Source organism: Ovis canadensis, chromosome X, assembly GCF_042477335.2.
Source record: "Ovis canadensis isolate MfBH-ARS-UI-01 breed Bighorn chromosome X, ARS-UI_OviCan_v2, whole genome shotgun sequence".
Lineage (NCBI taxonomy): Eukaryota > Metazoa > Chordata > Mammalia > Artiodactyla > Bovidae > Ovis > Ovis canadensis.
The window spans coordinates 129,738,218-129,862,807 of NC_091727.1; the positions used below are offsets into that span (position 1 = coordinate 129,738,218).

General features: G+C 48.1%; 1 protein-coding gene across 5 annotated transcripts; it reads left to right on the forward strand.

Moving 5' to 3' along the window:
- Positions 1 to 4,020: 4,020 nt before the first annotated feature.
- Positions 4,021 to 72,028, forward strand: TSC22D3 (TSC22 domain family member 3). Of its 5 annotated transcripts, none has more exons than XM_070292151.1 (4): positions 4,021 to 4,215; positions 4,878 to 5,303; positions 69,202 to 69,253; positions 70,407 to 72,028. In XM_070292151.1, the coding sequence occupies exons 1-4, from the start codon at positions 4,121 to 4,123 to the stop codon at positions 70,635 to 70,637; spliced, it is 804 nt and encodes a 267-aa protein (XP_070148252.1). In that variant the 5' UTR covers positions 4,021 to 4,120; the 3' UTR covers positions 70,638 to 72,028. The 5 variants fall into 5 exon arrangements, with proteins under 5 accessions (XP_070148252.1, XP_070148250.1, XP_070148249.1 ...); XM_070292149.1 differs by lacking the exon at positions 4,021 to 4,215 and adding an exon at positions 4,266 to 4,487; XM_070292148.1 differs by lacking the exon at positions 4,021 to 4,215 and adding an exon at positions 4,409 to 4,593.
- Positions 72,029 to 124,590: the final 52,562 nt, after the last annotated feature.

The window sequence follows — 124,590 nt, forward strand, 5'->3', positions numbered from 1 at the left end:
ACCAGGGCCTTGTCCCAAGGTTATGCACAAAGATAAAAGAATTCAGGCAAGTGTAGAAGCAAAAGGCCCCTGCAGTTCTCAAAACACAAATTAAATAAACATTTATGAAGCTAATATATTTTGTTATAATGTTTAACATAAAATAATTATAAACAAGAGGGAAAATCTTAAACACTGTAATTAAAAAACAATTCAGTAGGCTATAAGTCTACATAATGCATATGAAATTTCATATTCTACTACCTCCTCTGGCTTTTAACCAAGAACATTAAAAAAAAAGACAATGAAGAAGAAAAAGGGGAATTAATGCATCTAAACAACTGGCTTTTTTGAGATAAACAGTCTTCAACAGTCTGTGAGAACACAGGGACCATACCGTCAGCTTTGCTGGTCCAGTCAGTGACCTTGCAACCCCTCTTTCCTGTCTTATCTTGGGATCCTGTCAGGAGGCAGGGATACAGATTGGTTGTGGTTTTCTGTGTCTTACAGCAGAGAGAGTACTGTCCTCCTTCCATTTCTGAAAATTGCCGGGCCCCTTGTAAGACCTACAGAGCCTTGGAAACAGTTTGTTAGCTGTCCTTTGCTCATCATGGGGGTGATACTTGTGGCACGCAGAAGTGAAGTGAAGTCGCTCAGTCGTGTCCGACTCTTTGTGACCCCATGGGCTGTAGCCTATCAGGCTCCTCTGTCCATGCGATTTTCCAGGCAATAGTCCTGGAGTGGATTGCCATTTCCTTCTCCAGGGCACACAGAGGGAATGTTAAATCTATGAAAGCCCGATCTCCAGAGACTCAGATAAGTTGGACTAGAAAGACAGTGGCTGTGCCCTGACTGGTATCCAGATGTACAGCCTGGCCAAGGAGCCCTCTTAGCTTAGAGGATCTGCCTCTTTTTACCTCGAGCTCTCAGGACGAGTGCAGTGTGAGTCCCACTAGGGGGCACCTCTAGCGTCTCCGCCAAGATCTGACTCAGGCAAGAAATGTTCCGCTTTGTGAACACAAGATGGCAGTATGTACTGGTCTATCGCAAGGGCCATGGCCTTGTGAAAGTGAGCTGAAAGAAGGGTGGGGGAGTGCTGACTGGAATCCATTTGAGTTTTAAGCGAAAACTGAACATCAGGAATATTTTGAATTTTTCTCAGAAACCAATAATTACTGAATTCTATGTATACAAACTTCCAAGTCTCCAAGTCCTGAGACACTTCAGAACCCTACCACTTACACACCCACGGCTGGGGTTAGACCTGCCTGCTTTCCACAAATCTGCCCTTTCACCTCAGCTCGGCTCCAGGGGTACTTTCTCCTCAGAGCCAAGAACCCTTCAGGCCAAGGTTTTAGGACACTCTGCAGTGTCCACGAACAACGAATCACCACACCCCTCCAAAAGGTAAGGATAGAGATCACCTGAGATGGTAGGTAGGACTTCCCTGGTGGCTCAGATGGTTAAGCGTCTGTCTACAATGTGGGAGACCGGGGTTCGATCCCTGGGTCAGGAAGATCCCCAGGAAAAGGAAATGGCAATCCACTCCAGGCCTATTGCCTGGAAATTCCCATGGAGAGAGGAGGCTGGTAGGCTACAGTCCATGAGGTCGTGAAGAGTTAGACACGACTGAGTGACTTCACTTCACAAGGTGGTTCAGTTCAGTTCAGTCTCTCAGTCGTGTCCGACTCTTTGCAACCCCATGAATCGTAGCACGCCAGGCCTCCCTGTCCATCACGAACTCCTGGAGTTCACTCAGACTCACGTCCATTGAGTCAGTGGTGCCATCCAGCCATTTCATCCTCTGTCACCCCCTTCTCCTCCTGCCCCCAATCCCTCCCAGCATCAGAGTCTTTTCCAATGAGTCAACTTTTCGCATGAGGTGGCCAAAGTACTGGAGTTTCAGCTTCAGCATCATTCCCTCCAAAGAAATCCCAGGGCACAAGGTGGTTCAGTTCAGTTCAGTTCAGTCAGTCACTCGTGTCTGACTCTTTGCGACCCCATGAATTGCAGCACGCCAGTCCTCCCTGTCCATCACCAACTCCTGGAGTTCACTCAGATTCATGTCCATCAAGTCAGTGATGCCATCCAGCCATTTCATCCTCTGTCATCCCCTTCTCCTCCTGCCCCCAATCCCTCCCAGCATCAGAGTCTTTTCCAGTGAGTCAACTCTTCGCATGAGGTGGCCAAAGTACTGGAGTTTCAGCTTTAGCATCATTCCTTCCAAAAAAATCCCAGGGCTGATCTCTTTCAGAATGGACTGGTTGGATCTCCTTGCAGTCCAAGGGACTCTCGAGTCTTCTCCAACACCACAGTTCAAAAGCATCAATTCTTCAGTGCTCAGCCTTCTTCACAGTCCAACTCTCACATCCATACATGACCACAGGAAAAACCATAGCCTTGACTAGACGGACCTTAGTCAGCAAAGTAATGTCTCTGCTTTTGAATATGCTATCTAGGTTGGTCATAACTTTTCTTCCAAGGAGTAAGTGTCTTTTAATTTCATGGCTGCAGTCACCATCTGCAGTGATTTTGGAGCCCCCCAAAATAAAGTCTGACATTGTTTCCACTGTTTCCCCATCTATTTCCCATGAAGTGATGGGACTGGATGCCATGATCTTCATTTTCTGAATGTTGAGCTTTAAGCCAACTTTTTCACTCTCCTCTTTCACTTTCATCAAGAGGCTTTTTAGTTCCTCTTCATTTTCTGCCATAAGGGTGGTGTCATCTGCATATCTGAGGTTATTGATATTTCTCCCGGCAATCTTGATTCCAGCTTGTGTTTCTTCCAGTCCAGCGTTTCTCATGATGTACTCTGCATATAAGTTAAATAAGCAGGGTGACAATATACAGCCTTGACATACTCCTTTTCCTATTTGGAACCAGTCTGTTGTTCCATGTCCAGTTCTAACTGTTGCTTCCTGACCTGCATACAGATTTCTCAAGAGGCAGGTCAGGTGGTCTGGTATTCCCATCTCTTTCAGAATTTTCCACAGTTTATTGTGATCCACACAGTCAAAGGCTTTGGCATAGTTAATAAAGCATATTTTTCTCTGGAACTCTCTTGCTTTTTCCATGATCCAGCGGATGCTGGCAATTTGATCTCTGGTTCCTCTGTCTTTTCTAAAACCAGCTTGAACATCAGGAAGTTCACGGTTAACGTATTGTTGAAGCCTGGCTTGTAGAATTTTGAGCATTACTTTACTAGCATGTGAGATGAGTGCAATTGTGGGGTAGTCTGAGCATTCTTTGGCATTGCCTTTCTTTGGTATTGGAATGAAACTGACCTTTTCCAGTCCTGTGGCCACTGCTGAGTTTTCCAAATTTGCTGGCATATTGAGTGCAGCACTTTAGGGGGATCAAAAAACTCCAAGTTTGGAAATTTTGGGGAAGCTAAGTGAAATGGGGAGGATGAGACGAAACTAAGGAGAATGAGGGGGTGTGGAAGTGAGAGGAGCAGGGGGGAATAAAATGAGGGAAAGAAAAGGAGAAAGAAAGAAACCGAGAGGAGTAAAAGAGGAATGGCAGAGAAAAATCCTAAATAAGGAAATCCAGGAAAGGGAAAAAAAGGAATAAGAAAGGGGGCAAGAAAGAAAGGAAAGGGCCGAAAGGAGTAAAGAAAGAGGAAAAAAGAACATAAAAATAAATGAGAGAAAAAGGGGCAAAGGAACAGAAAAATAAATATGAAAGAAAGAATGGAAGAAGAAAGGCAAAGAGAAGCAAGGCGTGGGGGGCGGGCGTGCAGACAGAGGGAGAACTACTAACGCACTGGCATTCCGGGAAGCTGGAGCAAAGACCATCTCAGATGGGGTTCAGGGAAGACATGGGAGAGAGCAATTGAGGGGAAAGGGGGAAAGGAATGAAGGGAGAAGAAACGGACAGAAACCGAGGAGCGGTTGAGCGTGCTTCTGTGAGTTTTGTTGCAGGAGCGTGTCGGTTACCCCCGAGGCGCGCACAGCACCCTCGGACACCCAGCACTGGCCACGCGCTCTCTGCACCTCACCCCACCCCCACCCCGCTTCTCGAAGGCGGCGTCTCTCCTGTAGGGGGACCCGTCCGCGGTGGGACCAGGCACATTGGTCCGCCCGTTAAGCTCGAGACCGGGGGTGGCGCGGCGGCTCTCGGGGATTCCTGGCCCAAGATGCGCCAGAAGCACAGAGACAGCCCGAGCCGAAGCGCGGCGAGACTCACAGAAGGAAGCCGAGCGGGGCCGGGCTCCCGGGAGCGCGGCAGAAGGTGCGGGCGGCCCTGCGGGTGCTGGGGCGAGATGGGGGCGGAAGCCCGGTGGGAGCGGGGCGGGGGAGGGGGACAGTACCGTGCCGCCGGCTCCCGGGCGCGCGCGGGCGAAGCTGCGGCGGCCCCGCGTGGTCGGCCGGCCCCCCGGCGGGTCATTTGCATGCTGTCACGGCTCCGCGCTGACACCCGGGCGCGCGGCTCGCTCGCTCGCTCACTCGCGCTCGGCTTCTGCCGCCGCTCCGCCGGCGCAGCCCCGGAGAGCCTGAGAGCCGGCGAGTCCCCGAGCTGGCGAGGGAGGGAGGGAACCCGAGAGGGAGGGAGCGAGGGCGCGCCCCGGCTCTCTGTCGGCCCCGCCGCCCGCCCTTCCTGCTACCCCAGGTCCGCCCCCGGCCCCCGCTCTCACACTTGGGAAACTTGGGACGGCGCGGGGGCCGCGTGTGGCACCTCGGGGTGGGGGTGGGGGGCGGCCCTGGCCTGGAGAGGCGGAGGAGGAGGAGGGGGGCGGAGAGGAGGAGGAAGAGGAGGAAGTGAGCCCGAAGGATCCGCTCAGAGCTGTTTGTCCAGCTGTTTCTATTCGCACCCCGAGCGGCGCAGCCAGAAGGGGGCCGAGCCGACGGTGGCCGGCTTTTGACGCTCATTTCCAACTCTTCTTCTCCTCGCAGCTTGTCTGTCCCAGACACCCTGGAGTCTCCTCCGGCCGGCCCGGCGGGCGCGCACCTGCCGGCTGCCCCTGACCTCGCGGGCCAGGCGGGCCCCGAGCTGGAGAACATGGCCCAGCCCAAGTCCGACTGCCGCTCACCTGTCGGCCTCGACTGCTGCAACTGCTGCCTGGACCTGGCCCACCGGAGCGGGCTCCAGCGCGACAACGGCGGGGACAACAACAACTCGGGCAGCCCCACCGTGAGCAACTTTCGGCAGCTGCAGGAGAAGCTGGTCTTCGAGAACCTCAACACCGACAAGCTCAATAGCATAATGCGGCAGGATTCGCTAGAGCCCGTGCTGCGGGACCCCTGCTATCTGATCAACGAGGGCATCTGCAACCGCAACATTGACCAGACCATGCTTTCCATTCTGCTCTTCTTCCACAGGTAGGTGGCGGGGCCCGCGCGGGTGGGCACCTGGTCCCGGCTGCCTCGCACCTGCCTGGGCTGAATGCGCCCCTCCGGAAGGCCGAGAGGGGCACTGGAGGTTTGGGCGCCCAGGACCGCCACAACCCGACCCAGGAGGCTACCTGGATTCCTGTGTGGCTGAGGGGAGGCCTGGCAGGTGGGAGCCCTGTTTGGAAAGGTGCCTGCGGAGGCTTTCCTGGGGAAATGCTGGAGCCCAGAAGATGGACAGAGCGACAGAGCGGTAGATGCTTTGGGGATAGTCGGCGGCACTTTCTACCCAAATGCTTGCATTTCTATGGCCACTTTGGAGAGTCTGCCATGGGATGCTCTTGGGACCTGAGTTCCACGCTTATCAAAAGTCCATTTCCAAACAGGCAAACTTGGGCGGAAATTGCAAGGGCTTTTAAATTACTGAGTGGCCCTGACTGAGAATAGGGGCAAGCAAATTGTCCCAGCAGATTCAGCTGCTACTGGTGTGGGGGAGGGTGGGGAATAAGAAAAATTAGAGACCTGTGAGAATTTCTTGAAACTCTGGATAGGGGGACCCCTCCCCATCCATGATCCACCATGGATCACAGCCTTCCATTTCCAGTGATAGCTAAAAGCAGCCCCAAAGAGCATCCCAGGACAGGAGGGTGGATGAGTCCATGTCATGGCAAACCTGTTGTTGGAGTGCAGGTCAGACTTTCTAGAAATCCTGCTGAAGGGCAAGGAAGGGAGAGTGGAGGAGAAAAACACAATGGGAAGACCAAAGGTGGCTGCAGTCTTCCAGTCTGAGGCACTCTGGTAAGGGCCGGTCTTGGGCAGACAACTGCAGCAATTTTGAAGCAGGAGAGGCAACTTTAGGAAACTCAGCTGTGGGTTTGGTGTTCTTAGAGCCGTAGGAATGAGGCACTGGTGTGTGTGTGTGTGCATGCGCGTGAGGGTGGGTGGGTGGGTTTTCTTCTTCCTCAAGGTCACAGGTTATGTAAGAGAAAGAGAAATCCTCTGTGGGAGGCCTCGGTTGTAGTACAAGTTATGTGTCTAGTTCCCTGTGTGACCCTGAGCAAGTTGCTTGACCTCTCCGGTCTCTAAGCTTCCTTCTAGTTCTGAGGTTCCAAGTCATGGGCAGGTAATGTGCTCAGACAAAGTAATAAGTAATTTTGGGCTTCCACAGAGTAATTGAATAATTTGATGGTTTGTCGGTGAGACACAAATAGGAAATTTTAAAAGCCATCGAGCTAGGCAAGAGCTACCTCACTTAGTGCTCAGCCCAGGTTAGCGTCTACAGTCCCAGAAGTTCCAGGAGGGGACAAGCAAGGCTGCCAACTTCGTTAGCATTATTATAACAGGTTGTATTTGCAGGCATTTTCCATGCCATCAAAGCCCTTTCTCAGCTATTATTTCACTTTAGGCATCAATTTATCTCATTGTCTCTAAGAAACCAGGGCGAGTTTCCAGGGAATCTTCGTTTCTGGTGAAAGATTACTACAAGTGTATTCAGACCACAGCCACTGCAACCCTGCCGAGCGAAAGCCCTAACAGGTTCCTAATAGTCTGCTGAGCTTAGGGCTGTAGGTGGTGGGGGATGGGTGGCAGCAACACCTGGAAAGAGGGCTCATGGCACTTGCACTCTTTCAACTGGGAGAGAATCTGCTCCAAAATGGCCTGACGAATCATAAGAGGGGACAGTTCCTCAGCTCTGGGTCCTAGGTTGGAGGCCTGGGAGGGTCAGACCTAAGTGAGTGAGATGTGAGGCTGAAAGTCTGAAATCAAAGTGTTCACTTGCGCCACACCTTGGGAGGCTTTCTGGTGGTCTGGGTTTCTTGAAAACGGCAAGATCTCCTTTGTCACGTACTCTGTTGACACCTCTTGGTTCTTGGCAAAGCCTGGAAATGCCACCAGGTTGGGTTGGGGGCTGAGAGCTTTGGTGGAGGGAACAGGGCATATCATTGGGAAGTTGTCTCTGAGCACCCTGCCTCCCCTCCTGGGAACAGAGCAACTCAAGCCCCCACGCTGAGGAGTGACAGGTAACCACTGTGGTAACCACTTTAACAGTTCCAGAAACACAGCATTCTGTCATTTCTCTTCACAACTGGGACCTTAGAGACTGGAGATTCTGAATTTGGTTGAAAGTTTGCCTACAATGACACGCTCATTGGCAAAGTAGGAGGCCATTATTGCTGGTCATGGGATTTCTCCAAAATCTAGGCTGGACAGTCTTCTGAGGGAAAATTTCCTCTTCCTATTTCATTTATTCCCTGGTTTTCTAGCTTCATACCACAGTCATCATTGTTACTTCTATTCCATTTAATTATTTGATACTTCAGATTCCTGCCTGAGTGTCTTTTTCCTCTAACTTGTCTCCTTCATGGCTTCTGGAGAAGCGACTCTTTCTGCCTTTCCTCCTACAGCCCACTCCCCAGCCACAAGGGCTCCTATATTCTTGGGAGGAAGCGTGGGGCAGACTCTTGATTGCCATCTGGTTTCTGCTTTGACCTGTCCCTGACTCTCAGCTTAGCTCTTGGATTCCTTGGAACGCAAGAGTGTAAGCAATTTGAGGGTAGGGTGTGCTTTCCACTTACTTGGCTTTCCCTTGACTTCTAATTATACTGCCAGTACTCAGTAAAGGTTTTTCTGGGCTAGATGACTGCTTAATTGTTGGTGTGGTCCTATGTAAAGATTTTACAACTTTAATTGACTCTTGGAAAATTCTTATAAGTTTAAATCTGATTTTCTTTTCTGGTATGAACCACATGCAGTAACTCTGATAGCTTGGTAGAAGCCCTGATGAACAGTGTTGTGTATATATGTATGAATCAGTGGTAATGGGCATGTAGCTCATTGGTGTGTAAATAGTCCACCAGCCCTTCAATCTTGTGTTAGGTAACTAATAACTATAATAGATGAATAGCTAAACATCTACTGAGTGTTTACAGTGTGTGCTAAGCATTATATCTGCATAGGCTCATTTAATTTTACACCAACCCAATGAAATGGGTACTGTTATCTTCATTCTTCATTTTTTAATGAAGGAAATTAAGGCTGGAGAAAATTAAATAACTTTCTCAGTGCCTTACAATGAAGAGCAGAGCCAAGACTCCAGCTAAGATCAGGAGGACACTAAAGAATTGTCGATGAAGGAAGAATTGTTAAGCAGAGGCAAATATTAGCCCGTAAACTAATCAAATGGTTAAAATGTCCTAATTAGGTCAGCTGACCAACCATCCCAGGACTTTCCACCAACACAGGACTTTCAGTGCTCAAACAGGGACAGTCCCAAGGAAACTGGGATGATTGGTCAATCTATTATTAGGGGGCTATTGGCACCCCACTCCAGTACTCTTGCCTGGAAAATCCCTTGGATGGAGGAGCCTGGTGGGCTGCAGTCCATGGGGTCGGTAAGAGTCAGACACGACTGAGCAACTTCACTTTAGTTTTCACTTTCATGCATTGGAGAAGGAAATGGCAACCCACTCCAGTATTCTTGCCTGGAGAATCCCAGGGATGGGGAAGCCTGGTGGGCTGCCGTCTATGGGGTTGCACAGAGTCGGACACGACTGAAGTGACTTAGCATACTGTATTATTTGTTGAAAATGCTTCTAAAACTGGAAAACCTAAGAGGCAGATAGATTATGCTGGGCAAAGAGCTAATTTTTTTCAATTGAAATGCAGCCTATTAAAAACTTTGCGAAGTTTAAATTTGAGGGGCTTTAATTCTCTGATCTGGGCTTCTATGGTGGCTCATTGGTAAAGAATTCACCTGCCAATGCAGGAGACACGGGTTCATTTCCTGGGTCAGGAAGATCCCCTGGAGAAGGAAGTGGTAACCCACTCCAGTATTCTTGCCTGGAGAATCCCATGGACAGAGGAGCCTGGCAGGCTACAGTCCATGAGGTCACAAAAGAGTTGGACATAACTTAATGACTAAACAACAACAAAGTCTCTGATCAGTAAAGTATAGCAAGCTGAAAGGGGAGCTTTTGCCATATTCTGTTGTTGTCATTGTTGTAATTTCAAATTTATTTCTAAGATTTTACCCAAAACTACTTAATCAGCTCTATTCTTCAGCTCCCCAGCACCCCAGCCAGTGTGATTTGAGCTACTTTGAATCTGAGTTCTCTTGCAGCTCTGAGAGCCCTTGGACTCTACCTTTAAGCTTCTGCGCCGGCAACAATTGGTCCCCACTTAGATGCTCAGAAAATAATAATAGCAAGATTTCTAGTTGTTTTACGGGTGTTAATTCTTTTAACCTTCCCTATTGATGTGATATATAGTAGTAAAGGGAAGATGTGGATTCAGAGATCAGGCTTCCAAGAAAAACTTGCATAAAAATTATTTGTGCTTCTCTGAGTCTTCAAAGTAATGATTTCATAAATGTATATTCCTGAACCTGATTTCTGAGGACATAGAGGATTTAGGGGGCAAAACTCTCCCACCTACCTGCTGTAGAGCTTAATTTTATACTCTAAGATCAGTTTTCTGTCCTTGCCATCTAAAGTTCCTATTCCATAGTGCAGCAGTATTTGGGTCACACCACAAGAAATTCTGATTTAGAGGTTGCAACCGTTTGTCAACTAATTTTGCCATTTGATTTTGAGGACGGTGTACTTTGCTGCGAAAAGGTTTTACGTTTCTGTGTGCTTACGTCTGTTATTTTTTGCTTTTGTGAGTTTTGCTTTTGGTATCAAGCTCTGAAAGTCCTTTCCTAGGCCAGGGTAATTTAAAATAACTTTTCCCTGAGTGCCTAGTGGTCTGACAAAGAATAGGCACCTTGAATTAAGAGACATCTCTGTTAAAAACACAAATGCATTTGCAGACGTGACATTCATGGTTTGTATACCTCATGAGAGCCCTGATGTGTTAGAAATTGTCTTTTTGCTGAGACACAGATGTGAATTCCATGTGCTCAGAGGCTTTGGGTGGTGAGTGACCCTACTCTACCAGCAACTACTATATATACTACATATGTGAGTGTATGTTATATATGTATATAAAGAATATGTATACATTAGGTATATGTGTATATACAATAACATATTTATAAGATAAAATTTGTCATTCTAATCATTTTTAAGTGTGCAAGTCAGTGGTATTAAGTATATTCACAATGGTGCAGTCAGCAATATTACCCATTCCAGAACTTTGGCACCATCTCAAATAGAAACTCTGTATCTATTTAGTACCTTCCCTGGTGGCTCAGGTGGTAAAGAATCTGCCTGTAATGCAGGAGACCCGAGTTTGATCCCTGGGTCCAGAAGATCCCCTGGAGAAGGAAATGGCTACCCACTCCAGTATTCTTGCCTGGAGAATTCCATGGACAGAGGAGCCTGGTGGGCTACAGTCCATGAGGTCACAAAGAGTCAGACATGACTAAATGACCAACTCTTCATTTAATTAAGCAGTAATTCCCTGTTCTCCTCTCCCTCCAGTCCTTGGTAACCTCTGTTCTTCTATCTCAGGAATTTGCCTGTTTGAGTTATTTTGTATGAGTCAAATTATACAAAATGTGGCCTTTTGTATAGCTTCATTCACGTGAGGTAATGTTGTCAAGGTCTATCCATTTATCAGCACTTGCTTCCTGTTTATGAGTGAATGACATTCCTTTGATGGATACACCACATTTTGTGTCATCCAGTTCATCTGTTCACAAACTCGGGTTCTTTCCACCTGCTTGATCTGGTGAAGTATGCTGCTTTGGACAGTTGTGTCCAGGTATCTTTTTCAGCTCCTTCTTTCAAGTCTTTTGGGTCTCTACCTAGGAGTGGAGTTGCCCAGAACCTACTTTTCAACCCAATTTTGTAGTCCTTTTCTCATAGTCAATTCATTCAAGTATAGTAATGCCCATGAAAGGAACAAATGTCTATTTCTTTGGGGAGAAGGCCTCCCTCCCCGAGTCAGCTGCTAGTGCTAGTGATTACAATGAAAGAAAGCTAAGAAGTTTAACCAAATGATACAAGTTTTATGAGGGAAATGATGTGCTTTCAGGATGCTCATGAATTGGGGACTGGAAAACGTTTGAGTGTGTCTCTTTCATGAATGGGTAGGATCTACCCAGGTTTGCTACCCAAGATTTCCTTTTTAAAAGAGTAACACGTACATGTTTTACTCACCATTGACCACTTTGTGTGAACTTGTGTATCAGAACTTCTTTTGGGGGTGACAGCTCATTGGGCATAGGGTTCTATGGGAATGAAACCTATGAAAGCCAAGTTTGGAGAAGAGAAGTAGAGAGATGGGGCCAGAGTCCTTGGAAGGCCTGCTGCAATGTGGGGCTCTGGGCAGCACGGAGCTCGAGAGGTCTGGATGGAAGATTCGTGCTCTTCAAGAAAAGTGACAAGAACAGAACACAAATTCCACCTCCTCCTCCTCCTCAGTCTTGCCAGGAATGGGCCCATGTGAGCCCACACCTCAGAAAATAACTCTTTCCACGGTGACCTTATTTTCCCTCCTTGCCTGAAGAGAAGGTTAACTGCTTATATTTGCACTTCCAGATAAACTAACAAGCTCTCAATTCCAGGTAGAGCTTTGGCTCCTTTCCATAACAGGTCCTGAAGGCCAGGAAGTGTGGGTAAATGGAGATGGATGTGTCTGGCCGAGGCTGCCAGGGTCTCTGGGTCCCCTGGGTGGTGGAGCCCAGCAGAGCACTTGCCTGTGCCTGTGGGCTGGCTGAGAGGAATAAGGTCAGCCATGTCCTTACCTTGGTGGTAGCCATTGCACCGTGTTTGCTCATCACAATTATGCTCTTACCTGAACTTTCTCCTCTTACGTAAGGGATCCCTCAAGATATCCACAGAGCCATAATCTGCCATGACTGGCTGGGTTTACATAACAAATTGGTTGGTGTCATGCAGTAGTCTCACTAGCCCTAGAGAAGCCAGTGTGCTGAGTGGGCCTGAAGCTTGGGCCCATTTGATGGGGCACTCTGTGCTCAGTGCACTCAAGGGAGAGCATTCCGTGACCGCAGGGGTCAAAAAAGACCAAATTTCTCTTTTAGGTGAAGAAGGCAATAATGGCCCAGAACATGTTGCGCTGTCCCATTGCCTGCAATAATGGGACAAGGGTTAGAGCTTTGCTTGGGGCCACGGGTTTGGCAGAGCAGGACCCTGTGGACTAATGGGATCTCTGTGAAGGCTGAAGGCTAGATCTCGGCCTCAAAGCAGGTTTGATGAGGAGTCAGAGTGGGGAAATGGCTTATGGAAGCCACCACGTACCCATGCCAAAATCCAGCTTAGCCAAGAAGTCAGAGTGGGGATAAGATGGGAGGAGTCTAGAAAATAAGCTTTTTCAAATGCTAATCTGGGCAGGAGGGAGTCTTTTCATGGGGCAAAGCTAATTCACTTGTACCTTCTACCTGGAAATCTCTGCCCCAAAGTGGCTGTTGCCCTATGGGAAACAGTTTGTGAGGTGTGAGATCCCAGCCAGCACGAAGACTGACTGGGAGGTTTCCCATTGTGCAGCACTAGCCTGAGGGGAAACCAGAGCCCTAAGCTGCTTGGTCAGTGATGCCCCAGGCATGCAATCAGCCTTCCTCCCCTGGGAACCACTTTCCTCAAATAGGCCCAGCCTGAAATCAGGCCCCTGCCTGTGGACAAAGCCCCAAAGGGACCTTCCCCATCCTTCCTAGAAGGAAGAATTTACTCACGAAACAGCCTTGGGTATTCAGCCTACTTCCTCTTGTCTTCTCTTCAGGGGAGATGGAGAGCAGCTGCTCACAGCTCAGGGTCTGGCCGGGATTCCCACTCCGAGCTTTGTAGGCCAGCGATTGGCTATAGCTATCCCTGAGGAAGAAGGGGGTGAGAAGTGAGAGGAAAGGAAGTGGTTCCAGCAGCTCCTTCCTGGCTTACCCCCCCTCCCCACACACACAAACACACACCTCCCTTTTAGCCTCACTCCCAGGCTAGGCTGGGCCTGGGCCAGCCTGAGGTCCCTGACTCATATCTCTCGTAGTGCCTTATGTAACAGAGCCAGGTTACTGAGGCATCAAGCTTCTGCTTGCTCAGTGGCAGGCTTCCCTGGGGCCAGGCATTCAGAAGCCTGCTGGGGGTCTAAGTAGAGCTCACTACACTTCCAAAGGAAAAGCCTCCCCTGCCTAGTGTCAGGCCAAGAGTCTGCTCAGAGGCAAGTGCCAGGCGGTGAAGGTGATTCCTCCCTGAGGGCCCCCCACTCTGCAGCACATGTAGGCAGGTAGGTGAGCTGCTATGGACTTAAGCATGGTTTGGGGTGTTCTTGAGGGTTGGCATCTCCTGCTGTCACCTGATGGTGCAGTGCTGAAGTCAGCCTGGTGCATTGGGGGTGGGGGTGCGGAACAGGTGTCAGAAGTTCTTCCTTTCATGTCTGCTTGTTGCGTCAGGTACTGTTCTGGGGACTTTAGGGAGATGGGTTTAGAGGAAGCTGGGAGGCCCAATCCATTCTTCACAAAGTCTCAAAGTCTCCAGGCTGGCCTGAATTCACAGTGATACCTAGGTCACTTCCTGCTGCTGCTGCTAAGTCGCTTCAGTCATGTCCGACTCTGTGCGACCCCATAGATGGCAGCCCACCAGTCTCCCCCATCCATGGGGTTTTCTAGGCAAGAACACTGGAGTAGGCTGCCATTTCCTTCTCTAATGCATGAAAATGGAAAGTGAAAGGTGATAGTGAAGTCGCTCACTCGTGTCTGACTCTTAGTGACCCCATGGACTGCAAGGCTCCTCCGTCCATGGGATTTTCCAGGCAAGAGTACTGGAGTGGGGTGCCATTGCCTTCTCTGAGTTCACTTCCTAGCCTTTTCAGAAAATGGCATTACTGGTTTGGTGCAACTGAGCCCCCAGTGAAATGGGACTTGCTAAATTCTATGACATATTTCTCTAATAAACTCACATGAATATCTACAACACAGAATAGCCCCATCAATCTAATAGTCCACTGGCTCAAAGTTTATGTCGAAACCAATAGGTCCTCTTCTCTTTCCTTGTCTCCACCCAGCCTGTCACACTGTGTTGTCAGTGGGTAAATGGCTCACAGGCCGAGTGTCATGGGGGACTCTGCCTTCCTGTCCAAGGAAAGGAAGAAGAAACAGGGAGATAAAGTCAAAAGGTAGCATGGGAATTACTGACAGGTGTGATTTGTATGCAAATCTCAGACAAGCCCAGAACCACCATCTCATGGCTCAGGAGAGCTGGGCTCCCCAAATTCCCTGAATCCAGTGACAGTTGGGGGTGGGAACTGAGGCAGAGGTGTAGGATTCCCCTTTCTTGAGGCCCCTCCCAGGCCTCCAGCCCCTCACTTCTCTCTATCCCTCACCCTTTCAGTTCATAGTCAGTTGCACTAAAAAAAGAAAAAGAAACAAAAAGGAATAAGATAAACCTGGCCCAGTCCTAATGCACTAAACTCTGCTTCCCCAGGTGCACATGGAACTGAACCACGGCAGGGCCTCATTAGACCTTGTACTGAGCGGCCAAGCACTTCAATTAATCAATCCATCATTTATCGACCATAGGTCTGCTATTTACCCAGCACCTACTGCAGAGTTATTGAATGCCTGCCCTGTTAGGCACAGTAGAGGGGTAGAGGAGGGAGGGGGCAGGACCAAAGCGGTTGCAGCAGAGCCCCCAGCCACTGCAGGCTAGGCTGGGGCTTCTGCTTCTTGAGGAAAAGGGCTCAAGTTTACTGTTTCTTGATCTGCAAGCCCAAAACTTCAGTTCAGTTCAGTTCAGTTCAGTTCAGTTCAGTAGTTCAGTCGTGTCCGACTCTGCGACCCCATGAATCGCAGCACACCAGGCCTCCCTGTCCGTCACCAACTTCCGGACTTCACTCAGACTCACGTCTATCGACTCAGTGATGCCATCCAGCCGTCTCATCCTCTGTCATCCCCTTCTCCTCCTGCCCCCAATCCCTCCCAGCATCAGAGTCTTTTCCAGTGAGTCAACTCTTCACGTGAGGTGGCCAAAGTACTGGAGTTTCAGCTTTAGCATCATTCCCTCCAAAGAAGTCCCAGGGCTGATCTCCTTCAGAATGGATTGGTTGGATCTCCTTGCAGTCCAAGGGACTCTCAAGAGTCTTCTCCAACACCACAGTTCAAAAGCATCAATTCTTCGGCGCTTAGCCTTCTTCACAGTCCAACTCTCACATCCATACATGACTACTGGAAAAACCATAGCCTTGACTAGATGGACCTTAGTTGGCAAAGTAATGTCTCTGCTTTTGAATATGCTATCTAGGTTGGTCATAACTTTTCTTCCAAGGAGTAAGTGTCTTTTAATTTCATGGCTGCAGTCACCACCTGCAGTGATTTTGGAGCCCCCCAAAATAAAGTCTGACACTGTTTCCACTGTTTCCCCATCTATTTCCCATGAAGTGATGGGACTAGATGCCATGATCTTCATTTTCTGAATGTTGAGCTTTAAGCCAACTTTTCCACTCTCCTCTTTCACTTTCATCAAGAGGGTTTTTAGTTCCTCTTCATTTTCTGCCATAAGTGTGGTGTCATCTGCATATCTGAGGTTATTGATATTTCTCCCGGCAATCTTGATTCCAGCTTGTGTTTCTTCCAGTCCGGCGTTTCTCATGATGTACTCTGCATAGAAGTTAAATAAGCAGGGTGACAATATACAGCCTTGATGCACTCCTTTTCCTATTTGGAACCAGTCTGTTGTTCCATGTCCAGTTCTAACTGTTGCTTCCTGACCTGCATATAGGTTTCTCAGGAGGCAGGTCAGGTGGTCTGGTATTCCCATCTCTTTCAGAATTCTGCACAGTTGATTGTGATCCACACAGTCAAAGGCTTTGGCATAGTCAATAAAGCAGAAGTAGATGTTTTTCTGGAACTCTCTTGCTTTTTCCATGATCCAGCAGATGTTGGCAATTTGATCTGTGGTTCCTCTGCCTTTTCTAAAACCAGCTTGAACATCAGGAAGTTCACGGTTCATGTAATGCTGAAGCCTGGCTTGGAGAATTTTGAGCATTACTTTACTAGCATGTGAGATGAGTGCAATTGTGCGGTAGTTGGAGCACTCTTTGGTATTGCCTTTCTTTGGTATTGGAATGAAAACTGACCTTTTCCAGTCCTGTGGCCACTGCTGAGTTTTCCAAATTTGGTGGCATATTGAGTGCAGCACTTTCATAGCATCATCTTTCAGGATTTGAAACAGCTCCCCTGGAATTCATCACCTCCACTAGCTTTGTTCGTAGAGATGCTTTCTAAGGCCCACTTGACTTCACATTCCAGGATGTCTGGCTCTAGATGAGTGATCACACCACTGTGATTATCTGGGTCGTGAAGATCTTTTTTGTACAGTTCTTCTGTGTATTCTTGCCACCTCTTCTTAATATCTTCTGCTTCTGTTAGATCCATACCATTTCTGTCCTTTATTGAGCCCATCTTTGCATGAAATGTTCCCTTGGTATCTCTAATTTTCTGGAAGAGATCTCTAGTCTTTCCCATTCTGTTGTTTTCCTCTATTTCTTTGCATTGATTACTGAAGAAGGCTTTCTTATCTCTTCTTGCTATTCTTTGGAACTCTGCATTCGGATGCTTTTATCTTTCCTTTTCTCCTTTGCTTTTCACTTCTCTTCTTTTCACAGCTATTTGTAAGGCCTCCCCACACAGCCATTTTGCTGTGCCAAAGCAAACTAGGAAGGGAGAGTCTGTTTATGACAGCAGCTTCCAGCAGGGCCTTAAAGAATGGCCAGTGGGAAGAGCTGTGAGGCCATCTGGTTGGGAGGGGAGAGGGGGACCTTGCCTGTCCAGCAAGTGTCATGGGTCAGAAGGAGCTGGCTGGGGTGGGGACAGCGAGGAACACTTTCCATGTATGAGAGGCCTTCTCTGGCCCTCCTCTTGTGGCCCCTCTCTGAGTTGGAGCAAGCCTCCCCTCAGGGACCTAGCTAGTCTTGGGTAGGTGGAGGCCTTCAGGGCCCAAGAGCAGAAAGGCACCCTTCAAGGATGCTTGCAGAAAGTCCATCAGAACCAGGAAGGCTAAGCGTGGGCATGCAGTTGACAATGGGTACCAGAGGAGTCTGTGGGTATGGCTTCACATCTGTGCATCTCTGGCCTCGGTCTCCACCAGGCCCCTTCTGAGGCGGATAACAGAACCAGGATCATGTCAAGGCGCTGCCCTGAGAATACATATGTAGTGTGGTAGTGTTAGTTGCTCAGTCGTGCCTGACTCTTTGCGACTGCATGGACTTAGCCCACTAGGCTCCTCTGTCCATGGGATTCTCCAGGCAAGAACACTGCAGTGGGTTGCCATTTCCCTCTCCAGGGGATCTTCCCAACTTAGGGATTGAACCCAGGTCTCCTGCATTTCAGTCAGATTCTTTACTAGCTAAGCTATCAGGGAAGCCCACGAATACACACACACACACACACACACACACACACACACACACACACACACACCATTCACCCAAATCTCTCTGGAAAAAAAGTTCCTGGTGGCCCCACAGGGTGTCATTTTAGCCTTATTTGTATCCATACCTTGGTCAAACCCTTCCTTCCCAGATGCCATATAAATGTAGGTCCTGCGGTTGGGCTGAGGAAGGAGGGAAGTCTCAAGCTGACAGGAAAGGAAAGGGAGCTGGAGTAGCAAAAAGGAAGCAGCCTTGGGTCATCTGGGGAAGCAGATTGCTGCTTATGGTCAGCACCTTGCTTTCTGGGGCCCTTGCACCAAGCTAATGTCCTGGGCATGCATGCCCACACCCTTTCCCATCAGTGCTCTGGAAAATTCACATTTAGGTTCATGAGCAGATTCAGTCAACAACAAATATTTCTCTCATGCCTTCCATGTGACAGGCTCACTGTTCAGTTCAGTCGCTCAGTCGTGTCCGACTCCTTGTGACCCCATGAATCGCAGCACGCCAGGCCTCCCTGTCCATCACCAACTCCCGGAGTTTACTCAGACTCATGTCCATCGAGTCAGTGATGCCATCCAGCCATCTCATCCTCTGTCGTCCCCTTCTCCTCCTGCCCCCAATCCCTCCAAGCATCAGGGTCTTTTCCAACAAGTCAGCTCTTTGCATGAGATGGCCAAAGTACTGGAGTTTCAGCTTCAGCATCAGTCCTTCCAATGAACACCCAGGACTGATCTCCTTTAGGATGGACTGGTTGGATCTCCTTGCAGTCCAAGGGACTCCATAGAGTCTTCTCCAACACCACAGTTCAAAAGCATCAGTTCTTCGGCGCTCAGCTTTCTTCACAGTCCAGCTCTCACATCCATACATGACCACTGTTAAGCACTGGGGATAGAGTGGGGAACTCACAGAAAGCATGGCCCCAGCCATCATGGAATAGTAGAGTAAAGAGACGAGCATTAACCTAAATAACCACACTAATGAATCCATAATTACAAAGAAGTACCAAGAGGGAAAAGGAATAAGCTCCTCCCTGAGAGTGTAACAAAGTATCAGACAAGGCTTCCTGAGGAAGTGATATTGAGCTAAAGAAATGAATCTCTATGGCTGAAATTCTAATCATCAGACCCAAGCCGAAGGAGATATGTTTAGACAGAGGCTTTCTCAGAAACCCCTGAAGTCATGCCATAGCTACTCACACTCTTGGAAATATTTCTAGGCTATGAGTGGCCAGCAGGTCCAAAAGGGGAGGTCTGACAACATTCTGACAGGAGGAAGAGATGGGGGTTGAAGCCCACAGGGCAGCCAGTACTTAATGTCATCTTTCACTAAAAATAGTCCATGACGGTATGGAAATGCGTAAAGGCTGGCCCTGGGGACCAGTGATAAAGCCTATGGTGGAGGAAAATTTGTTTTTGTAAATTATTTACTGTAAAGAAGAAAAGAACCACAGAGGGTCATCAGGGTTTTTATTTTCCCTTTGCTTCTAAGCTGTGAATGCTTCTCATTGTACAGTGGCCATGGGGCACAAAGCTTCAGGCTGCATTTGTTTCTGGGGCCCCAGGGTTAAATTTTCTGGGGTGCAAATGTCAGATAATTTGTCCAGGCTGGAAAACAGTCTGAATGCAGAAGGGAAGAGAAGCTTGCTTAGCCAACGAGCTAATGCCTGGGACTTGAGGGAGCTGTGGGGCCAAACTAAAGAGCCAAGATGATTGATTGAAGAGGAGCATAAGAATGGGCCAGATGGTGGTCAAAGAGAGGTTGATCTTCAAATATAAGAAAGTCACAACTCAGAGATGGTGACTAGCTATTTCCAAACCACACTAGAGACAGAACGAGAGGAAATAGGCCTCTACTGTAGCATGAAGAACTGTGATTAGATAACAGAAAGAACTTCCTGACTACCAGCAAGCAGAGAAGCTAGACAGAGTTACCAAGGGATGTTACATAAAATATAAACACGGGGAAGGTGGTGACTAGCAATAAAGAACTGAATAAAAGTATGAGAGGGCTGGTAATAAGGATCATGGACAGAAGGGGTCAGACAGGTGGGGAAAGCAAAGGCATCAGATGCAGGTGCTTATAAGGAAAAGAAAAGTGCATGTGTGAGAGATGAATGTTCTTAGGAAAATACTTTCGTAATAGAAACACGTATGATATTTCCATTGGAAATGGAAGTGAAGTGAAGTGAAAGTCGCTCAGTCATGTCTGACTCTTTGTGACCCCACGGACTATACAGTCCATAGAATTCTCCAGGCCAGAATACTGGAGTGGGTAGTCTTTCCCTTCTCCAGGGGCTCTTCCCAACCTAGGAATCAAACCCAGGTCTCCCACAGTTGCAGGCGGCTTCCTTACCAGCTGAGCCACAAGGGAAGCCCAAGAATACTGGAGTGGGTAGCCTATCCCTTCTCCAGGGGATCTTCCCAACCCAGGAATTTAACTGGGGTCTCCTGCATTGCAGGCAGATTCTTTACTAGCTCTTCTAGGACTGGAATCATGTGGGGGAACGGACTAAGGAGCTATTAATTCCCCTGTGAATCTTTCAGCTTTCTTATCTCCTAGGCAGATTAGCTTCAGTGGGACATCCATCCTAATGGTCTAACAATTTTGGGGGGCATTCAGTGTGGGAAGTCATTGGAATAAGACTGCACACCCCAGGTGCTTGGGGACGAGGAGGATTTCTCCTTCCACACACATGTGAAAATCAGACACGGGGAGAAAGTGGCAGCCAACAAGCCAGGAAGGATCCCCGTGGCAGGAAATTTACAATCTAGTAGTGGAGACAGACATCAAATAATAATTACACAAATAGCCATATCATTACAATTGATCATAATGAAGAAAAGGTGCAGGAAGCTGTGAGAACACAGGCTGAGGGGTGTTCTAATCCTTCCCACAGGATTAGAAAATTCACAAAAACAAAAGTTACCTTGTTAAAACCTTGGGCATTGTATCATTTATGTCCCTCTGTGAGGGATTCTTGCCCCAAATCAGTAGCAAGAAAAGTTAAAATGAACCCAGTCACTGCTAATACCCTAAGGTGTGGATTTTGAAGTTACTCTGGCTCACTGGGGGCCTCAGATAGAAGCAAACCCCCAAAGAAATTTTCTCATTGCCAAGATCAAGCAACCATGATTTAGGCAGAGTGATTCTCTAAGGGCCCTAATGGCCTATCAGCTGAAAATCAAGATCAGAAAGACTTTGAAGAGCTCTTCACCTGCCAGATGAACAGGGTGAATGTCAGTGAAGAGAATAAAGAACTAATGCACTGAAAATTATACTCGAAACTAGCCCCCCGAAATGACTATGTCTCCAAAATGTCTTCAGCTACCTATTCAGATGTGGGTGGCTTTGCTGGTATATTCTAGTATTAACTGCAAGGTATGTCCAGAGCTTTTGAATGCTGGGGAGCCAGGATCCTAGAGAGTCAGGGCCCCACTCTGTTTTTCCCAGGTTCTCTCCCAGTAGGGTGGGAGGTGCTTGCCTTTGTGGGGAGCTGGGGTGGCCTTCTTCACCTCAAAAGACCCTGGAGCAGCCACTGAGGAGTAGAGAAGGGCCTGACAGATGATGTGACGTTAGCAAGTGACTTCTCGACCTCTGTCGCCTCATTTAGAAAATGGCGGAAGTAAAAAAAGAAAAAGAAAATGGTGGAAGTGTCGTTGAGGGGTGGGGGTTAAGTGAGAGGACGTTCCAGAACAAAACCTTTTGGGACATGCCTTATCTCCCTCTCTCACCAGTCCCCTCACAGACCCCTCCCCTTGCTCCGTCAATCACACAACCTGTCCTGCCCAAAGCCAGCTAACACCCGCAGCCCAGTCTGGCAAGCTTTATCTCTGTCCAGGCTTGCTCTCTGAACCTTCTTCATTCACACTCAGGTGTAAATGACTGACAAGGCTTCTCGTTTTCCTTCTGTTTGCGGGGGACAAACTGCTGGGAGCTTTGACATTTTTACCAGAGATTGAAACCTGAAGAGGCATGAGGGCACCCTACTGGCACTGCTGGCAAGTGGAGAAGGATTTCAGAGGGCAGTGGAACTGGGGACTGCATCTTCAAGACCTTGAACTTCCATCTACCCAGTGTTTGGGGCTGGCACCTTCTGCCTTCACTTGCATCTTAGCCAGAGACACAGAGGCTCAGATCTGGTAGGGTTTCTACCAGAGGGCAGTCATTCAGTCTGACCCTCACCCTTTACAAATGAGGAAACTGAGGCCCAGAGATGGGTGGGTGCCTGTCACAAGCCAAACGGCCATTAGTAACCAGCTGAAAAGAGAAATCATGTCTCCTGATTCAATGGTCTTATGACTTCTCATCTCTAGATGGCTGTGCATATCCCATCCCAGTAGGTACACAGCATCTCCATGCCAAGAGACCAGCTTTGGGTCTCCCTGATGCCCAAAATGGTGGTTTTTTATTTGATTTTATTTAATGGAATTGACCAGTGGTTTGGGTGTTATGGAGTCCCAGCCCTGGAATTCTGCTTCTGTTCAGACTGGGGCTGCACGCCACAGCCACAGTCATGCAAGGGGGACAGAAAGGCTTGCTGTTCGGGTTGCAAAAGAAATAAGTTGCTGAAACATTGGTCTTTTTGAAAGTTCCAACCACAGGGGCTGGCTGGCAGAGCCACTGTCTGGGCTCCCCTGGAGGATCCGGCCCTCCCCTTCAGTCTGGGAGTTAGTTTAGGAAGCTGGCCCGGCCTCAGCAGAAGATCTGGAGGGCAGCACTTGCCCCAGGAGCTCCAGCCTTCCCTCGGAGCCTGGGAGCCCCCGAAGGCACTCAGGGCCAGGAACTTCCTCCCGCCTCCACAACTGAGCCAGCCCAGGCTGGCCCCGAGGCTCCCTGAGCACTTTTTCTTCTGAGCCTGGGCAAGAGTTTCCAGTTGATCCCGCCCTAGCCCGGCAGCTATAGAGGGAGAGCTAGAGTATGAGAGGGAGGTACAGAGAGAGAGGAACCAACCCCAGCCAGGCAATCAAGATTTCCCTGGGCAACAGTGACAATGAAGGGGGAAAGCCTGGAGGAGCCTCAGCTCATGGAAGAGCCCCAGTTGGTAGAGGACCCCGAATTCATGGAGGAGGCACAGTTCCTGGAGGAGCTACAGCTTGAGATTGTAGAAAGTGGGTCAGATTTGGATCCAGAAGATCTGGGTTCGAGTCCCGACTTTGCCACCAATCTGATGCTTGAGCTTGAGTAAGTAACTCCCTGCCCTTCTGTGGGCTGCTTTCCCTACTTACAAAATGAGAGAGGGGAGAGAGAGAATGGGTTGATTGACCCTCTTCCAATTCAGATATTCTGAAAGATCACACCTCTAGCATCTTGTGTATAGATGGGATGTGTGGACACATGAATATGTCATTGAACCCCTGAAGGTTAGAAGGACGGGAGGAAGAGGGGATTCACAGAAGCAAGAAAGGGAAAGGAGAAGGTGGTAAATGTGTAAAAAGTCATGACCCCAAGAGAGGATCTAGGCTGAACAGAACATTAGGGTCCACTTTGAAAACTCAAGGATGATGGAATGATTTAGTAACGAGAACCAAGGTGTTTGGGGGTGTGGTCAAGGTATAGTTGCTAATGAGCTCTCCACCAAATGTCTCCCAGTGACTCCTTTAGCCCCAAAGCTCAGCTCCTCAACCCAGAATAAGTTTCTTGAGTTCTTCGTGTGTGTCTTTGGAGAAATTATCATTTGAACTAGCGGGATTTTCCGGTCTTGGATGTTTGCATCCCATCTAAAAAACTGCCTAAGAAGAAGGACTAGACTGGTCCTTTGTCTTAGAAATCTGGTTTCTTGGTAAACCCCCACTTTCACTAGAACCACCGCTGCATGACTCAATGCAAGGCCCTTTGAGAATTTGACTGCTGCTATATATAGCTGCTCTCCCCCTCACTTATGCACAGATGAGCTACCAGAAACCAGTCTGCTTGGTGAAAGTCAGTGTTTGGTACATTTCACTGCATTCTGATTCCTTCATAGTGGACCATCTCTCCCTGGATTATATGATGAGGGTCCATAGCCACAGTAGGTGACACTTCACTAACCAGAGAGAGCTCCTTGGCAGGCAAGGCTTGAGAGCTCAGGGCTCGCTACATGGCAGATCTTCTCCAATGTCCTCTGCCAACTGTGTACCCACCAGCCTCTCTGCTGCAGTGGGGAGGGTGAGTAGAGAGAAGCCGGCCCCACCTGTCAGGCACCTGCCTGCTGCCCTAATGTCCTCACCCTCAGAGTCACACACTCTGCTTTCTTGCTGCTAGCCCTCTTTCTTCTTGGCTCAGTTTGTTCACCAATCACTTCTTGTCCCTCAGTTAATCAGTCATAGAGTCCAGTGGTTGCAAGGAATCTTAGAATTCCCATAGGGAATAGCGCTGCAATATATAGACCCCTAAGGTCCTCCTTGGTGCCTTGGGGTCTGCCGAAGGAAAAGAACAGAGAAAGGGGGGAAAGAGTTGGGGGCAGAGGAAGAGAGGCCGGAGTGAAAGTGAATTTGAAGGGAAGGAGAAGAAGAAAGAGTTTAGAGGAGGACCCAAAGAAAGACAGGAGGCATTGTGCCACAGCCCTCATCTCCAAATAGAGGTTACACCTCCAAACAAGCAAGGTCACAAATGAAAATCTGTGTGTGTCTTCTAAACTTGAAGGGGTTTGGGTCTTCACCTGGTTTAATTTTCTTCACCACAGTATTTTCAAGCTGGACTGCCCTGAACTGGAAAGCATCTCCCAGTGGGTAGTGGAAGTTAGGGAGCTCTGGGAGCCTGGGGAGTGGAACGGGCAGAGCTCCCTGCCTCAGCCCTGCCTCCCTCAGAGCAGTTTTGTTTCTGGGGACTTTGCATTTAGAGACCCTGAGAGAGTCCAAGTTAGATGGGGTGGGGGATGGTGGAATGGGGAGTGATTATCTGTTTAATAACAGCAAAAAGGGCTCTAAGCCCCTAAAGGGCCTTAACTCTCCAGCAGACACAGGAATCTTGTAAAGCATCCCCAAGGGGTGAACACACTGCTTCAGCCTGTAGGCATCTACCCACAAGCGGGTTCCCTTGTTGGCCAGCCCTGATTGTTAGATAGTCCTTGTGTTTACCCCACATTGGCACAATCTTTCTGGCCTGCAGAACACTTTGGCCCCGCTCCTCATGTTCTTGCTGCGGGCCTCCTTTGTCTCCTGACCACCCGGGGAGCCAGCTCAGTGAAAGGGGGGTTGCTGGCCTCCCAGGGAAGACGGTGCTCCCAGCTCAGGGCACCACGCACTCCACGCTTCTCAGCCGGAGGTGGCTGGGCCCCGTGTAAGCACTGGGCTGGACAGGCAGGCTACTGATGTGGGCTTGGGGGCACTCCAGCCAAAGCAGCCCCTGGGGCCGAGGCTGAGGAAGTCCGCTCCACAGAGAGCACTGTCCAAGTTAAGTGAGGTCTAGTGAGGAATTCTCAGCAGGGGAAATAGCTTGAGGGAAGGAGCACTTGACCAAGAATAAGGGCCCTGTGTTCTGCTGCAAACTGCAGCCTTGGCCAGGGTTGGCACCTGAAAGGAGGAAAATAGGAAGGGCTGGGCCCCTAGCCCTAGAGGAAGGCGTGATTGAAGCAGGCTCAGGATGGCATCCCGGCCACTCAGCCCTCTAAAGCCCTGCCGGCTTTACATTGCAGGAGGAAAGAAAGCCATGCTTGTTGGCAGTGGGGACCTTCTGCGTGCCTTATACAGAAAGCACTGTTCCCCCCAAGTGCAGTAAACAGGCGCTGGTGGTATGCAAGATCATTTTAGGTGGTACATGGACTAACGTTTTCTATTTTTATAGCTATTTATTTATTCAACATGTATGGAGGGGGAGGAGTGTTCTAACACATACACTGAATGATTTCTAAAATCTTTCTGAGCTGGAGGCAGTTTTAAAAAGCGGATCTCCTATAAGCTGTTTTAGAGAAAATGTTAAATAGATAAGGTTTCCCATGTGGCTTGGTGCTAAAGAATCCACCTGCCCATGCAGGACACTTGGGTTCCATCCCTGGGTCGAGAAGATCCCCTGGAGAAGTAAGTGGCAACCCACACCAGCATTCTTGCCTGGGAAGTCCCACGGACAGAGGAACCTGGAGGGTTGCAGTCCATGGGGTTGCAAAAGAGTCGGTACACAGCTGAGCGACCGACTAAACAACAAATAAAGAACAGTACTGGTGGCCCTCAGACATGGCCTAAATCTTGAAAGTGGTAGGCAAGTCACTGGATTCGGGGCCATCCGACCACACTGTGTTAGCAGAGGCAGGCAAGGGGAGCCATACTGTATGATTTGAGATCCTCTTATCCGTGTACGGGCTTCCCTGGTAGCTCAGCTGGTAAAGAATCCACCTGCAATGCTGGAGACCTGGGTTTGATCCCTGGGTTGGGAAGGCCCCCAGGAGAAGGAAACAACTATGCAGTATTCTGGCCTGGAAAATCTCTTGGACTATCCATGGGGTTGCAAAGAGTTGGACACGACTGAGCGACTTTCACTTTTTAACTTATCCATGTACACCTAGCTTGAAGGCCCCCTCTGACAGCCCACTTCCAAGTGTAAGAACACTCTGCTATTTTTATATCTCTGGTGTCCTGCTCTGCCCCGTGACACTCAACACTCCAAATCAGCAGCAGGCCTTTCCCCTGCCTCAAGGGCACCGCCTCTACCACACTCTGGGACACAGTCGCTGAGAAGTTGGTGGGGCTGTCCTCACCACCTTCCTCTGATTTCTTCTCAGCATTGTTCACAGGCATATTCAGCTCCAACTTAAGGAGTATTTCCGGGAAGTAAGTCAAAGAGGTTCCAGTCTTTCTCCGAACGCACAAAGCCCCAGTAGAAGGACAGGAAATATGTCACTGTGGCAATTTCACACGGACTGGTGCCGATTTCTGGACAGATTCAGGCAAGATTTGGTGGGGAACTTGTATAAAATCAAACTGTACAAGAGGGTTCCCATTTCTATGAAGAATTTGTGATGGGCCCCTTCCTCCTCCCATTGCTCTGAGATAGGGAACATGATTATTAGTCCTGCTTCTTCCCGGGGCTCACCTTGCGGATTGCGAGGTGAGCCCTAGAAGGAAGTGGAAAGCTGATCAAGGTTTTGGGTCTGTTCTCCTACCTTCCGCCTAGATTGTACCTCAGGAGCCTTGCATGTCTTTGCTATGTTGTCCTTGGAACTGTCTTTAGCCAAAGGCTCAAGCCGAGACAGCTAAATTTCCAACACCTCTAAGAAAGGAAATACTACAACATCCTTTGGTGGCCTAGTCCAGGGTTTAACAACCTTTGCTCTCTGAGACTGTTCCTCCCAAATTTTGTCCTCCTGCTTTCTGATCCACCTCTTTTATGCTTAATGGTAGTTCCGATGCCCTTTGTCAGCTTTCTTTTCCAAATTAACAAAATCTATTATAAAAAATTTGAACCAGCTTGTATTTCTCTGTCCCTTAGACAATCTCCAAATTCTCTAACACAAACTTCATTATGCCCTCTGTAACAGCTTTAGCCGGTCACCCCCATCTCTCTTCTTACCAGTGACACACATTTTGCAAGATGGCAGGTTTGGAAAAGAGCAAAATTAACTGAACCTCAGAGGACCTAATCACCTGTCCTAACTCTCTGAGCTAGCTGTCCCACGGGAGACTGGAGCAGTATAGGGTTTCATTAGTGGCCAATGGCCATGGAATAGAGAAGGAAGATGACCTCAGAGTTCCTACAGGCTTCTTCTCTATTTAGAGCATCCAGGATCATGCTTGTTCCTTAATAATACTAGATTGTGTACTTCTAATTCATTGCAGCCTCTGTCTTTAGCCACATAGATCCAGTCTTGTATCTGTCACATTTTGGTTGTTCTTATATTCATTATCCACATTATCCATAGGCGTCACTGACTCCTAGGTTGCTAGTGAGCTGCTCTCTGGGTACTCAGGCACGCAGAGTCACTTTGACACCAGTCCAAGTCAAACATAAATAAAAAAGATTCTTGCAAAAAGAAATCATCCACTCACACACAGATTCCAAATACAATTACAGTTGAATTTCATGTAGCTGGGGTAACACTGGACCTGTGGCATGGATAATTCAAAATAAAAGTTTTACCCCCAAAAATCATGTATAGCTAGCTTTTAAAATAAAATAAAAAAAATTGCAGTATGGGCCTAGTTTGTTTGTTTGGTTGGTTGGTTTTTTCAGTATTTCTGCTTTCCTAATTATTTGGGCCAATATGAAAGTGAGCCAGCATTCCTGGAGTATACAGAAACTAGGAGAAGAACCTGGGTGTAGGGAGAAGCTAAGCTGAGACCAAGTGTTGCCACAGACATTTCTCAAAGTGGAAAAGCCTCCCAGAAATACTTGGGAGCTGGCTTTCAGAAATCTTGTCTGTGTGTCTTAGGAATGTGTCATATGGTTGTTTATGCAACGGACTTGTCCAGGAAGGTCTAAGGGGCCTGTCTGCGGGTATCTAGCTTGCTTTGGGCAGACACAGAGCCAGGGAGCTGACCAGAAATCACAGTTCTCTTCTCCTTCCTCACCATAGCCTGATGGCTGTTGCACTGTGCCTGGTCTGGTCACCTGACCTGAGCAAGTCTGAAGGAGGTGGTGCAATTCATCTGAAGAAAATCACGTCTGAGACAGGAAGGGGCACGGCAGCCTCTTCAGCCAAGGATTTATGTATCTGTCACAGGAGGGAAGTGTGAGCTGAGAAATGACTCCCAGAAGTGCTAGAATTGGAAGAGGCAGCACAGCTACCTTTCACAGTCACTAGTGTATTCATGCAGAATCTGGGCTACCTCAGGAGGCCAGCGTCCTGGCCCTTCCTCCCTTCCTGGAGTCCCTCCTCCCTCCGCCCTCCCCTCCTCCCTCCCTTGCTCCTTGCTCTGACTCCGCATGCACTTAAGAAAACAGAGCAGAGCTGGCCAGGTGCGTCCCACCAGGGGCCAAGCTGCAGGTGAAGGAAAGGGGATTGCTTTTTGCCTAGCAGGTGTCATGTCACCATGCCGGGCACTGTAGCAGCCTAGGGGAATGGGGTTCCTCTGGTCCCTGCAGCCCACAGAGGCCAGGGGGTTCATTCAATCTGGCTCTATCTACACTTAATTCTTTGCGGATTTTGTGAATCGATTTTTGCATTTTTGCCTGCTGGGCGCGTTTTGGCTATGGGCCTCAGTAACATCATTAGGCTTTCGTGGTATCTCTGGGGAATATAAGATGGGCTGCAGGACTCCATCTATTGAGCTCTGTTGTCTGGATAACTTCTAGCCTCTCCAGTGCCAAGGGACCCCAGCTGCAACATCCAACCCACTGATCAGGTCTGTTCCTGGCCCCAGTGGAAACAGAGTCCTGGCATCCAAGTGCAGCTCTTTGCGTGTTCCTTTCCTATTCTTTGTCTCCAGGGCAGGGGCTTGGCCAAGGGGGCAGATTCCCGCCATGACAAAGACCAGGTCACACTCTTCTTCTCAGGAAGCAAGGAGTGGGCCACGCCAGGCCTTGAAGGGTGAGTGACACCCTGGCTCGTGATCTCGGCCCTCCTCACCAGCACAGGCTCCCTCTGTTAAGTGGGAGGCGATGAGTCTGAATTCTGGGGAAATGCCTCTCTCTGGAGAGGAGATTTTATCTCCTTTGTTGTAAACCTAAATGTCAAATCTGAAACATTCTCAGCCTGGATAGAGGAAGCAGGCACATTCCTCAGAAAATGGCCAACTGGGTAGAATTTGGTTTTGACCCTCTTTCTTCTCCCCCATTCTGCTTTCTAGCACAAGCTCCCTCAAACCACACCTCCCCCCCCCCCCCCCGCCGCCAGCTGCTCAGGGTGATAGATAGCACATGTTCCAGAACTTTCCTGATCTTCCTGTCTCTTAACCATTCCCCTGCAGGAAGCTTGCTTTCTGCTACTGCTAATGTGATACTGTGAATCCAGCCAAGGTGTAAACAGCTGGTAGTAACTGAACGTGCTTCCCCTGCCCAAGTCACAATTCTCTTTAGACCTGGACCTTTGCCAAAAGTAAGCACTGTGAGAATTGCAGGCTTAGCTGGGGGCCAGCAGAGCTGACCTTTTGCGGCAACGTTCCTCTGACCTTTACCTCTCAAATCATACCAAGCAGGCAGCTACCCTCTCCATCCACATATAAAGCCATCCCTGGGGATGCTGTTGACGTTAGCAGAGGGGACTGGGAGAGTCCTGGCTGTGCCCTGACCCTACCCTCATAGAAGCCCAGACAGAGGGGGAGGTCTCTAGCTGAGCCTAAATTTGGCCTAGGCCCCTGTGCCCTTCCCGCAAGTGGCAAAGCGGTAAAAAATCTGCCTGCCAATGCAGGAGACTCAGGAGACCTCCCTGGGTCGAGAAGATCCCGTAGAGGAAAAAATGGCAATCCACGCCAGTATTCTTGCCTGGAGAATCCCATGGACAGAGGAGCCTGGTGGGCTAGTCTATAGGGTCGCAAAGTATCAGATGCAACCTAGCACGCACACCTTCCCGCCACCAGACAGACAGGATCTTTTGGAAGATGCTAGGAAGAGACTAGAAATCCTTCCTGGCTGTGTGTGTGTGTCTGTGTGTGTACCTGATTTAAATATCCTTGTAATAGCAAAACCATCCTCGTTTGAAGGGAGGAGCTCTAACCACTTACAGATCAAGGGTTACAGTCATTCTGAGGGGTCTGTTGCAAAGCTATTTTTGGCTCATTTGCTCTTCTTTCCTCATTGAGTCCTGTTCCTCCCCAGGCCCCTCAGGAACCCACCTCTCTGCCTCCTTCCGAGTGCCTGTGCTCACGCAGGCTTATGCAGGGGAAGTAACCTCTAGCCAAGTGATTCTCTCATCCAACACATTTTCCGAGATGGTCCCACTGCTCCTTTACAGAAGAGTGGGGACAAAAACTGTCTGGGCTGGTGTAACGACCTCTTCCCCTCCGCCCAAGCACACCGGAATTCCAAATACTCTCGTTTCCTTCGAGCGCAAATGGCTTTTGCTGCTGATCCTTCTGCTCTGGGTTACCCATTTCCTGCTCAACCCTGGCACAGAGAACGTGTCTCTGTAGCAGCTACCTCAGGGTAATTTGAGAAGGAGCTCTAGGCCACCACATGTGGAAAATGAATCAGAGAAGACACATGTGGAATAAGAATCTCCTAAGAAAGATGTTGGACTTTTGCAAAGGGCCTGAATAATACAGACATACCAGCACCGGATGTTTCTCTGGTGCCAGCATCATTTAGTCTAAGGTGATTTTATTGTTATTATTATTATTATATCCTCCCAGTTCCAGAGACTCAAAAGAAATCCCTGCCACTGTTCCATCTGCCTTAGGGAGTCAGCAACCACTCATGTCCTGGCTGTGTGAAAGTCTTAGGCACACATACCCCTATTGAGTCTGGAACACTCAGCTTGTACCTGCGGTATCTGATTGCTTTCTGCCTACTCAGTCAACTGTGCCGTGTCACTGAGCCTGTTTGGGTGGGGAGGGTGGGAAAATGGAGCAAGCACTCCAGGAGGAGGTCTGCTGTTTCCCCGCCCCCTCCCCAACTCTTCAGCTCTCCCTCCTTGTTCCATGTCTCAGGTGTCTGGACTCTAGTCCTGACCAGGCCCAGCACCCACTGCTCAGAATGCCAGGCCCATAGTTGTGCTCACCTGTGTGTCCGCCACTCCTCCTCTGCCCAGTCCCCGGAGCTGGTGGCAGCTTGCTGTCTGTCTGGCCACTGAGCCCACCTAAAGATGTCTGGCCAGTTCCTTCTGGCGTTTTCCTCATCCCATGCCAAGGATGCTCATGGGCTGGAAAGAGCTACTCCAGGAGACTCCTTCCCCCTCAGAGCAAAGTGAGAAAGCAGGAGGCCTGCTCACATTCATTTGGTCCCATCCTTTGTTTCACCCATTTCTGCATGTGTGCATGTTCGTTGCTTCAGTCGTTTCTGCCTCTTTGCAGCCCTCTGGACTATAGCCCACCAGGCTCCTCTGTCCATGCGGATTCTTCAGACAAGGATACTGGAGCAAGTCGAAGTGCCCTCCTCCAGGGGATCTTTCCGACCCGGAGATCAAACCCACATCTCTTTATGTCTCCTGCATTGGCAGGCGGGTTCTTTACCAACAGCACTACCTGGGAAGCCCCTTCACCCATTTCTAGACCCATGTGTTTCCATAGCACTGATTTTGGAGCATTGATTCACAAAACTGCAGCCCTGGGCTTCCCTGGTGGCTTAGTCAGTAAGGAATCTGCCTGGATCGGGAAGACCCCATGGAAAAGGGAATGGCTACCCACTCCAATATTCTTGCCTGAAGAATCCCATAGACAAAGGAGCCTAGCAGGCTACAGTCCATGAGGTCGCAAGAGTCGGACACGACTTACTAAACCAAACCAAACCCAACCATTCTAGGGTAACCTCAGAATGCAGGCCTGGGGCTCAGACAAAAGCTGCTGAGTAAACTAAAGGTGTTGCCCCCAATTCTGCCTTTCTATGGCATTCTTCCATCCCCCTTTTCTGTGCCCTGTACTCCCTCGCTCCAGTGCCCAGACTGTGGCTGTCGCCTGCATGTCTGGAGCCCCAGATGCCAGGCAAGAGTGCCTGCTCTACACTGACGATTTTTCCATGTGCTCCTTTGGAGCCCTAGGGACCCACCAGAGTGATCTTGAGGGCAGGCAGAGACTCCAGCCAGTGGGATTCCATGGGCATCATCCCAACTTCAACTCGAGTAGCTCTGCTCTCATCTGTTTTATAAACTGAGTTTTCCATGTGAGACTCTGTTTGAAGGAAAGGGTTGCCTTTTTTAAGGAAAAAAACCGCAACCCTAGGTCTTTCTCTCTCCATACCAAAGTAACCTACTCCTTCCTTGTCCTCTTTCCTCTGGCTTGAACTTTTCTAGGGGACAATGGGAGTAATGCTAATCAAAGAACCACCCCCACGGATGTGTTGGGTGACTACAGGCCAGCTGGCAACGCCAGTGCCTTCACCCAGTGAAGACGGTGATGAGAGTAGGCAAGTTGGCACTCTGCTCCCCCTCTCCTCACGTGGCTACCTCCTCACCCATCATTAATAATAATCCCTTGCATTTGCATAGCACTTGACAATTTCCAAAGAACTTTCACAGACTTTATCTTATTTGATCCTCTGAAAAGCCTGTGAAGGCCGCCAGGGCAGGGGCTGTTATTTACATTTTACAGACTCAGGAGACTCTCGAGACCATTTAATCATTGGTCTCTCTGAAGAGCTTGCTAAAGGGAACTAGTCAGTATGAGCTTAAGGGCCAGTTAAAAGGAATGAGAGTTGGAACAAGGATTATAAAAAGAATGATGGGGGAGGGAGATGAGGCTGAGGGAACAACAGAACCCACAGTGCCACCGGATCCCCCAGCTTGGTTTGTGAAACTTCTCAGAAATAGACCGGAGCTTTGGGAGGGGCCAACACCCAAAGAAACAGAGAGATTTCCCTCCTCTGTGACTCTGACTACTGCCCCCATCTTGTCTCAGCCCATTTTACAAAGTTGACCTGGTCACGCAACTCTCTTGGGGGTCAGGAAGCAGAATGTCAAGTCCTAGAACCGGAAAGGCCCACAGAGATCATCTAGTCCCACCTCTCACGTTATAGGACAGGAAACAGAAGCCCAGAGACAGAAAAAGTCTCGTCCAAGGTCACCCAGAGAAGCAGAGACAGAGCTGAGTTGATACCAAGATACTTGCAATCCAGAGTGCTTTCCGCTATAATCCGCTGCTGCTGCTGCTGCTGCTGTGTGTGTGTGTGCGTTTGTGTGTGTAGGGGAGTGTATGCAGAGGTGTGAAGGAGGGTTGTGTGCTATGCCCAAATGCCTGTCTGGTGAACCACTGTGGCCTGGACTTTCTACCTATGTTCAGTGGCTGGGGTTTCAAGCCATTTGTAGGGCCTGGCGTATGATAGGGTGTGAGAAAGACAGAGTTCAGGGTTTCTCTCCCAAGGGGATTCGCCCATATAAACTGCTCCAGGTAATTAAGATCCCAGAAGAATTGGCAGCTGCCTGCTGAACAAATTAGACTCTGCCTTTATGGGCATGTTCTGTGCTGGAGATCAGAGGGCCCTCCCTGATGTTTGGTTCATTAGTCATTGTTCCCTGTCAGAGCAGGCACTCAGAAAATTGGATGTCTGGCAACAGCCTGTATTCAGAAATTAAATAGCAGAAGCAGCAATGGCAAGAGCGAGTGTCTGGGACTGTGCTCCATGCACAGTAGGTCCTTGGAAAATGCTTGTTAGCTAACTAATGAACTAAGTAAAGAAAGCCTTTAGTCCTCTGTACTATTCAGAATGAAACAGTGTCAATAACAGATCTGATTGCTTTTCAGCTGAGCCACATTTGAACTTTTTAATGGGCAGGCTGTTGGGGCCAGGATAAAAAGTAACTGGACCATAGACTTCCTATGCAGATGGCACTGCACAGATCACAGTGCCCACCACTTGAATCTTAGATCTAATAAACTAACTGTACCCTGTCAGCTTGCCCATGACTTCCTTTCGGTTGAATCCAAAAGCATTTTCCCAATTCTAGTCTTCTTTGGCTAGTACAGAGGCAGCTTTGTGGGGAAGACAGTAGGGTTCCAGAGCATATATGGGAGGGAGTAGGAGCTCCAAGAGGACACCCAGGGCTGTGGGCTTTAAAATCAACTTCTCCTCCTTCACCATCTTGCACAGGCCAAACCTGCCAGGTGAATTTGGATAGACACTTTTAGTATTGTTCTTAAATGTCAGGGAAAGATGTTTGTTTTTGTTTTGTTTCTTATACTAAATGTTCTTAGTTCAAAATACCCAGGATTCCTTGCAAAGGTCAGCTAGCATAGCAGGACTAAGAGAGTCTTAGACGCTTTTGGCAGCTGCTAAAGGTTACTGCTGGTGTCTTGTCTATAGGCCAAGGGAGTGAACTCTGTGAGGCTTTCAAATGTCCTTGATGGACTTTTCCACCATGCTAAGAACCATTAGCAAAAGTACTTCTCCAGTTCACCTAGCTATCCAGTCACTCCTTCAAATCCCATCCACCAAGGGAAGAAAGCACTAGGATTTATTGAGCAGACCTCTTTTTGCCTTTGTTGGGAAGAAGATGTGTTTGAGTGTATGCATGTATGGTGGTGGTGGTGTTTAGTCGCTATGTCACGTCCAACTCTTTGCGACCCCATGGACTGTAGCCCGCCAGGCTCTTCTGTCCACGGGATTTCCCAGGCAAGAACACTGGAGTGGGGTGCCATTTCCTTCTCCAGGGGATCTTCTCCATGCAGGGATTAAAGCCATGTCTCCTGCATAAGCAGGCAGCTTCTTCACCCCGGTGCCAGCAGGGAAGCTTATGTATGTGGGTAGGAGGACTTGGTTGTGTGGAGGGAGTTTCAGTAGTAATGTAGATATACATAAAAATATATATAAAATAACATAAAAATATGTTATGTTATTTGAACATAAAAATATGTTCAAATCATAGGCAAAAAAGCTATGGAAATGTATGGGAAATATATTTATGTGTGGATGGGGAGGTATACTTGTGTTTGTGAAGGGACAGCTGAAAGGATGGCATCAGGGAGGGTTGGTGTTCTCGTGTGTGTGACATATGAGTATGTAACTGTCTTGAGTCTATTCCTGTATTTTTGACTTGAGAGCCAGGATGAGGAAGGTTAGCTAGCAAAGGTCAGCTAGCATAGGAGACCTATGTGAAAGAGGCATGTGTGCCTCTGTGTGTGTGTGTGTGCGCGAGTGTGTGTGCGCGAGTGTGTGTGTGTGTGTATGTGTGTGTGTGTGTGTGTGTGGTGAGGGTTTGTCTTAGGCTTGCCTGGGAAAACCATCTTGGCCCCAATTTCTTTTTCTCCGCTCACAGATATCTTTAAGTTCTCTGCCTCTACTTTATCCTCTTTAGGGAGATATTTTCTACCATGTATTCTCCCCCATTCTGTTTCATGATCTCTATCATCCCTTCCCACTGCCCCCTCTCCCAGGCCACCTGCAGTCTCTACCAACAAAGTGGGGGTGACTCCACCATTGAGAAGGGCAGTGTCAATGATTGGGAAACAATCTTTGAGCCAATGAAATGTCTGCCTAAAGATTGTTCTTGGATCAATGGGAATCCTGTGGATCACCCTTGGACAGATTACCATCATTAAGAAATGTAATATAGATATTCAATCTGAGAATTTTGGTGACTTAATTAAAGCCTTGTTTTTAGTTCTGTTGAGAAGGAAAATCATTTATTATCTTAAGTCTGACCCTGTGCCTTCAGGAGAACTCTTATTCTGTGAAAATAAGGGCTGAGGTAGGCAATTCACACATACTTGTGAAATCTAAGCAGATTATCTCACCAGTGGCTATAACTGTAATAAACTAAAGTGACCTCGGTTTAAACAAACAGATGTTTGAGGCTGACAATTGAAGTGCAAACATAACCTTAATTAATGACTTGGTTAATAGTAAGTAGCTCACTCTTTAGAGATATTAGCTAAATTCCCAGTCTCAGCTATAACATAGGTCTCCAGGCTACCTCTGTGTTATTTCTGTTAGAAAAAGAGTTTTAGCTACTCAGTCTGTGAGGTTGCTTGTGAAGCAGGAGAGAGGAAAACCTAGCGACAGTTCTGATTGGGATGAGTGTTTTAAAAGAGTGTTCCTAAGTACTCAAAGTTCCCATCCATAAATGTGTATCCACCATCAAAGCCAGTCCTCTAATATCTTCTACTAGGTAAACCCCTAAAGAAGATATACATTAAGAACCATTAATGAGCAAACATGATCTCTAACTTCAAATAATTTCCTATCAATAACTCACTCTGGGTCCAGTGGAGTCCCACAGGTAGAGTCAGGGAACTGCCACATCTGGAAACGAAGCTAGAAAGCAGCCTAACACTCTGTTGCCAAAGAGATGGATGTATCGGAGTGGAGGTTGCTGGGAAATGCAATGTCCAGCTTGTCGGCTTAATGGCCGCTTGGTGTGAGGCACCCCACCCTTGTCCCAACTGCTTATTTGTTGTTTCATCAAGATGGGATGAGAAGGGGGTGGTTAAGTCAAGTGACATGCTGGCTTTGGGTGACCCTCCCTTCAAGAATAGCTCTTTCTTTGCTGCAACGGATCCATCCAGCTGCAGATTTCCGTCATCACTGGATGCGCTCGCCGATGAATTCAGAAATTATGCTGGCCTCCCCAGTTGTTGTTACTGAGTTGAACAAGCACAATTGAGACCATCCTCGGCCACACCGCTGTCCTGAGTGCCACAGGGGGAGGGAAGAGGGGAGAAAAAGCCACCGAAGGCCTGCTTCCCACCCTTCAGGAGCTTTGGGGTCAAGTCAGGGAGATGGATTATATGCAGAGAAATCACTCCAGAACAATTATAAAGATAGTCCACACATGCAAAATAACACATGCCAAAATGTCCTGTAAAATGATCATCTCTATAAAATGATAGGTGGAAGTAAGTGGCCAGTGCAGCTGTCTGGAATCTTGATGCAGGACTTCGTGAGTGGGGTCAAGAAGGACTTTGTTCTAACTGTCGCCTGAATGCCATAGCTCTCAGCAAGAACAAGGGGAATGGAAGTGGGGACAGTAGGTTCTAAAGCATGTGTTTAAGTACTGAAAGTCTGGGCCATGACTGTCTTCCATGCTGAGCTGTTTATTTTAATGGAGCTTCTTCTAGATATCCAGGTCACCCTGTCTCAGAAAACAGCATGTGCTGTTTCCACACTGGAGGGTTGGCTGTTTCTGAGAGGGTGGGGTCAACTCAGCTTCACCCCAGCCCATGGCTTGAAGACAGACTCAGTCAATATAATTTTGTCCTGAGCATCCTGCCAGGCTCAGCCTTGTGGGCCTTGCCATCTGCCCACAATCTGGCCTCAGAGCTTGCTGAAAGTAAAGAAAGCTAATCCATGGCTTATTACCTTCTCGAAGTTCATAGGCCCTCCCACCTACCCACTTTTTCTTTCCTGTTCACAATTGGAGTGTTACATCTGGGCCATGAAGGAGCAAGGTGGGCTCTGAAACTCAAAGGGGTGGCAAAGGCTCCATACCTAGGGTTGCCCTCACACTGCCCTCTCCCATCAGTGGAAAAACTAGGTCTTAGTTTCTTCTCCCTTCCAGACCTCAGGCCTTGGTAGGAAGAATACTCTAGAAAACATGAAGGCGGGGAAGAGCAAGAGTCCCCAACCCAAGTCTGACTTGACATTGAGTCCCAGTTGTGTTGCTCACCTGGCCCCATAAGGTCAATAGACATATCCCTTGGCAGATGAAAGGGATTTCAAGAACTCATAGCCCCACACCAGCCTCATGGCCACGTTCAACTCACCAGGCTACACCACCCATGTCAACCCTGAGCTTCTTGATCCCAGAATTCTTGACTGGGCCTCAGGTTGGTATATCTACTCTCAGCCATGGCCAGGACCCAGAACTCTTTGGCTTGGTGCCCTGACTTCAAGTGCCAGCTCTTCTACTAACCACCTCACTCTGGACCCCCATACATAAGGTGAAATGGTTGGAACACAGGATTCCTGAGGTGCTTCTGGCTCTGCATCCTGGAGTCTAAGGGTCCCCCATTTTTTCATGAGAGGGCCTTTTTTTGCAAGGGGACGGACAAGGGATATTTGAGGACTTTCAGTTTGGAAGCTGGTCCAAAGTTCCCAGGTTGTGTTTGTTATCTTGTTTGCTACTTCCCAACTGGCTTCTCCCATTGGTAAGGGCCAGCAGGCACTGGGCTTGGGCTTTGAACATGGTAGGGTGGTGGGTCAGTGGTTCAAGGCTGCCCTGGGCCTCCCTCTCTGGCTGCAGAGGCTGAATTTTATGTCTCCTGCCAGAGACACCATCTCCTCCAGGCCAGGCCGGCCTCCTCCCCTCGGAGGCAGCCTTGTGAACCAACTCCAGAGGTCCCCTTGGAGACACAACCAATGGACGCCTGGCACAGGCTGGGTGTGGGAGTGGGTGCTAGCCTGGGAGGGCCCCGAGGAACAGGAACTTATGGGGACTGTGTGAAGAGCCAGTGCCGACCGCCAGGATATCAAGTTCCTCCAGGATAGTCGGGCCTGAGGGAGGCCCTGTGGGGGCTGGTCAAAGTGTGGGTCTGGGGGCTATTTGTCATTAGGCTATAAATGATCCTGGGGGCAAAGGAGGGGGCCACAGTACATGCCCTGCTTCTTCCAAGGGACTTGGGAGGCCTTCAAGCCTGGCTCCATGTTTCACACAGGACAAGATGGAGGAGCCAGGCTTCTGTGAAGCCACGTGACCAGGGGTTTGAGGGAGGGCGAGTTGTTCTATGTGATCACATGACCCTGGGACTGCCCTATTTCCCAGTGCTTTCTGGGAAAGGATTAGTGGGCTGGAAGGAGCCTAGGTGGGAAGAACAGTGATGATGTGCCACACAGAAGGCCATGTCAGCCACAACAAACAAGCACAGCCTCTCAGACACAGACTCTCCCTCCCTCCCTCCCTCCCTCCCTCCCTCCCTCTCTCTCTCTCTCTCTCTCTCTCTCTCATACACACACACACACACACACACACACACACACATGCTGAGGCTTTACTGCACAACCCATGCCTCTGTGGCACTGACTTTCTGTGATGACAGGCTCGTGGCCCAGCCCATGTCACTGGTTGGTCCAACCTCACTCTAACCCAGGTGTCAGGGAGGGATGAGGTTTCCTGAAAGGAGGGGAGCATTTTTTTAAAAAGCTCCAGAAAAAAAGAAAGAAAGAAAACAAAGCAAGGCTGAAGTCCTCCCACAGGCAGGCTCGTGCTCCGGGTGTGCTTCCACAGGCCAGAAACTACAGAACTGGGAGTACTGCCAAATGCTTTATCAAAGGAAACAGCCCGCCCAACAGCTGGAGATGGGCTCCTGCCAGCTGTGTGTGCCTCTTGGTCGCTCCTTCTGCTTTTCTCTCTTCTTCTAGCTCCATCCATCCATCTCCTGCAGCCTTGCACTTGGCTATGGGAGAGCCCACAGACAGACTTCCTTGGACCACAGAGAGTCCCCTTGATGCTGAGTAACTGAGTGGATTGCAGGCCCAGCTGGGGTTGAGGGTGGGATGGCGTGGCTGTCCTTTCAGGGGGATGTGCTGTCTGGAAGCTGGTCTCCTGGCATCAGGCAAGGGATTGCTGGGTGGCATGCGCTTCTGCTGCAGCTGGCACCTTGAGGAGACGCAGTCAAGTAGTCCCTCAGAGCTTCCTTTTCATCCACAGTGGGGGGCGGGTGCCGAGCCGGGTTGTGTGTGTTGGCGGCAACAGGGTGTTTTCCAGCAACCTCAGCAACTTTGCCATCCATATTCATTAATTAGTTAATTACTTGGACTCATTTCTCTAAGCCTTGGGCTTCCCAGGGAGGGAGGAGATGATGGCCTGGTGGGGGAGAGCTCTGAAGAACATTCTCCCCTTACTGGAGGCAGGAGGCCCACTGGCAAGTGAGAGAGGGCGAGGGTAACCTCCTGTGGCTTCCCCACCTCTCCCAGCCCTCACCCACTGCAGGCTCCTGGTGTGTCAGCTGAAGTGGCAGGCACAGCCCTGAAAGGCTGCTCCAAGCTGTGTTTTTCTCAGCAACCCCGGTGGGGAATGGTGCCAGCTGGGCTGTCCAGCTCTGTGAGTGGAGCTGAAGGCAGCAGCCCCATGTCTGGGAAGGCCCAAGGGCTTCCTTCTGTTCCTTGACTGGGCACAGCCTGCATCATTTGCCCCAGTTAACCCCAGGGACAGCTGAAGGCCCAACTAACATCTCCCTTGCTGATAACCTGGCCACATCTTAAGGGCAGGGTCCCTGTTGGGTTTGTCTCTATACCCCTGCTGTCTGCCATGTACTGGGAGCTTAAGTAATGTCTAGTGACCTGGCCTGTGAGGAAGTCACTTTAAAGCTTGGGGTCTTACCAAGGGGGAGGCAGCCATTTGGTCTGTGTGTAACCCCCAAGATTGCCGTGTTGTTTGCTCCTTATCTGTTTTACTGAGTTGAGTACTGGTGTGATGGTAGGCACCATGATGGAGACCTTGGCAATTCCTGAGACATGTAAGGCTGCAAACTTAGATCACCTGAGCTTCTGGCATCTAATGGGCATTCTGCTGCCCGTCTTAATTGTTTTACCCCATGGCCTACCATCTCCTCCACCCAGGTGGTTCTTCTCCAAAGGCCCAGCTCTTGGATCTTTCCTTTTACCCCTGTGTTCCTTCCTTCCCTGAGGCTTTTTGTATAAATGGGCACATTCATATGCTTAGTCACAAGGGCCCTGTAATTTAATAAGCACAGGCTTTGGGCCCAGACCTCTGCTGAATCCCTATTCAGACACTGCACCTGATGGGACTTTGAGTAAGTTATTTTGCCTTTCTGGACCTCAGATTCCCCCTCTGTAAACTGGGGAGGGTTAATTGAGATAAAAATACATACTGTATATGAAATGCTTTGAACTATGTTTGGTGCAAAGTAGGTGCTTGGGAAGATCCCTTGGAGAAGGGAATGGCAACCCACTCTAGTATTCTTGCCTGGGAAATCCCATGGGCAGAGGAGCCTGGTGGGCTCCAGTCCATGGGGTCACAAAGAGTCAGACATGACTGAGCTACTGAACGTGCACTCACAGGTGCTCAATGAATGTTAATTGCTGGTGTTCATTGCTGCTGCTGCTGTGTGTGTGTGTCTGTGTCTATGTGTGTGTGTATGTGTATTGAATGGGCTTCCCTTGTAGCTCAGTTGGTAAAGAATTTGCCTGCAGTGCAGGAGACCCGGGTTCGATCCCTGGGTTGGGAAGATCCCCTGGAGAAGGAAATGGCAACCCCACTCCAGTATCCTTGCCTGGAAAATCTCATGGACAGAGGAACCTGGTGGATTGCAGTCCATGGGGTCGCAAAGAGTCGGGTACGGCTGAGCGACTAACACACACATGTGTATTGAAGGTGTCCATCATGCACAGCTGGGCTGATAGGATTGACTATGTGCTAAACCACAGATAAACTGGAGACCCTGACCAGGACACTCAGAAGGCATTCTGGAAATTCCATTTGCCCAGCCTAGGCAGCCACAATCTTGGGTGGAGCAAGGTTTGGAGGTCAAGAGCCTGAGAGAGTTCAACCACTTATCCATGATTCCATCCTTCCCAAGCACAGCTTACCCTCAGGCTATAGGCCAGACTAAACTTCCAGGCAGTGTGGATAGGGCCAGATGTCTTCTGGGAAATGCCACATTTCCCACAATTTCTCTGGACTCTAGCTTCTCAGCTTCCCTCATTTGGGGTCTCTTATATTTCACCTGTCTACCCCAGCCTATGCTCTAATACACATGCTCTTGCTGCATTTTCTCCAGCATGTTGTCAACTCTGTGAAAGTGAAAGATGGTCACTCCTGCCCGACTCTTGCAACCCCATGGACTGTAGCCCACCAGGCTCCTCTTTCAATGGAATTCTCCAGGCAAGAATACTGGAGTGGGTTGCCATTTCCTTCTTCAGGGGATCTTCCCGACCCAGGGATCAAACCCACATATCCTGCATTGCAGGAGGATTCTTTGCCATCTGAGCCACCAAGGAAGCCCATTGTCAACTCTGAGTGTAACTGAAAAAACTAGGCCAGGACTCGAAATGACCATTTCTGTCATGTCGTGTTGATAACCATCTCCCTGAAGATGACGACGACGATGATGATGTGTATGTATGTGTGTGTGTATCGACAACCTGCAGCCTTGGGGTCCCAGTTCTTCTGTGTGTTTAAACGTCCATTTCTGTCATGTCGTGTTGATAACCATCTCCCTGAAGATGACGACGACGATGATGATGTGTATGTATGTGTGTATGTATCGACAACCTGCAGCCTTGGGGTCCCAGTTCTTCTGTGTGTTTAAACGTCATGACATCAAGATTTCTCCTTCTTGGTATTTTCTGACTGCTCAACCTTCCCTCAGCAGCAGCATCTGAGAGCTGGGCAGTCAGAAGGATGTTGACGTGGGCATGTACACGATTTGCAATCTAAGTCTTCACGAATGGAGGTTTGTGGGGCTTGCCCCCTCCGGTTCCCTCACTGGGGCACTTCCGATGGTTGGCACCAGCAGCATGTCAGCTGCAGGGAGCAAATGGTGTGAGGAGAGAGATTCCAGGTCTTCTTTGGCTACGGCTGATTCCTTATTTCCTCTCCTTTCCCAGTTTGGGAGCATTTGTTGCTGTCTGAAGGGCCGGGCAGTGCCAAGACCACAATAAACAGCTTGTCCAGTACACACAAGCTCTTTGGACCCTGAAATGTCAGCTGGCCAACTGGCTCACAGCTAGACCCTGCTGCGTGCCATTTGCATCCGGCCCCGACAATGCCGCTCAGCACTTGTAGAACCCTGTATCGTAGCAACAAGCCTGGGAGTGGGGGGCCACAGTGACCTGGCCCAAGCCCTGGGATGCTGAGCTTAGGCACCACACTTCAGACCCCTAGTAAAAAGAATAACTGCATTAGGGACCCAGCTTTGCAGATCTCAGACCAGCAGAGTGACCCCCCCTCCCCGCCCCCACCTGGGCCTGGCCCCTTGGTCAGCAGTCAGCCAGACTGCCTATACCCCATATGGCTGAACCGCTGACTGGTGTGAGACAGAAATATCTCACCCAGTGGAAGCTAGTTGGGTGCAGGGCACATGCCTCCAGACGGTTCAGACAGAGCACAAAGGGCAACAGAGGAGAGCCAGTGGGGTCTGGTGGCCAGAGTGCCAGGCCAGGATCCAGGAAACCTGGGCTCTGCTCCCAACCCCTGCCACCAATTCCCTTGGCATCCTTGAGCAAGATCACCCAGAGGGCAAGGTCAGGGCACCAGGCACAGGGCCAAAACCATGCCTCGGAGAAGATGAGCTGCACAATTGAGTTCATGCATTTGGAAGGTGGGTGTTTAACCAGGAATGCTTTCCCCTGAAGAGCTGCCTTTAAATGCCTTGAACACTTCTTGAGCAGCAAAGGAAACAAACTCAAGTGCCCAGGGAATATATCAGAAAAGAGAGTACTATTGTTCAGTCACTAAGTCATCTCTGACTCTTTGCAACCCTACCGTCTATAACACACCAGACTTTTCTGTCCTCCACTGTCTCCCAGAGTTTGCTCAGATTCATGTCCATTGAGTCGGTGATGCTATCTAACCATCTCAACTTCTTACAAAATGTCCTGTCCTTTGCCTTGTTTGGGAGGTCAGTAGGTAAGGACTGAGGACAGAGGGCATGGCTTGTCTCTTAGCTGTGGAAGTGCCCCTGATTATCTACACCTCTGCCACTTGTGGCTCCCCAGGACGAGTGTGAGATTTGTCCCTGGTCCTAGGAGTCTGTGTGGAAGTGGCATCTCCCAGCTTACCATCCTAAGCGTCCATACCTGAATATCCCCGATGTCCAAAGACCCACACTATGATACATACTTGCTCTCAGGACCTACCTTTGTAGTTTATCCCCAAGCTTCCTCTGCCTGGTAGCAACAAACCTGCTATTTCATCTGACCTTACATGCTCATATAGGAGCTCATGAGGTACAGCAGTCTTCAGTTGCACAAAACAGTTGATAGAAGCTACTAGTGTCTGACACAGGGTAGGTACTCAGTACATATTTGTTCAATGAATTCAGACTGGAATCAGTTCATAATACTTTCATAGAAAGGACACCATTTAATGGTAGAAATATCAGGCTCAAGCTCTGTGGTCTGGTTTCAGGACCAGTTTCAAGACAGAAGGAAGAAGCTTGTTTGTGACCATGCAGATAACAGCATGAGGGCAGCCACCCTCTGTGTGCATGGAGGGAAGGTAGGATACACCCACTGGGGCCGAGGGAAGGATGTCTGGGAAAAGGGCCAACATCCACTCCAGTCTGAGGGCCTCAGACACTTCCCATTGCAGGAAGGCCCCATGGCATTGTCTAATTGGCTTTCTAGTTACTCTCTTCCTTAGTGAAGGCCCAGTGCGGCAAAGCTGGGGCTGGTTGAGCTTCCAGAATTGCTATTGGAGCTCTGGACAGCTTCGGATTATTCTCAGGGGCCAGCTACCAGGGAGGGCCTCAGATCCAATTAGCATTGCCCAAGGAAGCCAGGAGGGCCTTGGTCAGGGTCTTCACAAATCATTCAGACCTCGACATGCTCCTGCCACTCCCCATTCAGTTCAGGGGCTCTGGGGGTGGTGGTCTGGCCTTTGCAGCTTTGCTTGCCAGATTCCTGTATTGTCTATAACATCATAGCAAGGTGGGTGAAAAAGAGCAGCCCAGAAGGAAAAAACAAACAGAGGAAAGGTCTCTGAGTCTGTTGACGTTATAAGTGCTATTGATTTTATAAGATTTTTCCATTGGGAGGCCAGTGAACTGACCTCATTTTGCAGCCGGTTCGGGCTTTGACGCCAGTGTCTAGGCCATGAACTGAGAATCCGAGAGGCTATGGCTTTATCTCAACACATACTTGATAGTCACCACTCTCAGCAAGGCCAGGCTGGGGCCTCCCATGGAGGATAGGAGGATACAGGCAGTTCCAAGCCTCTGCTCCTTCTGCCTTTCCCCGGTGACACTGTGTCACCCTGGGCCAAAGCCCTCCCAGATCTTGCAGGACCTGAACATCATGGGAGGGGGACGGGTTTCCAGACAAGAAGAATTCTTGACAAAAAGCGCAGACAGGAAGAGGGTGGTTGAAAGAACACTGAACTAGGAGTTGGTGACTTGGACTTGGGTCCCAGCTGGGCCACTAATTAACTGTCTGATTTCAAGCAAATGACTTCCCCTCTCCTGGTCTCATTTTTCTCATCTGTGCAGTGATAGGTGAAACTAATGATCCCTGAGGTCCCTTCCAGCTCTAAAATCCAGCAGGTTTGTGAAAAATGCAGAAGTTGGGAAGGAGGATGAGAATATCAAGGAAAGAAGAAGCAAGAATGAACCATCCCAAGGCAGTACTGAAGGGGGAAATGGGATAAAAAGAGAGGTGCACCACATTGGGCTGTCATGGATAAGGCCCCAAGTTGTACCACTGGAGAGCTGCATGACCTTAGGCAGCTCAGTTCCCCTTTTTGTACATCATTCAAGTGGGAGGAAGGATTAGCTCCTGCTGCCCAGACTACTTTCTCACGTAGGAAACCAGTAGGGAATAGAGTCAGTGCACAGTGGTGTGACATGAGCCACAGGTACATCTGAAGAAGGAGAGGGGATCGGCAGCTGGTGGGTTAAGGCCTTACCTAAAGGGTAAGGGAGCAGAGTAAAGGAGCAGAAGCCCCAGAATCAGGCAGACCTAGATGGGGTATTGGCTTTACCCCTGCCCAGCCATGTGACCCTGGGCACGTCATTTACTCTATTCAAATTTCAGTTTCCTCGCCCATGAAAGGAGGGGTTGGAACTCACTAGCTGATCCTCCAGGTTCCTTCCATCTCTCTGAATATGTGGGAAAACAAAACACAACGAAAAGAGGCCAGATTATGCCAAGTAGGCCAAAGGGGAGAATTGCATGTTTAAGGAGGAAGCCAGCCATTGTGGATCAGACTTGTTTGCCAGGAGAAAAGAGCAATAGTGAGCTAGGGGGAAAAGAGGACAAGGAGAAGAGGGAGGAAGAGGCAAGGAAAGGTCATCTCAGAGGAGTGATAGGAAGGGACATTGATGCATGTTTGGTGAGAGAGGTCTTGGTTGGAGGGCATGTCATTTAAGGAGCCACTGCCTGGCACCAGGTTCTTGAGTGAGTAGTGGACCAAAGATTAAGGGTGGTGAGGGTTACAGCAGACACTCCAAAGGGTAAGCTCTGAGTGGAGTGGGGGAAGTGGAAACACTTTCAAATGGGCAGGGCTTCTTCCATGGAGAGCAGAGGATTCGGGGGCACATCAGTAAGTATTTGACACTGGGATTTTTTTTTTTTCATGAAGTTATTAAAATCTTTTTAACTTTTTATTTTATATTGGTGTATAGCTGACTAAACAATGTTGTGATAGTTTCAGGTGGACAGCAGAGGAACTCAGCCATACATACACATGTATCCATTCTCCCCTAAACTCCCCTCCCATCCAGGCGACCACATAACATCAAGCAGAGTTCCCTGCTATAGAGTAGGACCTTGTTGGTTATCCATCTTAAATATAGCAGTGTGCACATGTCCGTCCCCAACTCCCTAACTGTATCTTCTAAAAAAGAATGATACAAATGAAGTTATTTTCAAAACAACTTTATGGTTTCCAGGCGGGAGTGGGGTGGTGCACACAGAGGGGAAGGATTAGTTAGGGAGTTTGACAACCTTGGATTTTATACATCACTGATCCGTTCAAAGCCCAGTACTCATGCATGACCCCTGTCCCATTCATTGGATTGTGTGCTAAGTTGCTTCAGTAGTGCCTGACTCTTTGCAATCCCATGGATTGTAGCCCGCCAGGCTCCTCTGTCTATGGGATTTTTCAAGCCAGATTACTGGAGTGGGTTGCCATGCCTTGCTCCAGGAGATCTTCCCGACCCAGGCATCGAACCTGCATCTCTTCTGTCTCTTATGTCTCCTGCATTGGCAGGTGGGTTCTTTACCACTGAGCCTCCTGGATGCTCTTAAACAAATGCCTGATTGGAATTGTTAGCTTCTTGGTGGTGTGGAGGAGAAGGGGAGTGAAGTGAAGAAAAACCAATTCCAGGTGACTGAGGCTCTCAGTACCTTGGGAGGCAAAAACCTGCTGGAGAGTGCCTGGTATGCCCTTTGGCTGCAGAGCCCACACTGGGGGCAAGGGCGGTGAGGGCTGGGTAGGGGTGAAGAAGGGTTGTTTCAGAGTCAACTAGGTCCTCAGATAAGCAGCTCCAGCTGAGTGACTTTGGGCTGGTCACAACCTCCCTGAGTTTCTATTTCCTTATTTGTCATCTAAAAAAAATAATATTTTTTTTTACACAAAGTTATTGTGAGGAGTAAGTGAAATAATGCACTTGCAGTAACTAGTAGCTGCGGTTATTATCATTACTCTTACAGTGACTGGTTTAGCAAATGTGACAGTAGTAGTCTTTCTTAGCAGTCTCCCTCTCCCACCAAGGACCCAGACTCTGCACTATCAACTTCCTTCTCCTCTGACTTGCCTCAGAATCCTGCCACCGCTTCAGCCGCTGGGCTCTGAGACTAACTTTGTCACCTCCAGTATGAGCCCAGCTTTCCTGGGTGGCCTGTCCAGAGTCCCACCTCCTCCTGACTTGCCTGCCAACATGGGGCCCCAGCAGTGGGCGGAGGGAGGGAGACAGGTGGCAGAAGCCAACAAAATGAGGCTGTGTGTTGCCACCCTGTCACCGATTCCCTGCCAAGGCCTAGCAAGGTCACCTTTTGCTTCTGATTTCCTCCTTTGGGGAGAGGAGAGTTACAATAGCCCTGAGGGATAGAGGGAAAGGGTTTGCCCCCGCAGTTTGGGAAGAACGCTCTCCAGTATTTGCCAGTCTAAGAAACATTCCAGCCAAGGGGAAAAGCCCAAGAGCCCCCACATCTGCAGAGGAAAACCCAGGTTTTCCTCAAGTGACAAGACTCCTAGGTGTGGCCTTGAGAGGGAGGTGATTGCTTATGCTGGGAAATTCAGAGGGTGCTCCAAACTGCTCTCAGCCTCTTGTCCCTGAGGGAAAGGTGGGGTCACCCGAGAAACGCAGTGGCAGTAGGCCAGGGAGGCCTGAAATCACATTCTAGCATGCAGGTCCTGGAGATGAAAGAGCCCAGCCCATTCTCTGGGTTGAGAGGTGAAGGGGAAGATGGGTGGGAAGAGCAGGCAGGCAGGGCCCCGCAGATCTAGAAGTGGAGCAACCTTCTATCTGGTGAGCTGTCAGGGGCCGAAGCTGCCTCCACCCCCAAGTCTCCCCCAGCACAGGCAACCAAACAATGATGTGTTTCTGGAACGCACGCTGGGTGTTCCGTGTTGTGCTCAGCCTCTGTATCAAATCGTCAAGTTCAGTCATTACCCCCGCCCCAGAGTCCTTCCCCTTCAAAGCTTTGATGGGGATGGGCTGAGGTCACGCCAGGAGAGCAGGGTCATTCGGCAAAGGGATGGCCCTGAGCACTGGGCTTCGAGAGAGGGGGAGAATGGAGCAAGAGGCCCTTGGATGGTGAAGGAAGGCCTGAGGGCAACTGGATGGGTGGTGAGGGGTATGGGGGCGGGGCGGGAGATGTTCTTGAAGCTGGGCGGAGGTGCACAGGAGACCAGATTTGGCGAAGACCCAAGCCCTGGAGGAGAAGCAGGGGAAAGGGGCAGGCCAAAGGCACACTGGCATTTCTGTAAAGAAGGGCTTTACCATGTAACCTGCATGAGTCCTTCAAACATAGCAGCGGGGAGACATAACCCCTGATACTTGTCCCAGGCTTTGGAGTTAGCTCCCCCACCACCCCAACACACACACACACACACACACACACACACACACACACACACACACACACACACACATCTCCTTTAATTTTCATAACACCTCTGTTGAGGGTGGCAAGGGTAGGGCAGGGGTAATTACTCCCATTTGACAGATGAAGAAACTGAGACTCAGCGAGATTAAGTGACTTGCCCAAGGTCACACAAATAGTTTTAGTGGCAGAGATGGGACCAGAACTCTGGTCTCCCAACTCCCAGGGCAGCAAAAGACAGAATTGGTCTAAGAAGCATCCAGAGGATGGCATGTCAAACCAGGAATTCTGGAAGGGACCCCTGCCCCATCAATCAATCTCTCTCTGTCTCTCCACTCACTAATACCTGAAATTTCACTCTTAAAGACTCATTCTCGTGGATTGAAACTGTGGGTCCTGTTTAAACGTGAAAGGGTGCTGGAGGAGAGTGGGGACACAGGAGTATTCCTAGGAGAGGGCCCTGGCCATGGAGTGGGGTTGGGGAGGGGAAGGCAGGGGAATGTTAGGAGGGGAAGGGAGAGGAGGAGAGGCAGCCTTGCGAATGCACCTGTTTTGCGAAAGAAGGGGAGGAGTTGCGTCAGGGTGTGAATGCAGGCGCTGTGAAAAGGACCGGCAAATCTGCCTCCAGAGGGAGGCTGGGGGTGGACTTCACGTCACCTTGGGGGAGGGGGAGAGGGCGGCCACTGGTAGGTTGGTTAAGGAAGCAGGTTGGCCTGAGAAGCTAGAATGGTGGAGGGGTGAGTAGGGGTGGGAGAGCTATTCAGGGAGCTGGCCTGGAGCCAGGGGCCCGGCCCAAGGGGGTGAGCAGAGGCTTGAGAGCTCCGGGCCCCATTCCAGCTCCTGACCTTGAGTCACCATTGCAACTCGGCACTTTTCCTACCTCAGCCCAGACACCCATCAAGTCTCTGTTATCTCGGCTTCCCGTTTTACAGAAAACTGTGTAAAAGTTACTCTCCTGATTCTTCCTGACCGACCCTGCCCTTCCTACATTCCTCACTACCGCCCCCATCCAACATCCTGAAAGCCTCCTGGGCCTCCTGGTAGCTCTTCCCAGCTGCCTTTGGTCCCAGAGGCTGCCCTTCCACAGTGCAGGCTGCCCCCGTACCCTCTGGTCCTGAGGGCAAGCGCCTGGAGGCCTCACTCAGCCCTTGGCCTGGGCCTCTCCACTCAGAGGCACAACTATAAAGAGCTGCATTTGAGGACATCAAGGCTGGACTGGCAGCAACCTTAGAAGTCACTTTTGCCATTCCTTCCTTCCTCCCTCCCTTCAATTGTTCCATTTGTTGAGCACTTACTATGTGCCAGACACTGTTATAGGCCCTTGGTATGTAGCTTCATGGAGCTCTCAAGTCTAAATGAGGGTACATGTGTGTGTGCTAAGTCACTTCAGTCGTGTCTGAGTCTGTGCGACCCCTTAGACTGTACTCTGCCAGGCTCCTCTGTCCATGGGATTCTCCAGGCAAGAATACTGGAATGGGTTGCCATTCCCTCCTCTAGGGGGTCTTCCCGAGCCAGGGGTTGAACCCTCATCTCTTATGTCCCCTGCATTGGCAGGCAGGTTCCTTACCACTAGTGCCTCTGGGGAAGCCTCCTAAATGGGGGTATCATTCATCAAATAAGCACCTAAATTACTATACATTTGTAGTCTCAATCCTCTCATTTTGCATTTAGGGGAAACTGGGGCCCAGAGTGGTTATGAAACATTTCCAATGTTGTTCTGGCAGCCAGGGGCAAAACCACGCCAGACTCTGGTCTCCTGACTGTTACCCTAGTGCCCTGTCCACAGTGCTCTGGAAAGAATACACTGAGTGTAAGGGCAAAGTGCTTATCCCTCTATGCAGACCCAGACTTAACCTATAGTCAGAGTAGCACATGGCCTACTTGTCAGGACTTGAGGATCACCGATGAGCAATCTCCCCTCTCCCACTGTTGTGACCCTGCTAGCTTGTTCCCTCCCCACCCCCAGGTCCCCATCCAGGTGTAAAATCGTACCACTAACTGAAATCTAAGGGTTAGAGCCCCATGACCTGGGGAAAACCTGTTAAGCCATTACCTGCCATTTACACAAACACATTTCCCCAATTTGTCCTTCAGGAGAGGCTGGTTGCATATCATTGCAGGGAGGGAGAACAACTGTCGCCCTTACAGGGGGCATTGGTAGGAAGGGCAGGGCACCTCCAAACATTAGTGAGGGGCCCCATGGAACCCTAGGCAGCAGGAGGGCACAGGGACAGGCAGGAGGAAGGTACCTGAAAAGGAAGTGGGAAAGTTCTGAACACAGGCTCCTCCTTCACAGTTTAGCCTGGAGGCCATCCCTACACCAACATCAACAGTGACCAGTGACATTTTGTTTCAAAAATATGTGTTTACAATTGGTCTTTCCTTCTACTTGGATTATATTGAGTCTTTTGTCCCTGCCCCAGCCTGCTATGGGAGTAGTTTGTACTTATTTGCAATTAGAAAGGGCCTTCCCTGTGTCCAGTCAAGCAGTTGTCCTTAACCCTGGGGGTCTCCAACCTCTGTGCTGTGGACTGGTCCTCCTTTCAGATCATTGGCAGCATCAGATTAGAAATGAAGGGCATGATAAATGTAATGTGCTTGGATCATCTTGAAACCATCCCCCGACCCCCAGTCCGAGGAAAAATGGTCTCCCACGAAATGAATCCCTGGTGCCAAAAAGGTTGGGGACTGCTGCCTTAACCAGTCTGCCAGGCCTGAGTTGAAATGCAGATCCATCCCATCCTGGCATGCTGGTAGGGCCACCCTCCCCATGAGAGTCTTTTAGTCAGTGGAAGGAACCAGCCCCAATCTGGGGGCTTCCCCACCCTAACCCTGATAAAGGCCTATAAAGTTCCCCTGCAAACTGTGATGAAGGGGGTTCAGTGCAAATGGGCATTCATGCCTAGAATGCAGCCCTGCTTAGAAATCTCAAAACAAGGTAAAATCCCCACCCAGAGACAGCCTGGAGTTTAGAATCACACACCAAAGGTTCATGTCTCGCCTCTCCAACTGCTAGCTGGGTAACCCTAGGCTAGTCACTTAAACCTGTCTGAGCCTTGGTTTCCTCATCCACAAAATGGGCCTAAGATAATATGATACTCTATTCCTACTATCAACTATCCTGGGGCTTCCCAGATGGCACTAGTGGTAAAGAACCCACCTGCCAATGCAGAAGATGCAGGTTTGATCCTTGGGAAGATCCCCTGGAGGAGGGCATGGCAACCCACTCCAGGATTCTTACCTGCAGGATCCCATGGACAGAGGAGCCTAGCGGGCTACAGTCCATAGGGTCTCAAAGAGTCGCACACAACTGAAGCGACTTAGCACCATAGCACAGTCACTGAAACCTGTGTGAGCCTCAGTTTCCTCATCCACAAAATGGTCCTGAGATAATCTGATACCCAATTCCTACTACTGTCAACTATCCATAGCTATTGACAAGGTTCAAAAGGCTAATGGATATAATCTTAGCACAGTGCCTGCTAAGCAATCAGTACACGGGAACTACTGATGTTATTACTTGGACCAGATGTGGCTGTGAGATCTCCCAGGGATAGGTCAAGACCTAACAGCTGTGCATCCCTGCCCTCTTGCTGAATTGAGGTTTTCATATGTCAGGTTTGCTTAAAGCAAGGCCCACCTGCAGGGCATTCCCTGAGCTGGTGATTCATGGGTGGGATGCGTTCCACCCACCTATTTTAAGCTGTTCTACATTTTCTTCCTCTTGATATGGACGTGTTTACACAGAGGAGGACAGTCCCAGTCAAAACAAGATGAAAATACACTGCTGGCTGGGAGCCCCAAGCTAACTGGTTTCAGGTCCTCTCCCAGCTGTCAGCACCTCACAACAGAGCCACAGGGGTTGGGGGGGTTGCTGCCCAGTCCTGCTCCCCTGCCTCCCTCCATCAGCCCAACTCTGCCTGGTATCAGGCAGTTGGCCATCGCCTGGTCAAGCTAGAGTGGGATTCTGGGGCTGAGGTTTTGCCAGTTTTACAAGGGCAAGAAGGAGGGGTGCTGAGGGGCAAGGGCTGCCCTGGCCAGCTCTGGTGTGAGTATTGTGTCTGCCGCCAGGGCTGCCTGCTACACAGGCAGAGAAGTCAGCTGCCAACAGAGAGTGGCAGAAAATGGCCAAAGAAAGCTCCCCCAGCAACCTGACCTCCTGCCTGGCATTCCCTGCACTGGACTCATTCCCTGGGGTTAACAGGAGGCTCTTGGTAAAAAGAAATTACCCCAGGGAAGGAGAACCCAGGTACCCCTTATCAGTCACAGAGCTGTCCTGGGGGTCAGTTTCTCACCTGTGTCAATTTATCAGTGAGTTGGTAGGACCTGAGGAGAAGATTTACAGGGAGGATTCTTTGATGAGCGTGCAAACCAGGTTCTCTGCACAAGGAGCACTAAAAATAAATATCCCCAGTAGGGCTTAGACATATATTTGATTGCTCCTCACGGCCTCTGCAGAACAGTTTGCTTATGTTTACCAAGAAGAACAGGAGAAAACAAACTCCTTTGTCATAAACTCTGCTATTTAGACGTGCCCACTCAGGTAGGTTGGTTTATTTACAGTGAGTTCAGGAACATTTGGGCCCATTTGCCTGTCCCCTGAAAGCTCAAGGCCACCAGTTAGCCAGGACCCATTGTAAGGCCTCACCTCAGGCCCAGTCTATACTTAGTCAGCCTGGGTCACTAATCCCAGAAGCCCCGCAACTCATTTTCAATACTCAACTTAGTACTCCAAATAAAGTAAGTATATTCAGACCACACTGTTCTTCCCTGAGACAAACGAGTTTCCCTTCTGAGAAAGACTTTTCATTTCAACAGGGATCCTCAAGAGTTCAAAGCCAAGGGTGACATTAGTGGTGAGAATTTCCTCTAAGTTGGCGGACATCAGGGTATTTTTAATCAGGATTGGTTTTTTATCTGCACCCCCACCCCACTGCACCATCATTCCAGTTATATGGCTGTCACTCACTCAGAATCAGGCTTGCTAGTCTGAAATCCCTCTTTGATGTTACTGCCAGCTGAGACTTGGCTGTCCTCCTCCCAGGCTTCACCATCCTCTAGTGCTCCCTGTGGGTGCCCTGTTCCCAACTGACCAAGCCCCTCCAGCTAAAGATGGAAAGTGACTGAAGTCCCAGTATTTGCACAGAGCCAGGCACACACACATGGATGAATTATCCTTTTTATTGAAGAGGTCTGGCCTTGATTCCAGGTCATTAGTGGCCACTTAGATTGTGTTTGGGTTGGGTTTCCCAAGTATGTTTGATTTTCACAGGTCTTTTGTGTTTTTAACTCTGACAATGATTGTCACCAAATTAAAATATTAACAGGAAGCAAATTCATGAATTTGCCTATAGTTCTTCCCTGTGGGGGCCATGAACCAAGTTCAAATACTTATCTCAACTTTCTGTTTACTTATTAAGCACAGGTGTATGGCATTGAGGCTGTGTGCCAGGCACTGGGCCAAACTCTGAGGGATACAATGATGAATAAGATAAGCCCCTGCCCTCAAAGAGCTTATATTCTAGTCTAGAAAGCCAGTCACTGCTCACTTGAGAACGTATGCACTGCCCACTTCTGGTGGACATGTTCTTATCTGGCTGTGACTTTAGTCCTGCTTGAAAGACTGAAAGTGATTACTGACTGCTGGTGCCATTTGGGGCTTTCTTGGTGGCTCAGCAGTTAAGAATCTGCCTGCAATGCAGGAGACACAGGAGACGCGGGTCTGATCCCTGGATCAGGAAGATCACCTGGAGAAGGAAATGGCAACCCACTCCAGTGTTCTTGCCTGGAGAGAGACTCTCAAGGCCAAAACTTTATGCAGGTTACACGTCGTCCAGGCAGGAAAGGATTGCTAAGACTTTCAAAAGACTACATTTTACTTGCTGATTCCCATTTGAACATCAGTCACTCAACTTTATGCAGGTTACACGTCGTCCAGGCAGGAAAGGATTGCTAAGACTTTCAAGAGACTACATTTTACTTGCTGATTCCCATTTGAACATCAGTCACTCAACACTATCCCCCTCTCCATAGGCAGTAGCCACAACTTGTGAGACCATGGAAGCAACAAACTGGAACTGGACAGGAAATTAGAAATGCTAGACTTTGAAAGAGCAGTGATAAGGCTGCTCATATGGTGAGCCATGTTAGCAGCAGTGTTTGGGGACAGGGCCCTTACCCCACATTCACATGGCCCTTCATATTTAGAAGCCTTCTAAGTGTCCAGGGGGTCTGGGGTTAAGGTGGAAAAAAAACTCTGGCCTTCTGATATGTTTTCTTCCTACTTGACCAAGTTCATTTAAAACAGGTGCTAAACGAAGACAGAAATATAGATCAATGGAACAAAATCGAAAACCCAGAGATAAATCCATGCACCTATGGACACCTTATCTTTGACAAAGGAGGCAAGAATATACAGTGGAGAAAAGACAATCTCTTTAACAAGTGGTGCTGGGAAAACTGGTCAACCACTTGTAAGAGAATGAAACTAGAACACTTTCTAACACCATACACAAAAATAAACTCAAAATGGATTAAAGATCTAAACATACGACCAGAAACTATAAAACTTCAGAGGAGAACATAGGCAAAACATTCTGACATAAATCACAGCAGGATCCTCTATGCCCCATCTCCCAGAATAGTGGAAATAAAAGCAAAAATAAACAAATGGGACCTAATTAAAAGTAAAAGCTTCTGCACAACACTCTGTATAATCGGCTCCAGTTTCATCCACCTCATTAGAACTGATTCAAATGTATTCTTTTTAATGACTGAGTAATACTCCATTGTGTATATGTACCACAGCTTTCTTATCCATTTGTCTGCTGATGGACATCTAGGTTGCTTCCATGTCCTGGCTGTTATAAACAGTGGGAGAGGGAGAGGGTGGGATGATTTGGGAGAATGGCATTGAAACGTGTATAATATCATATAAGAAATGAATCTAGGTTTGATGCAGGGTGCAGGATGCTTGGGGCTGGTGCACTGGGATGACCTGGAGGGATGGTGTGGGGAGGGAGGTGGGAGGGGGGTTCGGGATTGGGAACACATGTACACCCGTGGCAGATTCATGTTGATGTGTGGCAAAACCAATAAATATTGTAAAGTAAAATAATAATAATAATAAATTTAAAAAAGAAAAGCTTCTGCACAACAAAGGAAACTATAAGCAAGGTAAAAAGACAGCCTTCAGAATGGGAGAAAATAATCGCAAATGAAGCAACTGACAAAGAACTAATCTCAAAAATATACAAGCAACTCCTGCAGCTCAATTCCCAAAAAATAAACGACCCAATCAAAAAATGGGCCAAAGACCTAAACAGACATTTCTCCAAAGAAGACATACAGATGGCTAACAAACACATGAAAAGATGCTCAATATCACTCATTATCAGAGAAATGCAAATCAAAACCACAGTGAGGTACCATTTCACGCCAGTCAGAATGGCTGCTATCCAAAAGTCTACAAGCAATAAATGCTGGAGAGCGTGTGGAGAAAAGGGAACCCTCTTACACTGTTGGTGGGAATGCAAACTAGTACAGCCACTATGGAGAACAGTGTGGAGATTCCTTAAAAAACTGGAAATAGAACTGCTTTATGACCCAGCAGTCCCACTGCTGGGCATACACACCGAGGAAACCAGAATTGAAAGAGACACGTGGACCCCAGTGTTCATCGCAGCACTGTTTATACTAGCCAGGACATGGAAGCAACCTAGATGTCCATCAGCAGATGAATGGATAAGAAAGCAGTGGTACATATACACAATGGAGTATTACTCAGCCGTTAAAAAGAATACATTTGAATCAGTTCTAATGAGGTGGATGAAACTGGAGCTGATTATACAGAGTGAAGTAAGCCAGAAAGAAAAACACCAATATAGTATACTAACGCATATATATGGAATTTAGAAAGATGGTAATGATAACCCTGTATATGAGACAGCAAAAGAGACACAGATGTGTAGAACAGTCTTTTGGACTCTGTGGGAGAGGGAGAGGGTGGGATGATTTGAGAGAATGGCATTGAAACACGTATAATATCATATGTGAAACGAATTGCCAGTCCAGGTTCAATGCAGGATACAGGATGCTTGGGCCTGGTGCACTGGGATGACCCAGAGGGATGGTATGGGGAGTGAGGAGGGAGGGGGGTTCAGGATGGGGAACACGTGTACACCCGTGGTGGATTCATGTTGATGTATGGCAAAACCAATACAATATTTAAAGTAATTAGCCTCCAATTAAAATAAATAAATTTATATTAAAAAAATAAAAGGCCATTCTTATAAATGCCTCATAAAAAAATAAATAAAAATAAAACAGGTGCTAGAGCTGTGTTTCTCAGGGAGACCCTCCCCTGCCATGCACAGTGGTAGAGTTCCTCTCACTTCTTGTTATTACTCTCTGTCTGAGGACTCAACTCCGTGGACCAAGCCCCTTATTGCAGCAGCCTACTGTTGGATAGAAATCACCCAGCAAGATGACAGATGCGTCTGGATTGTCTCCCAACTGTGCTCAGGCCCCGCTGCCCCAAGAGGTCCAAGGGGTGTCTGAGAAAGTCCATCTTCTCAACTGCCGAGTTAGTAATTGTCTACACTTGGCCATTCCTCAGTTTCCATGTTTACTTTAGTTCTTCTGCGACTCTGTCAACAAACGCCACGGTCTTATTAGTTTTAGCAAATAACAGGATGTCAGAACTGTTAACCAGGATTCACTACTTTGCTGTTATACCTCTATCCCAGGACATAGGGGCCAGTGTTCCTCTTATTTTTTAAGATGTATGAGATTTGGCAGGAAGCCTTTCCCGGGCAGGCCCAATGCGCTCTGCTCCGTCTATAGGCCTTTAAGGCTGCTCACTGCCAAGGCTCCGCCCACCAAGACCTGGGCTTTTCTGACTTTGCTTGATGGCACAAAGACATCGGGCTTCCCAGGTAGCAGTAGTGGTAAAGAATCCCCCTGCCAATGCAGGAGAAGTAAGAGATGCGGATTCAACCCTTGGGGATCCCATCCCTGGGTCAGGAAGATCCCCTGGAGGGGGGCATGGCAACCCGTTCTCTTGCCTGGAGAATGCCATGGACGGGGAGCCTGGTGGGCTACAGTCCATGGGGTTGCGCAGAGTCAGACACGACTGAAGCTGCTTATCACTGAAGTGACTTAGCATGCACAAAGATATCTGTCAAAAGAAAAAAATCAATATGAATACTTTGAATTTTCCTTTTCTTGTGCTTTACCCATACACTCTTACAGTGCCCTTTAAAAGCAGTCTGTACTTGGTAAGGCAGCTTTGGGACTTAACATTCACGTGGAGAAGGGCGAGGGGATGGTATTTCAGGCTGGCACTAAGGGTTTCCAGGCTTTTGACGCAAAGTAGGTTGTTCTTCCAATCCCGCCCCCAACACTGCCTGTCTCAAGGAGTGAGAGGTTAAAAGGGTCACTCGCTTGCTGACAGAGAACCAGGAAGTCCAAGCCTTGGGGGAAACACAGCCTTTGTTTACTTAAGCCCCAAACCTAGCAGGCAGTGTAAATTAAACATAAAAATAAAATAAGATACCAAAACATAGGCCGGATGCATACCACAGAGAGCAGTGAATTCCCCTTCTGCTCTCCCTGGGGAGAGGGGGAGTCAGTGAGCCTCAAGGGCGCCCTTCTGGCCAGGCAGATGCTAGCAAGCCACGAGATGGGATGAGGTGGTAGGGGCAGGGGAGAGCAAGGCTTGGCTCAGGGTGGGGATGGGCACATTGGCAGAGATCCTGGACAGTCTTTATCGTTAGCCCAGCAAGCTCCTTGAGGGGGCACTGAGTCACAGCCCTCCAGCCAACCTCAGAATGGATCCATGTTTGACCAGGCAGTGACAACCACAGGGCTGGAGGAGAGCTGGCTTTTATAGAAGGGAGGTAGGGCTGATTAATTGACCAGACCGTGCTGTTGGAAAAAAAAGCAGCCTCTCTCCATTCTCACCCTCTCTCCAGGTTCTTCTTCTCCCTTGTCACCCTGATGCCCACCCCCATACCTCCAACCTCCCAGGCCAGGAGTACCCACCAACAGCTGGGAAGTGTCTCAGAAGCAATCTGTTCCTCATAATGGAGAGGCCAGATTTGCCAAAGGTTGACTTATAAATCAGAGCAGATTGGGGTTATCTTTCTAATAGTGGCTCTCATTCATTTTCTGATTAAGCGTTTAGGAGTGAGAGGGAACGAGGTAGCCAAACAGGAGAGGGAAGGAGATGACTGAACAGAAGTTAGGCTCAGAATGGTTGGATGGCATCCCCAACTCAAAGGACATAAGTTTGAGCCAACTCCGGGAGATAGTGAAGGACAAGGAAGCCTGGCCTGCTGCAGTTCATAGAGTCACAGAGTTGGACATGACTGAGCGACTGAACAACAGTGCTCAACCCCATCATGGTGTGTGACACAAAGTGGGTCATGGTGACTGGCATTATGGTGACTCTTCAGGTAGACCCTCTCGTGGCTCTCACCTGTAGACCAGTGACTCCCAAAAGCAGTTCCATGGACTGGAGCCACAAGCGCTGTATCCACATCTCCTGAAAGGACCCTTCCCAATCCACAGACATCCGTATTCTCCTCATCTGGACGCATTTCTTGCCCTCCGCAGCCCACCAGCAAGGTGTACCTGCTGTGTTTGCTCATCTTATGCTGATCGGCCACTGACCACTCTGTAGAAAGTAATAGAAAAATTGAGTTCATCCCGATTTAAATATTTGTAATTGATAGTGGCAGAATGTGGCACTCTCCCAGGGCTTTTGCATGGGGAAAAAAAATTCCTAATTCCTCAAAGTGTCAAGAATTCTATTAGAACTCTAAGGTGTGACTCGGAGGGTGGCATTTGTAGGCACTGCAGTAGTCTGGTCAGGCAAACAGCTTGGACTGAGGGGGAATTTTCCTCAGTGCCATTCAAATCATGCTTCTCAGACCATCAGTCACATATGATGCCTATGCCAGGACTGGGTCTCCTTAGAACTGATCTCATGAGGAGCCTGCAGGAATCATCTCTTAGGCATTCATATGATTGATGGTACACAAATGGTGCTCGTTTTTATTTCTTTGAATGTGTAATTGACCTCTTTGAAAACTGTGGGCCTGGCAGCACCAGCACTTCCTTGCAGCCAGTGGACAGTGTGTAGTGTCAAGCTGGTTCCCCCTATACCCACCTGACTTCCACTCCCAAGACCCTGTCACCCATGACCCTTGTACAGTACTCAGTCATCCTTGGATGTCAGAGTAGAGGCTGTGGCTTGTGACACTCTGGCTGGGTCTAGAGTATCCTGCCCTGCCACCTTGCCATGTCCTATTGCTTTACTACCCCTTTGGGGTCACGGGGAAGCTGGCATCAGCTGAGAGAGAGAGAGAGAGAGAGAGAGAGAGAGAGAGAGAGAGAGACTGAATGATGCCCTGGGCTTGCCTATCTCTATGAATTGTGCTTAGTTGCTCAGTCGTGTCTGATGGTTTGTGACCCCATGGACTATAGCCTGCCAGGCTCCTCTATCCATGGGGATTCTCCAGGCAAGAATACTGGAGTGTGTTGCCACGCCCTCCTGCAGGGGATCTTCCCAACCCAGGGATCGAACCCAGGTCTCCCACATTGCAATTGGATTCTTCACCGTCTGAGCCACCAGGGAGCCCAAGAATACTGGAGGGAGTAGCCTATCCCTTCTCCAGCAGATCTTCCCAACCCAGGACTCGAACCAAGGTCTCCTCCCTTGCAGGCAGATTCTTTACCAGCTGAGCTACCAGGGAAGCCCCTCTCTGTGAATTAGACTTCGTCGAAGGCCGAAAGGGTGTTTGCATAAATGTGTGTGCATGTGCTTCTGTGCTGCTCTTTCCTCCTGATAAGGTGTGTGTATTCCTTGTCAGCAGTTCTCAAACCCTGGGCAGGGGGCCTTCCTTAACCTCTCCCAGAACTCCTTTGAGCTCCCTGGCTCAGTTCCCATGTCTGGGGAGGGTGGGGGCAGGGGGCCTGTCCAGGGAGGAGCTTGCCTTGTTTCTCTCCTTTTTTTCTGTTCTGGGAGTAGTGTGTAGCCTGCCCCTTCCTGCCATTGCCGCACCTCAGCTGGGCTGCCTTCTTTCCATCCAGGAAGCCCGAGGGAGGGGGGAGGTGGCTGGAGAGCCAGAGGCCCACAGAGTCCCACAACAGAGGATCAAGGAGCCACCTCAAGTGAGCCTCCTGTGAATAGCTCCACTGTGAGTTAAGCAAGGGCCTCAGGAGTACAATGTGGGAGCCCGGGGAGGCTCATAATGCTTACCCATCCTGGCCTGGGAGCCTCCCTGCGCCTGAAGAGGCCGGCATTATTACCAGCGTTTTGTTTCCCAGGGAACCTGGACCACTTCAGAGGTCACCCATTCTATCGCGGGGGCCCGCAATAGAGCCAGGTGCTCCACCTCAGAGCCCCTGGCCTCTTCACAGGCCCCTCGTCTGCTGGCTCAGCGTCCCCAAGATCCTCCTGGTTCTCATCTTCCAAGCATTGCCAATCATCGCAAGTCCTTCACATACCACTCAGAGTAACCCCAGCAACTGCCAGAAAAAATGGCTTGCCTTGGAATTTCGGCTCTTGTGGCCGCTCCATAGAGCCGAAGGGCTGGGAAGAGGCCCTGCCAGTGTCGGTTGCCCTGGCCCAGAGAAGCTGGTGGAGGGCTGGTGCAGACGAACACACGTGGAGAGTGGCCGTGTTCTTGCTGCTTCCTCTCCCAGCCTCTGGGAGGGCTGTTGAGCACAGGGATTCCCAGAAGGTGGGCCACAATGAGGGGGGTTATTTGCCCACCTGAAGATGCTCACTAGTTGGGAGGGCCATATGAACAAGGATGAGACCACTAGGAGCTGGGCAAAGAGGGGAGACCAGGAGGTTGGCAGACAGAGGTGAACACCCCACCCATGCTAAACATAGATTCCCCCCCTACTCAGAAGGAAGACACTGGCAACTGTGAGACCCTTAAGGACCTGTGCTTTGTTCCCTTGGTTTACAAAGGAAGGGAATCAGAGTGAGGGACCCTGGCACTATCAACCACGTCACAGGAGCCTTAGGTCCCATGGAAATTCCAGGTTTTAAGACTGCTCTGTTGCATGCTAAGTGGCTTCAGTCGTGTTTGACTCGTAGCAACCGCATAGACTGTAGCCCACCAGGCTTTTCTGTCCATGGGACTTTCCAGGCAAGAATAGTAGAGTGGGTGGCCATTTCCTTCTCCAGAGGATCTTCCTGACCCAGGGATCAAACTAGAGTCACTTATGTCTCCTGCATTGGCAGGTGGGTTCTTTACCATCTGAGCCACCAGGAAAGCCCCTGACTGCTGTGTTATCCCTGTCTAGATGGACAAGGACCAAATGACAGGGTGGGGAGAAACAAGCGTGCCCAATTCTCAGGAATGGAGTGATGATGGTGGTATGGCCCTCCCAAACCCCAGACTGCCATCCTGAGCACCCTGAAGCCCTAGGCTTTTTCCTGAAGTAAATATTTCACAGAGATCTAACCAGTAGGGAGACTTCAGAGTTCGCCACAGGCCTAGGATATTGTAGAAGGCAGCACAGCTGTTGATCTGTACTACCAGTTTGTTTATTTGCTTTTTTAATTTCCATAAAATGTGCCTTCTACTTTGAATAGGTGTTAATCTAGTTTGATTTAAGTTGAGTTGAACTGAACTGAATTGAATGATAATGGCAACTAGTGTGGGGAGGAGGGACGAGAAGGGTATTCCATTTACTCAGGTGAATTTGACATCTCTTTTTTTTTTCAGGAATGTCTGTTTCATACTTGTAGATGGGTAATGGGGACAGTGGAAAATGGGAAGAGAAGTTAGAAAAATTATGGAGGTAAATTTTCCCAGCTGCAAGGCATAAGGAGAAGGGAGACAAGCATAAATATTGACACAAGGTTCATGAAATTTAAGATCCACTGAACTAAACTGCATTCCTGGATAACGTTGCCAATACTTCCAGTCTTGCTGAGATGCCAACACAAATCGTGCCCCCCCCCCGACAAAGTGAGATGCCAGAGGTGGGGCAACCAAGGTGATTTGACAAGAGCCCTTTCCGGCTTCTTTGAATGAGGGTCAAAAGGGTGGAATGCCTTGTCCAGATGGCGCTTGGCGTCTGCCTGTCATCCATAGTGTCACTGGGAGATTGTTTGTGAAGCTCACGTGGGACCCCGTCCGGAGGGAGCTGAAAGGCACAATTCATTGCTTCTGCCACCATTCGGTGCCAAGGTTTGGCCCAAATTGGTTGCTAGAGCCACTTTTCCAAGACAGCGTCCCTCTTGCCACAGTTCCCCTTGGGCTCCCTGAAGCCCACCGCTGCCTTCTGCATCTTCGCCTGCAGATTCCTCCCCAGTTGCCTGCCCCCCAGAGTCGACGTTCTGGGTCCCAGCCATGTGGGGCAGTTCACATGACCCTCTGAGGACAAGGCACTTTGTCTGTCGCTGTCTTTCCTTCTTGCTTCCCTCCTTCTGGACTTTGGGGATTTTCCATGAGGCCAGAGTAACCATGTAAGTGGCAGCGTCCTTCCTGTCTGTACTCTCCCACCCCTGGCGTGGAACCTGAGGGCAAGAGAGAAGAGTGAAGCCAGGACAAGCTAAATGATGGCCTTTCAGCCTCCTTTCTCCCCCAGCCTCTTCAGAAAAAGGGACAAGTAAGTACTTAGAGGTAGACGGAGCTTCAGGCAGAGGGGGCACGGAGGGGAGTGAGTGGGGAGGGTTGTTTGCAGCCACCCCGTCAACTGTGCTCAATAGCCTTTATGATTTCCTTGTCCGGCTCCTAACTCAGCGTTTCTTTGGTGGCCAGTCCCATACCTTCCCACATCTCCTGACACAGACCCTGTGTTTTGCTGGCAACAGGGCTGAATCTTGGGGGTGGAACATATCCTGTAGAAAATAAGGAAGACTTGCCTATAAATAGTTTCCTCTGGGCTGCGTGGCACACAGTGCTTCAAGTGTGACAGAAAGGGAAGTGAGATGTTCCCCCTCCTTGCCACCCCCAACCTACCGCACCCACCCCAATCTGGTCCCCACACCTCGGCAGCATGCTCAGATCCTGCCCACGAGTTCTGTGGCCCAGACTGGCCACTCTCCGTCTTCCTGGGCTGTGGGAACCCAAAATAGGAAGGGGCTCCAGCCCTAGAGAGTCTGGCTTTTGAAGGAGAAGAGACTGGTGATAATGTTGAGACACCTCTTCCAGTTCCAAGGGAACAAGTGTCTCAGCATCCAGCCTCAGGTGGCTTCCAGGGCCACCTGAGATGGTGGGAGTTGAGGAGCTGACTCGCCCTCCTGCTGCCCTCCATCTAGAAGGTCACCCTGGGAGGGGGAGGGTCAGCTGTGTCTGTTTAACCACAGAAACCCCCAGCTGTAGGGCTAGGATCAGAGCCGGCAAAGGAGCCGGCTCATCAGCTGGGTGCTGGGACTGTGGGGGCTTTCAGTCCAGCCTGTCATGTAACTCACAGCATGGGAGAAAGGGAGTCGGGAAATACACACATTGGCGCGGCTGTGCTGTTGAATCCTTAGGCCACTGTTTCCCGCCTGAGGCCCACGTCCACAAGGCACAAGGATGCTGACAGCCTCATGGATCAGCACTTTACTCAGAAAACTCAAATCAGATCACAGATGCCCATACAGCGTGCACTTCCACTCACTGCAAGGTCTGGTGCAGCTATTCCGGACAGAGGAATTTTCCAGTGTGCCCAGGGTTCAGCAGAAAGCCTTCTGGGTTCCTCCAATTTCTCCCTCTCCCCCTACTACCTGCCGCATCTCTCTTATGCCTGCTGTTTGAAAATCTTCCTACAGGGACAGTTTTTATTTAGGTTGGTGGCCTTAGTTTAGCAAACCCTGGGGTCCAGGGATCCAGCCACGATTTGTAAACTGAGAACCATGAGGCCTCATAGGGAGTACTTCTCACTACTGGTTGGTGAACTAGAGGTGAACAGGGGAGAGAGATCCGCTGAGTGTGGGCTGATCCTGGGACATACTTTCCAAGTTGTTTTCTTAAACTACATCCCTGATACGAGCTGGTTTTCTTGTTCTTGGTTTCATTCTTCTAAAAGCTGAGCACAGCAGGAATGAGGGGAAAGAGTTAATTAAGGGCGTCAGTTAGCGGGGCCCTGGGGACTTTAGGTTTGACTGGATTATTATTCCCAGACTCCCTACGTCATGTGGGGCACTGTGTAGTCCATCCTGGGAGCCACCTGGTGGGAGTCATGGTTTCAGTTTTCTAGACAGAGAGGGCTTTCATTGAGGACTGCGTAGCTGCCTTTTGAAATCATGCGGGTGAGCAAAGCCCTCTTATAAAGCTCATTTAGACACTTTGGATATTCTTCTGGTCCCACATGCTGCTGGTGTCCTAGACACTTCTAGGTGGGCCTGCCCCCACCTTTTCTTCCTCCCTCACTACTTTCCTGGCACCTCCAACACATCCACCAACTGCCTTGATTCACTCATTCAATAAACTTACTCCCTGCCCCACTAGTAAGTGTAGTAAGAACAAACTTGGTCTCTAGGTCAGGAAGACCTGGGCTGGAGTCCCAGCTCTATAATTTATTCACTGTGCCACCACCTTGGGCAAGGTAGCCTCTCAGACCCTCTGTTTCTTCATCTGTAAAAATGACAGTAACAGCGCCTACACTGCCAGGTTTGTAACTCAGCCAACACAGCGTCTGGCCCATAGCCGAAGCTCAGTGTATGGTAGCAGTGATTGTCAGCGGGTCTCAAACTGAGCTTATTTCTAATCGAAGTATAATTAATGTACAGTTACAGTACACGACTTAGTGACTGAGCAACAACAGCAATGTACAGTTCAAACACAGCCTCGCTAGCAAACTTCACCTCTTTGCTTTCCCCTCCCCGAACTACCTGGAATTTTATGCCTCTCTCTCCATATAAGGGAGTTCCCATTGAAGGAGCCGGTTTTTCTCCTCTCCTATGCCCTGTTTTCCTGGTGGTGTTTTCTCCCTCCTGACCTAGCTTATTTATCTCTCTTTTTTCTTTTCATCATCTCCCTTGGAATCTTGAGGTGGGTAGCAATACTGAGTTTAAGAAAGATTTACAAGCAAATGAAAGGTCAGCTCAGACCCTTTCTGGACCAGGAAAACTCTCTGTGACACAGAGGGCAAATTAAGACATCAGGGAATTCCAATATCGATTAAGCTCCAGATTTAAGAAGGTTTGTTTTTTTGTTGTTGTAGTCGTTTTTTGTGTTTTTTTTGTTTTTTTTTTTTGCTCAGATAATGTTCCTGATGATCTATAAATACAGTCTGCACTTTGTTCCATATACTACACGCAGTTTAGTGTGAACACCTTGTTCAGAGAGTTTGTGACCTGAGGATAACCTGATATCCTGAGATTGGAATTGTCTCCCAGCCAAACTGGGATGAAGAAAATCACCATCCAGGGCTAGTGCAGTAGGTTTGCTTGAGTAGATCTGTTTGTCAGTCCTTTGCAAATAGAATGGTCTTTGTCCATGTATCACTGCTGGTGGGGTCCAATGGAGGGCTTCCTAGGTGGTACTAGTGGTAAAGAACCCACCTGCCAACGTAGGAGACATAAGAGACTCAGGTTTGATCCCTGGGTCAGGAAGATCCCCTGGAGAAGGAAATGGCAACTCACTCCAGTATTCTTTCCTGGAAGATCCCATGGACAGAGGAGCATGGCAGGCTACAGTCCACGGGGTTGCAAAGAGTGGGACACGACTGAAGCAACTTAGCACGCACACATGATCCATTGGGAGCTTCACATCATACTAAAAAATGTTGGCTGTTCGGTGGCATAACTGCACTGGCAGCCTAGAGAAAATTAAGGCCTTCAGACTAGGCTTAACTGGGGCCTTGGCCAGGGTGTCCATGCCAGGCACCTGGTTAGGTGAAATATCCTGAAGCAAATAATAATAGCCTTTGCTGATAAGCCCCCAGTACTTTTCCAGTAGTGTGATTACACTAAGTTATTTCTTTGGACCATAGCCTGAATCACAAACTGATTCATGGGTACTGGCCCTAGCTTCATCGAAACTATTGTATATGTGGTGGAACCCGATGTTCTTCTTATGGTCCGGAGTTGGTGTAAATACTACTCCTAGTTGCGTCAACTGTCCCGTTTCTCTAGATTGCTCCATCTGTCTGCAGTTCTCCTTCTGTCCACTAGGTGCCTCACTTAGGAAAGAGCAGGATAAAAGGACTTAGAGCCTCTGATGGTTTGGTTTGTTTTTGTTTTTTAAGATTGAGGCTAGAAAGAATGAAAATATATTTTGATGGAAACGTGTAATTTTTAGTAGGCAACAATCACCTCATCCTCCTTGTGACTTGGAATCTGTTTATGAAGTATCCTGTAACCTTGTATATAACTGGACCCCATCACAGGGTATTCTCCTAGAATGGTTTATATATAGCCTCGACTCATCATTTTGTTGTCATTAGCTGTTTCTAGGAAAGTAACAAAATCTTGTCTTTAAAAATAAGGACATGAGGGACTTCCCCGGTGGTCCAGTGGTTAAGACTCTAGGCTTTCAACGCAGGGGGAGTACGTTTGATCCCTGATCAGGGAACTCTAAGATCCCACCTGTTGTGTGGCATGGCCAAAAAATTTAAAAAGTATTTTCTGGCATCTTGCAGTCACTGCAGTGCCCACTCCCCTACTGGCTGCTCCCCATCCCCTCTGCCACCTGCCTGCCACCAGCTGCTCCCCTGTGCATGTTCCCCAATTCATCTGAGTTCCTAAACACTTACAGTGTCCTCCATACAAGCACACTGGCAATACAGATTGGCTAGTCTGTACATGCCACAGATCTGTGCATGTGTCAGTACATGGACAGGTACATCTGAGGATGAGGTGAGTGGATAGGTACTGGGGATAGGGGCAAGCCAGTGGGCAAGCTGGCTGGGAGAGGGGACCTGCAGGTGACAAAGTCTGTGTGCAGGAGAGAGGCCAAGAAGGCAGGTGGCAGGAAGCAATGAGGAGACTGGTGGTGAGGGTGGGTATCCAGGGCGGCAGCCTGTGATCGCATGGCAAAGACAGGCGAGTGTTCTGGCTGACATCTGAGGAAGAGCTTTTAAAACCAGCGCCACCCTCTACCAAACGCTTCCTAGCTCCTACAATGGCATTTCTACTTCTCATTTCTCTAAGAAATCAGCTCCAGTTTGTTTTTTACCAATCTCCAGAGCCCTCTTTGGAGATGCCAGTTGGCACAAGAAAGTGCTGAACTGTTTACAGTCCCAGCCTAAGGTTCAGGGAGGGGATGTGGTTTAACTGGGCCACAAAGCCTGGTACAGGACTCATTTGCATGGCCCCTGACGCCATGTGACGCAGCCGGCTCCTCCTATATAAAGAAGAAGGAGCCGAAATATCTCCGAGTCTGGGTTGGACCGGCGGCCGTGGAGTTTGTGACACACTAGGTGACACCCCTCGAGTCACTTCCCTTCAACTCTGGAACGCCCGCCCGGCTTTGGGTCCTCTTGGCAGCCTTCGCCCCGCTCCTAGCTCCAGGGCTCAACGCGCAGAGCCCAGCCCCGCGCAGCGCGCCAGCCGCCGGCGGCCGCCCAGCCTGCCCAGCCCAGTCCAGCCCGCAGCCCGACCAGAGCTCCCCGGCAGCCCGAGCCATGAACACCGAAATGTATCAGACCCCCATGGAGGTGGCGGTCTATCAGCTGCACAATTTCAACATCTCCTTCTTCTCTTCCCTGCTTGGAGGGGATGTGGTTTCCGTTAAGCTGGATAACAGGTAACAGCTGGCCACAGCTCCGGAGCCCGGGCGCCGGCGGCGGGGGCTGGGCTGCGAGCGGGATCTCCGAGCGAGCCGTGTGCCGGCGGCCCCCGTTCCCCGCGGTGCAGCATCCTGGGAAGGGGCGGAGGTAGGGGACGCGAGGGGGGGGGGGTCACCGCCGCGCTGGGATCCGCCGTCGGAGCGTCCCTGCGGCCGCTGCGCCGTAAGAACGAGCTGCCACAGCCGGAGGCAGAGGCGGCAGGGCTGGGCGGGAGGCTGGCCGCGCGCCGTGCGCCGTTGGGGAGCAGGCCGGAAGCTTCTGAGCCGAGGAGGAATTCCTAGCTAGCTACAGAGCTCGGTAGGTTTGCCTTGGACCTTGTGGGCCGGCGCCGTAATGGGCCGGCAGCAGGCGACTCACTGGGCCGCGCGCCCCCATTGTTTGCACGTCGCCGAGCAGGCCACGCTGGCCCGTGCACCCCCGGACCTGCGCGCCGCTCCCCGCGGAGCTCCATACAGCAGTGGCCGGCAGCTAGCCTGGGTGGGGAGGTGCAGCTTCCTGCAGGGGCCAGAGAGGGACCTGGGGACAAAGTGCCTGAAACTCCCGGCCAGGGCTGCGGTAGAGAGGAAGAGCTGGGCCAGAGGGAGAACCTTGTGGCCACCACTACCAGGTACTTAAGACTGTGACCAAGTGGGTAACGTGGTCGCTTTCCTTTTTGTCTTGACAGTGCCTCCGGAGCCAGTGTGGTGGCTATAGACAACAAGATCGAGCAGGCCATGGTGAGCGGCATCACTGCGTCATTGTCATTCCCAGACCTGTCTTCTGCTTATGTAACTCAGGGCAGTGGTGAGGGGGTGGGTGCGAAAGCTAAGAGCCTGGGGAAGCTGACAGCCTGTCTCCTCTCCCCTTAGAGGCCTTGAGTAGAGTCCCATAGGAATGGCACCTTTTAGGGCATTTCCAGTCCACACTTGCTGGGCCCTCTCCTTTCCTCCTCCTCCTCCTCCTCCAATCGCAGGGCTTTACAGCCATGTCTGGCTCCCTCCTGGGCCCATGGCAAGGCAGGGAGCTCAGACACCTGCATTTGTCTACATCCCACACTTGGCAGGGGCCAGAGCTCATTGGATATAAGCACACTGCAGTGCCTCTGCAGAGCCTGGGCTGGGGTCAGGAATTGGGAGGAGACAGGAGGCAAAGCAATCCCCCCACAATCCCTTCTTCCTCTCCTTAGCAGGTAGAGGTCATATTCCACCAAGCAGCCACAGTGGCTACAGGGCTTTGGGGCATCGAACAGTTAGCAACCACGTCATTGTGCCCCGGAGCCTAAGGACATTGTTCTCTGCCTCCAGTGCAGTTATCCAAATTCAGAGAGGATGCGGCCATGCTGGTAGCTTCCCCCAGGGCCAGTGTCCTGTCTGGCCAGGCTGCAGAGCAGCTGCAGCTCAGTATGCTGGCTTATGAGGAGTGGGAGAGGCTCCAAAATAGCCCATTTTCCTCTCTTGGTGAAGATGTGTCAAGCAGACTGACAGTAGGGGGTGCATTGCAGGTGTTCCCTGGGATCAGGGCCAGCAGCGGGACCTTATATGGAAATGGAGATAGAGCGAACCACCACCAGCCAGCATACGTCGCACCCCAAAGGCTCCCAAGAGGCCAGCTTTGAAAGTTATTAGAAACTTATCAGGGGAGAATCCTATGTAGTTCAAAGCTGGGCTCCCAACTCAGGCATGGCCCCGATCCCACAGCTCTTCTGAGCGTGGCTTTAGGTGCTTGGGAGAAAGGGGTGGGAGGGGCAGAGCCACACAGGGCCAGCATGCTGAGGGAAGTATGGTGGTCAGTGATATGAGAGACAGCAGGCACCCCGATGGCCAGGGCGCAGTGCTGCAGAGGGGCCGCCATGGCTAACGGATGCCTCTGTCGTCATCTTCTCCGGGACAGGATCTAGTGAAGAATCACCTGATGTATGCTGTGAGAGAGGAGGTGGAGATCCTGAAGGAGCAGATCCGGGAGCTGGTGGAGAAGAACTCCCAGCTGGAGCGGGAGAATACTCTCTTGAAGACCCTGGCGAGCCCAGAGCAGCTGGAGAAGTTCCAGTCCCGTCTGAGCCCTGAGGAGCCAGCTCCTGAAACCCCAGAAACCCCTGAGGCCCCCGGTGGTTCTGCGGTGTAAGTGGCTCTGTCCTCAGGGTGGGCAGAGCCACTAAACTTGTCCTACCTAGTTCTTTCCAGTTTGTTTTTTGGCTCCCCAAGCGTCATCTCACGTGGAGAACTTTACACCTAGCCTAGCTGGTGCCAAGAGATGTCCCAAGGACATGGCCACCTGGGTCCACTCCAGTGACAGACCCCTGACAAAGAGTAGGTCTCTAGAGGCTGAGTTGCATGGGGCCTCATCACCCCAAGCCAGTGAGCCTCTAATGCCACTGCGCCCTGTGGGCTCCCAGAGCCTGAGCAATTTAGCTGCAACTGGCAAAGGAGAAAGGTAGTTTAAGACGGGCCGCTCCAGAAAGTCTAAGGGGTCTGTTTTTTTTTTCATTTCCATGGACATCTTCAACAGCTTCAACCTGACAAAAACTGTCCTATGGAGAAACCAATTGTGGTTTAAGCAGAGGCAACCTCTCTCTCCTCCATTGCCTCACCAGGACAGGGCCACAGTTGGGAGAGATTGAGCCAAGTCAGCCTTCTGTTGGTGAATATGGTGTAATGCATGGCTTTGTGCACAGCCCAGTGTGCGATTATGGCTTTGGGATGACCGCTTACAAAGTTCTGTTTGGTTAGTATTGGCATAGTTTTTTCTATATAGCCATACATGCGTATATATACCCATAGGGCTAGATCTGTATCTTAGTGTAGTGATGTATACGTATACACATACACCTGTGTGTTGAAGGGCCTAATCAGCTTTGGAAGTATCGAGTGGTCCCTTATCTCTTAAAGCTAATTCTTAGATTTGTTTATTTACTAAGTGGATCCAGTTTGTCCTTTAGGTTAAGTAAAATTAAAGAGTAAAGGCACGTGTATACCCGTGGCGGATTCATGTTGATGTATGGCAAAACCAATACAATATTGTAATTAGCCTCCAATTAAACAAATTTATATTAAAAAAAAAGAGTAAAGGCAGGGAGGGGGCCAGCCTCTAAATGCCTTGCTGCTGCAACCTTTGCCCCATATGTCCCCTGAATACATGTGAGGTCCCCTTCTGAATGCCAAACCCACCATTCACTGGTGCTGACTACATAGAATGGGGTTGAGAGAAGATCAGCTGGGACTTTGTCATCTGAAAACTTTGTTTTGTTGTTAACGGTTGTGGAAAACTTTCAAGTGCAGAGAATGATCAGCTTGCCGGTGTCCTCTCATGGACAAGGGAATAACTCTGACCCAATGATGCCTGGGTGATGTGCTCAGGGAGCTTGTCTCTAGGGAGTTCTGTGGCAGTTGAACACTTCCCACTTTCTAACACCTTATCCTGATGTTATGTCTCCAGGATTTGGATTTTGATTTTTCAAATGTAGCTTGACATTTCAATAAACTTTGCTCTTTTTTTTTTTTTTTTCTAAAAATAAACCTGGTGTCCGCCTGAGCTTAAAACAGAGTGGGTGGTAGAGGCCCTAATGGTGGTTGGGGGCACTGTTTTTCTGACTCATCTGCTCATGGGCACCACCTGAGTGGCAGGCCTGTGCTACACCAATGATCTTGCGTAACTGTCACAACACCCCCATTGTACGGGTGAGTAAGCGGAGACTCAGCCCGCTGAAGTGACTTGCCAAAAGTCACACAGCTATTATGGCAAATTGGGACCCAATCTTCCATCCATCCCTCTCTCCCACTCCTGCTTTCATATGGCAGCTTGGGAGTGAGTGGTGAGGTGACTACTAATGTACAACTTCAGCTTGAGGGGTGATTTGCAAGGAAGGGTCCCCCAAGAAAGGCCCCAAAAGAAAATGGCACGGTGTCCATGTGAGGGAGCAAGAAGAGGGGAACCAAATAAACACAAATGGGCCTCTCCCCTCTGAAACATCATCCAGATCACTTAGTACATTTACCTTAATACCACCCACAGGAGACCACTGACACTGGAAAAGGGGCTAAGAGGGCCTCAGTGAGAAAAGGACACACAGTATATACGATGGCCCAAACCCCATCCCACTCCCCCAAGGGGAGATGCTCTCAAGCTCTGCTGCTGCACTTGTTACTACTGAGATTTTGCTCACAAAACCCACCAGCCCCTTGGGCACGGCCAAGTCTAAGTATCCCAACTCCACTTCCCTCCTCTGTCTCTCCTTGGAGGCATCCTTACTTACCCATCACCCTTTCCTGGGCTCCATGTCTCTGGCATCTGGGGTCCAGCCATTTCTCTGATTCTGGGCATTCACTGTCTCCTCCACTGTGTCCTTACCTGGAGCCACTATGGGCCCTAAGCTGTGGTCTAAGCCTCCCAGTTTCCCAAGGGAGGGAATCACTCCTGTGTGAGTGACTCCGTTCCATCTCAGCTTCCTATAGCATATGCACCTACCTCTTTGTCACTTGAAATTTAAAGGAACTCCTTGACCTTCCTGAGCCATAAACCTCAAGGGCCAAGAGGTCTTGGCTCCTTTTCTTGCACCCATCACTGACTGGATATATTCCCAATGGCAGGCTTCTTTCACTGTAAAGGTCACACATGTAGGCCTATTCGTTTAGAATCACTAAACCTCTTCTTCACAACCTTACCCTGCTTGCTGGTCTCTCAAATCCCAACTTCTCTTTCTGCTCCTCACCTCTCAACTCATGATGCCAAGCTCATTGTCTGCACCTGCCCATTTGATCAATTTCCTGGCTGTGCAGACTTCACAGCTGGTAGAATGGACACAAAGGTTGCATCAAGCAGCTACTCCCCCAGTTCCCCTCATCTCTCCACCCAACCCAGTTCTCCCCAGTTCCCACTTACTCCCATCCCCTCCCCATCTCACGAACTGAGGGACTTTTCCACTCTTAGGCTCATCTGCAGACTTCCCATATGCTGATTTCCAGCCAAATAAGAACCAACAGATGAAAAAAGGAAACTCAGGAGATGGCCCAGCAAACATACAGCCCTCTCTGGTCATCCAGCCCTTCCCTATGAGAAAGGGGAAAAACATACCCACAGTCACACAGTGGGAAAGAGAGAACAAGTACGTTGCCCAGGCAACCATGACTAAACAGAGACAAACACTGCACCTTCTGAGGCCACAGCAGTTGCTAGACTAGATAAGAGGAACTTTGTGGCTGTTTGTCAGTCACATAGAGGAGCAGCTCTTGTTGTTTTTGTTCCACAGAAAACCAGCAGGGGTGGGGAAAGGCAAAAGAAAACATGACTCCTGGAAAGACCTTCACAGCTTGGGGCTTCCGGGCCCAGCTGGTCGGGCTGGACCCAGTACAAGGAAAAGAACCAGAAGTACCGAAGCGGTATGTTCCCCTGCCTGGACATGCTCCCTCTCCCAGGACCCTCCTACCACCGTCTCATCTGATCCTCATGCAGCCTGCCGCCCCCTCCCCACCGCCACAGCCATGTTTCCTGCCCTTACAGAAACAGACACTTGTGATTCACCTCCATTTCACAGATAAGAAAACTCAGAACCAGAGAGCTCAGTGCTACTCCCACTGATCTCATGGGACCTTGGTGACATCAGGAGCCCCTTTTAAATGTCAAAACTCTCCCCCAATCTATCCCAACCCAAAAGTAGTTGAACTCTTAATATAGTCATACCTCACTTTATTGTACTTTGCAGATATTTTTTTTTTTAAACAAAGGTTTCTGGCCACCCTGCATCAAACAAATCTATCAGTGCCATTTTTGCAACAGTGTTTGCTCACTTTGTGTCCTGGTGTGACATTTCAGTAATTCTTGTGATGTTTTCAACTTTTTCGCTGTTGCTATATTTTTATGGTGATCTGAGATCTTTGATGATACTATGACTTGCTGAAGGCTCAGATGATGCTTGGCATTTTTCAGTGATAAGGTATTTTTTAATTATGGTATGTACATTGCTTTTTCTGAATGTTGAGCTTTAAGCCAACTTGAAATAGATGGGGAAACAGTGGAAACAGTGTCAGACTTCATTTTGGGGGGCTCCAAAATCATGGCAGATGGTGATTGCAGCCATGAAATTAGAAGACGCTTACTCCTTGGAAGGAAAGTTATGACCAACCTAGATGACATATTCAAAAGCAGAGACATTACTTTGCCAACAAAGGTCTGTCTGGTCAAGGCTATGGTTTTTCCAGTGTTCATGTATGGATGTGAGAGCTGGACTGTGAAGAAGGCTGAGCACTGAAGAATTGATGCTTTTGAACTGCAGTGTTGGAGAAGACTCTTGAGAGTCCCTTGGACTGCAAGGAGATCCAACCAGTCCATTCTAAAGGAGATCAGTACTGGGTGTTCTTTGGAGGGAATGATGCTGAAGCTGAAACTCCAGTACTTTGGCCACCTCATGTGAAGAGTTGACTCATTAGAAAAGACCCTGATGCTGGGAGGGATTGGGGGCAGGAGGAGAAGGGGACGACAGAGGATGAGATGGCTGGATGGCATCACCGACTCGATGGACATGAGTTTGAGTGAACGCTGGAGTTGGTGATAGACAGGGAGGCCTGGCATGCTGCGATTCATGGGGTCGCAAAGAGTCGGACACGACTGAGCGACTGAACTGAACTGAACTGAACATTGTTTTTTAAGCCCTAATGCTACTGCACACTTAATAGACTACAGTATACTGTAAACATACATTTGATATGCACTGGGAAACAAAAATATTCACGTGACTTGCTTTATTATGATATTCACTTTATGGCCACAGTCTGGAACTGAACACATGGTGTCTCCAGGGTATTATTCACTGAGATAGAGAAAGAGAATACGTAATGACAAGCAGTGACTGTGAATTCAATGGGGCTTTTAAAGAAGCTTACTGTATTTGCCACATGAGCATAGAGGTGGGTTTGAAAAGTAGAACAGAAATGTGGGTGGTAGATTATTTACAGACTAAGACTGCAGAGGCGCAAGGCACAGGGCTCTCAGACTGGGAACCACTACAGAAGAAGGTACTTCTGGTGAAGCTCCAAAGGAAGAACCCACGGAGTGAGATGAGGAAGCGGGGCCACTAGGACCTGAGGTATAGGGAGAAGGAGTCTAGAAAGACCAGAGGAAATAAGCTGCACATTCTCTTTAGGGTATTTTGAAGTATCCTAACATCATCCTACTTACCCTGGAAAAATCTTGATTTCAAATCTCACCTCCTCTCCTCCTAGTTGGCTAGAAATTAATGGACGTAATTAACGCTTTGTAGGCAGCCCAGTTCCTCAGGTTGTCTCATGCAGAGCTGCTTATTGGAACCCAAATACTTAGCAATTAACCACCTCTGCCAGATCTGGCAAGGTCTGACAGAGAGCTCAACCAGTTAGCTATTCCAAACAGAAGTGGTTTCCAGGGAAGAGCTCGCTGAAAGGGACCATAATAACAATGATTAAGTAATAATAGCTACCACTTACCATGGCACTTACTTCATGTCAGGCAATATTCTAGGTCCCCTTGACACCTAGTTCTTTTCATCGTCTCTGCAAACCTATGAGGATGTACCATTAAGATCTCCATTTTACAGATGAGAAAATGAGAACACTAAGGCACAGAGAGGTGAAACAACTTGTGCGAAATGAACGGCCAAGCCGCGATAGGGGGAGGGGAGATGGATGTGCTGAGAAAAGGACTAGAGAGTCTCAACAGTTTTCGTAATTCCCCCTAAGTCACAAGAGGTGTTCTGGGCACGGTGCAGCGGGGGTGGGGTGGGGGTAGAAAGAAGACCACCCCCAACTAGCAGAGGGGCTAACATAACATTTAAAGTGACCAATGAAGCTGGCTGGCTGGCGTGACTAGGAAAGGAGGGGAGAGAAAGAATGGGAGGCCGAGTTGGCTGGCTCCCAGCTGGTTGACTTAAGCTAGGATCTCATAGATCTGGGGGAGCCATAGTAAACTTCTGAGCAGGGAAGTGATGTGATGCCAAAGATATTTGCAGAAGATGGGTCCTGGCAGCTGGGGAGGCTGGAGCAGAGAAAGGCTAGCTGAAGGCAGGCCAGCTGTTGCAGTAATCCAGGTGTGAGGTGATGAAGGCCAGCCGGGGCGGGAAGGGGTCGTGGAAAGGAGACAAAGGGACAAAGCCAAAAGGAGGTGAAGGGCAGTATTTCTCCAAGTGTGGTCTACGGTCCACTCGCGTCAGGTTTGTTGGGAAGTAGGTTTAAAATGCAGATTCCAGGGGACTTCCCTGGTGGTCCAGTGGTTAAGAATCCGCCTTGCAAAGCAGGGGACATGGGTTCAATCCCTGGTTGGGGAACTAAGATCCCACATGCCACTGGGCAACTAAGTCTGTGTGTGGCAACTATTGAGCCACACACCACAACGAGACATCCTGCCTGATGGAATGAAAATCCTGAGTGCTCCAACTAAGACCCAATGACCCAACTAAGACCCTCTAGGTGAGACCTACATAAATAAATAAATATTTTAAAAGGCAGATTCCAGGCCCTACCCCCAAGACTAAAGAGGGAAGCAGGTGGGCCTTGGGAACTGATAATTCTAACAAGCTCCCCTGGTCATGCTGCAGGATGTGAAAGTTTGAGGAACCTCCGCTAAGTGAAAAATCAGCATGACCTGGTAACACAGTGAGTTGGGATGAGAAAGCAAAGTAGCCACAGGCCAAGGATGACTTGAAAGTTCAGTGTTTTCTCTTCTTTTTAACTGTGACAAAGTATATATGACATAAAAGGGACCACTGCAACCATTTTAAAATGTGCAGCCCAGTGGCATTAAGTACATTCACACTGTTGTGCAAACGTTGTCACCATCCATCTCTAGAACTGTCTCCTCCTCCAAACTGAAACTCTGGACCCATTAGACACCAGGTCTCCATTCCTGCCTCCCTACCCCCTCAGCCTCAGGTGATCTGAAAGTTTTGTGTCTGGAAGACCGGGTGATCCTGGAAGCCCCAAAGGAGACAGATTTGCAGAGGAAAGATAAATTCAAATTTTGATCTCCAATGGAGCTAAGCCTATTTACATAGGGAAATACCCCAGAACCAGCTATGGAAAGAACTGTCAGCTTCAAGGCTAGAGCACCAGATGCGGGTGTGTCCACGTGTCACAGGAGCTAGAGTGATGCGAGGGGACATGTGCTCCAGGAAGTGGGTGCCGAGGAGGCCCAGCAGAAAGCCTAGAGCTGCACTTCGGAGGCTACCCACAGTGAGGCTGGGTGAGGCAGGATGGAGGGCCGGCTGAAAAGTGTCAGAGAAAGACAAGACAGGCCCCCCAGGGAACACTGAGGTTTGTGATCTCTTCCCCGTCTTTATCTTTTTCTCTATTCTTTTTGACATTTCCTCTTCAAAGTCTTTAGCACAAGCCCCACCAGCTTATAAAATTAAACAAGTCAATGAAGGTCATTTTGGGGTAGAAGGAGGCAGCTGAGATATTCAGAGAAGAGGAGTCAGGAGTCTGGGCTGTCGTCCTGTCTTCGGCCAATAAGCTATAGGACCTTGGGCAAGTCATTGGCAGTGTTGCCAGACCTGAGCTTCCCAATCTGCTAAAGAAAGCAGTTAACCAGAATCAATTCTCAGCCAGGTACCTAATAAGTACCCTGGCCAGGAAGAACCCTCTCGGTGTGAGAGTGAGATTTATATAGCTTCCTCCTTGCTCTAGGCCTGTTTCCCTTCCAGCTCCCAGATTCTATTCACCCTCATATTGAGCTCTTAACAAATTGCTGAAGAAACAGACACTTCTTAAAATTTATGTTTATTAAACTTTTTATTTTATATTGGAATGTAGCTGATTGATAATATTGTGATAATTTCAGATGGCAAAGGGACTCAGCCATACATATACATGTGCCCATTCTCCCCCAAACTCCCCTCCCATCCAGGCTCCCACATGACATTGAACAGAGTTCCCTGTGCTATACAGTAGGTCCTTGTTGGTTATCCATGTTAAATATAGCAGTGTGTACAGGTCTATCCCAAACTCCCGAACTATTCCTTCCCCCCACCTTCCCTTTTCCCTCTGGTAACCATGCTGCTGCTGCTGCTAAGTTGCATCAGTCATGTCCAACTCTGTGCGACCCCATAGACGGCAGCCCACTAGGTTCCTCTGTACCTGGGATTCTCCAGGCAAGAATGCTGGAGTGGGTTGCCATTTCCTTCTCCAATGCATGAAAGTGAAAAGTGAAAGTGAAGTCACTCAGTCGTGTCTGACTCTTAGCGACCCCATGGACTGCAGCCTACCAGGCTCCGCCGTCCATGGGATTCTCCAGGCAAGAGTACTGGAGTCGGGTGCCATTGCCTTCTCCGTCTGGTACCTATAAGTTCTCTAAATTTGTGAGTCTGTTTCTATTTTGTAAATGAGTTCATTTATATAATTTCTTTTTAGATTTCACATATAAAAATATCATATATTTGTCTTTGTCTGACTTACTTCACTCAGTATGCCACTCTCTAGGTCCATCCGTGTTGCAGAAACAATCACTTTTAAAGGCCAGTACATTGCTCCCTGACACTCCATGTGAATTTATAGAAGGAATTATTGACAATCCTTAGTCCCCAGGTTTTCTCGTTGCATGAATCACTTCTGGTTGCCTATATTGTGACAACACATTTATGAGTTCTTGGTCACCAAATTCATGTGGCAGGAAGGAGGGCGGGTGGCACCAATGATGTCTCTGGTCGGCAGAAGGAATAGGCTCACCTTCAAAACACTTGTGACTGATGCCAATACATAGAGAGGGCAGGAAAGGCAGAAAAGGAGATGACTTAGCAGTGGGTGGGCAGAGCCGGACACAGAAGAGGACAAATGTGGGCCCAAGGGGCATCCCCAGCCCATTAGGCCTTTCTTAGCTGGGCTCCTCTGCTGTTTCAGTGGTGAACTTCCTGCTAGAGATCAACTGTCCCAACCTCATTTCCCAGAGAAGGACACTGACCCCCAGAGACAGAAACAGGCTTGTCCCAGCCACTCAGGCAGTCAGCAGCAGGGCTGGGACGAGCCCACAAGTTACAGATGACCCCCATAATTACTCTACACCTCAGTATTTCCGTTGGGAAAATGAGGAACTGGGTCAGAGCAATGGTGTTTTGACTTTCACAAAAAACTTAAAAAAATTTTTTTTGGTTTATTTTCGGCTGCACCACATGGCATGTGGGATCTTAGTTCCGCAACCAGGGATTGAACTCACAGCCCCTGCAGCGGAAGCACGGTCTTAACCACTGGACCACCAGGGGATTCCCAAGAGCAATACTTGTTAACTTTGGCTGCACAGTGGAATCACCCGGCAAGACTTGAATGGAATACTGTTGCTTCCTTGAACTCTGTCCCCAGAAATGTTGATAAAACCAGATTATAACATGGATTGTAACATGGGCCCTGGCATTGGTCAGCTTCCCAGGGAATTCCCGGATGATCTGTGAGGTTGGTTTCAATTTTGACATCCATTCATGCCATGCACATGGGCACCTGCTGAGTGCCAGGCCCTCAGCGATAGCCGGGCAAGAGCAGAACTGGACACTGTGATCCTGGGGCTGGTTTCCTGTTTCTATGTGGACAGGGTGGTTGAGACAGGCTGCTCATATTAGCAGCCTATTCACAGACAACTCTACTTTCTCCAGGCAGCCTTATGATTAATAGAGGTGATATTCTTATCTCCTGTCTGACTCATAAGTGTGTCTCTTTTGATTGATTCTGATTTTAGGTGGAAGAAAAGAGATGTTATTTATCAGCCTCCTCGAAACTCTAAACCATTCTGCTGGAGATGACAAGCAGTATACAAATAACCTTAAGGCTCCCTTCTCAGCCTCCCTTGCAGACTTGTCTTTCTTTCAATGTTGGAGCACCTCTAGGCTTGGCTCTACCCTACTCTCTCTCTCTCTGGTTGATTCCATCTATTCCAAAGGTCCTCAGTAACAACCCCAGGCTAGTGACTCTCAAATTTCTATTACCAATCCTAAGCATTCCCCTGAGCTCCAAACTGAAATATTCTACTTTCTCCTTGACAGCCCCATATAGTATATTTTACAAGTACATCAAAATCTATGTGATCAAAATCAAAGTCTTGACTCCCACCTCCCCCAGCATATCTGACCTCAGTGTAAGGTAGCACCACCTACACAGTTGCTCAACCAGACACTTGATCCCTCCCCACCCACTCAGCTCCCACATCTAATATATCACCCAATATGGGCCACTCTGCCTCCAAAACACACCCTGAATCCCTCCACTTCTTTCCAGCCCCATCACCACTCCCTGGTCTAAGCCATCCTCCTCTCTCACATGGGGGCCGTCTCACACATTGGTCTCCCTGCTTGCATGCTGGCCTTTGTCCAATTCCCCACAGCAGCCAGAGTGACTTTCTTAATGCAAAACTAGATCCTCGTGTTCCTTTACTTTAAGCTTATCAAAGGGCTTATCATTGTGCTTAGAATAAAGTCCAAACTCCTGCTCATGGTCTGCAAGTGCCCATGTGATCTCACCTGCGCTGACCTCTCCGGCCTTTATGTGTCACTCCCCTCTCTTACGAAGCTCCAACCCCCTTTCATCCCTGGAACACACCTCAGAGCGTTTGTGCATGTGGTTCCCTCAGTCCAGATGATTCCACTAGCTCTGCCATCCAATTCTCTTCATGGCTGTTTGTCCTTTTATTTAAAAAAATTTTTTAACTTATTTAATTGTTGGCTGTGCTAGGTCTTCATCGTTGCTACACAGGCCTTCCTCTAGTTGCAGTGAGCTGGGGCGATTCTCCATTACGGTGTGTGGGCTTCTCGTTGCAGTGGCTTCTCTTGCTGCGGAGTACAGGATCTAGGGCATGTGAGCTTGGCAGTTGTGGCTCCTGGGCTCTAGAGCACAGGCTCAGTAGTTGTGGCACACAAACTTAGTTGCTCCATAGCGTGTGGAATCATCTAGGACGGGATCAATCCCATGTCCCTTGCATTGGCATGTGGATTCTTTACCTCTGAGCCACCAGGGAAGCCCACAGCTGTTTGTTCTTGTCCTTTAGCTGTCTCCTTTCCTGACAGGTTTCACCCCTGACCTTGTCCACAGGAGTTTCCCTCGTTATTATTTCTTTCCTTGCTCTTATTCCGAATGGTAATGAGTAGTTCACATGCATATATATATTTTTTGGTTGCACCACTTGGCAAGTGGGATCTTAGTTCCCCAATTAGGGACCCAACCTGTGCCCCCTGCAATGAGAACATGGAGTCTTAACCACTGGACAACTCGGGACATCTTTAGTTCACATATTTTTGTTTGTTGTTTCTGCCTCACTGCACTGAAGCTCTCTGACGGAAGGACCCACACCTGTTTTGCTCACCACTACCTCCCGTGAAGTTGAACCCATGACCTGACACATGTTGATCAATAAAAATATATATATATGGGGGACTTCCCTGGTGGTCCAGTGGTTAAGACTCCATGCTCCCAGTGCAGGGGACATGGGTTTAATCCCTGGTAGAGAAACTAGATCCCATATGCCTCAGGGCAACTAAGCCAGTGAGCTGCAACTACTGAGCCCACGAGCCCATTCTCTGCAACAAGAAAATCCACTACAATGCCCATGCATTGCAACTAGAGAAAGCTCACATGCAGCAATGAAGACCTGGTGCAGCCAAAAATGAACAAATAAATAAACATTATGAGAGTTTCAGATGTTGTAGCAGGTAATGGTAAGTTAGGGAAGAAATTTTGGATGGGGACAAGGTGGGAACTTTCCCAAAGTTTTTCAGATCACACAAGTAAATTGAGCTGTTGATTATGTCAATTATGAAAACAACAAGCTCTTTATTCTTTCAACAATTTTTACTTGGGCTTGTCCTATGCGTGAGGCACTGGCTGAGGCACTGGCTGAAGCACTGAGGATACTGTCATAAATCTGAGAGTATAATGTGGGTTCTCACGGGATTTGCTCAGAAGAGAAATTGCATACAGCCTAGTTCTATTCCTATACCTCTTTCCTAGGGAAATTCCCTCTGTTATCCCTTGCTGCTGCTGCTGCTGCTGCTGCTAAGTCGCTTCAGTCGTGTCCGACTCTGTGCGACCCCATAGACAGCAGCCCACCAGGCTCCCCCGTCCCTGGGATTCTCCAGGCTAGAATACTGGAGTGGGTTGCCATTTCCTTCTCCAATGCATGAAAATGAAAAGTGAAAGTGAAGTCACTCAGTCGTGCCCGACTCTTCGTGACCTCATGGACTGCAGCCTACCAGGCTCCTCCGTCCATGGGACTTTCCAGGCAAGAGTACTGGAGTGGGGTGCCATTGCCTTCTCCGCTGTTATCCCTTAAGTTAGTCTAAATGTTCACTTTCCTCCACATCCACATTTTCACCTATAAAACTTCACCACATTACCTAGAGCTACTTGTCAAACTCCAGTCTCAGGTTAGGGAGAGGGTATACTATTAGTTAGGATTAGCTCTGGTTGCAATAATGGAAAAAATAATGATAGTTGCTTGAATAGATGTTCATTTATCTCTCCCATAAGAAAAGTCTGAAGGTAGGCAGTCCAAGGTTGATAGAGTGACTATAACGTCACCAGAGACCCAAATTTCTTCCAAGTTGCTGCTCCACTAGATATATAGCATGTTGCTTCATTGTTGACAATTGCTGTTCAAGCTCCAGCCATTGCAAAAAATCACTGCTTCCTTTTGACGAAGCTTCCCAGAAATACAGTATACTTCTGCTTACATCTCATTGGCCACATCTTAGTCTGGCTACTCCTAAGGGAGGCTTCTTTTAAACTATGTGCATGGCCACCCCCAAAGAAATTTAAGTTTCTGTTTTTGTGAGACCTTTTATTTTAAACTGCCTCAGTTATCTACTGCCATGATCACACTGCATAGCAAACAACCATCAGAATCAGAAACAGAAAACAATAAATATTTATTTGGCTCATGACTCCGTAGGGTTCAGCTGATTTGGGCTGAGCTCATTTTCTTTCAATCACACTCACTTATGTGCCTTGATCTTTTCCTAGAACCAGCTTTGGTTTCATCGACTTTTTTCTATTTTCCTGTACTCTCTATTTTATTTCCATATTTGCTTTTATACTTTCTTCTGCTTACTTTAACTGGTTGTTTTTGTAGTTCTTAAGATGAAAGATGAGGTTATTGACTTAAAATCTTTATTTGAAATATAGATGTTTCAGTTCAGTTTCAGTTTAGTCGCTCAGTTGTGTCTGACTCCTTGCGACCCCATGGACTGCAGCTCTCCCTGTCCATCACTAACTGCCGGAGTCGACCCAAACTCACGTCCATTGAGTTGGTGATGCCATCCAACCATCTCATCCTCTGTTGTCTCCTTCTTCTCCTGCCCTCAATCTTTCCCAGCATCAGGGTTTTTTCCAATTAATCAGCTCTTTGCATCAGGTGGCCCAAATATTGGAATTTCAGCTTCAACACCAGTCCTTCCAATGAACACCCAGGACTGATCTACTTTAGGATTGACTGGTTGGATCTCCTTGCAGTCCAAGGGACTCTCAAGAGTCTTCTCCAACACCACAGTTCAAAAGCATCAATTCTTCAGCACTCAGCTTTCTTTATAGTCCAACTCTTACATCCATACAGGACTACGGGAAAAATCATAGCCTTGACTAGATGGACCTTAGTTGGCAAAGTAATGTCTCTGCTTTTTAATATGCTGTCTGCTGCTGCTAAGTCACTTCAGTCGTGTCTGACTCTGTGCGACCCTATAGACGGCAGCCCACCAGGCTCCCCCGTCCCTGGGATTCTCCAGGCAAGAACACTGAAGTGGGTTGCCATTTCCTTCTCCAATGCATGAAAGTGAAAACTGAAAGTGAAGTCGCTCAGTCCTGTCTGACTCTTCGCGAACCCATGGACTGCAGCCTACCAGCCTCCTCCGTCCACGGGATTTTCCAGGCAAGAGTACTGGAGTGGGTTGCCATTGCCTTCTCCAATATGCTGTCTAGGTTGGTCATAACTTTCCTTCCAAGGAGTAAGTGTCTTTTAATTTCATGGTCGCAGTCACCATTTGCAGTGATTTTGGAGCCCCCAAAAATAAAGTCAGCCACTGTTTCCCCATCTATTTTCCATGAAGTGATGGGACCAGATGCGATGTTTACAGCTATACATTTTCTTCTCAGCACCACTTAAGCAGTACAAGTTTGGTACCTAGTGGCTTCTTTTTATTCATCTCAAAGTATTTAAAATTTTTGTTTGTGATTTAATTTTTGAACAGTGTTTAATTTGGTTTTGTGTGATTTGCACATACTTTTTCATTTTTGTGGAGTTTTTTGAAATTGAAATATAGTTGGGTAGCAGTATTATATTAATTTCAGGTATAAAACAAGGTGATTCAATGTTTTTATAAATTATACTCCATTTAAAGTTATAAAATAATGGTTGAGGGGCTTCTCCGGTGGTCCAGTGGTTGAGAATTCGCCTTGCATTGTAGGGGACACTGGTTTGATCCCTGGTCTGGGAAGATCCCACATGCTTTGGGACAACTAAGCTTGTGTGCCACAACTGCTGAGCCCATGTGCTGCAACTGCTGAAGCCCGAGTGCCTAGAGCTGTGCTCCACAACAAGAAACTGGCACGCTGCAACTAGAGAGTAGCTCCCATTCACTGCAACTAGAGAAAGCCCTGGCACAGCAATGATGACCCATCACGGCCAAAAATAAATAAATATTTTTTTTTTAATTTTTAGTTTTTTATTTTTTAAATTTTAAAATCTTTAATTCTTACATGCATTCCCAAACATGAACCCCCCTCCCACCTCCCTCCCCAGAACATCTTTCTGGGTCATCCCCATGCACCAGCCCCAAGCATGTTGCATCCTGCGTCAGACATAGACTGGCGATTCAATTCACATGATAGTATACATGTTAGAATGTCATTCTCCCAAATCATCCCACCCTCTCCCTCTCCCTCTGAGTCCAAAAGTCCATTATACACATCTGTGTCTCTTTCCCTGTCTTGCAATTTTAAAAGATGTGTTTTTAAAAAATAAAATGATGATTGGGACTTCCTTGGTGTCCAGTGGTTAAACTCTGGTCTTCCAATATAGGGAACACAGGTTCCATCCCTGGTCAGAGAAGTTCTGCATGGTACAGGGTGCATCAAAAAATAAAATAAATAAAAGAAAGTAATGGCTATATTTTTCTATGCTGTACAATCTAAACTTGTTGCTTCTCGATTTTATACACAGTAGCTTGAATGTCTTAATCCCCTACCCCTATTTTGCCCCCCACCTGGTTACCTCTTCCCATGGTAATCAGGAAGAGAAGGACAGATGTTGGAGTAAACAACCAGAAGTTTCTTCTTCAGGTGTTTGGATATATTGAAAGATGAGAAGGAGGAAGAAGAAGAAAAGAGAAAGAAAGCATAGCAAACTGTATCATAAACGGGCCTGTGGCCACTGACTTCTGCATAAGAGGATGTGCCTACTCCAGTGGGCCAAAGCTGGCTGGCAGGTGAGATCTGTGCCCTGGGAACCAAGTGAGCAGAGCAACCTTTGGAGGTGTAGTGTCTCTGCTACTGCAAAACTGTTTTCCCAGAATTTTCCAGCCAAGAATTTTCGGGCCTTAGAAGCTGACCCAAGAGGCCTCTCATTGGAGAGATTCCAGAAACGATATCCTCTTAAATGTCTCTGTGGAGGCAAATGGGATAGTGATATGTGAAATACGTGGCTCCAGGTCAAAATCTGGGGCTTCTGTTGTAGCTCAGCTGGTAAATAATCTGCCTGCAATGTGGGAGACCTGGGTTTGATCCCTGGGTTTGATCCCTGGGTTGGGAAGATCCCTTGGAGAAGAGAATGGCTACCCACTCCAATATTCTGGCCTGGAGAATTCCATGGATTGTATATCCATGAGGTCGCAAAAAGTCTGACATGACTGAGCAACTTTCACTTTCAATAGGTCAAAATCTGGGACACCAGTAGTCAAAGTCAGAATTCCAGAGACGATCCTCTTAGTTTTAGGTGAATATAAAGGGAACATCAGCACACAATCTTCAGATTTGGGGACTGCAAGGGGTCTTGCAAATCACCCAGTCTATCCTCATCCTACCAATCGTCACTGTCTTCCACCCTCCAAAACCTCACAGTCAAGACACGAAATTCCCTGGTGGTCCAGTGGTTAGGATTCCAAACTTCCACTGCAGGGGACAAGGGTACCATTCCTGGTTGGGGAACAAAGATCCTGCATGCTGTGTAGGGGCAGGGAAGACAGGCTGCATGGAGAAGACATTTATTTGAGGGGATTATTTGTTACGGGAAGGTAGCTTTTTGCAAAGCTAAAAGATTTTTGTGGGTAAAAATTACCCAATCACACCTAGTTCCCCAAACCTAGGAATACAGGATCTGTTTCAACAGTCTTCACATTTGCTGAAGAGCAGTTGCTGACCTTATGAAGAATAACAGACGATTCAGTGTCCCTGAAGGACCAACTTGCTCTCTCGATTCCCTTCCCCTCACTCCAAAGGCATCCATGTCATCTTAGCAGCTTCTGCCTTGCAGAAAGTCAAAGAATGGGTTTGTTTTGCTTTTAGCAAAAAGCAAGGGACTCTTTAGAACTTTGGTCCTCCAGGCTCCCAAGTGAATTCTTCTACAAGAGTTTCCTTGGAAGGTCCCACAGGTTAATGACTTAAGATTCTCCCTATCAAGCCCATAAAATGGGCCACCAGGGAATGGTTGGGGAACGCTGAGGAAACTAGGACTTCAAGAAAATATTGCTCCTGTTTCTGGCCAAGCTATGGAAGTCAGTCACCTGACCCTGCCCATCCAGCAAGCAAGATTCCTCAGGCAAAACATAACTCCTGCCCCTCCCACAAATGCTGAACATTCTGTTTTTTGCCCTGAGGAAGAAACTGGTAAATAACTGCCTTATCGTCTCCCCGTTGCACACTCTCTTCCTTGCAAAACCAAGGAATTGGGTGACATTATCTGAGTCTGTGTGGTTTAGCAGGGCTCAATATCAAGCTTCAAATTGTTGTCAGACACACATTGGAGTGCAGCCTGTGTTCTCCTGGGTGCCACCAAGGGAAGCCACTGAGCTCCAAATTTCAGCAAGTTGTTTTTCCAGACACTTCAGATCATCTTAACTCAAGCGACCTATTTCCGTCCCTGTCCTAGGGAGGCATGAAGCTCTCATAGAAGTACATAAAACTAGTTCAGACAGGCATGCCCGTTAGGGTATGGGAAAGGGAAAGTTCCCAGAAATTTCTGCCATCAAATTACCAAGGCTAACCCCCTCCTTTAGTAGATTAAGTCAGTCAGTCATCCATTGCTTCATTCAAGAAATATTAATAGAGAAACCACTGTGTGCTGAGCTCTCTGACAGATGAGGTTCCTGATCTCCTGGAGCCTACATTCTAGCTGAGGGAGACAATCAAGACCCAGAGAGATGGGATGGGGAGGGAGGGGGAGGGGGTTCAGGATTGGGAACACATGTACACTCGCGGCGGATTCATGTTGATGTATGGCAAAACCAATACAGCATTGTAAAGTAAAATAAAGTAAAACTAATAATCATAAAATAAAATTTGCAACAACAATAAATAAATAAAAAGAAACAAACAAGGACTTCTCTGGTAGTCCAGTGGTTAAGACCACACTCCCAATACAGGGCCCATGGGTTCAATCTCTGGTCAAGGCAGATCCCGCATGCTGCACAGCCAAAACAAAGAGGCAAACAAACAGCAGCAACATCGGGTGGTGAGGAACTGAGGCTACAAGACAGGAAGAGACTTGCCCAAGATTATATTGTCCATGTCTTCTGACCCTCTGTCTCTCAGTTTTTCATTGAATATATTTTAAGTGTCAAGTACCTACTATGTGCCAGGCACACTGCTAGACACTGAAGATACAAGATAAATAGGACAGACAGGGTTCCTGTCCTTACAGAGTTTATAGTATAATCAGGGAGCGTGTGCGTGCTCAGTCATGTCCAACTCTTTGTTACCCCAGGGACTGTAGCCTGCCAGGCTCCTCTGTCCATGGGATTTCCCAGGCAAGAACACTGGAGTGGGTTGCCATTTCCTCCTCCATGGGATCTTCCCAACTCAAGGATTGAACCCACATCTCCTATGCCTCTATAAATAAACACACAGAAAACCATAGAAACTTATGGTTTCTAGTCCAATATGTAAGGAAGCCCTGGTGGCTCAGTGGTAAAGAATTCGCCAGTAATACAGGAGAATCGGGTTTGATCTCTGGGTTGGGAAGATCCCCTGAAAAAGGAAATGGCAACCCACTCCAATATTCTTGCCTGGGAAATCCCATGGACTGAGGAGCCTGGAGGGCTACAGTCTGTGGGGTTGCAAAGTTGGACACAACTTAGTGACTAAATGACAAAAAAGAAACACGTAAGGAGTTTAGAAGTCAGCACTCCATTGAACAACAAATAAAAAGCTTAGATTCATAAGAGAAGTGAGGTCACTGAGTAAACTGTTGCCTTCCAAATTGGAGAGACAGACAAGGAGATACAGACTCACAACTTAGAGCAGAAACCTTCACAGAAACCAGTACTGGAGTAGGAAAATCTGAACGTAATTAAGGAATTGCTGGTGACTCAGTGTGGACGAGCTGCAATTTTAAAATTCCAGGGGACCCAGTCCACAGGGAGGCCATGATACTTTTGTTAACTTTATATCCAGGAGCTCAACCAGGTCCTTAGAGTGAATATTGGAAAACAAGAAACTTCTTGTGTTTCAGGCAGAAGGGAGGCAAAAAGCAATCATTTTGAAATATACCAGATCATTCTGCACTTCTTCAAATGACCTGCCTTCTGGAGAAGCCAATTAACCAATGCCTAACCTTCTGGGGTTTTATCAGAGCCTAACTGACCCAGGAGAAGGAAGTAGTCAATTCTAACCATCCTGCTGGAGGAAAAACTGAGATGCACTGGTGGTATTCAAAGTCGAGGGGCACAGCATCATGAAGGGTTGAGACCTAATCACAGACCTGTGGAATTCTTCCCCTCCCTGACAATTTACCACCATTTCACTATTACCCTGGTTCCTTTCGCCCAGTGCATCATGTCCCCCTTTCAACAACAATGAAAAAAATACAAAGCCTATTAAAAGGCAAAAAACACAATCTGAAGAGACTGAACAAGAATCAGAACCAGACACAAATATGGTAGGAATGTAGAAATTATCAAACCAAGAATTTTTTAAAACTATGAAGAATATGCTAAGGGCTTTAATGGATAAAGTAGACAACATGCAAGAACAGATGGATGATGCAAGTAGAGGGATGAAAGTCTAAGAAAGAATCAAAAAGAAATATTAGAGATTGAACACACTGTAACACAAATGAAGAATGCTTTTGATGGGCTCATTAGTAGACTGGATACAACTGAGGAAAGAATCTCTGAGGTTAAGGATATGACAATAGAAACCTCCAAAACTGAAAAGCAAAGAGAAGACAAAAGTGGAGGGAAAAAACACAACAGAATCCAAGAACTGTGAGACAACTACAGAAAGTGCAATATATATGAAGTAATACCACAAGGAAAACAAAGAGAAAAGACATGTTTGAAGCAACAGTGATTGAGAATTTCTCCCAAATTGTTGTTATTGAGTCACTTAAGTCATGTCTGACTTTGTGACCCCATGGACTGCAGCACGCCAGGCTTCTCTGTCCTTCACTATCTCCCAGAGTTTGCTCAAATTCATGTCCATTGAGTTGGTCATGCCATCTAACCATCTCATCCTCTGCTGCCCTCTTCTCCTCCTACCCTCAGTCTTTCCCAGCATCAGGGTCTTTTCCAAATTAACGTCAGACACCAAACTACAGATCCAGGAAGCTCAGAGAACACCAAGTGAACAATGATAAAGAAACTGCATAAGGGCATATCGTATTCAAACTTGAGAAAAATCCAAGATAAAGGAAAAAAAAACAACTTTGAAATAAAGCCAGAGGGAGAAAAACACTTTACCCATAGGGGAGCAAAGATAAAGATTACATTTGCCTTCTTCTCAGAACCCATGCATGTAAGAAAAGAATGGAGTAAAATATTTAAAGTATGGAGAGAGGAAAAAAAAGACACCAACAGAGAATTCTATAGTTTGTAAAATTAGCCTTCAAAAGTGTAGAAGAGGGCTTCCCTGGTGGCTCGGTGGTAAAGAATCCTCCTGTCAATGCAGGAGACATGAGTTTGATCCCTGATCTGGGAAGATCCCACATGTTGTGGAGCAACTAAACCTGTGCGCCACAACTACTGAGCCTGTGCTCTAAAGCGCAGGAGCTGCAACTACTGATCCCATGTGCCACAACTACTGAAGCCCGTGCACCCTAGGGCCCATGCTCCACAACAAGAGGAGCCGCCCCAATCAGAAGCCCACACACTGCAACTAGAGAGTGGCCGCCACTTGCTGAAACAAGAAAAAACCCTGAGCACCAATGAAGACCCAGCACAGCCAACATAAATAAACAAATAAAATTACTTTTTTAAAAAAGTGAATGAGAAGTAAGGACTTCCCTGGTGGTCCAATAGTTAAGACTTCACCTCTGTGTGTGTGTGTGTGTGTGTGTGTGTGTGTGTGTGTGTGTGTGTGTGTGTGAGGGGTGGTGGTGCAGGTTCGATCCCTAGTCAGGGAGCTAAGAACCCATGTGGCTTCTGGCTGAAAAACCAAAACACAGAACAGAAGCAAAGTTGTAACGAATTCAAAAAAGACTTTAAAATGGTCCACATTAAAAAAAATCTTTTAAAAAAACTGAAGGAGAAATAAAGAATTTCTCAGACAAATGAAAATTGAGGGAATTTGTTGCCAGTAGACATGTGTTGTAAGAAACATTAAAAGAAGTTCTTTAGTGACAAGAAAAATAATACAGGTCAGAAACTCAGATCTGTATGAAGAAAGGAAGAACATCAGAGAATGAATAAGTTAAGCTAAAATAAAAACATTTTTCTTATTCTTAATTGATCTTACAATAGCAGTTGTTTTCAAAATAGTAATAGCAATAATGTATTTGATTATGTATGGGGCTTCCCAGGTTGCTCAGTGGTAAAGGATCTGCCTGTAATGCAGGAGATGCAGGTCAATCCCTAGGTTGGGAAGATCCCCTGGAGAAGGAAATGGCAACCCAATTCAGTATCTTTGTCTGGAGAATTCCATGGACAGAGGAGCCTGGTGGGTTACAGTTCACGGGGTTGCAAAGAGTCAGACATGACTGAGTGACTAAACAACAATAACCATTTGATTACGTATGTTTGTGTTTAAGTGAAATGAACAACAGTAGTAGTACAAGGGACAAGAGAGAGGACTGGAATATTGCGTGACTATAAGGTATGTGCACTGCCCATAGGATGGGATAGTATTATTTGAAAGTCGATTTGGATGAGTTGTAAGTGTATATTGCAAACTCTCGGGCAACTCAAGACTGAAGGAGAATGGCATTGAAACATGTATAATATGATATAAGGAACGAGTCACCAGTCCAGGTTCGATGCAGGGTACAGGATGCTTGGGGCTGGTGCACTGGGATGACCCGGAGGGATGGTGTCGGGGGGGAGGTGAGAGGGGGAGTTTGGGATTGAGAACACGTGTACACCCGTGAAGGATTCATGTTGATGTGTGGCAAAACCAATACAATATTGTAAAGTAAATAATAATAATTTTTTTAAAAAGACTGAAGGAGAACAATGTCAGAGGGCTGACACTATCTGATTTTAAGACTTACTATAAAGCTAAAGCAATCAAGGCGGTATGGTATCGATGAAAGAATACACAAAGAGATCAGTGGAACACAAAAGAGAGCCCTATAAATAGACCCAAATAAATATGCTCAACTGATCTTTGCCAAGGGAGCAAAGGCAATACAGCAGAGCAAAGGTAGTCTCTTCAACAAATGATACTCGAACACCTGGACATCCATATACAAAAGAAAATGAATCTAGACACAGATCTTTATCACTGTGGCTTCATAGTAAGTTTTCACATTAGATAGTGATCAGTCCTCTGACTTTATGTGTAAATGTAAAATGTAAAACTATGACAACGTTGAGTTCTAGAAGCTAACACAGGAGAAAACCTAGATGACCATGGGTTTAGCAATGACTTTTTAGATACAATTCATGAAAGAAATAATTGCTATGCGGGACGTTATTAAAACGAAAACTTCTGCTTTGTGAAAGACACTGTCAAGTGAATGAAAAGGCAAGCCACAGACTAGAAGAAAATATGTGCAAAAGACACATCTGTTAAAGGACTACTATCCAAAATACACAAAGAACTCTTAAAACTTAATAATAAGAAAATGAATGGCCTGATTTAAAAATGGACAAAAGACTGAGAATTCCTTGGTGGTCCAGTGCTTAGGACTCTAGGCTTTTGCTGCTGAGTGCCCCGGTTCAACCCCTGGTCGGGGAACTGGGATCTCGAAAGCCTCGAGGTGTGGCCAAAAAAATTTTTTTAATAAAAAAATAAAAGTGAACAAAAGACCTGAAGAGACATTTCACCTGAACAGACACTATACAGATGCAAGTAAGCATATAAAAAGATATTCAATATCATATATCATCAGGGAAAGGCAAATCAAGACAGCAATGAGATACCACTACACACCTATCAGAATGGCCAAAATCCAAAACACTGAAAACATCAAATGCTTGGATGAGGATGCAGAGCAAACAGGAAATCTTATTCCATGCTGGTAGGAATGCAAAATGGGACAGCCACTTTGAAAGACAGTTTGGTAGTTTCTTAAAAAACTAAACATACATTTTCATAAATCCATCAGTCATGCTCCTTGTTACTTACCCAAATGAGTTGAAAACTTATGTCCACACAAAAACTTGCATGTGGATGTTTATAGCAGCTTTACTCATAATTCTCAAAACTTGGAAGCGACCAAGATGGTCCTTCAGTAGGTGAATGGATAAATAAACTGGGATACATCAGACAATGGGATATTATTCAGCACTAAAAATAAGTGAGCTATCAAGCCATGGAAAGACATGGAAGAATCTCAGATGCTTATTACTAAGTGAAAGAAGCCAATCTGAAAAAAATTACAAACTGCATGATATCAATTATATGATATTCTGAGAAAGGCAAAACTATGGAGACAGGGAAAAAGTCAGTGGTTGCTAGGGGTTGAGGGGAGGGAGGGACAAATTCTCAGAGCATAGAGGATATTTAGGGGCAATGAAACTATTCTATGATGACAGATACATTTGTCAAAACCCCATAACATGTGCAACATGAATAAGGACTTTTGAGTGATAATGGCATGTCAATGTAGGTTTATTGATTGTAACAAATGTACCCCTCTGGTGGGGGGTGAGCGTAGTGGGGGAGGCTGTGCATTTGGGGGGACAAAGGGTATTCAGAAACTCTATACTTTGCACTTAGTTGTACTGTGAATCTAAAGCTGCTCTAAAAAATAGTCAATTAAAGAAAAAAAAAAAAACAGAATGTTGGTGCAGCAGTTCCCTTAGAGATCATCTGTCCACTCTACTGATTTGGCAGATGCAACGGCTGAGGCCCAGAGAGCAGAAGGTACTTGCCTAAAGTCACACAGCAAGCTGGCAGCAGAGCCTGGGCCAAAACCAAATGTTGTGTTTCTCTGTCTGATAAATATCACACCAGGCAGCAAGGGTCAGCACATTAGTGCTTTTGTTTTTGTTTTCTTTTTTAGTTAGAAATGATTTGCATGAACACATCTGAAATAGCTTACCAGCTCCACTGTCTGCAAAAGGACAGAATGTTTTAGCCCGCAGTCCTTCACCCTTGGAGAACAAACTCTCTGCTTCCCAGATCAGTGCCACACCCAGGCCTCACTTCTATCCAAGTTCTACTGAACCGTCAGGGTTAGGGGCGGCCCTTGAGGCCAAAGCCAAAAAAGGAGCCTGGGGCCCAGCTCTCTGTCCCGTTCTCAGCCCTCCAGCTCTTGCCCAAAGTCCAGAACAGGGAAGAACAGTTGGTAAACCCATTCATTAGGTCCTATTTATTCATCGTAAAGTCTCATAATTTGTTTTAGGGGAGAGTTTTTACTTTGATTAACATCCAAAGCTCCCAAGCATGTGTGAAGCTAAGTTTGAGTCTGTACAAACGTACCTGAAGTGTGCGTTGTCTGCAGTTCCCTGCGGGCAACTAGTGCCTCTGTCAACGCTGTCCTTTGTAGATGCTTCTGACCACGGCCCGGGTTCCTATTTGAACTGACACATGACTACACCCTCACTCTCTGACTTTGCACACAGCCCCAATTCACACGTGGATAATTTGATCTTCGCTCTTTCCTTCATGTTGAAATGATTCCACGGGCAGATAGATAGATATATGCTTTTTCCTGCTCAACCCTAGCCCCAGTCTCTGGGCTCTCCATGTCATTAGGCCCCCACCTTCCTCTGCTGGAGAAGGATACTGCAACCCACTCCAGTATTCTTGCCTGGAGAATCCCATGGACCGGGGAGCCTGGTGGGCTCCAGTCCATGGAGTTGCAGAGTCGGACATGACTGAGTGACTAACACTTTCACTTTCCTCCACAGGTGAATTCCTTCCTTTTCTGGGTTTTCAGTCTTGTGTGTCTACTGACTCGGGAGTTAAAAATGAGCTTCCTTGTTTCTTCCTTATAATAATGGCTCTCTTCCAATCCTTCACCGTCCCCTCCTCCAGCTGCCATCCCACCTCACTCCTTCCCTTCACAGTCAAAGGTCCTTGGAGAAGAACCCCATCACTGAGCCCTTCTGCTCACTCTGCAGCCCTTGTAGTTTGCCTTTAGCTGCCCCCATCCCCATCTGTGCAGCTCTTGTCTTGGGCCCCCCCCCCATGCAGCCCTGGGCACTGCTGAGCATGCTCCTCTTGTAACCCCCTCCCCCTGGGCCTCCAGACCCTATTCTCTCCTGGGCCTCATGCTATTTCTACTACAATTTCATTCTAGCCACCTTCATGAGGTCTTCATCTTCTGCCTCTCCTGTTAGTGTTCCCCAGGACTCTGCCCTTGGATCTCTTCTCACAGTGATACCCACGCTCTCCCATTCTGGCCTCATCTTTCCAACCTCCATCTATATGGTTCCACATCTATGGTCCCTGCCCAGACTTCTCCCCTGAGCCCCAGACCCATACATCCAACAGATCCAATCTGCTGACACCTCACACTTGACACATCTGAGGTGACTTGACCTTTCCCCACAAATTCTACTTTCTACTGTCGTCCCCATCTTGCTGAATGGCTCCATTAGACACCCAATCACTGAAGCCAGATAGCTGGGAGTTATCCAGACCCCTCTTCCTCTTTCGTCCTTCCCTACACCCAATCCATCGGTTTGTCCCACCAGCTGCACCTTCAAACATATCCAGCACATGACCACTCTTTTCCATTTCTACTATTGGGTTGGCCAAAAAAATTCATTTGTGTTTTTCCACTACATCTTACGGAAAAAATCTGAATGAACCTTTTGGCCAACCCAATACTACCTTCCTGCTCCAAGTCACCATCCTCTGCCGCTTCAAAGTGGCCTCCCTGCTTCTACTCTCTCCCACTTCAGTCCACAGCCCACATTATAGCCACAGGGATCAATGTAGCATAAACTGACCGTATCACTCCTCTGCTCAAAATATTCCCACAGCTTCTCATGTTCCTAAGAATAAAATTCAAACTCACTACCGTTGCATAAAAGAAAGTCTACTTTCGGATTCCCGCCTGCCCCATCCAGCCGTTCTCACAATAGTCCCCCGTCCCAGCCCCTTTCCCTGCCACGCTCTCTCCCCTTTCTGGACTTTGCTCACAATTCTTCCCTCTGCCTGGTACAATCTCTCAAAATGGCCAGCCGACAATTTGACCACAGACTCATGTTTCAAGCTGACAATAGAAACCCTTCCTGTTATTCCCAGCTGAATCTACCATTCCTTCCACAGTGTCCTCTATAGCACCCAACGGTCATTATCAGGAAATGCCTGTAATGCACCTACTATGTGCTGCCCCCACCCTCTCTGTAGGTAACCAATTCTATGAGTTTCCAGCTTCTACTTCTTGTGTTTCTGTACAAATGAGCAGATGCATCTATATTTACTTACTTCCTCTTCTTTTTACACCAAAGGAAGCATACTACAGATACTTTTTTGTTTGCTTTTGGCCTTTTTCATGTACCAACCTATTCTAAAAATCACTCCCTATCAGTTCATAAAGAGCACCCTCCTCCTATTTTATAGCAGCTTGGGACTCCATCCTGTGGTTGTACCAAAGTCTGCACAACCACTCTCCTCTGTAACGATACTTCAGTTCAGTTCAGTTCAGTTCAGTCGCTTAGGTAATAATTTCAAATATTTTGCATATATGTAAACAAAGCTGTAATGAACAACCTTGTGCATATACATTTTCACATTGTTTGAGGTGTATTGTCAGGGTGTCTGTGTGTGTGTGTGTGTGTGTGCTCAGTCATGTACAACTGTTTGTGACCCCATGGACTGTAGCCCGCCAGGCTCCTCCATCCACGGAATTCTCCAGGCAAGAATACTGGACTGCGTTGCCATTTCCTCCTCCAGGGGATCTTTCTGACCCAGGGATTGAACTGACATCTCCCACATCTCCTGCATTGCAGGCAGTTTCTTTACCACTGAGCCACCTGGGTAGGTTCCTGGAAATGTGATTGGTAAGTTAAAAAGTAAATGCATATATGATTTTGTGAGATATTGTCAAATTCTCCCCTGAAGGGTTGTATCCATTTTGTTTTCCACCAGTAATATATGAGAGTCACCTCAGGAATTTTTGGAAGAGGGTTTTCTCAGGGCATGAGCTCTGTTTCCTAGCTCACCTGTCTTTGTGACTGATCCACCCCAGCACATACGAAGGCTGCTCAGCCTCTCAGCACACAATCCTGCCCTTTGAGAATTCTCCTGGGTGGAGCAAGGCAGAAACCCACTCCCTGCATTGCTGGCAATGTTCCTGCATCTTCTGCCTTTCACATTATTTGTGAAAGAAAAACAATCAGCAAATTTTACACTGGCACCACGTGCACAAGGCTCCAGACCTATCAGAAGGTTCTTGTCTCAATCAGCTTGAGGAACAAAGGAGGAAGTTCAAGGAAAGTTTGGTACTTTTCTAGGCTCAATGAGTACCAATTTGGTTTGTTCAAAGGTATCTCATGAGGACAGGCATCCATCTTGTAAATAAATAAACCATCCTATTCAGAAAAATAATAAAAGTAATTTACTGTGCTTCAAGGATCACAAAGGGCTTTCATACACAGACACACACACAGACACACAGACACACACACACACACACACACACACACATTATCTCATTTGATCCATACAACAGAAGCATCCAAGCTGGGACAATTGCTTCCTTGGCCAATCTTTGATGTACATTAAGTGGTTCGTGGACTTTAATTGTAATTTATCTACCCAGACTTCAAAGGGTTAATGAGAGTTGAACTCCCAGCAACCTGAACTTATTAGAGGAACAGGGTTGCAGGGAGCCTGGGAGCCGGAAGTGGTCAGGAAGCCCAGTCAGCCCCAGGCTCGAATTTCCCTGACTGAGAGCCTCCAATGAATTATGATGGAAAACCCCCAACTGCACTGTATCCTCTCCCTTTAATTTAGGCATTTAATAAACAGATTGCATCGTTCTCCAAAAATGAGGAAGGTTAATAATTTCCTTGGACAAATAGTTTCAAGCAGCCCTTGTGGCTTTGTGCAGACCTTCAAAAGAACTTCTGCAGACAGAGTCTGTGAAACTTTTTACACTTGTCTATTAAATTTTCACTAAGCTCCCCTGCCTCATTAATATCATTAGGGTATAGACTTGAGAACTTGTCCAGTATTTGTCAGATATCCCAGAACCCAGGGAAGGGATCTGAAGCTATAAATCGGATGATGCCCTCATGGGGCATTTCTCCTGCCAGTTTTCCCAGCTGGCAGTGCCCTCCTGCTTCTCCCTGGGCCCCCAGGACTCCCCACCATTGCACCCTTGCCAGGAACTAGTTGAAAGAGGCCTTCTCTTGACCCGTCAGCTCATGGCAGAAAAGTGCCCATCTACCAACATAACAGGCTGGCACACAAAATGTAAAATGAGGAGGCAAGGTCATCTGCCTCTTTGGCCTTCCCAGCTTGTCTCTTGGGCTCCAAGGGCAGTTTGGATGGTGTGGAGCCTGTAAAGTCACAGCTTAAGGAAGCAGTTATGAGTATGGGATGTGGGATCAGATAGACCTGAACTCAGATCCTGGCTCTGCCTTTTGCTGGCTGTGTATTCTTGGGTAAGTCACTTAGCCTCTCTGAGTTTCATTTTCTTTATCTGTAAAGTCGGAGGAGGTGAGACATAATAGTACCTATGTCACAGGAGTTGCTGTGGGAATTTAATGAGATGAGGAATGTAAAATGCTTGGCCTGGTATCTGGTGCACGGTAGCTATTAGACTCCTAATAAAAGAACCAGGGTTAAACAGAAGCAGACTCAACAGATAGAAAGAACAAATTAGTGGTTACAGTGGGGAGAGGAAAGGGGGGAGGGGCAAGATAAGGGTAGGGGTTAAGAGGTACAAACTACTAAATATATATATATATATAACAACAGGGACTATAACCAATATTTTATAATAACTATAAATATTGATACTAATATTGAATCAATGGTTTAGTGAGTAAGGAACCTGCATGCAATGCAGGAGATGCAGGTTTGATCCATGGCTCAGGAAGATCCCCTGGACAAGGGAATGGCAGCCACTCCAGTATTCTTGCCTGGAACATCCCATGGACACGGCTACAGTCCAAAGGGTCGCAAAGAGTCAGACACAACTAAGCGACTAAGCACACACACATGTTGTAAATCTGAAACTTACATATTGTAAATCAACTCCAATAAAAAATAAAGAAAAGGAAAGATTCCCTGGCTCTTTTCAATGCACCTTTTCAATGCCTCTCTTGCCCAAGGAAGGGCACTCGCAAAGCAGAGGTTAGGTAGTGAAGCCAGGCCTGACCTGCTGGGGCCCAGGGAGAGCAGATGGCAAATGCCTCTTTGGCCTGTGCAGTGTATGGAGGCACCAGAGCTAACTAGCAAGCGAGGCTTTGTAAGAATTTTCCCGTCTAGGGTTATTTTCATGATTAGCTACACCTAAAGGCTATAACCTTGGTTGACTATCCATTTGGAGTCATTTCTCCCTACTAGAACTAAAGAGCCTCTTGACGAAAGTGAAAGAGGAGAGTGAAAAAATTGGCTTAAACCTCAACATTCAGAAAACTAAGATCACGCATGTGGTCTCACCACTTCATGGCAAATAGGTAGGGAAACAATGGAAAGAGTGACAGACTTTATTTTGGGGGGCTCCAGATTATGACTGCAGCCATGAAATTAAAAGATGCTTACTCTCTGGTGGCTCAGAGGTTAAAGCGTCTGCCTGCAATACAGGAGACCTGGGTTCGATCCCTGGGTTGGGAAGATCCCCTGGAGAAAGAAATGGCAACCCACTCCAGTATTCTTGCCTGGAGAATCCCATGGACGGAGGAGCCTGGTGGGCTACAGTCCACGGGGTCGCAAAGAGTTGGACACGACTGAAGGACTTCACTTCCACTTTACTCCTTGGAAGAAAAGCTATGACCAACCTAGACAGCATATTAAAAAGCAGACATTACTTTGCCAACAAAGGTCCACCTAGTCAAAGCTATGGTTTTTCCAGCAGTCATGTATGGACGTGAGAGTTGGACTATAAAGAAAGCTGAACACTGAAGAATTGATGCTTTTGAACTGTGGTGTTGGAGAAGACTCTTGAGAGTCTCTTGGACTGCAAGAAGACACAACCAGTCCATTCTGAAGGAAATCAGGCCTGAATATTCATTGCAAGGACTGATGCTGAAGCTGAAACTCCAATACTTTGGCCACCTGATGCAAAGAACTGACTCAATGGAAAAGACCCTGATGCTGGGAAAGATTGAAGGCGGGAGGGAAAGGAAACGACAGAGGATGAGATGGTTGAATGGCATCACCGACTCGAAGGACATGAGTTTAAGTAAGCTCCAGAAGTTGGTGATGGACAGGAAAGCCTGGCGTCCTGCAGTCCATGGGGTTGCAAGACAGGACTGAGCGACTGAACTGAACTCCCTAATAGGTCTTCAATGGAGTTCTCCCCCCAAAGCAAACATTCCGCTTTGGGAAGCAAAGCACTGATACTCCTTGGACTGTGAGCAGGACGCCTCTTCCCAAGGCCTGGTGTGAGGTAGCAGAGGAAAGAGACTTCTCTCCCCAGCTCACTTTGTGGTGGGAAGTTCTGTGGTTTTCACAAGGACAAGTGAGGGGCGGGGTGGAGAAAGCAAGGATGTTGTGGCTCTTGTGATTGGCCATCCACGGAAGTGGTGTGTCAACAAGCAGCCAATTCCACGCAAGCTTGGGAGTGCAGGCCCCGCCCCCTGACCTCACGTGGCCCTGCATGAGGTTGCTGCTTGCTTGCTCCTGGACCCAGGAGCACTGGGAGTTCTGCCCAGCTCAGCACTTCATTATACTATGGAGGCAGGAAGGAACTGGCCAGTAAGTACTTAGCTCCTGGTTGGGCCACGGCCAGACTAAACAGAGCTGAGATATGTGACTGAAGGTTGGTGCTGGCTTCACTGCACCCCCAGGCAGTGGAACTACAGAGCACCCCCAAATAATGGATACCAGAGTCACTTCATTTCCTTCCCCCTCCAAGCATCTGCTTTGGCTGCCAGAACCCAGATGTGCCACGAGGCATCCATGAATTCATCCTACCAGAATGCACTCAGCTTTCTCTGCTTGGTCCTCTGTTAACCTCTCTCTTGTGGGAGAATAGGACTGGGGGCAGGGTGAGTGTGGGCAAATCATTCCCCTTCTCAGGGCCTCAGTTTCCTCATCTGTAAAACATGTGGGCTGAACGCTTTCACTGAGGTCTCCATAGCCACTATTCTCAGCCAGGTCACCATCATAACCTCCTGGTTTGTCTCTCTGCTTCCACTCCAGTCCCCCTTTTCATCCATTACTAACACAGCAGCCAGGGGACCCTCTTTAAAGATGCAAATTAAATCGTAACTCTTCCCAGGTTAAAAGCCTCCCATCCCACTTTAAATAAAATCTGAAGTCTTTACCACGACCCACAAAAAGCCCCATGTGATCTGGTCTAGTCTCTTCACCTGCCCCCCACCCCCTGCCTCCTCACTCCCTCTGTTTCAGTCCCAGCATTCCAGCACGTTCCACAAGCATGTCAAGCTTGTAACTGCCTCAGGTCCTCACATGGCTGTACCCTCTGCCTGAGATGCCCTTCCCCAGCCTTTTGCCTATTTACCTTCTGGCTATGCTTATGGTCTTGATTCAAGGTCAGCTCCCTGGGAAAATCCTCCTTGTACAGACAGCATGCTACTGCTAAGTCGCTTCAGTCATGTCTGACTCTGTGCGACCCCATAGACAGCAGCCCACCAGGCTCCCCCGTCCCTGCTTGCCCCTCCCAAATATACACTTTTACTGGACACTGTTTTTTGCCTTCATAGCTCTCTCACAACTATTAAGTCTTTCTACAATTATTTGACATCTGTCTTCCCCACAAAACTGTAAGCTCTGTGAGGGCAGGAGTCTTGTCTGTCCTGTTCCTCTTTTTATCTTTAGTACCTTCCCTGACTGGTAGCTCAGACAATAAAGAATCTGCCTACAATGCAGGAGACCCAGGTTCAATCCCTGGTTTAGAAAGAGCCCGTGGAGGAGGGCACGGCAACTGACTCCAGTATTCTTGCCTGGGAAATCCCATGGACAGAGGAGCCTGGTGGGCTACAGTCCATGGGGTCACAAAGACTTGGGCATGACTGAGCGAGTAAGAATGCACCTTGTGCAGTGCCTGGCACATTTGCTTCAGTGAACGAATCAGTAAATGAATGAAGCTCCTTGCTGGCCTGGGCAGCCCACAATGTCAGCCCCATAGCTCCTTAATCTGGTCACTGTGTTCCCACCCTCTCTGCGGCTCGAAAACAGCAGTGTTGATCTATTGACCTCCTTGGCAGGCAAACATGGTCTCCGAAAGGCAAATGTGAAGGATTTTGGTTTATGTCATTCAGTCCTCTTGCTCCTTTCTTTAGTGATTCATTCCCCCCTAGTATCCATCCAGCACCTACAGCATGCCTGACCTTTCCTCAAGGCTGCTGGTCTAAATGTATTGGGCTCTGAAAGAGCTCGCGTGTAAACAACCAGCTTTCACACGCTGCAGCCTGTGCTGAGTGCCAGGAGGACAGAGGAAAGAGCAATTGAGAATTGATTGTCCTGTGGAAATTTAGTGGGGGAAGGTGGGGGGGCAGAAGATTGTGCAAGAGGGTGATCAAATTAGTGGTGGGGCAGGAGTGCTTTTCCTGATGGAAAGAAGGATGCCCATGTCAGAGGCAGCATTTTGGGGTGGACTCTGTCCATCGGGTGCCCACCAGGGACTGCCTGCTGGGGTAGCAGGGCCACCAGTGCCCCGAATACAGTCACACATTGCTGGCTCTCACAACCATCCAGGGAATTTCTGAAATATGTGGAACCCACTCCTTCCTCCTACTCAGCCCTGTAGATTCTGATCGAGTGGGGTCAAGTGTGGAGTCTGGCTATCTGCCTGTTTAATAAACACCCTCCCCCATCCCCCGCCACATCATCTTGAGGCAGGGGATCTAAAGAGAGCACTTAGAGGGACACTGGCCCATTGCTCTGGCAGGCGACTCATGCCTGAGTGGGAACTTAAGTGGAAGCTTAGGATGACGGTACTTCCTGAGCACTTGGGATGCATTGCTGATGGATGCGGGAGGGGTTAGGGTTAAGTAACAGAGTCCTGGTGAGGGTGGCGGTTAAGGATGTAAAAGTCCTGAGCCCATGACAAGAGTCCTCAGGGCCTATGGGGCCTTCTGTTCCCACGTGTCCCCCACCCCCAGACCAAGGATCCCTTGTGTGCTCGGGTGGTTGGGGGACCAGAAGGGAAAGAATAAGATGCGGGTTTCTTAGAGGTAAACTGGGAACAGTGGAATCTCCAGGCTGCTCCGTCTCCAAATGGGCATGAGTACACCAGGGTCCAAAGGTCTAGCCTATGGGTGAAATAGAGCAACAGAGCAGGAGATGACACGAATGCACTTCATTCATTCATCCAATCATTTCTTCATTCCACAGACCTGTGCTGAGGGCCAAGCACTGTACTAAGTGCTGTGAGGTTTGATGGTGCCACCACCTGGCCACCCATCAAAGTCAGGAACCAGAGTGTTGTCCTAGACCCTTCCATCTCTCTTCCTTATCCCCTCCAGGCAATCTGTTTACCAAGTCTCATTGATTCCACCTCCTAAATGTCTAGTGATTTCAGCCCTCCTCCCCCAACCCCTCCAGCACTGCCTGAGCACTGCAGCTCGCTCTTTCGCAGACCTTTGCAGAAGTTTCTTCACTGCTCTTGCCAAGCCCAGGCTTGCCTCACTCTGATCCATTTCCCACACTGACCAGACTGATGGTCTTATTCTGAAACAGCTTTATTGAGATATATGTTATATACCATACAATTCAGGGCTTCCCAGGTGGCACTAGTGGCAAAGGAATCACCTGCCAAAGCAGGAGACATGAGAGATGTGAGTTCGATCCCCGGATCGGGAAGATCCTCTGGAGGAGGACATGTCAACCCACTCCAGTATTCTTGTCTGGAGAATCCCATGGACAGAAGAACCTGGCTAGCTACAGTTCATGGGGTCAAAAAGAGTCAGACATGATTGAAGTGACTTACCACTCAACACACAACACCATACAATTCACCTGTTTTAAACATATAATTCAGTGATCTTTGTATATTCAGAGTTGTGTAATCATCACCACAAGCCAATTTTAGAACATTTCCGTCACCCTGAAAAGGTCCCTCGTGCCCATTAGCAGTCACTTCCTTTTCTCACCCCTAGCCTCAGATAAGCACTCATCTACTTTCTGTCTCCATGGATTTGCCTTTTCTGGGTATTTCAATATAAATGGAATCATGCAGTATGTGGTCTTTTGTGTTGGGCTTTTTGATTGCTTCTCTTAATATACACAGGCTCAGTTAAAACCCTTGGATGAAATGATAATTAGCTGGTGGATGGGACGTGTTAACTAACCTTACTGTGATAATCATTTCACAATATAAATGTATATCAAATCATCAGATACACCTTAAGTTTACACAATGTTTTATGTCAATTACATCTCAATAAAGTTGGGAAAAAAATCTTGAGCAGCTGTTCATCATTCACCCATCAGACACCTCATGTTACTGTTCCAGGTTATTTATACCTTACCCTATGGTTCCCTAACATATAGGAATGCACTTTTTGGCCAATCCAATACACTCTTTCCTGCCTCCACACCTTTGTGCCTGCAATTTCCCTGCCTGGAATGTACTTTGTTGTTCAGTCACTAGTCTCTGACTCTTTGTGACCCTAAGGACTGCAGGATGCCAGGCTTCTCTGTCCTTCACTGTCTTCCAGAATTTGCTCAAATTCATGTCCACTGACTGAGTGCTGGATGAGTCCAACCATCTCATCCTCTGTCATCTCGTGCTCCTCCTGCCTTCAATCTTTCCCAGCATCACAGTCCTTTCTAATGAGTCAGCTCTTGGCATCAAGTGGCCAAAGTATTGAAGCTTCAGTTTCAGCATCAGTCCTTCCAATGAATATTCAGGATTGATTCTGTTAAGGACTGACTGGTTTGATCTCCTTGCTATCCAAGGGACTCTCAAGAGTCTTCAACACCACCATTCAAAAGCATCAACTCTTCTTCACTCAGCCATTTTTACAGTCCAACTCACATCCGTACATGACTCCTGGGAAAACCATAGCTTTGACTATATGGGCTTTTGTCTGCAAAGTGATGTCTCTGCTTTTTAATCCACTGGCTAGGTTTGTCATAGCTTTTCTTTCAAGGAGCAAGCATCTTTTAATTCATGGTGGCAGTCACCATCCACAGTGATTTTGGAGCCCCCCCCAAAAATAAAATCTGCCACCATTTCCACTTTTTCCCTATCTATTTGCCAAGAAGTGTTGGGACCAGATGCCATGATCTTAGTTTTCTGAATGTTGAGTTTTAAGCCAGTGTTTTCACTCTCCTCTTTTGCCCTCATCCAGAGGCCCTTTCCATTCCCCTAAAGAGGCATAATCTCTGGTAACATGTCTCCAACATTCCATATCCCAAATTCTGCTTATCACTTCCTCTGTAAGCACTTTACACTTTGTATATGCTTTATTCATTGCACAACTCATGTTGCTCTGTAAGTAACCATACTGATCATACCTCTCTAGACACACCATGAGTTCCTTGAGCAGTAGCACGATGCTCCCTGTATGCCATCTCTGTATCCTCAGCAATAGAGACGCAGACATAGAGAATGGATTTATGCACATAGCTGGGAAAGGAGATGGTGAAACTAATTGAGAGAGTAGTACTGACATATATACACTGCCATGTGTCAAACAGATAGCTAGTGGGAAGTTGCTCCATAGCACAGGGAGGACGGCCTGGTGCTCTGTGAAGACCTAGAGGGGTGGGATGGGGGGTTGGGGTGGGAAAGAGGCTCAAGAAGGAGGGGAGATAGATTAGATTAGATAATTATGGATGATTCACATTGTTGCATGGCAGAAACCAATACAACATTTTAAAGCAAGAATCCTCCAATTTAAAAGAAACAGTTGTCAAACCAAAGAGAACTGCATGAGATTGAGTCCACAGACCACCCTTGAGGAGCTCACCGTCTTGTGAGAGAGCAAATAAACCACTGATTCACCAGTGTACATTGATTGAGGCCCCATTCTGTGATGGTGGGGGAAGGAAAGAATAAAAAGCACTAATGGTGAAAAAAAAAAAAAAAACCCCACCTGCCAGTGCAGGAGACATAAGACGCTTGGGTTTGATCCCTGGGTGGGGAAGATCCCCTGGAGGAGGGCATGGCACCTCACTCCAGTATTCTTGCCTGGAGAATCCCATGAACAGAGGAGACTGGCGGGCTGCAGTCCGTGGGGTTGCAAAGGGTCAGAGAGGACTGAAGCGACTGAGCACCCACACATGATGGCAGCCATGATGAGGATGCAGACAAGATGCACTCTCCACTGATCAGTGCATTGCAATGAAACCACGACATAACCAAGTGTTTAGCTGCAACAGTGCGATGTCCTAAGGGCATTCCAGAAGACAGGGCAGTGACCCATGTTAAGACTCTTGAACAGAGCATAATGGAGGAAGAACTCGAGTGTGGAGAGGGGTCTGGACAGGAGCAGGAAATGTAAAAAGCAGTCTTCCATGGCAGCAAGAGAATGACCCAAGCAACATCTTGGGATGGAGGGTAGGATGGTTTGGAAGAGGGAGAGCCCAGGGGTGAAGCAATCAGTTTGGATGCTGATTCCTTGGCAACTTCATCCAAGAGAGTGTGATGCCAAGGGCCTGAAATAGGGCTCTATCAGTAGGAATGGCAACACAGCTGAAGTAAGGTTTCCAGATTTAGCAAATGAAAATACAGGACACAATACAAGGGACACACTAACTAAAAAATAATATGTTGTGTGTATTTGAAACTCACATTTAACTGAGCACCCCTGCATTCCACCTGACATGCCTACACTGGTGGAGAGCAAGATGGGGCCAAACTTGGAGAAAGTTGAATGCCACACCAAAATGTTCACCCTGTGCCCTGGTGGGTAATGAAGAGCCACTGGAGGGTTTTAACCACAGGTGAATAGATACCTTTTACGATGGTTCAGGTAGTGGCAAGGGTAATGGGCTCAGGCATGGTGGTGGTGGCTGGAGGCCTTAACAGTAATTCAGAAGACAGACGCTCAAGGGTCTGAGTCCTGGCAGAAATGGTGGGCACAGGAAGGGGTGGAGAACCCAGCTCAAATCAGATGATGGTCCATTAATGCTAAATTCACACGGCAGGAGTAAGGCATGGGGGCTGTGACTCAACACCTAGGGCCATCGTGGGAGCTGCCTCCAAGTTGGGGCACCCGTGAGTGATTTCACCTGCTACTTCCTGCCACCCAAGGTGGGGAATCCAGCGTCAGTGGTGACACTTAGGAGGAGGAGACTGAGCAGCTGCCAGAGCAGAAGCCCCTCGCAGTCTCCCCACTCTCTTCCATTCTGCACTCTTCCCTTTCCCCTCGGGCTCCAGTGCCAGTCCAGAGCACACAGTGTCCTCCCAAACAGATGCATGAATTCTGGGCTGGGTGATTCACTCTCCCTGGCCAGAAGGCCCTGCCTGCTGGGATAAGGACCAGGCCACCCCAAAGGGCCCCCTGGTGCAAACCCTTACAGAAAAGTACACACCGAGGAAAACAACAGGTGTCTAAACAGTGCTGGCTTTCTCTGAGGGACAATTTTTAGCATGGCTGATGAAAGAGATGCCCCATCTTAGCCCTGCTGGCCAGGAACATCTAGAACACTCTCCCAGCTCAAACCTAGGGCTCCCTGGGGCTGCAAGAGCCAAGAAGGCCAAGCCTCCTGCATGTTGATTTGTTTCCCACCAGCCAAGACATCTGCACCACCCTCTGGTCCCGCCTGGTCCCATGATCCTTGGGGCTGCACGTGGATCTACACACGGTTGGGGTAGACACCTATTGCTGACAGAAGGAAAGGGCTCATCACAGGCTGCAAAGCTGGGCACAGAGAATGGGATGAGATTTTCTTCCCCACAAGCCCCACTGTCTTTCTTCAGGATCTCTGGGAGGCAGTGGTCCCTCAGGGCCTGGGCTGGAGTTGCCAGCACCTTTCTTGGTAATTCTGAGGCCATTATACCAGCAGTGAGGAGGCTATTGGTCCAAGGGTAATGGCTCTAAACTCAGATGGAGCTGAGGTCTAGGCTTCACTTTCCTTTTACTACCTATGGGCCTTGGACAAGTTATTTAACCTCTCTGAGCCAGAATTGCTACTAGCCATGGGTAAAACGGAGCCAATTAGGGTAGTTGGGGGACTTTCCAAGTGGCACTAGTGGTAAAGAACCCACGTGCCAATGCAAGAGACATAAACGCGAGTTCGATCCCTGGGTTGGGAAGATCCCCTGGAGGAGGGCATGGCAACCCACTCCAGTATTCTTACTTGGAGAATCCCATAGACAGAGGAGCTTGGCAGGCTACAGTCCATAGAGTTGCAAAGAGTTGGACATGACTGAAGTGACTTAGCATGCACATAGTTGGGAGGATTAAATGAGATTATATACGTAAAGCATTTAGCCCTGTACCTGGCACTTAGGAAGCATTCAATAAATGCTAAAGGGTATAATTGCCCACCTTTATGTCCATCTCCCCTTACCAGATTTTTCCCCAGAGTCACAGCTCAGAACCATCCCCTTCAGGCCACCACTGCATGGTCACAGAGCCCTGCTTAAGGACCCTTGTCTCAGGGACTCAGTTCTTGCTCCACAGACAGTGGTCCTTCCAGGGCCTCTCATCCTAATTCACAGCACCCTGCCTCAATGGCTCAGCCTTTTGCCTTTTATCTCGTGTGCCATTGTTGGAGAAGAAGCCAGAGACAGAGGGCAAAGGGCAAGGGCAGAGAGCCAGCAGGCTACGCCAGGTGGGGCCAAGGAGATGCTGACAGTCTGTCCAATCAGCACTTTTTCAGTGTGGGGAGGCAGACCGCCAAGGGAGTAAGTTTTGTAAGAATGTCCAACCTTGCTCTTGCCCTAAGCAGGCATGCTGGGAGGTAGCAGCAGGTGTATGTGGTGGAGGGAGGGTGGGGTGGGGGGAATGGCCCCTTCCCACCCCCACCCCACCCCCGCAAGCTCTGATCTCTTGGGGGGAAGGAACAAGGAGCTCAAAGAACTCAAAGATCACCTCCTACCTAGCCATCCCCGAGGCCGTTCAACTACCCTCCTCCAGTGCAGGCACCCATGTGCCCAGATTCATACCACACACTGAAAAACGAAGGAGAAAAGCTAGTCTTGAAAACAGAGGGAGTCTTGGAGGGCCAGGCAGTGACCCACCACTGGAGGCATCTGTTTGCTCTCCCAACTGTACACCAGATCTCAAAGGCACCTCCTTGTTCCTGCACCTCCCAGGAGTTATCAAGAGCAAGTGTGAAAATGTCCCTGCTGCTAAATCAATTAGGATCGCCTTGGCAATCTAGCCTTTAACAACAGCTTTCACTGCACCTTCTAGATAGAAGCCAATTAGATCTTCTCCAATCTCTAGGAAAAAGAGACAAACACTTGAGAAAAAGAAGACACAAATAGCTGCATTTAAGGCAACTACACAGAGAAAATAAGGAGTCAGTGGGGGAGAAAATATAGATGTTATCCTTAAAACATCTGGGAAACGGTGTCAGTCCTATAAAAGCAAGGCTGGTTGGGGGGGTGGGGGGCTTTCCATTGGCCTTGCCCAGATGTCTTCCTCCCACTCAGAACGAAATGTTCTGTCTTTCTGTGGTTATAACCTCTTTTCACTTGGAATGACTTGCCCGTGTCTGGACCTTGCTCAGGGCTGCCGCTCTAAGACGCTCTCACGCAATCACAATCGTGAGTTACCCAAGTCAACCTCAGCGGACGCTCTCCTCCCCCGCCCTCTCTCCTGCCCCACTGCTGCCCTAGTCCCACAGGAAGAGCCGCTGTGGTTGGTTCTTAAGCGGCATCCAAGGCATCCCTTGCCTCCCGCTCACCCTCCCCGGTGGGCACATGGCTTCCCATGGCAGCGGCCGGCCGGGGAAGCTAGAGGGCGTGTGAGTGGGCCAGGCGGACTCCCGACGAGGGCTGGGTGGGGAGGGGAGGCCCGGCGGCCGCGGAGCCCTACCTGGGTTCCTGGCGAGCCCCGGCTTACTTACCAGAGGCACCTGGGAGGATCTGGGGCTCTTTCGATTTCCCAAAAGCCTCTGACAAACGTCCTCACCCAAAGCTGCCTGGGAAAACCAAACGACCTACGCGAACTCCCAGGCACTTGGGAGGAGTTGTGTAGGAGATGTTTGGGTTTAGAATCCCAGAACCAGCGTGGGATGAGGGCGGTGGGCAGGGCCAGGGTGGCCAGTCACGGCCTTCTTTCGGGGGGCTTGGAGCGGAGCAGGGATTCAGATGTCTTGGGGAGCGCCAAGGAAGCAAAGGGGAAAGCAGCCACCGGCCAGGACAAGGGTTCTCAAAGTTGGCTGCCAAGAAGAATCAACTGAGGAGCTTAAAAAAGAAATCCCGGTGCCCGGGCTTCACCCCAGACCAAAGTGATCTGAGTCCATGGGGGTGGGACCCGGATGTGAGTAGTTCTTAAAAACTCCCTAAGTGGTTCCAGTGCGCACCCGAGGTTGAGAGCCCGCGGTGTCTAGAGCCTCAGTGAGCTGGTCTCCAGCCTCACAGCCCTGGCCACGCCCGGGAGCTTGTTTGAACTTCGGGCTTCTCCAGCCCCACCTCTGGCCCTACTGAATCAGTTTCTGCATTTTTAAAGTAACCGCTTTATTAAGATATAATTCATGGCTGGTGCACTGAGACTACCCAGAGGGATGGTATGAGGAGGGAGGAGGGAGGGGGGTTCAGGATGGGGAACACATGTATACCTGTGGCAGGTACACGTTGATGTATGGCAAAACCAATACAATATTGTAAAGCAATTAACCTCCAATTAAAATAAATATATATATATATAAAAGATATAATTCACACACCACAAAATTCACGCTCTGAAAGGACAACTCAATCATTTTTACTATAAGTTTCACAAATTTGTGCAACTACCACCTCTTGTCTGATTTACTTTTCATCACCCCCCAAAGTAATCTGGTACCCATTAGTAATCACCCCGCCTCCCCCAATTCCCTCCTCCATGCAGCCATTGGTTGGTCAGTTCAGTCGCTCAGTCCCGTCCCACTCTTTGTGACCCCTTGAATTGCAGCCTCCCTGTCCATCACCAACTCCTGGAGTTCACTCAGACTCATGTCCATGGAGTCAGTGATGCCATCCAGCCATCTCATCCTCTGTCGTCCCCTTCTCCTCCTGCCCCCAATCCCTCCCAGCATCAGAGTCTTTTCCAATGAGTCAACTCTTCGCATGAGGTGGCCAAAGTACTGGAGTTTCAGCTTTAGCATCATTCCTTCCAAAGAAATCCCAGGGCTGATCTCTTTCAGAATGGACTGGTTGGATCTCCTTGCAGTCCAAGGGACTCTCAAGAGTCTTCTCCAACACCACAGTTCAAAAGCATCGATTCTTCAGCACTCAGCCTTCTTCACAGTCCAACTCTCACATCCATACATGACCACAGGAAAAACCATAGCCTTGACTAGACGGACCTTAGTCGGCAAAGTAATGTGTCTGCTTTTGAATATACTATCTAGGTTGGTTATAAATTTTCTTCCAAGGAGCAAGCATCTTTTAATTTCATGGCTGCAGTCACCATCTGCAGTGATTTTGGAGCCCCCAAAAATAAAGTCTGACACTGTTTCCACTGTTTCCTCATCTATTTCCCATGAAGTGATGGGACCCGATGCCATGATCTTCGTTTTCTGAATGTTGAGCTTTATGCCAACTTTTTCACTCTCCTCTTTCACTTTCATCAAGAGGCTTTTTAGTTCCTCTTCACTTTCTGCCATAAGGATGGTGTCATCTGCATATCTGAGGTTATTGATATTTCTCCCGGCAATCTTGATTCCAGCTTGTGTTTCTTCCAGTCCAGCGTTTCTCATGATGTACTCTGCATATAAGTTAAATAAGCATGGGCAGCCCCTATTATACTTTCTGTGGATTTGCCTCTTCTGGATATTAGCATGTGCATTTTAACAGAATACTCGTCTGCCAGTGCAGGAGATGTAAGAGACATGGGTTCGATCCCTGGGTGGGGAAGATCCCCTGGACGAGGGCATGACAACCCACCCCAATAATCTTGCCTAGAGAATCCCACGGACAGAGCAGCCTGGCAGGCTACAGTGCACAGGATCGCAGAGTCCGATGTGACTGAAGCAATTTAGCACCTACATCAGGTGATTACTCCGAGAATTACAGTTTGAGAAACACTGGTGTGAGGAGAGACCTTGCAGAAGCAGCACTTGCTGGCTCCCTTCCCATAATCACTGTCATGCAAACATGTGGGTCCAGGATGGCTAGATTTTCTGCTTTCTCAAGAGAGGCCAGAAATATGTACTTTCATGTGAAATCTTTCACATTTTAAAAGGTTGGCAAGTAATTCAGATTTTTGGAAAACACTGTTTGAGCCAAAGGAAACATGCCTGAGGGCTGGATTCAGCCTGTCAGTTTGCAACTTCTGATGATCACCAGGTTCTGACCCACTCCTACCAAAGTGCTTCCTACTCCGGTTGTCGTCCATTTCTCCTTGTTCCATGGATATGGGAGAACAACTACTTCATAACCTCCTCATAAAATCCTCTGTATCTTATTCTTCCCTCTCCAAACTGACAGCTATGCATTTATTGAGGACCTACTATGTGTTTTGTGATTTATGTCTCTGGAATCACTTAAATCTTCACAAAAATTATGGCAGATATGATGATTCCACTTTTAAAGACAAGGAAACTGGAGCTCAGGAGGTTAAGTACCTTTCCTGATGCTGCAAAGTAGCTCAGTGTCCAGCTCCTGAATGCTGGTGCCTGGGTTCTTTCCACCTTCTCGTGCTACCTTTCCTTTGCCAATTTTTGCTCAGAGGTCCCATTTCTCATCTTTTTTCTTCTTTTGAACCTTCTCCATTTCCCCCAGATTCTGGACATAGCTCTCATACAGAGCATGGTCACAGTGAGCCTAGGACTTAGGTTTGCTGGGGAGAGAGTCTCAATTCCAACCACTGAAACTTGTTTCCCCTAAGTATACTTATCCTTGCTTAATAGGCATTCTGATCTTTGGTTTGGAAAATGCAGCCGATGTAAGTGAGCCATGCTCTCTTCTGAGGCTGATTCATATCCAACTTGTGGTCAACTCCCTCCTTCACTTGGTGTTTTTGTGTTTATTTGTGTTGAGCCAAATTATGTTGTCAGGTTTTGTCACTAATGAGCCCCTTGCACTTGTCCCCACTGAATTTCATCTGGTTTCAAAGGACCTTCTTTCTCCAACTCATCTGACCAGAAGTCCTTCCGTCATTTTCTGTGGGTTTGGCCTCTTCCCAACCTGCTTTCATTTTCAAATTGCTTCAAGAAACTGTCTCCACCCTCCCCAAAGGTCTCATCTGGCTCTGTGCTTTCACTGCTCTGGGAACCCTGGTGAGGCCTCCTGGGCTTGGAGCAGACAGGTGGAGGGGAGGGCAGAATCTGTTCCCCGAAATTGGTTGGGGTGGAGGAGGGTCTGGTTGGGACTGGGAATGCTCCCTCTTGGTGGTCTTAGGCTGGAAGCTCTCCTAGGTCAGCTCTAGACCTAATTTGGCCCAGGAGGGTGCCAGGGGTCCACAGACCTCTCTCGGATGAGAGGGACCCAGGGTCCTGGGAGATCCTTTGGCAGGAGGTCCCTTAACTCAGTCCTGGCCCTCTTGGGACATCCCATTGTCCAAATGCTGTGGCATCCCAAGCTAGTTGCTAGGCACAGGGCTCTCAAACAATGTCGTGTGACAGTTTCCCAGCCCGCCCCAGGGGCCTCCCCAAGCCACAGGGTGTGGTTTGCAGTCTGGGTACATTCTGTACCCTCAACTCAGGGGACGGGTTTGTGGTTCTTGGTGCTGTGCAGCAGAGCCCCGCCCATGCCTTTCCTCTACAGCCACAAAAACAAGCTTAGACATCAGGAGGCGGGAATCGAAACAGTGGCTGTTACTGTACAGCTGGCCCTAGGAGACATGAGAAGGACACATCCCCTTCCCGTTCTCCTTCTCTGAAGGTGTCTGGGGCTTGGAAGATCAGTATTACCACCAGCTCTCTGCTGCTGGCTCTTCGCTTCCCTCCTGAGACCCATCCAATAACAACCTAGGGGGATGCAAGGCAGGGCTCTCTGGGGACTACCTCTCACTGTCTTCCCCAGAGACCATGAACCATAGCTTTCCTCTCTGTGCAGGCACTGTTGTGAGCACTTGACAGATCTCATTTAATCTTTACAACACCTGAAGAGCAGTCCCTGTACTAGTATCAGTCACATCTTACAGACAAGGAAAGTGAGGCACACAGGAGTTAAACAGTGTGCCCAAGGTCATACACTACCAAGTGGCATAATCAGGATTTGAACCCTAGTCTGAATCCCTGATCTTGCCACTTGGATTAGACTGCCTACTTTCCCCCCAGCATTCCTGAGGACTGGACAGGTAGCATATGTGTATGCTAAGTTGCTTCAGCTGTGTCCAACTCTGTGGGATCTTATGGACTGTAGCCCACCAGGCTCCTCTGTCCATGGGATTCTCCAGGCAAGAATATTGGAGTGAGTTGCCATGCCCTCCTCTAGGGAACCTTCCCGACCAAGGGATCGAACCTGTGTCTCTTGTCTCCAGTATTGACAGGCAGGTTCTTTACCACTAGCACCACCTGGGAAGCCTGGACATGTAGCACCTCCCAGCAATCTTTTCACTGGAGAATAAACCGACTCAGGCCTTGGAGGGGAGGACTTACTCCCTGGAGAAGCTGGGAGAAACAGGCATGACCTCTGCCCAGTTATAGGGATTCCCCAGGACTCCCGGAGAGTCAGGCCACACCCAACACTGCTGGCTTGGCCTGCAGTGTCTTCTCTGCAGAGGGGTGTGTGTGTGTGTGTGTGTGTGTGTGTGTGTGTAGAGGGTGTATGTATCTGGGTGTGTGTGTCTGGGTGTGTATGTCTGTGTACAGGCACAGACTGTGCATGGGGTGGGGTGGAGTAAGGCGCTCCCAGAGCTCTCTGGCACCCTCTTGAGGCAATGCCACTCACTGCCGCTCTTCTCTGTGTGTGACCTGCTTCTGACGTCTCAGGCTCTGTCCTGGGACCTCAAAACCCATTTCTTGTGGGCTGCAAGCTCAGCGTACCAGGCCGCTGCTGGGCCTGTTTTGTTTTTATTTTATTTATTTTTTAACCATTTTAAGTGTACAATTCAGTGGCGTTAAGTATATTCACATATTGTACAACCATCACCTCTATTCATCTCTAGATTTTTTCATCATCCCTAACTGAAACTCTGTACCCATTAAACAATAAATAACTCCTGAGTCCTCCCTCTCCACAGCCCCTAGCAACCACTATGCTACTTTCTATCTCTATGAATTTGACTATTCTAGGTACCTCATGTAAGTGGAATCATATAGTATTTGTCCTTTTGTGACTGGCTTAGCATAATGTCTCCTGTTTGACCACTTCCAATTTACCTTGATTAGTGGACCCAACATTCCAGGTTCCTATGCAATATTGTTCTTTACAGCACCTGACTTTACTTCCATCAGCATCTACAACTGGGCATTGTTTTCCCTTTGGCTCTGTCTCTTCATTCATTCTGGAATTATTTCTCCACTCTTCTCCAGTAGCATATTGGGCACCTACCTACCTGGGGAGTTCCTCTTTCAGTGTCATATCATTTCCCTTTCCATACTGTTCATGGGGTTCTCAAGGCAAGAATGCTAAAGTGGTTTCCCATTCCCTTCAATGGCGAATTTAATTCAGATGATCTTTGTATCTACTACTTTGGGCAAGAATCCCTTAGAAGAAATGGAGTAGCCCTCATAGTCAACAAAAGAGTCCAACATGCAGTACTTGGATGTAATCTTAAAAACAATAGAATGATCTATGTTCTTTCCCAAGGCAAACCATTCAATATCACAGTAGTCCAAGTCTATGCCCAAACCAGTAATGCTGAAGAAGCTGAATGGTTCCATGAAGACCTACAAGACCTGCTAGAACTAACAACCCAAAGAGATGTTCATCATAGGGGACTGGAATGCAAAAGTAGGAAGTCAAGAGATACCTGGAGTAACAGGCAAAGTTGGCCTTAGAGTACAAAATGAAGCAGGGCAAAGGTTAACAGAGGTTTGCCAAGAGAACGCACTGGTCATAGCAAACACCCTCTTCCAACAACTCAAGAGAAGACTCTACGCATGGACATCACCGGATGGTCAATACTGAAATCAGATTTATTATATTCTTTGAAGTCAAAGATGGAGAAGCTTTATACAGTCAGCAAATACAAGACCAGGAGGCTGACTGTGGTTCAGATCATGAATTCCTTATTGCCAAATTCAGACTTAAATTGAAGAAAGTAGGGAAAACCGCTAGACCATTCAGGTACAACATAAATCAAATCCCTTATGATTATACAATGGAAGTAACAAATAGATTCAAGGGATTAGATCTGATAGGCAAAGTGCCTGAAGAACTATGGACACAGGTTCATGATATTGTACAAGAGGCAGTGATCAAGATGATCCCCAAGAAAAAGAAATGAAAAAATGCAAAATGATTGTCTAAGGAGGCCTTACAAATAGCTGAGAAAAGAAGAGAAGCTAAAGGCAAAGGAGAAAAGGAAAGATACACTCATTTGAATGCAATGTATAACTGAATCACCTTGCTGTGTACATGAAACATTGTAAGTTAAAATATATATATTAAGAAAAAAAAAGAATAGCAAGGAGAGATAAGAAAGCCTTCCTCAGTAATCAGTGCAAAGAAACAGAGGAAAACAACAGAATGGGAAAGATTTGAGGTCTCTTCAAGAAAATTAGAGATACCAAGGGAACATTTCACGCAAACATGGGCTCAATAAAGGACAGAAATGGTATGGTCCTAACAGAAGCAGAAGATATTAAGAGGTGGCAAGAATCACGGAAGAGCTATACAAAAAATTTCTTCATGACCCAGATAACCACAATGGTGTGATCACTCACCTAGAGCCAGACATCCTGGAATGTGAACTCAAGTGGGCCTTAGAAAGCCCAATACAAACAAAGCTAGTGAAGGTGATGGAATTCCAGTTGAGCTGTTTCAAATCCTAAAAGATGATGTTGTGAAAGTGCTGCACTCAATATGCCATCAAATTTGGAAAACAGCAGTGGCCACAGGACTAAAAAAGATCAGTTTCCAATCCCACAGAAAGGCAATGCCAAAAATATTCAAAGTACTGCACAATTGCACTCATCTCACATGCTAGCAAAGGAATGCTCAAAATTCTCCAAGCCAGACTTCAACAGTTCATGAATCATGAACTTCCAGGTGTTCAAACTGGATTTAGAAAAGGCAGAGGCACCAGAGATCAAATTTCAAACATCCGTTGGATCATCAAAAAAGCAAGAGAGCTCCAGAAAAACATCTACTTCTGCTTTATTGACAATGCCAAAGCCTTTGACTGTGTGGATCACCACAAACTGTGGAAAATTCTGAAAGAGATGAGAATACCAGACCACCTGACCTGCCTCTTGAGAAACCTACATGCAGGTCAGGAAGCAACAGTTAGAACTGGACATGGAACAACAAACTGGTTCCAAATAGGAAAAATGCTGTGAACATGGGTATTCAAAGATCTGTTGGAGTCTCTGCTTTCATTTTGGCAAATATGCCTAGAATGGATGCTGTGGTATTAGCCCCTTCCCCACAATAGGCTAGTGGCTTGGCCCTCCTCAGAGGAAACTTCGCTTTGTCTCAGCGCACCTATCAGCATCTCTAGGAAAAGCTCCTCACTTCACCCCGTTCTGCCGCAACATGCGCACTTTGACCCCCTGGACCATAGACTGCTGTGCTTCTCTGTCCATGGGATTCTCCAGGCAAGAATACTGGAGTGGGTTTTCATGCCCTTCTTCAGTGGAACTTCCTGACTCAGGGATCGAACCTGGGTCTCCTGTGTCTCCTACATTGGCAGGTGGATTCTTTACTACCAAGCCACCTGGGAAGCCCCATCCTGCCTTTAGGCTGTTGCCAAAGTTTCTCAGCACCAACTCTGACTGGTGAGCCTCTCTGGGCTTCAGTTCCTATTTCTGCCTTGTGCACTTATGGTCATATCCTCTCCACTTGAAGACCACGTTGGTTTTGATTGCCTTCTTTGTCAAATCCACGAGGACCACGGCCGCAACTGCCATGGCCTTTGTACAAGTGGGAGAGTGTGGTGCCATGGTAAACGGTGTGGGCTCTGTGGCCAGACTGCGGAGGAGTTTGAATCCTGGCTCAGTCCTAGTGTAAACTGGGGCAACCTACTTGGCCTTGTCACACCTCAGTGTCTCTATCTGTAAAACGGGGACAATAAGGATAGTAATCATCTCAAGAGCTTAAAAAGGGAAGTGTTAGTTGCTCAGTCATGTCTGACTCTTTGTGACCCCATGGACTGTAGCCCGCAGGCTCCTCTGTCCATGGGATTCTCCAGGCAAGAATACTGGAGTAGGTTGCCATTCCCTTCTCCTGGGGATCTTCCCGACCCAGGAATCAAACCCAGGTCGCCTGCATTGCAGACAGATTGAGCCACCAGGAAACCCATCTGGTACATGAAAGTGAAAGTTGCTCAGTTGTGTGACTCTTTATGACCCCAGGGACTATACACTCCATGGAATCCTCCAGGCCAGAATACTGGAGTGGGTAGCTGCTCCCTTCTCCAGGGGATCTTCCCAACCCAGGGATCGAACCCAGGTCTCCCACATCGCAGGCAGGCAGATTCTTTACCAGCTGAGCCACGAGGGAAGTCCAAGAATATGGGAGTGGTTGCCTATCTTCCCAACCCAGGGATCAAACCAGCGTTTCCTATATTGCAAGAGGTTTCTTTATCAACTGAGCTATCAGAGAAGCATATCTGGTGCATAGTGAACTCTTAATAATTGGTACCTGTTAAGCCACTTTTTTCCTCTTCAGTGCCTCCTTGGCTACCAAAACAAAACAACCACCACCCCATCAGGAGATAGCAGGTGCCACCTCAGTCTGATTTCCAGGGAGGGTTGTTGTTGCATTTTTAGACTCCCTCCTCCATCATCCTCCACACCTTCCCTGTGATGATCTGTCTTAGGCTGCCACCCCTCCACTTGTGTGCAGTGTTTTTGTTAAGTTGTTGTGAACAATAAAGACTAGAGAGATTGTTCTCTTCACCCAGAGCCCAGCACATTGTAGCCATTGTGTGCTTGTTAACCTGGAGGTGACTCCTTGGGCTCCCACACGGGTTAGATATGGTTGAGGAAAGCTGCCAAGAGCAGCTGGCTTGAGGAAATTTTTCTTCCCCTCTCAGGAACCTGAAACAGAGGGGAAACATTGTTTATGGCTTCCAGGATAGGAGAGAAGAAACTGGGCTCTGGGGAGTTCCTTCTTATCAGTAAAGATAGCTCTATCTACTTAGTCCTGTTGGTTAAAGCAATATATTAATAGGGTCTATTCATGGGGTCAAGACCATCACTTCTGTCTCCCCAGCCATTGATTGGGTACCTGTTACAAGCCAGGTGCCATGGTTCACACAGAGAAGTAGAGGAAGTTGCCTGCTCTCCAGGGCACCCAGGCCAAGAAAATGGGAACACAGAGATTAAAGAACCTCAGACCTCACCTATACAAGTCCTCCTAAGAGGAATAAGGCAAGGCTTCAAAAAGGCAGTGTGGACTTTTGTGAGTGGATGCTTGTGACTGGTGCACTCGGACGACCCAGAGGTGCCGGGGGCCAGCGTGAGGAATCCCGCCCGTGACAAGGTCATGCGGAAGGAAGCCTGACAAAACGCAAGGATGTGATCAGGCTTCAGGGGTTCCCCCTGGAATTTCTTGAGCATCCACCCCCCAAGACCAGAGTCTGCCTGCTTTTCCACTCTTCTAATATTCTCTGGAAAAAGTCAAATCAGGTCTTTAGTCTTCTGCATTTGAAAGGGATGTTTCAGTTAAACCCCTCTGATAGCTCTCTAGCTTGCCTAAAAGTTTCCCCCGGCACAGAGGGATGGTACGGAGAGGGAGGAGGGAGGGGGGTTCAGGATGGGGAACACGTGTATGCCTGTGGCGGATTCATGTTGATGTGTGGCAAAACCAATACAATATTGTAAAGTAATTAACCTCCAATTAAAATAAATAAATTTATATTTAAAATTTTTTCATTTTTATTTTAGATCATTATTTTAACTCTTTCTTTCTACTAGTAAATGCATTTTATTTCTTTTTTATTTTTTAACCATGGGACTGCCAAGGAAATCCCTGCACTGACTCTTGAAAGAGAAGTTTGTTGCAGTGAGACAAGGCACGGGGCATGGGGCACTCCCCCTGGGGACATTACATGACACTTATGCACCAGGGGACTGAAGCTGCTGGGGTGCTGAGGGCCGTGCTGCGGCCTTGGCCAGTGCATAAGGAATGCGGTAGGGTGGCAAGATGGGCAGGGGAGCAGAACCCAGAGCATGGGTTGTTGCTGTTTGTTTTGTTAATTTAGACTTTATTCTGCACATTTCCCCATGGCCTCCTTGGAGCTGCCCTGCTTTCCTCGGGACCTGAGAGGGGAGGAAGGGACATGGAGGGACACTGAGCAGATGGGGCTTTAGGATACTTGCCCCTCTCCAACTAGAACAGCTCCATTCTGACCTTTGTTTAAAAGTTTCATTTGTTTCCATAAAAACTTTTTAGAAAGTTCCTCTGTTAAAACCACCAACCACACAGAAGTTTCAAACCTGTTGCTGTGGACAGTGGGCAAATGTCAAGTGATTTGGAATAGGGGACTTGATTTATATGCTTCCATATACATATACATATATATGATAAATCAAAGATTGTGATAAATCAAATACATATATAAGTCAAATATATCAGCTTGCTTACTCTCCAATCCGTTAGTATCTGCCCATTGTCCATAGCACTGGAGGAGGGCCTGGCAACCCACTCCAGTATTCTTGCCTGGAGAATCCCCATGGACAGAGAAGCTTGGTGGGCTATAGTCCATAGGGTCACAAAGAATCAGACATGACTGAGCGCATAGCACAGCATTGTCCACAGCAGCAGTTTTTAAATATCAAAATTTATATATATAAAGATATATCTGCTATATGTATAGAGAATGGATTCTAGGACAAGAATGTGTGTTCAGTTGCTCAGTCATGTCTGACTCTTTGCAGCCCCATGGGCTGTAGCCCACCAGGTTCCTCTGCCCATAGAATTTTCCAGGCAAGAATACTTGAGTGGGGTGCCATTTCCTGGTACCAAAAAGGTTAGGGACCACTGTACTAGAGCAAGATACAAATTAAGCACTCATTTCCAAAAGAAATGTACATAATGACACCAGTAGTGGAAAATAAGAAAAACAGAAATCGGGGCTTTTCTGGTGGCTCAGTGGTAAAGAATCCGCCTGCCAAAGACGGGACATGGGTTTGGTCCCTCGTCTGGGGAAGATCCCATGTGCCCTAGAGCAACTAAGCTCATGTGGCACAACTACTGAGCCTGTGCTCTAGATCCTGCAAACCACAACTACTGAGCCCACCTGCCCCAGAGGCCTTACTCTGCAACAAGAGAAGCCATGGCAATGAGAAGCCCACACACCGCACCCATTGAACTGCTGCTAGAGCCTGGGAACTACAGCTGCTGAGCCCACTTGCTCAACTATGTCCTAGAGCCTATGTCCTAAGCCCATCTCCTCTATGTTCCACAACAGAAGCCACCGCAATGAGAAGCCCTCACACTGCAACCAGAGAGTAGCCCCTGCCACACAATTAGAGAGAAGCCCACGCAGCAGTGAACACCCAGCACCACCAAAAAACAAAAATAGGAAAGTATTTTAAAAATTAAAAATTATATACATCAATACTACAGAATGTTTATGGATATGCAGCATGTAGTAAACCTATCAAAGCATAACTAGATGGGACTTCTCTGGTGGTCCAGCGGTTAAGATTCTGTGCCACCAATGCAGGGGGCATGGATTCAATCCCTGGTCAAAGAACTAAGATCCTGAATGGCACATGGCACAGTCAGAATACATAAAGTCTCCAACCACCGACATTAAGAAAAAAACCAACATAACTAGGAAAGATCCTTTCCCACCGACCAGCAACTCCACAATAATAGTTGACAGTGGGGACGGCAGAAGAGGAACAGGCTAGGGAGAATGTTAACTGTTTCTGCAGTGTCACATTTCTTTCTTGTTTGCTGTTGAAAGGATCCTAGGTAAATATGGGAAAAAGGGAACATTTGTTAAATCTGGCAGGTGGCTCTGCAAGTGTTTATTATAACAGCACTGCTTTCACTGGGTTGTTGTGAAGCATGGTTAATCCACCAAAAGTACTTTGAATAGAACTGGTACATTACTGCACTCAAGTATGAACGTTTCAAAGCAGCTATTATTGTTTCTTTATTTTTCTGTGTGTTTGAAGGATTTCAAATTTTATTAAATATGTTTTTCCACTCTGTGGAAAAAGTAACAATTAACTTCTGAGCACTTTGAGCTCCTAGGGGAATGATCACTGTGCTAATACCATTCATTATAATCCAGACCATTTACCTACTGTAGCACTGCAGTGTGAAATGGGCAATACTGCAGAGGCATCGAAAGAAAAACGCAACTAGCTAAGCGGTGGGCCCATCAGATCTTCCAGCTGCATTTCCCTTGAACTTACACTGTTCAATTTGAATTCAGACTATTATTGTCAAAAGGAGCTTCTCTGCCAGTTTGGAAGATTGGCAATTGCTGAAACTGCTCTTCTGTGGCCAAGGGGTAGAAGTGTCTCAGTAGAGAGGCCAGGATAGGCAGACCTGCAACAGATGAGAGGGGTGAGCACACTGTTCAGCGGGAATAGACCCAGTCGACCTGCTTAGATCTGTGGACTGGCTAACAGAGGCTGGGAAACACCTCAGGGCAGGAGGAGTACAGAGGCCCTAAAAAGAGTGATCCCAAGTATGAGACTATGAACTATGAAAGCTGGAAGGGCCCTTGCATGCATGCTAAGTTGCTTAAGTCTGGTTCTTTGTGACCCCATGGACTGTAGCCCACCAGGCTCCTCTGTCCATGGAATTCTCCAGGCAAGAATACTAGAGTGGGTTGCCATGCCCTCTGCCAGGGGATCTTCCTGACCCAGGGATCAAACCCACATCTCTTATATCTCCTGCATTGGCAAGTGGGATCCTTAACACTAGCACCTCCTGGGAAGCCCAGAAGGCCCATTAGAGATCATCTATGATCTAATTTTCTATCTATTTTTTCTATCATTATGAATTCAGGAAAGCAGGGTCCAGGAGGATACAAGACATGTCCAGTATTGCCCAGCCACTCAGTGGCAAGTCTGGGAACAGAACTCCAGACTCCAAATTTTTCTGGTGGGTCTGCAGGATCTCTTCCAGAGGCCACCCTGCCTTCCTGGCCCTGCAAATCCTTTACCTGGAAAACAAGGTTAAGCCTGAGAAAGCAGCTCCCTTCAAAATGAATTCATCTCTTCTTGGAATCCTCCCTTGAAGCTTTGACCATGTTGGTCCAAAGATGCAAAATGAGTCTGTGAAGGCTCTGTTCTTTTATCATGCACCAATGACAATATGAAATGCAGGCCAGGCTGTCAGGGGCGCAAGGTGGTACCTGGGGTAGATGGAGAAAGCCTCTGATGTGTGGCCAGGCACCAGAGTCTTCAGTCCTAGAATGATCAAACGAAGCATGGAAAAGCTGCCCACAAAGTATATTGAGGTTGGGATGATGGTGAGGGGTTGAGGGGACAATGACAAGCAAGAGAAGTCCCTCAAGGCCAAGACCAATGAAAACAAGTTGAGATAAAAGGTTGGAGGGGAGAGTAATTACCAAGCAGGCCAGAGGGGAGTGCCGGAAGCAGCTGAAAGGATATGATGGGGGTTGGGGGGTTAGTGGGGACTGGAGGGAGGGAGTAAATAAAGCCAGGAGGTTATTTAATTATTCCAACTTCGCCCTTTCTTGGAAGAGATTTGCAGTAGCTTACCAGGGCTCACAAGATAAGACAGCATAGATTAAAGATAGAAAAACAAGAGTGGGCAGCACGTAGAGCCAAGAATAAGGGTAGGAATGCATACCATCAAAACCTCTGCTCCCACCAAGGGTGGGCCTGAAAGTCGCCTCTAAGCTTTCTAGCAGCAAACAGGAAAGGGGAAAGAAATCTTGGATACAATTCACAATGTCCAGGAGATAAAAACAAACTAATTGCTCAGAATGGCAACTGTTTCCAGTACTCAGATCAGACAGGAATTCCTCCCGGGGGGTCCTCAGAGAGGATGCTGTGGGATACAATGAACAACATCCTTGACGACATACTTACAACAGCGGTAGCAACAAGTTTCAAAGGACTGTTTTTCATAAGGACCCTCAGGATCGGTAGCCTGTATCCCACTGCAGTCGGGCAATTAAATGCTAAAAATAGCGTGTGAAGGTGCAGAACTGTGTGGCTAGTATGTTCACACTGGTGGGAAAAAAAGAAGGTTATATATAGGCATACATATGCATAGGGCTACTCTGGAAGAATAAATTGGTAACAGA

Bases quoted from the DNA above. Each gene is read 5' to 3' on its own strand.
- TSC22D3 (XM_070292151.1), top strand. From the start codon at position 4,121: ATGCGCCAGAAGCACAGAGACAGCCCGAGCCGAAGCGCGGCGAGACTC. The intron at 4,216-4,877 runs GTGCGGGCGGCC...TTCTCCTCGCAG, and splicing joins TCCCGGGAGCGCGGCAGAAG to CTTGTCTGTCCCAGACACCC. The intron at 5,304-69,201 runs GTAGGTGGCGGG...TTGTCTTGACAG, and splicing joins ATTCTGCTCTTCTTCCACAG to TGCCTCCGGAGCCAGTGTGG.